The following is a 144,179-nucleotide window of genomic DNA, read 5'->3' on the forward strand; positions in this document are numbered from 1 at the left end:
AAAAAAGCAGTGGGTGCCAGCCTAATGAGAGAGATGATAAGGTGAACAATTGGGCAAAAATTTGTCCTGTCTAGCCTAATAGAAAGGTTTGTAGCAAAAAAGCAACATTGGGTGCCCAGCCTACTGAGAGAGAGACGAGCAAAACTCTGCCCAGAGAGAGTCGAAGATGAAGATTCAGAAAAATTGAGCAAAAAGGTTGTAGCAAAAAGATAGCCTGAAGGCCTCGCTGACACCAGTGTGGTCGGCGGGCAGCCGCACTGCACTGCACTGCGGGCAACCGGCCTGCGAACATGAAGCAAAAAATCGGTCGCGGGCGAGATGGCCTGCGAAATCCCCAGGACCCTTGAATAAAGCTGCTGCAGATGGTGGTCGGCACAGAAGGATGATTGGGGGAGGGGGCAATGAGAAGAGAGAGAGATGGGGTCAATGGAACGAACACGCCAAAGGAAGGGGGATAGAACACCAGGTGAAGGCGAACATGAGCAAATTGGACTACTTTATACTTGGTAGACACGTGACGGGTGTACGTGGGCTCCATCTGAAATTTACTTTTGTTACACAATCCACTCCAAAATTACACCTGAAATTTATCCTTTTTTTATGGGCCCCTGAAATTTACATGTGATGGAGAACAAAGAAAAGCTTGCATTTTCTTATGTGGCCAAGTTCAAATAGTGCAAAAAGGAACGGCATATAATTTTGTAAATCAAATACCAACATTTTCTAACAAATAATTACCATAGTAAAAACCGGTTTGCTTTTGAATATTAACAAAAAATGGAAATAAACAATCCCACTTCAATGCACCACTACTCTTTCATCCAAAAAAATGTTTGCAAAATTTTTTAAAATTCGAAGAAAAACTTTTGGATTAAGTATTAAACTCTCGAATAGTATACGACAATTCCACCATTTGTATATCCCGCTAAAAATAATTACACCATTTTTCTTTCACCCGACGATAGTGCTAATTTGAAGGAGGCGCCAAAGGACATCCTACGACTTTCTCAACTTTATACTGCATGGTATGGACACCAATAATCCTTTTTTAATTGCAAACACCGAGCTTGTGTGTGTGTTTTTTAAGGCAAGGAGAGCTTCAAATTCTTCTTGCTTTAAAAAATTCATGCTTTTAAATACGTGCATGAATTTTAAAAAATGCTCAAAATTCCCAAAAAATGCATCAACTTAAAAAAACATGTTTCAATTATAATAAAATGATTAAAAATTCAAATTTGTTTAATTATTTTAAAATAAAAAATTATGTTTTTTGAAAAATAAAATATAAGACCGATTACTAGACTATTCTATGCACCACTACTCTTCCAGCAGATGAAGGATGTTAGGGTGACTTCTTTACGTGCACACTTCATACTTCAAAAAGTGGTAATAGTATAACCTTATCAGAAATGGCGCGTACTATCGCACGGAGCAAGTTTTACGATATTTTTCGCCTGTTGCAACGCACGGGCATTTGGACTAGTTTACGAGAACGTATGTAATTTTAGGTTACATACAACTCAAACAAACAAGTATCGAGGTGGCTAGGTGACGTGTGCGGACTTCATGTGTGTGCCCAGAATATGTGTGTGTTCATGTTTGAACTAAAGGCCTCTGCATAATTTTGAAAGACAATTTTAGATCAAAGCAAACGTCCTCTTTTGACTCCGACGAATTATCTTGCTCTGTTTTTCACTTTTCTTCACAGGATGATCTTCTCAGAACGTCACTCTTTTTGTTCTTGTGAACAATTATGAGACCTACCCCTGTGAGTCAACTGCATAGAGAGAGTGAATCAGAAGAGAATGGAAAAAATGAGTGAGAATGCATGTTGCCGGGAAAAGGGGTGAGAGAGGCTAAGAGAAAACTTAGGACAGTTAGGGTTAGTAGGGGGTTTTATATGCTAGGGGGATGAAGTAGACTCTCTAGAATATACAATCGCCGATGACAGGTCTAATAATTGTTCAAATATATGGCCCGATATACCGATATCTCGGCTGATTTATCACTTATCAGTATCAGACCAATAAGATAAGTGAATATCGTCGGCATTTACCGGTATGGTCGATATTGGACGGTATTCACCGATAAATATGCGGGACCCAACCGATTTAGCTCTTAGTCTGATACATGGCTAATGCCTTCTATTTGTCTAGATGGCTACTTCTGGTACATCTTAGGTCACTTATGAGGAATACTGATGACGTGGCTTACGGGTTTGCCATGTTGATTGATCCTGATGATAGGAAAACCTGAGATTAAAAAAAAACTTGCCGATAAATAGTCAACCAATAAAATTGTTAAATCGGCCGATAAGCCGCCTAATATGACACACGTTGGTGTCGTGTATTTAGACAATAAAGACATGTCATAGAGCATGTTAGTACAAATGGATTGTCAGTGTTTACAATGTCCACAATTCCAGTTTGATAGTGGTGTCCTTTTTGGTAAAAATGGTCCTTTGGATGATGACACTGCTGATGGTACAGTTTTCGGGTTTTCCTCTACCCATTCCTAGCAATCAATTAGAAAAGCGTGTTTTTTTTTTAACAGTATGGACAAACAAAGTTGCATATATTGGACAAATAAAGCAAGTCATGCAACCCACAAGCCGTAATTGTCATACCGTTTTAATATGTATACACTCACCTAACTTGTGTTGGTCATGATACAAGCGAGGACCATCCATATCTCGCATCCTATAGTACTTACTGTTTATATAGTTATTCCACCAACAATTTGTGGTTGCAGTGATTAGTCGAACAAACAGACTAGCGACTTGATATTTTCTTATATATCAAGATTTAGATCTTTTGGAGCAAAAAAACGGAGAAATACTTAACCACCTTCATCGCTTGGTGTTGATTCATGCTCCACAAATTTTACCATTCTACTGCTAGCTTCCATTGCATTATATGTAAAAGAGCTTCCGTGATGAAATATCTGAATGAATTAATCTGAGATAAATGTTCTGGCAGCCACATGCCTGGCATACAATTTATATACCACCGACCATACATCGAGTTTATTCTTGTTAGAATAAATGCGAGGCGTACAGTCGATTTACCGAGAATCAAGCAATCACACAAACACGACACCGAGATTTGTTAACGAGGTTCACTGATATGGTTACATCTCTAGGGTCTGACTACGGGCGCTCCTCCCCATGACACCGGTACAATACCGAATCCGGCCGCTGGCACACGTCGCCGGTTCCCCCGCGTGCCTGTGCTATTGTACAATAATATTCGACACAACTCTAACAGTTCTCTCCATGACAAATTATTTTGATCAACACCTACCTTTTGTCGGCATCAATTGTTAGCAACTAGAATGCAAGAAAAGAAAGATAATGATTAGCTTGAGAATAGGAGACATCCGAAAAAGCGTCGTCCGTTGGACCTCGGCGAGGTGTTAGGCTACCTCTAGATTTCTTGTTATATCTTCCATTCTGCTTTGTAAGAGAGCTTTCTCACCACATTGTATTGCTCAGCCATGTACTGTATTGTGTTGTATTGCTTTATATATAAAACGGGGAAAAGCCTGTTTCAAGGAGACATCGGAAAAGAAAGGCTTTGAAGGAAGCAGACGCATTGCAACACACTGTATGTTGCTGCCATGCCACTTCGTTTTCTAATGGCACAGGCCACCGTTCCAGCTTCTACGGTCTAGAGAGTTGTGAGATCTTTGAAAATATAATATATGTTTAGTCTCTTTAGGTAGTGAATCTACGTACTAAGGGCATCTCCAACGCCGACCCGCAAATTCCTCTAGTATATGTCTGTTTTTTGTGTCTGGACGTGGTTCACGGACATGATACAGGAGAGAGCCATCCAACGCTAATTACAAATTATCCGGCTGGGAGAAGAAAAAGTAGGTGGGGACCATGCATGTCATGGGCTATTTATGATGCGGTGTCCGGTTGGGAGGAGAGAGAGAAGAGGGGGACCATGCATGTGAAGAAAGAGAAAAGAGAGGAGGACCGCACAGAGGCTTTTGGTTGGTCAAGTAGATGTCCGGACTCCGGTATAGCTCCCCCATGTTTTTCTTTGATTTGCCGGAAAACGAACGTTGGGACCACTTCACGGACCGATGCAGGACCGTGTTGGATTGCAAAAGTGAACAAAAGTGTCCGATTGAATATATACTGGAGTTTTGCTGGTCTCCCTTAGAGATGCCCTAAGGAAAGACAACCCCCTGCCCCGCTCTCGTTAGGGTTTCCGCGCCCCCCCCCGCCGCCGCCGCCCTTCCCCGCTCCCGCCGCCCCCGGCCGCCGGCGGGCGCGCCCCGGCTCCCCCTCCCCCTCCCCTCCTCCCCCGTACCCCCCGTGTCGCCTCCCCGAGCGAGGCGACCGGGGGCTCCCCTTCCCTCCCCCTCCCAGCGTTCCCCCTCCTCTAATCCCCTCCCGCCGCCGCCGGCGTAGGCCTCCGGGCCTGGCTCGCGTGATGCCGCCGGCGGCGGCCCCGTTCTTTTCCTCCCCGCACGGCGCTGTGGCTCGGGCGATGGCGTCGGCGGTGGTGCACCCAGGCCGGCGTCGGATTCGGTGGCGGCTCGTCTTCGCAGGCGGCGCAGCTCCGGGTGGCGAGGTGGCGGTGGCGTGGCTGCTTGGCTGCGGGGCGGCGCGATGGCTGGCGGCGGAGCCCTTCCGGCCCAGATCTAGGCCCTTTTGGGCCCCATCTGGGTCTGGGTGGGCCTGGCGTGTGCTTTTCGGCGTCATCTCCGGCGGACGGAGGTGTGGCTTGGGCTAGGGGTGGCGGAGACGGTGGCGCGTGTACTGCAGCGCAGCGACGGGAGCTTCACGAGCCCACTTCAGGCTCGGCCGGGCAGGGGTGCCTGGTTTGCTCCTGAGCTACGTCCGGTCGGTCACCGCCGAGGGTGGTGGAGGTTGTCCCCTCCCACGTGGTCGCTGACTCTGCTGCTCCTCGTTTCCGGTTGGTTCCTCTCGATCCTGCCGGTCTCGCTTCGCTTGTCATGGTGAGACGGCGTTGGTGACTGCGAGTTTATGGTGGCGCATATTGGCAGACGGCAAGTATGGTGGAGCGCGATGGATCGTCTGGGGTCGTGGTTGGTTGGCGGTTGGGAGAAATCCTTGTCGGCTTGTTCGGCACCGACGCGGTGACGCCTGTGGGCGCCGCCGTGCCTTCCTGAAGGGCGTCGGATATCCCCCTTCCCTCTCACGGCCCTTCGCGTACCGGGGGAAACCCTAGGCCATGTCCGGTAGCAGCGTCGTTGTCGTCGCGTTCCTTCTTGAAGGTGTTGCTTGGTATGCGGCGTTTCGTGGTGCTAGGAGCGTGGTGGAATTCTCCGGCGGGCGCAGCGGCTGCGAGTCATCTTCGTTTTCGTTGATCCGCCGTTGTCGGCATTTTCTTCCTTTTGTATTTTCTCTTTCTTTTCTTTTGGGCGTGCCTGTGCTGCTTCCGCCCCAGCACCTATCGTTGGTTGTATCGATGTTGTTGCTTTGTAATACAAAGCGGGGGGAAACCCTTTTTCGGTAAAGACAACCCCCATCTGTTTCATCTCTTTGCAATTTCCTTCTAGAGTTTAACTATACAAAATTCACATCTTGTTGTATTATGTGCGGTATCGACCGCCTAGTCAACGTAGTTGCACCCACCCACCAATGATTGAGCAAGAAATTTGTTCGACACTAAGTGCCCCACATAATTTTGGAAGTCAAGTTTGGACCAAAGCATGCACCCTCACATATTTTCCTTATTTTTTTTACTTTTCTTCTACTTTTTATTGGGTGTCCTTCTTGCGATGTGAATTTTCTTCCTTGCGAACAATTATGAAATCTACACTTGCGAATCGGTTGCACAGAGAGAGTGGATCAGAAGAAAATGGGAGAAGGGAGTGAGAGGGTGTGTTGTCGGGAAAAATGGTATAGGAGGGGACTAAGGGAAATCTAAAGGAAAATTAGGATAAGTAGGAGTTTTATATGCTAGGAAGGTGAGGTGGAATCTTTGATTGCAAATAATTCAACACTAGCGAGCCTAATTTGCGTCTCATCTCTATCATGTATTTAACTAGTGAAAGCCTAGTATACAGTCCAATGGTAATAATGTACACAATTCCAACTCACAGTGGTGTCTTTTTTGCTAACAACGTTCCATTTCATGATGACACCACTGATGGAGAACGAGGTGACTGTTGGTGCTAAATAGTACCGGTTTTCCTCCCCCATCTTTGATGATCAATCAGACAGTACTGTTTTTCTAGTAGTGTGCCTTGAGCTTGCATGAACGTAGTAGAGTTGTATAGGTTTGACAAATAAAGCAAGTCAAGCCCACCAACATTAATCTTCATATTATTTGTCAATATCACTCACCCAATTTGTGTTGATTAGGTTACAGGTGAGGATCATTGATGCGGCTTGAAGCTACATCGGTATTTCCCCAAAGAGGAAGGGATGATGCAACACAACGACGGTAGGTATTTCCCTCAGTGATGAGACCAAGATTATCGAACCAGTAGGAGAATCAAGCAACAACACGTAAACGGCACCTGCACACAAATAACAACTACTCGCAACCCGACGTATTAAAGGGGTTATCAATCCCTTTCGGGTAACGGCGCCTCAAGATAGGCAAAAGGACGTGAGTAAAATTATAGTAGATTGATAGATCGAACGTCAGATAAAATAAATAAGAATAAAACGCAACAAGGTATTTTTGTATTTTTGGTTTAATAGATCTGAAAATAAAAGTAAAGGAAAATAGATCGCAAAGGCAAATAATATGAGAAAGAGACCCGGGGGTTGTAGGTTTCACTAGTGGCTTCTCTCGAAAAAAATAGCAAACGGTGGGTAAACAAATTACTGTTGGACAATTGATAGAACTTCAAATACTCATGATGATATCAAGGCAATGATCATTATATAGGCATCACGTCTAAGATTAGTAGACTGACTCCTGCCTGGATCTACTACTATTACTCCACACATCGACCGCTATCCAGCATGCATCTAGTGTATTAAGTTCATGGAGAAACAGAGTAATGCAATAAGAACGATGGCATGATATAGACAAGATCTATCTATGTAGAGATAGACCCCATCGTTTTATCCATAGTAGCAATGATACATACGTGTCGGTTCCTCTTCTGTCACTGGGATCAAGCACCGTAAAATCGAACCCACTACAAAGCACCTCTTCGCATTGCAAGATAAATATATCAAGTTGACCAAACAAAACCCAAATATCAGAAAAGAAATACGAGGCTATAAGCAATCATGCATAAAAGAGATCAAAGAAACTCAAATACTTTCATGGATATAAAAAGATAGATCTGATCATAAACTCAAAGTTCATCCGATCCCAACAAACACACCGCAAAAAGAGTTACATCATATGGATCTCTAAGAGACCATTGTATTGAGAATCAAACGAGAGAGACACTACTAGAGAAAAGCCTAGCAGTAGCGCGAGTATTTTGCCTAGCAGTAGCGCGGGGTGCCGTGCTACTGATAAGGCGCTACAGCTAACATGTAGGAGTAGCGCGTGTTGTCCCACGCTACTGTTATACATGGCTAGCAGCAGCGGGCTTTGGTGCCACGCGCTGCTGCTAATAGCTGCAGCGCTTTTAACCAGGACGCGCTACTGGTAAGAGAGCGCTACTGCTAACTTTATTCCCTTCGCTACTGCTAGTTTTATTAGTTTCTTTTTTTCCAACATATTTATTTTGTATTTGAACATGCTTTATACAATAATCTTTAGCATATCAAACACATACAAATGTAATCATAGCATATACATACAGATAGTCTCATCAAATCATGTCATCATCATAATCATCTTCCAACACAAAGTGGTCTCTCATCATCATCTCAAAAATAGCGATACAAGTCTCGATTACTTGCAACTACATCGTCATCCATATATACAATGATATACGCGAGAAGAGCTATCACTATGAGTGAGAGCGGAACTATGTAGTAAATGAGTTTGTATCCCTCTCTCGCATTATCGTGAACCTAAACTAACTACTTGTAGGAGATATGCCCTAGAGGCAATAATAAATGTTATTGATTATCTCCCTGTTCATAATTATGTTTATGTTCCATGCTATAACTGCTGTGGTTCCCGAAACCGTATATCCATAAAGGCTCTGGGGAGAACCCATATGCACGTGTGGAATAATAAACGATAAAATGTATTCCTAGTCATGCCTCTAAGACTAGCTCAAGTGTTGCATGATGATTATGTTTTCCCAATCATGGGCATGTCTATGCCAAGCAACTTTGAGGGCACAATGTCAGGAAGGACATTTGTGTTGAATCGACCCGAATTGATGTTATGCTATGAGATACATTCGTCACAAGTTTATTGGTACATAACACAGAGATGGTTAACGTTTGCATGATTCCTTAGACCATGAGAGTATCGAGTTTCTTCATGCTTGCTTCATGAACTTTGGGGTTTGTTAAACGTCATCCGTAAATGGGTGGCTATTACGGCGGCTTACGGGTTCATGGAAAAGTGTGTCAAGTAACTTGATAGCTCAAGATTGGGATTTGCTCCTCCAACGATGGAGAGATATCTCTGGGCCCTCTCGGTGTTACGGTATCCATCATCGTCTGGCCAGACACTTTGTGATTTGATCACGGGGATGCCGGAACACGATAACGAGAAAAGAGAACAATACCGGTAACGAGGTAACTAGCATAGTGGACAAGTTGTTGATCCACGGGAATGCCAACATGTCTCACCTCGGGTATTTGTAACATATCGCGAAGCAACAGGAATAGCACACGGCAACTGGAGGTTCACTCGAATATTTATTCGTGTGGGTATAGGGGTCAATATGGGTGTCCACGGCTCCGATGTTGATCATTGATCGGAAGGGGTTCCGGGTCATGTCTATACTTCACCGAACCTATAGGGTCACACGCTTAAGGGTCATCTATCTGCTGAATACTAGACAGGGAGTCTGAGAGAAAATCACCGAAAAAGTTTCGGACACCGAAAAGTTTCGGACAGCGGAATCGTACCGCTGAGAGAGGTCATCGGATAAGTTTCGATGATACCGAAAAGTTGTTTCGGGATACACCATTAAGTCAAATTGGTTTCGGCACATGCCTGATAATTCTTGGAGGATGCCAGAATCATTCTGGAAACTTTTTGGAATTTTCTGAGATAAAAACCGGAAATGTTCCGGAGCTGCCGGAGCCACTTCAGATGCGTTTCGCAGATGAAAATCACTAAAACCGGAATTGTTTCGGAACGCGTTGAAAATCATTTTAGTGGGTATTGGAAATGTTCTTAGCCCACATAAATATTTTCAGTTCGATCAGACGCTGAAAAATGTCGCCGTGAATAGTGAAAATCAGCTTTATGGTTACTTTATGGAAAGCCACCTTTTGGGGCTTTGCTCCAAAAGATCTTGGGGATGACATGGATGGATAGGAGCCATTTTTTGGGCCCCTCATGGGGGTGTGGCCGGCCACATGGGGTATCCCCCCTTGGGGACCCTCTTGTTCCTTGGTTTCACTCCTAGGTCCTTGTGGAAGGACTTCATTCATGTGCATTTTGGGTTTTTTGTGAAACTACCCTACCCCCTTGGGATTTCCTATAAATAGAGGTGGAGGGGCAGCCCTCCACACTCATCCCTTGCTCTCATACACATGCCATGCATTATCTGGCTTCTTCTCTCCCTCCCACGAAAAGAGTTTCGTAGAGCCGTAAGGCTGTCTGGGTTCCGGCAGGAACTAGTTCTGGACGGCGAAGCCCTGCCGGATAGATGACACCGTATGTGTGCAACTCTGTAGAGAGATCGTAGTTTCGTTCTTAGTTCGTGAGTGCCTCCCGAAGGGCTGTCCGTGTGACCGTCCGAGTTTCGAAGGTCCTCCCGGAGGGCTGTCCGAGTGACCGTTCGAGTTTCGAAGGTCCTCCCGAAGGGCTGTCCGCGACACCGTCCGGGGGGCTGTTCGACCGCCTCCCGGAGGGCTGTCTGAGGAGCAGATGAGGGTATACATCCTCGCGGTTGGGAGGTTGTAAATCCTAGCTGCGGGGATCTGCACCGCCGAACGTCATCGACTCTACTTCCCGCTGCGCTACGAGTCGGTAACGAAAAAGATCAAACCATGTATGCAGTCTCCATAGTGGTCCTGGGCTGGTGCATAGGTCGGAAAATTTTTGTTTTCTGTCGCGTTCCCTTACAGTGGCATCAAGAGCCGTGCTATGCGTAGATGCATGTTTCGATCTAGAATACATGGAGATGTATGGGTATTGCATAATATAATTAGGTAGTAGATGAGATCTATTGCTGAAAATTATTTATGCGGGTGACAGATGAAATATGTTACCCGACGTTCTTGTTGCTTCCCTAGAATTTGCGTTTGCTCAATCTCGAGACAGCATGGTGGAATTTGACAAAGTTCTGGCAATCCGTGATCCTGATTGATCATGGAAGTGCTATCAGTTCTTTGGGTTCTGCCGTAGTCAAAAGAAAGATGAAATTCGCAGATGAAAGGGCATTGCAGATATTATCTGCACGGGGGTCATGCGTATGACGAAGTTTAGTATGGGGCTCGAGATTTAATTATCTCGTGTTTCATACACCCCGAGATGTTAATCTAGCAACTTGAATAATCATACTTGATGATAAAACGTTGGTAGCTGCGGTTTAAGTCAAAACCTTAGAAGCCACGTAAAATAAATTTTTGCATAAACCGAGTAGAGGTGTCTAACTTGGTTTTGCAGGATGTGCATGTGATGTGGTATAGCAGTGCTCATACTAATTCGATTATGTATGATATGACTATATGATGTAATTTGATTAACATGACCTGCGTGTCATGGTTCGGCATGATGGCTGGAGCCATATGATTGCACTTTAATGACCTGCGTGTCAACCTTAAGTAATGCATTAATTTTATACGCTATGGAGATAGCAATATTATCTGGTGCATCGACAAGGTGGTGGCAATCTTCGCGAAGGTGAACACCAACACGAATGCCGAAGACGAAGAAATGAAATACTTCTCCGTCAGAAAGGGCTATACCATATCATGCTATTATGAATTGCCTGAGATGTTTATCCCTTATGTTGCACCCTTCTTGATTGCGCGGTAGTCGCTTTTTATTAGGGTGATCTCTCACAAAAATACCAAGTAGTTCGTGTTCTCCCAAGTGTAGCACCGTCACGGCACCTATCTTTTCGGGGTGCGCCGTGTCACACGGGTACGAACGATTAGAGAAGTGTGAGGCGGGTGAGTTGAGACCTCGCAGCAAGATCACTTGGTTGTCTTGACGTTCAGGCATGACCGTCATGAGCTCAGAACACACGCATCGAAAGATGAACAAGAGTCACATAGAGATGTGATTGGCAAGTTGGCCTACCGGTTGAGATTTTTCATCATCAGTGGTGTTACACCAATGGCGAACAATTGAAATGTGGGTCTTGTATCACTCACAATCAATTTTGAGAGATATTGATTTGAGTGGGAGCGCACTGTTGAATTAACATGTTTAATTCTCAGTGCAATTAATTATGAACACTGTCTAAGTGTTTCTTGCAAAATAGTTGTAGAATAATGGCTCGCGTTTCCACCTTCCCTATTAAAATTGAATAGCTGTTAAATATCTGGTTAAAACTTTACGATTGGTAACGTAATATGAGGATTGTCCTCAAAAGTGCCGAGAAGGACTTTGTCCTATCGCATGCTTTCCGTATCCTCCCGCTAATGCTATAGATCATGTGACTCTCGTCCTTCGATCCAAAAGCTATAATTCCGTTTCTGTCAAATGCAATATGTTTGCTTCCATGAAACCCAAACTTCGAAAGTTGGGATAGTTATATGATATTCATGGAACTGGAAATTATTTTCAGATACAAACAAAGCAATGTTTGTTTGCAAGTATTAGTAAAAGTGTTTACTATGCATTTGACTGTTGGGAAAGGGATCCAGAAGAACGCCTGTCATATAATGAAAGGTGAATAAAACAACAACTTAAAGAGAAAGGAAGTGTCCAAAGGGTGTTAGTATGACTTACACGCCTAGGAAGTCCGGGGCTAACGCCACTCTTAAGTTGGGTGCTTCTTTTGCGAGTAGTAGAAATACTAAAAGTTAAACTGTTAGAAGTATAAAGGCAGAAAGAAAGATGACTGGAATATCCAGCTCATGTATGAATGTCATACAAGTTTTTGATGTATAGTAGGCTGGTCAAAGATATAGTTCTTGGGAATTATGGTTAAACATGTTAATCACTAATTCTTGGGTATTGTGAGTTAATCACAAAGATACCCGCTCGATTGCATTCAATTGCGAATCACTGTAAGAGCTACTATGGCCTAAAAAGACTAGCCAGAAATGAGGTTAAGGTATACACAGGGAACATAGTAAATGTTACTATACCTTCCATCTGTGTATTGCCGTCTGTATTTATTTTCATAATTCATTTAGAGTTTTACAAACTCTCGCCCATTGCATAAGGTATCTTGCAAGAAGGTTGTTCATAAGAGAACCTTTTATGTTCGATGTTATGAATAACACAAGGGCCATACTTTCATTATGAATGAGATGTATGTTATGAATATTGATAATAATACAATACCTCTGGGTTTACTTTCATAATTCATTTTAGAGTTTCATACACTCTAGCCCATTGCACAATGTTTGTTGCAAAAGAGTTGTTCATAAAAACAACAATTGTTGCTAAGTATTATGAATAACATAAGGGCCATACTTCCATCATCGATGGGACGTATGTTATGAATATTGAGGGTAATATGATACATCCATAACACTGACGCTAAATGTCGCAAGACTAAAAGAATACCACACAAGTGTGGCACTACATTTGGTCACATTGGAGAAACCCGCATGGAAAATTCCATTATGATGGATTTTGAAGTCTTTTTGATTTTGAATCATCTGACACTTGCAACTTTCGTCCGAAAAGTGAAGTGACTAAAATACCGTTCACAGGCCATAAGGAACAAACAACAAATTTATTAGTGATCATACATTTGATGTGTGTAGTCCGATAAGTGTTGTTAGTGGTGGATTTATTTATCTTCAGAAATGACTCAAGTAGATATATGGATATTTACTTGATGAGACGTAAGTCTGGATCTTTTGAAATCATTCGAAAGGTTTTCAAAAATGAAGTAGAAGATATTGTAACAAGAAAATTATCTTTCTGCAATTTGATTGCACAAAGGAATATTTGAGTTACATGTTTAGCGAATGTCTGATGAGTTGTGAAAGGGGTTTCATAACTTGCACCTCCCGGAACACCACTGCAAGTGAAAAGTCCGTGGAGATGTAATCTAACCATTTATGACATGGTAAGGTCAAAGATGACATAAATAAATTTGCCATTATCCTTTTTAAAGTGATGCTTTAGAGACTGCGGCTTTTACACTGAAAAGAGCTACATCGGGTCTGTTGAAATGAAGCCATGGTATGGTACGCCCAACCATGTTGTATCTTTTCTTAACATTTGGAATATGGGGCTTGTGTAAAAGGTTACAAACCTAGTCCAAATCAGACAAGTGCTACTTTGTAGGTTATCCCAAGTCATTGGGTATTCCTCCCTCACTATACCGAGGCAAATAGGTTTGCCACAAAGAACGGTATGCTTTTAAAGAGAATGGTTCTTTCTAAAAGGTGAGTGGGAGAATAGTGCAACTCGACGAGATAAACAGTATCTTCATCAGATCAAAGGAAAGAGACCTTGGAAGTAATTCCAGAGTTTCCTACTGCGACTGATACGGAAGTCTCTACAATAAAATGTATGAACTTCGGTCGAACTTGCAGCTGAACCACGTAGGCAAGGCTCGTGCAAACCTCTCAGGTGCGCAAACGAGATATTGTTGTTAGACAACATTATACCTACGATACACAAGGAAGCGTTGATGGGCCCTGACTCCAGAATTGGCTAAATGCCAATACAACCCGAGTTAGTTTCCATATAAGTGATTCAAGATTAAAACCTTGATACACCTTTCGGAAGACTTAGAGTCTAATGAATATTTATGGAACTTAAAACTGATACGGATAAAAATGTTTTATCCATAAAGCTCGACTTGTTGAAATAACAAGTTCAAGAGTTGACTACGATGAGGTTGTTTTCATCGTAGCGGTGCTTAAGGTCGGTTCGGGTTGAACTAGCAATTAATACATATTTCAATCATGAGATATGAAACATGGATGATAAAAGGATTTCCATCTGATGGAAATGAAAGCTAGGACTTGTATATGATACAGTCCAAAGTAATTTGTCAATCCAGAGGATGCTAGTAGGTATGCAAACTTCAGAGTTCCAGCAATGGACAGAAGAGAGCAAAATGGAGTTGGAATCTTCGTGTTTTGATGAAATGGTCAAAGGGGTTTTGACTTCATCAATGAGTAAACGAAGATGCTTGTAATTCAAGAAAGTAAGTGGGAGCGTAATAATATTTCTAAAAACCTTATGTGCTTGGCACATTGGTAATTGGAAATAAATTTCTTGACACAAATTAGGACTTTGTTTGAAAATAGTTTTTGATGAAGTGCTTAGGCTAAATAGCCTCAATATTAGGCATGATGATCTATGGAGATAGATTTACCTAATGGGGCTAAGCAATGAATACATATTGACAAGATGCTAAAACCTTTTAGCATTTAAAACGCCAAGGAGTGATTCTTGCCAAAGTCACATGGAAAGAGTTTTTGCAAGACTCGGTGTCCCAAACACTGATGAGTAAAATACATGATGCAGATTCCACACACTTTTGTGTTTGGATTAATCATGTATTCCATGGTATGTAAAACAACCAGATATGTCCGATACTCCCAAGGTGTTGCGAGTATGGATACCAAAGTGATCAAATTACTGATCATGGGACAACAGTGAAAGATGTCACACAGTACTAGAGTAAGTACTGATGACATGGTTTTATCGCAAGTAGAGATCATGAAGAGTTCGTTGTAAAATGTTACGTCGATACAATCTTCATCTTTTCTCCATGCGATTTTCGATTTAAATTAAGGGTTTTGTGTAACACACAATGTGGTGGCACAGTTAGTTGGAATTTGTTCAAACTAGTTACTGTGGCGAATTCTATAACAAGGGCTAAGTATGTTGACGCTTTAGAAGCGACAAAGAAGATGTTGAATCATATAGTTCATTCATGAACTTAGTATAGTTCCAAGATGGCTTTTGACAATGGGACACTACTGCAGGTAGTTGCTCCATAACTCAGTCTGAGGAATCCAGGTTTGACCTGTGATTCACATACATACAAAGCCAAGTCCACACAAAATATGAATTTTGTGAAAACGCGAGGACATGCAAACATACACACGGAACTGAAGTCGTCAGATCCATTAGACATCAGGCTATACCACAAGCGAAGCATATTTACACCGGTGTGCCACAGGTGTGAAGTGCATTAGCATAAGCTAGATTATTGTCTCTAGTGCAAGTGGGAGTCTGTAGGAGATATGCCCTAGAGGCAATAATAAATGTTATTGATTATCTCCCTGTTCATAATTATGTTTATGTTCCATGCTATAACTGCTGTGGTTCCCGAAACCGTATATCCATAAAGGCTCTGGGGAGAACCCATATGCACGTGTGGAATAATAAACGATAAAATGTATTCCTAGTCATGCCTCTAAGACTAGCTCAAGTGTTGCATGATGATTATGTTTTCCCAATCATGGGCATGTCTATGCCAAGCAACTTTGAGGGCACAATGTCAGGAAGGACATTTGTGTTGAATCGACCCGAATTGATGTTATGCTATGAGATACATTCGTCACAAGTTTATTGGTACATAACACAGAGATGGTTAACGTTTGCATGATTCCTTAGACCATGAGAGTATCGAGTTTCTTCATGCTTGCTTCATGAACTTTGGGGTTTGTTAAACGTCATCCGTAAATGGGTGGCTATTATGGCGGCTTACGGGTTCATGGAAAAGTGTGTCAAGTAACTTGATAGCTCAAGATTGGGATTTGCTCCTCCAACGATGGAGAGATATCTCTGGGCCCTCTCGGTGTTACGGTATCCATCATCGTCTGGCCAGACACTTTGTGATTTGATCACGGGGATGCCGGAACACGATAACGAGAAAAGAGAACAATACCGGTAACGAGGTAACTAGCATAGTGGACAAGTTGTTGATCCACGGGAATGCCAACATGTCTCACCTCGGGTATTTGTAACATATCGCGAAGCAACAGGAATAGCACACGGCAACTGGAGGTTCACTCGAATATTTATTCGTGTGGGTATAGGGGTCAATATGGGTGTCCACGGCTCCGATGTTGATCATTGATCGGAAGGGGTTCCGGGTCATGTCTATACTTCACCGAACCTATAGGGTCACACGCTTAAGGGTCATCTATCTGCTGAATACTAGACAGGGAGTCTGAGAGAAAATCACCGAAAAAGTTTCGGACACCGAAAAGTTTCGGACAGCGGAATCGTACCGCTGAGAGAGGTCATCGGATAAGTTTCGATGATACCGAAAAGTTGTTTCGGGATACACCATTAAGTCAAATTGGTTTCGGCACATGCCTGATAATTCTTGGAGGATGCCAGAATCATTCTGGAAACTTTTTGGAATTTTCTGAGATAAAAACCGGAAATGTTCCGGAGCTGCCGGAGCCACTTCAGATGCGTTTCGCAGATGAAAATCACTAAAACCGGAATTGTTTCGGAACGCGTTGAAAATCATTTTAGTGGGTATTGGAAATGTTCTTAGCCCACATAAATATTTTCAGTTCGATCAGACGCTGAAAAATGTCGCCGTGAATAGTGAAAATCAGCTTTATGGTTACTTTATGGAAAGCCACCTTTTGGGGCTTTGCTCCAAAAGATCTTGGGGATGACATGGATGGATAGGAGCCATTTTTTGGGCCCCTCATGGGGGTGTGGCCGGCCACATGGGGTATCCCCCCTTGGGGACCCTCTTGTTCCTTGGTTTCACTCCTAGGTCCTTGTGGAAGGACTTCATTCATGTGCATTTTGGGTTTTTTGTGAAACTACCCTACCCCCTTGGGATTTCCTATAAATAGAGGTGGAGGGGCAGCCCTCCACACTCATCCCTTGCTCTCATACACATGCCATGCATTATCTGGCTTCTTCTCTCCCTCCCACGAAAAGAGTTTCGTAGAGCCGTAAGGCTGTCTGGGTTCCGGCAGGAACTAGTTCTGGACGGCGAAGCCCTGCCGGATAGATGACACCGTATGTGTGCAACTCTGTAGAGAGATCGTAGTTTCGTTCTTAGTTCGTGAGTGCCTCCCGAAGGGCTGTCCGTGTGACCGTCCGAGTTTCGAAGGTCCTCCCGGAGGGCTGTCCGAGTGACCGTTCGAGTTTCGAAGGTCCTCCCGAAGGGCTGTCCGCGACACCGTCCGGGGGGCTGTTCGACCGCCTCCCGGAGGGCTGTCTGAGGAGCAGATGAGGGTATACATCCTCGCGGTTGGGAGGTTGTAAATCCTAGCTGCGGGGATCTGCACCGCCGAACGTCATCGACTCTACTTCCCGCTGCGCTACGAGTCGGTAACGAAAAAGATCAAACCATGTATGCAGTCTCCATAGTGGTCCTGGGCTGGTGCATAGGTCGGAAAATTTTTGTTTTCTGTCGCATTCCCTTACACTACTGGTTGTCGCTCGAAAACCGGAAACCGGTACACCTGGGACTGACACTCCGGCCACTTGTCGTATACTCCTGGCGTTGCACTTCTTCGTCATCGATGATCTATGCACCTGCATCGTCACATGAGTTGATGATATGCAACATACATAGTTGAGCAATAGAAAGAGACAGACTTGGCAAAAATAGAAGCAACATATCATAAGCATAAATAACAAAGTTCATTGTACCCAAAATGCCCTAACCATAGTGATCTTCGCTAGTTGAGGAGGACGGTTTAATTACATCACAAATAAATTTTTGTCGTGCATAACTCAAAGTTTTGTCATTCAGAAAGTATGGACTAAACGGACAAAGTGTCATATATCGACAATCACTCCAACATGTCGTTCCATCCATCCAAGTCAGGGAGATAGTCCTCGAGCTTAGTGAAAGGCTTCAGGTCGAGACGCTGAGCGGCTAAGCGTGTTCGGACGTCTTCCCGCGACATTTGCCCTTCATCATAGAACATACCTGTTTTGTCGAGGACCTCCTTCACGATGACTTGGGAAAGTTCATGCTGGATGTGATAGAACTCAGCTCGAAGTCGATGATCCGGGATATCTCCTACGTTCTTTGCTCATTGAAGAATATGGGCATCACCGGAATTAGGTGACATGCGAAGGTCCTGATGATCCCGTCTGTACTCCATCATGTGGTGTAGGACATAGAATCCATCACTAAGAGAATCACTCGGTTGCTGGATGCAGCAGAAGTCGGTCTTATGGTCGACGGCGGGCCTGCCGTCCTTTTTCTTCTTGTCCTTGATCTCTCCACCCCGTGCGTTGTAGTAAAGATAGCACTATCGAGAACAGTCTTGATGTGGGTGTAATCCTTTTTGTTCAAGTTCTTCGACGAGTCCAAGTAAAGAGCGTGGGAGTATCGGGGGTAAAGGATGATGAGGACGGCGCGTCCGCCGCTGCGCAAAATAAGTACACCTCAAATTAATTAGCCTCCACCATGCAAATGAATGATTGAAATCGAAGGAAGGATATCCGCGCGGATGACTTACATGGGATGATAAGGCACGAGAATCGCCTCCTTGTCCTTATTAGCGACCATGAAATCGACGATGTAGTCCCTCGCGCATTCATGGTGCTCTGTGCAGACTGCCAAGAATCCCTCGTGCATGAAGTACGGGTCAGCGACACAGATATAAGGTATCTGCTCAATCCCGATGATGTTGTTCATGTTCAAGGCAAAAAGGCGGACAAACGTAAAATCCAGCTTCTTCAAGTGAAACATGTCGAAGATGTAATCGAATCGAAGGAAGAACTTGTCCGTGGGGCATGAGTGGACGTACGACTTTTGCCGCGGCACGTTAACCACATAGAGTGGGTATCCTGGATTTTCCGAGGCGATGAGGCTTTTCTCTCTTCGCAGCACATCATCATGAAGTCTCCTTAGATTGCCGTGTGTGGCCTCTAACGCTGCCTTAGGTAGGATTCGTTCACCGGCGATATGCCATTTTGCCGCGGTCTTGAACCCGAGGCTGCAGAGGCGGCTGGATCATAGAAGCAGCTTTGTTGCCTTTCCTCTGTCTCTTCCTATGCTTCTTTCCTACTGGAAGTTCGTCTATAATACATTCAACCTCCGGAAGCGGCAATTCAGGCACCGACTCATGATGCTCAAACCCTGAGTACTCATCGTCATAGGCGCTAGTATTGAGATACTGTTCAGTGTCATCGTCATCCTCATCCTCATCTATGGCGATGTCATCAGCGACTAATGGAGCCTCTTCCTCACCCCGTCCGCTATTACCCAACATGACAGCTGATGTCTACTACACAACCTTCTTCTTGTAGATGTTGTTGGGCCTCCAAGTGCAGAGGTTTGTAGGACAGTAGCAATTTTCCCTCAAGTGGATGACCTAAGGTTTATCAATCCGTGGGAGGCGTAGGATGAAGATGGTCTCTCTCAAACAACCCTGCAACCAAATAACAAAGAGTCTCTTGTGTCCCCAACCCACCCAATACAATGGTAAATTGTATAGGTGCACTAGTTCGGCGAATAGATGGTGATACAAGTGCAATATGGATGGTAGATATGGGTATTTGTAATCTGAAAATATAAAAACAGCAAGGTAGCAAGTGGTAAAAGTGAGAGTAATCGGTATTGCAATGCTAGGAAACAAGGCCTAGGGTTCATACTTTCACTAGTGCAAGTTCTCTCAACAATAATAACATAATTGGATCATATAACAATCCCTCAACATGCAACAAAGAGTCACTCCAAAGTCACTAATAGCAGAGAACAAACGAAGGGATTATTGTAGGGTACGAAACCACCTCAAAGTTATTCTTTCCGATCAATCCATTGGGCTATTCCTATAAGTGTCACAAACAACCCTAGAGTTCGTAGTAAAATAACACCTTAAGACACACATCAACCAAAACCCTAATGTCACCTAGATACTCCAATGTCACCACAAGTATCCGTGGGTATGATTATACGATGTGCATCAACAATCTCAGATTCATCTATTCAAACCAACACAAAGTACTTCAAAGAGTGCCCCAAAGTTTCTACCGGAGAATCAAGGCGAAAACGTGTGCCAACCCTATGCATAGATTCCCAAGGTCACGGAACCCGCAAGTTGATCACCAAAACATACATCAAGTGAATCAATAGAATACCCCATTGTCACCACGGGTATCCCACGCAAGACATACATCAAGTGTTCTCAAATCCTTAAAGACTCAATCCGATAAGATAAGTTCAAAGGGAAAACTCAATCCATTACAAGAGATAGAGGGGGAGAAACATCATAAGATCCAACTATAATAGCAAAGCTCGCGATACATCAACATCGTGTCGAATCAAGAACACGAGAGAGAGAGAGAGATCAAACACATAGCTATTGGTACATACCCTCAACCCCGAGGGTGAACTACTCCCTCCTCGTCATGGAGAGCGCCGGGATGATGAAGATGGCCATCGGTGATGGATCCCCCCTCCGGCAGGGTGCCGGAATAGGGTCCCGATTGATTTTTGGTGGCTACAGAGGCTTGCGGCGGCGGAACTCCCGATCTAGGTTTCTTTCTGGGGGTTCCTTTATTTATAGGAATTTTTTGGCGTTGGACTCACGTCAGGGGGGTCTCCGAGTCATCCACGAGGCAGGGGGACGCTCCCAGGGGGTAGGGCGCGCCCTCCACCCTCGTGGATGGCTCGGGACTCTTCTGGCCCAACTCTTTTACTTCGGGGGCTTCTTTTGGTCCATAAAAATCCACAAAAATTGGCAGGTCAATTGGACTCCGTTTGGTATTCCTTTTCTGTAGAACTCAAAAACAAGGAAAAAACAGAAACTGGCACTGGGCTCTAGGTTAATAGGTTAGTCCCAAAAATCATATAAAATAGCATATAAATGCATATAAAACATCCAAGATGGATAATATAATAGCATGGAACAATCAAAAATTATAGATACGTTGGAGAAGTATCAACAGCCGACGCTAATTGGGTAGGTGGGGTGTTGATGTTCATACCTTGCTGAGGCTGCGTGCTCATGGGTGTGCTCCCAGCCGCCTCTAGATGAAGCAGACTCTTTGGCCACAACAGGACCCACCCATTGCAACCACCAAGCCGCCGCGGGGTCTCGTCGTCATCCCCCTAGTACCGGAGGAGCAAAATTCTCGTGGCCCGGTTTGACACTGACCACGGAAACCTTGAAGATGTCAGGGGGGATCGGCCGGCTGTGGAACAATGGTTCCTTCGGCTTCATTATCGTTGCCTTCCCCACGTCCAGCTTCTAGTCGCCGATGGTGTACAATATGGTGCACGGGGTTATGTCGGCCTGCAAAGACATGTCTGCGACGTGAGACATCCGAAAGGCAATGGAAATGGGAGATTATACATTTATTGAAGAGGGCCGATGTGACAGATACCGTGAGGGCGTCAAGCTCAGCCAAAGACGAAGCACCGTCGAGCACGTCCGAGACGGAGGACGGACTGCTATGAGCAGGTGCGGGAGCCGGTGCAGGAGTAGGTGCGGGAGCCGGTGCAGGAGCAGGTGCAGGTGCTGGTGCAACGTTAGTTGAGCTGCTCCCGAAGAAGTCGGCAATGGGAAAGTCTGCTGCATTTTTTTTTGGATTTTGCCAGTCCAACTGACAACGGCCGGAACCAAGCCACCAGACAAATCTGCAATCGCCTGTTTTGCGGCAGCTACCGCTGTTGCGACTGTCTCAGCTGATTTCTTCTCAACCGCAATCTCAACCTTCCTGTCGATGTTTTCTTCAGTTAACCTCCGTCTTTCCTTTTCTCTCCTGCGTGGTCTCATGGTAGTACTTCTTCCACGTGGCGCCGTCTCCGACACCGTGCACGCATCCATACGACGGCCGAGTGTCCACCGGGAGTCCTTTCAATATGTTCAACGCTCGGTTGAATCGAGTGTCCCACTTGGGCCTCGCCAACACCTCAGACGGCGAGTCACTTTCGGCCGCAACCCTGTGCTGCTCTCTCTGCAAAAGGAACAAGGATCATTTACAAATATGACTAGATGTGCAGTCGAATTGATCAGAAACTAAAATTACCAGCAGTCTCATGAACTCGTCGTGACTGGGTCCGTCTCGAAAACCTTCTTGACTGAGTCCCAATGGTGCCGTGCCCTGAGGACGTCACGCTCCTACGGGACGGTGAAGTCCGCCAAGGGGCCTGGGATGCCAAGACTTTCGCGTTCCGCGTCCTCCTTGGCCCATGTGGACCTCTTCCAGCCGTAACCACGGCTTCTGAGGTGGTGGAACCCCATGTTCCTCTGTTGAAGCCCCTTCATGTACTTCAACTTTTTTTGGCAGCTTCGGCCTCGCAAGCCGCCTTGAATATTTCAAACTGCTCTTCCGTGATTGTCGGATTATCCTTTACAATCTCAGAGTAAGGCTCCTTTTTGTTGACGATCCGATGTTTCACCCTTGCTTTCCAGGCGGCCAACGAGTCGCTAAACTTGGTCATGGAGTGTTTGTTTATCTTTTCATTGCTGGGTCCTTATCTGGATTTTTATATTCCTTTTCATCCCGGCCCAGGAACATGAATATCTGGTGCAGCTTCTTTAGGAGGGAGGGCCTCATATTATATATCTTCTTTAGTTTCTCATCGTTGATGGTGGCGGTTGTGTGTACGATGCAGCCTATTTGATTGCCGTAGCACGATCGCGCTTCCTCGGGCGCTGTTGGCTCAAAAATGCCGTCGTCCATCCCCGTGACCGCCAGTCTAGTAGTCATGAGCTGGTTTGGGCGCCGTTGCCTCTTTGCTTTCGGTTCTATACCAGCTCCGCTAGTCTCGGCGCCGGTCTCAGTCTCAGCGCCGGTCTGGATGTCGGTCTCAGTCTTTGATGCAATAGGTGGGCCCAGCAAGAACACCCGTTGATCGTCGGCAAGGTTCAAAAATTCGTCTGCCGCCCGATAGACGTTGACGCAATCACCAGAACCCTGTCCTTCATCGTTGGTAGCCATGTTTCCTACGATTAAATCTAGTCAATTAATTCTAGACCTAATAAAATGAATAATGATAGAAAAAAGGCCTATGTTTTGCAGGAACGTTGATTCCTTCCCGGTGCGGCAAATCTCGGGCACTCGATATGTCCTAGTTTGTAGCACAAGTCATGCCGAAATTCATGGAAAATTTCGGCATGACCTTTGCTAAAAAGTGGACAAATCGAGCACCTGAAATTTGCCGGAACAGAAATGAATCAACATTCCGGCAAAGCATAGGCCACTCGGCTTCATTCCCTGGAAACAACAAAAGGCCACTTGGGCACAATCGAACCACTTCTATTTTGCATATAACAAGACCACTTAAGAATATGTACATGAGAAACTACAACAGCAGATAAACATGAGCAAACACAATTGAGGAATTTGCATATATCATGACCACTTCAAATTTGCATCTCCTAGTGCTTGACACTTCAAGAAAATCTACACAAATCTCATGCTCTCTCAAACTCAATTCAAAAACCAAATATAGATTATATTTAGTTAACTACTGAACTAAATTTTACTCTAAACTAAACCCTACTGCCCTAATTAACATCTAGTTAAACAAACTCAATTCAAAAACTAAACCCTACTGAACTAATTAACATCTACATTATCTACTACTTAACATCTATTATTACCCTAACTAAAAAACATCTACTATTAACCCTACTGCCCTAGTTAACTAGTACCACCACTACTACTAATTAACATCTACTACTACTACTACTAAAAAACATTATCTATGAACCCTACTACTAATTAACATCTACTACTGCTGCTAATTAACATGGCAGGAAGAAAATGCAGAGAGAGAGGAGGGGTGGGGGGCTTACAGAGAGGGGAGAGACGGTGGCTGGGAGGTGCTCAGCGATGGAGGCAGGGGCGGGGAGGGCGGGCTCGGGCTCGGGCAGCGGCGGTCCTGGGCGGGCTCGGGCGGCGACAGTGAGGTCGAGGGCGGCCTCGGGCGGCGGCGGTGAGGGTGAGGGCAGCCTCAGGCGGGGACGGTGAGGTGAGGGCGGCCTCGGGGGCAGACGGTGAGGTTGCGGCCGTCGACGTCGGTAGGAGACGACGCAAAGTGGGGCGACGGTGAATTGGGGAGACGGTGGTGAAGTGGGGCGACGACGAATTGGGGAGACGACGGCGAAGTGGGGCAACGGCGAATTGGGAAGACGGCGGCGAAGTGGGGCGAGGGATTTGGGGGAGAAGTGCTGGCCGGGGGGAGGGAAACCGCTGGTTAAGTCAAATATAGCGGTAGCGCGTTATTGAAAACGCGCTATAGCTAAGTTAGCTATAGCGCGTTTCACTAAAAGCGCTACTGCTATGCCTTTCTCCTTTTTTTTTTCCTTTTTCCTTTATTTTTCTTTACATTTTTTTCCTTTCTCCTTTTTCTATTTCTTTCATTTTCATTTACTTTTCTATTTGCTTTTCATTTTATTTTATTTTCATTAGCAGTAGCGCCTTTCTATGTAAACGCGCTGCTACAACAGTTTTTGCGGTAGCGCTGTTTTTATAAGATCGCTACTACTATGTGTAGCCTATCGGCTTAGTAGTGGGAATTTTAGTAGTAGCGCTTTTAGCAGAGACGCGCTACTGCTACATGTGTATCTGTAGCGCAGTTGTCCTGCACGCGCTACTGCTATGTAGCACTAGCGCGTCTTTTTAACAAGTGCTACTGTTAAAGTTCTGTGTATAAGGTTTTCCCTAGTAGTGAGAGGAAGCCATCTAGCTACTAACTACGGACCCATAGGTCTACAAAGAACTACTCACGCATCATCAGAGAGGCACCAATGGAGGTGGTGAACCCCATCCGTGATGGTGTCTAGATTGGATCTGGTGGTTCTGGATTCTGCGGTGGCTGGAATTGATTTTCGTCGACTCCCCTAGGGTTTCTGGAATATTGGGGTATTTATAGAGCAAAGAGGCGGTCCCGGGGGCACCCGAGGTGGGCACAACCCACCAGGCGCAGTCTTGGCCCATTAGGTGTCTTCTGGTCCAAAAAAAATCTCCGTACAGTTTCGTTGCATTTGGACTCCGTTTAGTATTGATTTCCTGCGATGTAAAAAACATGCAGAAAACAGCAACTGGCACTTCGTACTATGTCAATAGGTTAGTACCAAAAAATGATATGAAATGACTATAAAATGATTATAAAACATCCAAGATCGATAATATAACAACATGGAACAATAAAAAATTATAGATACGTTGGAGACGTATCGATCACCCATATCTTGCACCGTTGTACTCACTATTTTTCAATATTTCCATTAGTTGCAACGATTGGTTGGACAAGCTGACTAGCGACTTGATATCTTCTTATAAATAGAGGATTTATATCTTTTGGAGCAAAGAATCGGAGAAATCCTTAAGCATATCCATGCTAGAGTTCCCAACACTCTCCATGCTAGATATATCATAGGCGGTTTCCAAACAGAATTTAAAGTTTATTCCTTTTTCAACCATACTTTCACTTTCCATGGCTAACCGTATCCATGGGTGCCCTCCATACCAACACTTTCCAAGGAATTTAATATTTGACAACATAAAGTAAATTCATTTTTCATTTCGGGATTGGGCATCCCTAATACCTTTGCCTTACTCTCGTGCAATGACAAGTGAATAAACACTCATCGTGAGAATAACACATCTAACATGGAAAATATTAGCCACCCCTCACCGCTCCGCGAGCGGTACAAACACACAAAAGAGAAGTTTATTTTGAAAGTTAGAGATGGCACATGCAAATTTGCTTAGAACAACAAAAGAATACCGCATATAGGTAGGTATAGTGGACTCATGTGGCGAAACTGGTTTAAGGGTTTTTGGATGCACAAGTAGTGATCATACTTAGTGAAAAATGAAGGATAGCAAAAGATTGGGAAGCGACCAACCAAGAAAAGAATAATCTCATAAGGGATCATTAAGCATAATTAACACCGAATAATGCACCACAAGTAGGATATAATTTCATTGCATAATTATTGACTTTCGTGCTTGCATAGGGAGTCCCAAACCTTAACACCAATATTCTTACAAAAGCATAATTTCTCATCAAGATGACTCACATATCACATCATCATATCTCAAAACTATTACTAAGAATCAAGTTTATTTTGTCCAATGATCTTCATGAAAGTTTTTATTATATCCTTCTTGGATATCTATCACTTTGGGACTAATTTTTATATGTTGCTTTTGATAAGCTCAAACAAATATAAGTGAAGATCATGAGCATAATTTTTCTTTCTCTCAAATTAATTGAAGTGAAGAAAGAGAGAATTTCTTGAAAAATACTAAAGCACACCGTGCTCAAAAAGATATAAGTGAAGCACTAGAGCAAGTCCATAGCTCATAAAAATTTAAGTGAAGCATAGAGAGCAATTCTAACAAGTCATGACATAATTTTGGCTCTCTCAAATAGGTGTGTCCAGCAAGGAATCAAGACTTAAAACACAAAATAAAACAAGCAAAGACTCATATCATACAAGACGCTCCAAGCAAAACACATAGTATGTGACGAATAAAAATATAGCTTCGAGTAAAATACCGATGGTCGTTAGAAGAAAGAGGGGATGCCACTCGGGGGCACCCCCAAGCTTAGTTGCTTGATCTCTTTTGGATAATAGCTTGGGATGCCGGGGCATCCCCAAGCTTAGGCTCTTCTTACTCCTTATTCCTTCATCCATCGTAAGATAACCCAAAAATTGGAAACTTCAATCACACAAAACTCAACCAAACCTTTGTGAGATCCGTTAGTATAAGAAAACAAATCACTACTATAAGTATTGTAGCAAACCAATTCATATTTTGTTCTTGCATTATATCTACTGTATTCCAACTTTTCTATGGCAAAACCTCATCAAAGAAAACCATAGAGCCATCAAAACAAGCACACAACGCAAAGAAAACAGAATCTGTCAAAAACGGAACAATTTGTAGCAATCTGAATATTTCGAATACTTCTGAAACTCCAAAAATTCTAAAAAATTAGGACGACCTGAGAAATTTGTATATTAATGTACCGCAAAAAGAATTGGCATTTTTCCACGCTCTGGTAAAAAATAAGAATTATTTTCGTGAGCGCAAAAGTTTCTGTTTTTCAGCAAGATCAAACAACCATCACCCAAGAAGATCCTAAAGGCTTTACTTGGCAAAAGCACTAACTAAAACATAAAAAACACAATCATAACAGTAGGATAATTGTGCAAACACTCAAGAACAGAAAGCAAAAAGCAAAAATAAATTTTATTCATTGGGTTGCCTCCCAACAAGCGCTATCGTTTTATGCCCCTAGCTAGGCATAATAATTTTAATGATGCTCGCATGAAAGACAAAAATTGAAACACAAAGAGAGCATCATAAAACATGTGACAAACACATTTAAGTATAATATACTTCCGATGCATAGGGATTTTATAAGCAAACAAATTATCAAGACAAGAAACATCTAACATATGCAAAGAAGAGGAATAAAACAATGACGATCTCAACATAACGAGAGCTAATTTAGTAACATGAAAATTTCTGCAACCATATTTTCCTCTCTCATAATAATTACATGTAGCATCATAATCAAATTTAACAATATAACTATCAAATAAAATATTCTCTTCATGATCCACATGCATGCAAAGTTGACACTCTTCCAAAATAGTGGGATTAACATCAACTAAAGTCATGACCTCTCCAAACCCACTTTCATCATGAAATTCACAAGATTGATAATTCTCCAAACATGTGGGACTATTTTTACCTAAAGTTGACGCTCTTCCAAACCCACTTTAAAAATTATTGCAAATAACATATTCATCATGAGGCTTAAATAAATTTTCAAGATAAGAAGAATCACCCCAATCATGATCATTACAATAAGTAGTGGACATAGCAAAACTAGCATCCCCAAGCTTGGGGTTTTGCATATTATTAGAACAATTGACATTAATAGATTTTATAGTAAAATCATTACAATCATGCTTTTCATTCAAGGAGCTATAATGAATCACTTTAGAAATTTCGTCATCACAATTTTCAGATTCACGAATCTCAAGCAAAACTTCATAAAGATAATCTAGTGCACTCAAATCACTAGCAATTGGTTCATGATAATTGGATCTCTTAAAAAGATTAGCAAGTGGATGAGGATCCATATCAATAAACGTTTATTAAGCGAAGATGCAAGCAAATAAAAGGCACATGGTAACACAAGTAAACATGAGACCTGACGAGAAAAAGGCGAACGAAAAAGAGGGCGAATAAAACGGCAAATTTTTGTGAAGTGGGGGAGAGGCAAATGGAAAATAATGTAAATTGCGAGGAGATGAGATTTGTGATTAGGAACCTGGTATATGTTGAAGATCCTCCCCGGCAACGGCGCCAGAAATTCCTTTTGATGCAGCTTGAAGCTACGTCGGTATTTCCCCAAAGAGGAAGGGATGATGCAGCACAGCGACGGTAGGTATTTCCCTCAGTGATATGACCAAGGTTATTGAACCAGTAGGAGAACCAAGCAACAACACGTAAACGACACCTGCACACAAATAACAACTACTCGCAACCCGACGTATTAAAGGGGTTGTCAATCCCTTTCGAGTAACGACGCCTCAAGATAGGCAAACAGACGTGGGTAAAATTGTAGTATATTGATAGATCGAACGCCAAATAAAATAAATAAGAATAAAATGCAGCAAGGTATTTTTGTATTTTTGTTTTAATAGATCTGAAAAAATAAAAGCAAAGGAAAATAGATCGCAAAGGCAAATAATATGAGAAAGAGACCCGGGGGCCATAGGTTTCACTAGTGGCTTCTCTCGAGAAAAATAGCAAGCGGTGGGTAAAAAAATTACTGTTGGGTGATGTCTACTACACAACCTTCTTCTTGTAGACGTAGTTGGGCCTCCAAGTGCAGAGGTTTGTAGGACAGTAGCAATTTTCCCTCAAGTGGATGACCTAAGGTTTATCAATCCGTGGGAGGCGTAGGATGAAGATGGTCTCTCTCAAACAACCCTGCAACCAAATAACAAAGAGTCTCTTGTGTCCCCAACCCACCCAATACAATGGTAAATTGTATAGGTGCACTAGTTCGGCGAAGAGATGGTGATACAAGTGCAATATGGATGGTAGATATGGGTATTTGTAATCTGAAAATATAAAAACAGCAAGGTAGCAAGTGGTAAAAGTGAGAGTAATCGGTATTGCAATGCTAGGAAACAAGGCCTAGGGTTCATACTTTCACTAGTGCAAGTTCTCTCAACAATAATAACATAATTGGATCATATAACTATCCCTCAACATGCAACAAAGAGTCACTCCAAAGTCACTAATAGCGGAGAACAAACGAAGGGATTATTGTAGGGTACGAAACCACCTCAAAGTTATTCTTTCCGATCAATCCATTGGGCTATTCCTATGTGTCACAAACAGCCCTAGAGTTCGTAGTAAAATAACACCTTAAGACACACATCAACCAAAACCCTAATGTCACCTAGATACTCCAATGTCACCACAAGTATCCGTGGGTATGATTATACGATATGCATCACACAATCTCAGATTCATCTATTCAAACCAACACAAAGTACTTCAAAGAGTGCCCCAAAGTTTCTACCGGAGAGTCAAGACGAAAACATGTGCCAACTGCTACCTCTTGAGCACTGCGTTGGTTTTTCCCTTGAAGAGGAAAGGGTGATGCAGTAAAGTAGCTTAAGTATTTCCCTCAGTTTTTGAGAACCAAGGTATCAATCCAGTAGGAGGCTACGCTCGAGTCCCTCGCACCTACACAAACAAATAAGAACCTCGCAACCAACGTGATAAAGGGGTTGTCAATCCCTTCACGGTCACTTACGAGAGTGAGATCTGATAGATATGATAAGATAATATTTTTGGTATTTTTATGATAAAGATGCAAAGTAAAATAAAAGGCAATGGAAATAGCTAAGTGTTGGAAGATTAATATGATGGGAAATAGACCCGGGGGCCATAGGTTTCACTAGTGGCTTCTCTCAAGAGCATAAGTATTACGATGGGTGAACAAATTACTGTCGAGCAATTGATAGAATTGAGCATAGTTATGAGAATATCTAGGTATGATCATGTATATAGGCATCACGTCCGTGACAAGTAGACCGACTCCTGCCTGCATCTACCACTATTACTCCACACATCGACCGCTATCCAGCATGCATCTAGAGTATTAAGTTCATAAGAACAGAGTAACGCTTTAAGCAAGATGACATGATGTAGAGGGATAAACTCATGCAATATGATATAAACCCCATCTTTTTATCCTCGATGACAACAATACAATACGTGCCTTGCTGCCTCTGCTGTCACTGGGAAAGGACACCACAAGATTGAACCCGAAGGTAAGCACTTCTCCCAATGCAAGAAAGATCAATCTAGTAGGCCAAACCAAACTGATAACTCGAAGAGACTTGCAAAGATAACCAATCATACATAAAAGAATTCAGAGAAGATTCAAATATTGTTCATAGATAAACTTGCATAAACCCACAATTCATCAGTCCCGACAAACACACCGCAAAAGAAGATTACATCGAATAGATCTCCACGAGAATCGTGGAGAACTTTGTATTGAGATCCAAAGAGAGAGAAGAAGCCATCTAGCTAATAACTATGGACCCGAAGGTCTGAGGTAAACTACTCACACATCATCGGAGAGGCTATGGTGTTGATGTAGAAGCCTTCCATGATCAATGCCCCCTCCGACAGGACGCCGGAAAAGGCCCCAAGATGGGATCTCATGGGTACAGAAGGTTGCGGCAGTGGAATTAGGTTTTCGTGGATGCCTCTGATGGTTTGGGGGTACGTAGGTATATATGTCGGTGGAGCAACATGGGCCCCACGAGGGTGGAGGGCGCGCCTGGGGGGGGGGGGGGTAGGCGCGCCCCCCTGCCTCGTGCTCTCCTCGTTGATTTCTTGACGTGGACTCCAAGTCCTCTGGATAATGTTTGTTTCAAAAATCACGTTCCCCAAGGTTTCATTCCGTTTGGACTCCGTTTGATATTCTTTTTCTGCGAAACACTGAAATAGGCAAAAAAACAGCAATTTGGGCTGGGCCTCCGGTTAATAGGTTAGTCCCAAAAATAATATAAAAGTGTATAAATAAGCCCATTAAACATCCAAAACAGAATATATAATAGCATGGAACAATCAAAAATTATAGATACGTTGGAGACGTATCACCAACTGTTGGAAATATGCCCTAGAGGCAATAATAAAATGGTTATTATTGTATTTCCTTGTTCATGATAATTGTCTGTTGTTCATGCTATAATTGTATTAACTGGAAACCGTAATACATGTGTGAATACATAGACCACAACATGTCCCTAGTAAGCCTCTAGTTGACTAGCTCGTTGATCAATAGATGGTTATGGTTTCCTGACCATGGACATTGGATGTCATTGATAACGGGATCACATCATTAGGAGAATGATGTGATGGACAAGACCCAATCCTAAGCATAGCACAAGATCGTGTAGTTCGTTTGCTAGAGCTTTTCTAATGTCAAGTATCATTTCCTTAGACCATGAGATTGTGCAACTCCCGGATACCGTAGGAATGCTTTGGGTGTACCAAACGTCACAACGTAACTGGGTGGCTATAAAGGTGCACTACAGGTATCTCCGAAAGTGTCTGTTGGGTTGGCACGAATCGAGACTGGGATTTGTCACTCCGTATGATGGAGAGGTATCTCTGGGCCCACTCGGTAATGCATCATCATAATGAGCTCAATGTGACTAAGGAGTTAGCCACGGGATCATGCGTTACGGTACGAGTAAAGTGACTTGCCGGTAACGAGATTGAACAAGGTATTGGGATACCGACGATCGAATCTCGGGCAAGTAACGTACCGATTGACAAAGGGAATTGTATACGGGATTGATTGAATCCTCGACATCGTGGTTCATCCGATGAGATCATCGTGGAACATGTGGGAGCCAACATGGGTATCCAGATCCCGCTGTTGGTTATTGACCGGAGAGTCGTCTCGGTCATGTCTGCATGTCTCCCGAACCCGTAGGGTCTACACACTTAAGGTTCGGTGAGGCTAGAGTTGTAGAGATATTAGTATGCGGTTAACCGAAAGTTGTTCGGAGTCCCGGATGAGATCCCGGACGTCATGAGGAGTTCCGGAATGGTCCGGAGGTAAAGATTTATATATGGGAAGTCCTATTTTGGCCACCGGAAAATGTTCGGGATTTTTCGGTATTGTACCGGGAAGGTTCTAGAAGGTTCCGAAGTGGGGCCCACCTGCATGGGGGGACCCACATGAACGTGGGTAGTGGGGGCAAGGCCCCACACCCCTGGTCAAGGCGCACCAAGATCCCACCTTAGAAGGAATAAGATCATATCCCGAAGGGATAAGATCAAGATCCCTAAAAAAGGGGGATAACAATCGGTGGGGAAGGGAAATGATGGGATTTCTTTCCCCCACCTTTGCCAACGCCCCAATGGACTTGGAGGGCAAGAAACCAGCCCCCTCCACCCCTATATATAGTGGGGAGGCGCATGGGAGCAGCACCCCAAGCCCTGGCGCCTCCCTCCCTCCCGTGACACCTCTTCCTCCCCGCTTGCGCTTGGCGAAGCCCTGCCGGGATCCCGCTACTTCCACCACCACGCCGTCGTGCTGCTGGATCTCCATCAACTTCTCCTCCCCCTTGATGGATCAAGAAGGAGGAGACGTCCCCGCTCCGTACGTGTGTTGAACGCGGAGGTGCCGTCCGTTCGGCGCTAGGATCATCGGTGATTTGGATCACGACGAGTACGACTCCATCAACCCCGTTCTCTTGAACGCTTCCGCTCGCGATCTACAAGGGTATGTAGATGCACTCCTCCCCTCTCGTTGCTAGCATCTCCTAGATTGATCTTGGTGACACGTAGGAAAATTTTGAATTTCTGCTACGTTCCCCAACACCAACCCCTATGCATAAGTTCACAAGGTCACTGAACCCGCAAGTTGATCACCGAAGCATACATCAAGTAGATCACGTGAATATCCCATTGTCACCACAGATAAGCACATGCAAGACATACATCAAGTGTTCTCAAATCCTTAAAGACTCAATCCGATAAGATAACTTCAAAGGGAAAACTCAATCCATTACAAGAGAGTAGAGGGGGAGAAACATCATAAGATCCAACTATAATAGCAAAGCTCGCGATACATCAAGATCGTGCCGAATCAAGAACACGAGAGAGAGAGAGAGAGATCAAACACATAGCTACTGGTACATACCCTCAGCCCCGAGGGTGAACTACTCCCTCCTCATCATGGAGAGCGCCGGGATGATGAAGATGGCCACCGGTGATGGATCCCCCCTCCGGCAGGGTGCCGGAACAGGGCCCCGATTCGTTTTTGGTGGCTACAGAGGCTTGCGGCGGCAGAACTCCCGATCCAGGTTTCTTTCTGGGGGTTTCTGTATTTATAGGAATTTTTGGCGTTGGTTTCACGTCAGGGGGGTCTCCGAGCCGTCCACGAGGCAGGGGGCGCGCCCAGGTGGGTAGGGCGCGCCCTCCACCCTCGTGGACAGCTCGGGACTCTTCTGGCCCAACTCTTTTACTCCGGGGGCTTCTTTTGGTCCATAAAAAATCGTCAAAAATTGGCACGTCAATTGGACTCTGCTTGGTATTCCTTTTCTGTAAAACTCAAATACAAGGAAAAAACAGAAACTGGCACTGGGCTCTAGGTTAATAGGTTAGTCCCAAAAATCATATAAAATAGCATATAAATGCATATAAAACACCTACGATGGATAATATAATAGCATGAATACTTCATAAATTATAGATACGTTGGAGACGTATCAATATCCCCAACCTTAATTCCTGCTCGTCCTCGAGTAGGTAAATGATAAAAGAAATAATTTATGAAGTGTGAATGCTAGCAGGTGCACAAGTTTGATCAATGATAATTTCAATCACCTTTTCTAGCATCATTATATGTCATAATAGTAGCTCATCTCATAAAACTTTTCATGATCAAGTAACAAGCTATTCACATGTTAATGTATAGATCATAAAATTTCTTGAAACTAGCAAACCATGCTCTTAGTCATCAAACAATTGCAATTTATCTTATTTCGGGAAGGGTCTATGTAAGAGCTTTGATTCAGCAAACTCCACATACTCAACTATCATTTAATCTTTCACAATTGCTAACATTCACGTGATATTTATGGGTTCAAAGTTTTAATCGGACACAGAGAAAGATAGGGGCTTATAGTTTCGCCTCCCAACCTTTTACCTCAAGGGTATTGTCAACAATAATACTTTATGAAAACCCACATTCAAGGGGATATATATATCCGGATCGCCCCAACACAAAGTGCTTGCCAAAGGAAAAAGTGTAAAAAGGAAAGGTGAAAATCACCATGACTCTTGTATAAGGGTAGAAGGTAAAAGTAAAAGATAGACCCTTCGCAGAGGGAAGCAGAGGTTGTCATGCGCTTTTATGGTTGGATGCACAAAATCTTAATGCAAAAGAACGTCACTTTATATTGCCGCTTGTGATAAAGACCTTTATTATGCAGTCCGTCGATTTTATTTCTTCCCTATCACAAGTTCGTATAAAACTTATTTTCTTTGCATTAATAGATCATACATATTTAAGGAGCATTTTTTTATTGCATGCACCGATGACAACTTACTTGAAGGATCTTACTCAATCCATAGGTAGGTATGGTGGACTCTCATGGCAAAACTGGGTTAAGGAATGTTTGGAAGCACAAGTAGTATCTCTACTTGGTGCAAAGAATTTGGCTAGCATGAGAGGGAAAGGCAAGCTCAACATGTTGGATGATCCAAGACAATATAACATTTCGGCTATAGGAAAGCATAACCCATTAAGTTGTCTTCCTTGTCCAACATCAACTTTTTAGCATGTCATATTTTAATGAGTGCTCGCAATTACAAAAGATGTCCAAGATAGTATATTTATATGTGAAATCTCTCTTCCTTCAATATTCTTTCATGAATTGTCCAAGTGACCAATTCTGCGTTTGCTAACTTTCAATAAGTTTACTACCTATACTTATTATGTGTGAAGTCATTACTCCCCATGTTATAAGCATATGAAACGTATATAAACTCAGATTTATGATATTCAATTCATTCAACCATTTACTCATATGATATATGTGAAGCACGTGAGTAAATGACAAACTACTCCAAAAAGATATAAGTGAAGATCAATGAGTAGTCGAATAATTATGTAACTATGTGAAGACTCTCTAACATTTAAGAATTTCAGATCTTGGTATTTTATTCAAACAGCAAGCAAAACAAAATAAAATAAAATGACTCCCCAAGCAAAACACATATCATGTGGTGAATAAAAATATAGCTCCAAGTAAAGTTACCGATGAACGAAGACGAAAGAGGGGATGCCATCCGGGGCATCCCCGAGCTTAGGCTCTTGGTTGTCCTTGAATATTACCTTAGGGTGCCTTGGGCATCCCCAAGCTTAGGCTCTTGCCACTCCTTATTCCATAGTCCATCGAATCTTTACCCAAAACTTGAAAACTTCACAACACAAAACTTAACAGAAAACTCGTAAGCTCCGTTAGTATAAGAAAATAAATCACCACTTAGGTACTGTTGTGAACTCATTCTAAATTCATATTGGTGTAATATCTACTGTATTCCAACTTCTCTATGGTTCATACCCTCCGATACTACTCATAGATTCATCAAAATAAGCAAACAACACACGAAAAACAGAATCTGTAAAAAACAGAACAGTCTGTAGCAATCTGTATCATTTGAATACTTATGTAACTCCAAAAATTCTGATAAAATAGGAAATCCTAGATAATTTGTTTATTAATCTTTTTCAAAAAGAATCAGTATTTTATCATGTTTCTGTGATTTTAAACTATTCTGGGACTGAGCGCAAAGTTTCTGTTTTTTACAGCAAGATCAAATTAACTATCACCGTAGGTTATCCCATAGGTCTTACTTGGCACAAACACTAATTAAAACATAAGACTACATCTAACCAGAGGCTAGATGAATTATTTATTACTAAACAGGAACAAAAAGCAAAGAACAAAAATAAAATTGGGTTGCCTGCCAACAAGCGCTAACGTTTAACGCCCCTAACTAGGCATGATGATTTCAATGATGCTCACATAAAAGATAAGAATTGAAACATAAAGAGAGCATCATGAAGAATATGACTAGCACATTTAAGTCTAACCCACTTCCTATGCATTGGGATTTTGTGAGAAAACAACTTATGGGAACAATAATCAACTAGCATAGGAAAGCAAAACAAGCATAACTTCAGGATTTTAAGGACATAGAGAGGAAACTTGATATTATTGTAATTCCTACAAGCATATATTCCTCCCTCATAATAATTTTCAGTGGCATCATGAATAAATTCAACAATATAACCATCACATAAAGCATTCTTTTCATGATCTACAAGCATAGAAAATTTACTACTCTCAACATAAGCAAAATTCTTCTCAATCGGAATAGTGGGAGTATCATAAGAAACTCGAATACTATAAATTGTCTCCACATTAAAAGAGTAATGTTCAGAAAAAGGGTAATCATAATCATGACAAGTTTTATAAATATAATCATCACTACTTTTTATAGCATAAGTATCATCACAATAATCATCATAAGTAGCAACTTTGTTCTCATCATAATCAATTGAAACCTCTTCCAAGATAGTGGAATCATTACTGAATAAAGTCATGACCTCTCCAAATCCACTTTTATAATTATCACAATAAGATTCAACATCCTCCAAAATAGTGGGATCATTACTTCCTAAAGTTGACACTCTTCCAAACCCACTTTCATCAATATAATCATCATAAGTATGAGGCATGCTATCATCATAACAAATTTGCATATCAAAACTTGGGAGACTAAAAATATCATCTTCATTCAACATAGCATCCCCAAGCTTGGGGCAAACATTAATTGCAGCAAACAAACTCTCAAACATGTCATTCTCATCAAACATAGCATCCCCAAGCTTGGGCCTTTTCATATCATCAGCACAATCACTCTCATCATTAATAGTATGTATAGCACCAACAGTATAGCAATTATTATGATCACAATGAGTAATAGGAGCAACATCATTTGGGAGGGATACCTTTTTACCTTTGCTTCTCCGTCTTTTCTTTTTCTTCTTCGCATCATGTGTGGGTTTAATCCTATTTTTGGAGCTCCTTATTAATGAGATTGGTTGAATAGGAGGCTCCTCCTCGTTACCTGATTCATCATAAGAAAGAATATGAGGATATTGGGAAATCTCTTCCCTTTCATTAGTATTCTCTTCATCTTCTATTTGTTTTCTTGTCTTTATGTAATTGAAAATATAAGGATTTTCAATGCAATTCACTGCACAATACATATAAATTTCCTCTAGATCAAAATCAAGAACTTTATCAAGGACAAATTCTGGAATATCCTTAGTTATATGTTTCATTTCTTCGTAACCCGAAAGCAAACTAAGTTCATTATGATGTGCAAGGAAAATCAAGTCATCACAATTTTTGGACATGATTCGATCATGAAACAATTTGCATTGGAGATTTAAATGACCACGTTCATTGCAAAGTTCACAAGTACGACTAAGAAAATTTAAATTTTCAGAACAAATGTCTACCCTTTCTTGCAACCATTTAGTTTCTAAATACTTATGCCTTTTGCAAAATCTATCTTCCCTATTTGGTGTGTACTTGCAAACTCTATGCACTCCACAAAAATTGACATGCTTATAAGAGACATTTTCATCATGACTAGTGCAATCATCATTAGTACTATGGATATTCAAAGAGTTCATACTAACAACATTGCAATCATGCTCATCATTCAAAGATTTAGTGCCAAACATTCTAATGCATTCTTCTTCTAACATTTTGGCACAATTACCGGAATCCTTATTTTCATAAAAGATATTAAAAAGATGGAGCATATGAGGCACTCTCAATTCCATTTTTTGTAGTATTCTTTTATAAATTAAACTAGTGATAAAACAACAAACAAAAAGATTCGATTGCAAGATCTAAAGATATACCTTCAAGCACTCACCTCGCGGGCAACGGCGCCAGAAAAGAGCTTGATGTCTACTACACAACCTTCTTCTTGTAGACGTTGTTGGGCCTCCAAGTGCAGAGGTTTGTAGGACAGTAGAAAATTTCCCTCAAGTGGATGACCTAAGGTTTATCAATCTGTGGGAGGCGTAGGATGAAGATGATCTCTCTCAAGCAACCCTGCAACCAAATAACAAAGAGTCTCTTGTGTCCCCAACACACCCAATACAATGGTAAATTGTATAGGTGCACTAGTTCGACGAAGAGATGGTGATACAAGTGCAATATGGATGGTAGTTATAGGTTTTTGTAATCTGAAAATATAAAAACAACAAGGTAGCAAGTGGTAAAAGTGAGCGTAAACGGTATTGCAATGCTAGGAAACAAGGCCTAGGGTTCATACTTTCACTAGTGCAAGTTCTCTCAACAATAATAACATAACTGGATCATATAACTATCCCTCAACATGCAACAAAGAGTCACTCCAAAGTCACTAATAGAGGAGAACAAACAAGAGATTATTGTAGGGTACGAAACCACCTCAAAGTTATTCTTTCCGATCAATCCATTGGGCTATTCCTATGTGTCACAAACAGCCCTAGAGTTCGTAGTAAAATAACACCTTAAGACACACATCAACCAAAACCCTAATGTCACCTAGATACTCCAATGTCACCACAAGTATCCATGGGTATGATTATACGATATGCATCACACAATCTTAGATTCATCTATTCAAACCAACACAAAGTACTTCAAAGAGTGCCCCAAAGTTTCTACCGGAGAGTCAAGAAGAAAACGTGTGCCAACCCCTATGCATAAGTTCACAAGGTCACTGAACCCGCAAGTTGATCACCGAAACATACATCAAGTAGATCACGTGAATATCCCATTGTCACCATAGATAAGCACATGCAAGACATACAGCAAGTGTTCTCAAATCCTTAAAGACTCAATCCAATAAGATAACTTCAAAGGGAAAACTCAATCCATTACAAGAGAGTAGAGGGAGAGAAACATCATAAGATCCAACTATAACAGCAAAGCTCGCGATACATCAAGATCGTGCCGAATCAAGAACCCGAGAGAGAGAGAGAGAGATCAAACACATAGCTACTGGTACATACCCTCAGCCCCGAGGGTGAACTACTCCCTCCTCATCATGGAGAGTGCCGGGATGATGAAGATGGCCATCGGTGATGGATCCCCCCTCCGGCAGGGAGCCGGAACAGGGTCCCGATTGGTTTTTGGTGGCTACAGAGGCTTGCGGCGGCGGAACTCCCGATCTAGGTTTCTTTCTGGGGGTTTCTGTATTTATAGGAATTTTTGGCATTGGTTTCACGTCAGAGGGGTCTCCGAGTCGTCCACGAGGCAGGGGGGCGCGCCCAGGGGGTAGGGCACGCCCTCCACCCTCATGGATGGCTCGAGACTCTTCTGGCCCAACTCTTTTACTCCGGGGGCTTCTTTTGGTCCATAAAAAATCGTCAAAAATTGGCACATCAATTGGACTTCGTTTGGTATTCCTTTTCTGTAAATCTCAAAAACAAGGAAAAACAGAAACTGGCATGGGCTCTAGGTTAATAGGTTAGTCCCAAAAATCATATAAAATAGCATATAAATGCATATAAAACACCTAAGATGGATAATATAATAGCATGAATACTTCATAAATTATAGATACGCTGGAGACGTATCATTGGGCAATTGATAGAACTTCAAATACTCATGACGATATCCAGGCAATGATCATTATATAGGCATCACGTCCAAGAATAGTAGACTGACTCCTGCCTGCATTTACTACTATTACTCCACACATCGACCGCTATCCAACATGCATCTACTGTATTAAGTTCATGGAGAAACAGAGTAATACAATAAGAACGATGACATTATGTAGACAAGATCTATCTATGTAGAGATAGACCCCATCGTTTTATCCTTAGTAGCAATGATACATACGTGTCGGTTCCCCTTCTGTCACTGGGATCAAGCACCGTAAGATCGAACCCACTACAAAGCACCTCTTCCCATTGCAAGACAAATAGATCAAGTTGGCCAAATAAAACCCAAATATCGAAGAAGAAATACGAGGCTATAAGCAATCATGCATAAAAGAGATAAAAAAAACTCAAATACTTTCATGGATATAAAAAGATAGATCTGATCATAAACTCAAAGTTCATCCGATCCCAACAAACACACCGCAAAAAGAGTTACATCATATGGATCTCCCAGAGACCATTGTATTGAGAATTCTAGCGAGAGAGAGGAAGCCATCTAGCTACTAACTACGGACCCATAGGTCTACAAAGAACTACTCACACATCATCGGAGAGGCACCAATGGAGGTGGTGAACCCCATCCGTGATGGTGTCTAGATTGTATCTGGTGGTTCTGGACTCTGCGGTGGCTGGAATTGATTTTCGTCGACTCCCCTAGGGTTTCTGGAATATTGGGGTATTTATAGAGCAAAGAGGCAATCCGGGGGCACCCGAGGTGGGCACAACCTACCAGGCGCAGCCTTGACCCATTAGTGTCTTCTGGTCCTAAAAAATCTCCGTAAAGTTTCGTTGCATTTGGACTCCGTTTAGTATTGATTTCCTGCGATGTAAAAAACATGCAGAAGACAGCAACTGACACTTCACACTATGTCAATAGGTTAGTACCAAAAATGATATAAAATGATTATAAAACATCCAAGATTGATAATATAACAACATGGAACAATAAAAAAATTATAGATACGTTGGAGACGTATCAATCACCCATATCTTGCATCGTTGTACTCACTATTTTTCAATATTTCCACTAGTTGCAACGATTGGTTGGACAAGCTGACTAGCGACTTGATATCTTCTTATAAATAGAGGATTTATATCTTTTGGAGCAAAGAATCAGAGAAATCCTTAAGCATATCCATGGTTTGATGACGACTCATGCTCCACAAATTTTACCATTCTACTGCTAGATAACACTGCATTGTATGTTAAAGAGATTCCATAAAGAAAGCACACATGATGAATCCGATATAAATGTTCTAGCAACCACACGCTTGGCTCACAAATTTATACACCACTGACCATATATCGAGTGTGTTCTTTGCATGATGAATCATTTGGATTAGCACCTACCTTTTGTCCTGCATCAACTCTTAGAAACTATCTCTCCGTACTGAACCATAAGATATTCTAATTTTTTTGAATCGGATGATATAGACGTGTTTTGGTGTGTTCATTCATGCATTTCAGTCTGTATATAGTCCATATTGAAATATCCAAAACATCTCATAATTAGGACTGATGGTAGTAGAACGTAAGAAAGAAGAGATAGACCAGCTTGAGAATAGGAGGCATCAGGAAAGGAAGACTTCAGACAAAGCAAACCCTCTGTACACGCTTCGTAATACACAACATGTGCCTTTGGTGCCACTCATTTTTCTAATGCAGGGGCCTAGCAATCCATCTTCTGAGATCTAGAACATCACAAGATCTTTGAAACATACAATGTTTAGTATCTTTAGATAATGAATCTAACTACTAAGGACACACAACCCCCATCTGTTTCATCTATTTGAAAATTTTCTTCTGGAGTTTAACTGCACAAAAATTCACCTTGTTGCTGTATTTTGTGCGATATCGACTGCTTAGTCAATGTAGTTGCAATCACCCACCGATAGATCGAGTGAGAGAAGTGCTCGACACTAAGTTCCCAGCTCCTATCTCCTCTAAGCGTAAACTCACTAGTTTTAATTAGTGCCCGGTTAACTAGCACATGCTCCCTAAAAATGAGTTACTTAACTAGGACATCAACACATTTTATGTGTGCAAACTGAATGAACTATTTCACTAGTGCAGAACCGGGCTATAGCACCGGTTCGTAAGGGCCTTTAGTGTCGGTTCTGTAACCGGCACTAAAGGGTGGGGACTAAAGGTCCCCCCCTTAGTACCGGTTCTGCACAAACCGCCGCTAAAGGGCGACCACGTGGCACGAGCCAGTGCCGGGGGCGAGGAGCCCTTTAGTACTGGTTGGTAACACCAACCGGTACTAAAATGTTTGGGGGGGTTTTGGATTCATGATTTCTTTTTCCTTTAATTTTGTGTTTTCCATTTAATTCTTTTTCGTTTGCTGGTATTTTACGATACTACATATTGTACACATTATGCATATATATAAACAGAATTTCTCGTAGAACCGATCATATACACACACACACACACACACAATTTCTCCTACATGTTGCCTTCGGAGCCAGTGGCATTTGCCTTGGTGCCTTCGGAGCCAGTGGCATTTGCCTTGGTGCCTTCGGAGCACGATGACAATTCGGAGTGGTTCATGGGGGCGGTAGCGGGTAATGGTATTCTCCTTTGGGATCTATGACCTGGTCGAGCAAAAATCCCACTATTTCCTCTTGAAGTGCTAGTATGCGCTCTGTTGGTAGGAGCTGCTCCCGCACTTCTTTGAACTGTTAAGAAGGAAATCAATATGCATGTGTATTAGTTGTGTGACTAGATATTGATAATCATGTAAAATTTGTGAATAGTGTTCTGGCAAACGTACCCATTGCTGTCTATCAGATTTGCTCCTTTCGGATGCCATCATGCGAATGTTCTCGCAAACTAGTATGCACACAGTTCAGTCCCCGGCGCCTGCTTCAGGGCCTTTAAGAGAATATAATTTAATCAGATAATAATTAATCAAGCGTGATAATTAATGGTATTGAAACAAGAATTAAAGAGATGGTAGCTAGCTAGTACTACTTAATTACTTACCTTGGGTCGAATAGTTGGTATCAGGAAATGACGAACTAAATAGGCCGAGATATAGTAATAATGATTGAAATTACCTATCGACTATCCCCTTCAAGATGGTGAAGTCACTTTCTTTCTTAAGTAGTGAGTCCAGTAATTCAACTGTTCCTTCTTCAACTTTAATGACTAACAAGATCCAGTGGTAACTGCATGCGCACACGTTTGCATGTCTTAATTAAGCGTGCATGTGCATAACACTAATAAACTACCCTAAACCCTATACACTTAATTATTAACATCTAGCTAGCTAGTAAGCAAAAACAGAATTTGTAGTACAAGACAGTGTGACTCACAGGAAGTTGTAAGGAAGTTGTATATCTTCATTGGTATTGAGGCGCTTCAAGAACTCTAGCATGTTTTTCTCTACATCTTTTTTGTACCATTCCAATTTCCATGTGTGTTCATTAATGGTATTTGGGTCAATGAACCCAACGCCATAGCATCCAGATTTTTTCATTTCATACAGCTTCATCCTGCATAATACCACAAAAAGAATATAGTGAGGATAATTACAGGTAATGATCGATCAATGAGCACTACAGCTAGCTTGAGACTTCAATTACAGAAAGAAATCACTTACAGACAATAACAACTGATGAGAGATTTGTCGAGTGCGTCTTGATTGAATAACTGAAATAGTTATGAATACTCAACGGTCAGAGCTAGCTTATGGAAGTAATGCTTTTCCTTGACGTTCACCATGAGGGACACTCGATTGGAACTCTTGGTAATTTTCATGTACCAATCATGCAATTCATACATTCTCGTTGGGAGGTTCTTGACCTCCTCAGGCTCGACCAAAGGTTCGCCGCGGACATATTTCCATTTTATGTCCTCCTCTCTAAGCGGAGACATGGGCTCGATCTCGAGGAGTTGTCCAACAGTGATATCGAGCATTTTAGCCTGCCTTATATGCTCGTCGGTTATTACCAGCTGACCGACGCTGGTACTCTCATGTGTTGGTACAACAAGCGGGGGGATCGATTGCGCCGCCTGTTCTCCCAGCTGGGGAATGGTTTTCCCGAATTTTTTGCCAGCTGCTTGGCTCGAGCTCGACTCCTTCTGTAGTCGTGCTCGATGTGCCTTCCTGATTTGGCGCTCATAGTCTGAGTCATCAGGCTTGGGAGCTGGTTTTCTTGCCATATGAATACAGTGGTCAACGACTTTCTCAGGCACTTTCTCCTTTGGCGGCGGCGGCGGTTTCAGTCCAAAATGGGCGTCCACTTGGGCCTTCACTATGGCTGTGTTTTGCTTCTCGGTCATGTCGTAAGGCCTCTGAGGAAGAGGAGTGAGGCTTGGACCATATTGTTATTGCTTGCCTCCGCCTGTACCTCCTGTACTACCTCGACTCGTACCGCTACGCACCATAGCTGCAGCGGCTCTCTTCCGCGATTGCTGAGGCGGCGGAGACAGCTGACGTGGCTGAGTTGGAGCAGGAGGAGTGGCCTGACGCTGTGCCGGACTTGAAGCAGGAGGAGTGGCCTGACGCGGTGTCGGACTTGAAGCAGGAGGAGTGGGCTGACGCTGTGCCAGACTTGAAGCAGGAGGAGTGGCCTGACGCTGTGCTGGACTTGGAGGAGGAGGAGTGGCCTGACGCGTTGGTGGACTTGGAGGAGCGGGAGTCTGCTGACGTGGTGGCGGACTTCGAGGAGGAGTCGGCTGACGCGGTGTTTGTGGCCTTCGAAAGATGATGCAATCCTTTCTCCATGGGATGATACGATGTATGGCCTCTCCTAGTGTGTGCTCCTCGTCACCTCCAGGAATGTCAAGCTCTAGCCCCGAATATTGGTCCACCACCTCATCAACCAAGACACGAGCATAGCCGGCTAGAATCGGTTTGCAATGGAAGGTTGCTTCGCGGGGATTTGTATAAGCAATGGCGTCCGCCACCTTCATGGATATGTTCTTCATTTTGAAGTGTAGCTCACAGTTAGTGTTCTCCATGATGTCATCCACAGGGTATCTATCTAGCAGTGCGTCGCCCGGGGCGGAACCCACGCAACTTCTCGGCATGGATGGTGCGGTGCTATCCAATGCTGGATCATCCGCTAGCCGCTGCCGCTGCTGAGACCCCCTTTCCTGGCTAAGTGAGTCGATCTGCTGCTGCTGCCACTGGAATTTGAGTGCCAAGTCCGCGTGCGCTGATTCTAGGCCTTGAAGGCGTTCTTCTTCCTGCTTCCTCTGCTCCTCCTCCAGCTTCTTCCTTCTCGCACGGCTTCTGTAGTCGGCGTTCCAGTCCAAAAAGCCCTCATACCACGGAACAACGCCCATGCCTCGTGTTCTTCCCGGGTGTTCAGGATTTTCCAGGGCGCGCGTATATCACCATTATGTGGATCATTAATTTAATTACTGGCAATATATAAAATATTATTCACATTTTATATGTAAAACACCTGAAGCGTTGCAAATCCTTTGTGGCCAAGCAATGGGATTTGACCACCAACGTATATGAGTGTTGTAAAATTGGTTTTATGTGTTGTACTCTTGCAACGGTTCCTTTTACCAACGGAAGTATAACCGTTGCATTATGCGGGAGCAACACTGGATAAGGCTACGCATCACAAACCGTTGGTAAAGACGATAGCAACGCATATATGGACTTTTAGATATGGAAAAATGCGTTGCTATATGAGGGGTCCTGTTGTAGTGAGCTCGTCGTTCTCTTTGTTGGGCGTGAACACCCCCTTTCGAGCATCTTCTATTGCATCAAGTAACTTATCTTCGGCTCCTTTAAGACATGCCTTCTTCGAAACCTGGCCTGTCTTCGGGTCCAACGCCCCCCATGCGCATAGAACCAAGTTCTGCACTTGGGGGCCAGCTCTTAGTAACTGGAGTGACCTCTGCATCCAGCATCTCTTGCTCAGACTTATCCCACTTAGGCATTGCCACCACGTAGCCACCTGGCCCCATCCTATGTAACTGCTCCTTTTTTGTGGCATTGGCCTTGTTTTTTCTCGACCGTTCCTTAGATAATTTTGCTTCCTTGAATTTCACGAAAGTGGGCCAGTGATCTATTTGCTTCTCCAGTGTTCCCTTGAATTCTGGAGTCTTCTTTCCTCCTTCGACGTACTTGGTCCATATAGTTTTCTTGTGGGTGTTGAATGCAATTGCCATCTTCCTAAGAGCAGCGTCCTTGACTTTCTGCACATCTGCATCAGTGAAATGATCTGGTAGGGTGAAATGTTCCATGAGAGATTCCCAAAGCGTTGATTTTGCTCTGTCGTCGACCCAAGTAAGATCTGGACGTTTCTTTGCTGGCTCTTTCCATTCTTGAATGGAGATCGGGAGTTGGTCCCTCACAAGAACTCCGCACTGATGAACGAACTTGTTCGCAATGTTCTTAGGCGCGCTTGGTTCGCCATTAGTTTTGATGGCATCGATGTTGTACTTTACGCCCTCCTTCAACTTTTTTCCCGGGCCTCGCACTATCCTGCTGCCTGTAGAAGATTTGCTCGATCCGGAGGGCTGAAAGAAGAAAGATCGATTCGTTAATATATATCTTCAAATCATTAAAAACATGTGATGATCACCAGATGCCTGCTTATATAAATATACCATGCCGGTCTCTGTTATTTCAAGATCAACATTTTTGGCGTCATCATAATCATAGTTCATGACTTCATCAATTCGGTCATCGCGATCGAATATCATATCATCACCCTCCCCGGTATTGTTCAGATATTGGGAGCCGTCATCTTCTTCATTCTGATCATCTAGCCTGCGAGGAGTGCGTATGATCTCGAACAGGGCCTCTTCTCCCTCTCCGTCGGTATTGTCCGCCATAGCTTTTATTTAACTAATCCAGAAGAAATATAAAACAATTTAGTATTCAAATTACAATGCATGCATGCAATCAATAAGGAAAAACTGAATCATAGTACATAATATGCATCGTCTCGAATAATATATAATCTCAAATACATCATCTCGAATACATCATCTCGAATAATATATATAATCTCGAATACATCGTCTCGAATATTATATATCGAATACATCACTAGCTAGCTAATAAAGATCGAATACTGCAGAAGAATCTAGGCCACTCGCGGTTCCTGAGGCGCGGGTGGTGGACACCCAAAGAGAAGGAACCATCACAGGATCATAGCTCCGGTCATCTCCCCAAAGAACCTGCCAGGTATTGGAGAACCTGACGTCCATAGCAGCCATGTAGCGACGGACGTGCTCGTCCTCCTCCCTGACATGGCGACGGACCACCTCCGGCGGGGCCGGCTCCCTCTGCACCGAACGTGGCCCACGCGAACGCCACCAAAGGAGCTCAGGGTCGACGACGGGACCCGGGGCCGGGTTCCTCACCAAGCGGCGAGCCCCTGAAGGTAGCACCTCCCAGTGCCAGCCGGCGGAGCCCAGTCTCGGACATGGGTCCTCTGAAGCACGACGTCGTTGCGAACGGGTCGACGGCAAGGATGCAAACGTAACATTTTTTAAATGATTGGATTGTGATTTCTTATATATATCTAGCTAGCTAATTCATCTAACATTTTGACAAAATTATAAAAAACTAATTCATCTAACACTAATTAACATATCTAATTCATCGAACTAAAAGTATAAAAAAATAATTCATCTAACATTAATATATCTAGCTAATTTCATCTAACATTTGACATTAATCTAATTAATTAATTCATCTAAAACCTTTGACATTTGACATTAATCTAATCTAATTAATTAATTCATCTAAAACCTTTATATATAAAAAATAGAAAAACTGAAAAAAACTAAAAACTGAAAACAGAAAAACACATCTAAGTGTGTGTGTGTGTGTGCGTGCGGCCGGGCTTGGGGGCGGCTGGCCATGCACATGGCGACTGGGGTTCTTACAGCGGGGTGACTGGGCGGGGCGCGGCGACGGCGACGGGGCGGCGGCGTACGGGGCGGCGGCGAGACGGCGACGACGGGGACGACGACGACGGGGACGGGGGCGACGGCGATGACGCGCTGCGGGGACGACGACGGGCGATGGCGCGGGACGTGGCGGCGGCGATGTCAAAGCAGAGAGGAGAAGTGGGAGATGAGAAACTAAATTTTTTCGAAGTGTTGTATATATAGGATGTACCTTTAGTACCGGTTGCAGCCACCAACCGGTACTAAAGGCCTGTTTTGGCCAGGCGGAGCGGCGAGAAGGGCACCCCTTTAGTACCGGGTGGTGGCTCCAACCGGTACTAAAGACCCCCCTTTTGTACCGGTTGGAGCCACGACCCGGTACTAAAGGTGGTGCGCTGCCAGGCGAGGGGTGCAGAAGTTTAGTCCTACCTCGCTAGCCGAGGGGCGCTCGCACCTGCTAATAAGCCCCGCCACCGCTGCTGTCTCGAGCTCCTCTCTAAAGCAGGCCTTCTGGGCCTACCTCTGCTGCGATGCCCTGTTGGGCCTACTGGGCTAGCGAGCCTGCATCCTGGCCCAACTAGAGGTTGGGTTTCTAGTCGTATGCAGGCCGCTGTGGCCCAGTAGGCGGGCTTTTTTTCATTTATTTTTTTCTTTTCTGCTTTATTTATTTTCTTTTATTTATTTTGAGTTGTTTTTTTGCTGTATTTAGAGTTTCTTTGTGAATATTTTTGCTTTAGGTACAAAAAATTACAAACTTTCTGTTAGTGCCGGTAGTTTTCAAAGTTGAATAGTTTAAATTTTGAATTATTTGAAATTTGTGTGAATCACTAGTTTGTGAATAACTTAACTTTAAAAATAGATTTTTCAGTGATTATTTTTTCTTATGTTTAATATTAGTGTGTTTTATCATTATATTCAATTTGGTAATACTTAGGTTATTTAAAAAATGAAATGCCTTTGTAACAGATGAGTTTTCATCCGAAACCCTGATACTTCGAAAGAGATTGTCCATTTTGTACACGAAGTGCATCCAGTTTTTGCCGTAACCCTCTCTACCTTTTTGCACATGCCATGTGGGTGAAATTATGATACCATGCCAACTTTCAACCTTTTTGGAGTTCATTTGAAGTGTTTTTCAATTTCAGGGTCATTTAGCTGAAAAATCAGTAAATGCATGAAAGAATTTGTTTGCACATAAAATTTCTTCGCGTGTCAAATGCCAAAACACATAAGTACCCTAACTATTATAAAGATTCCCTCCTGGGTGTGAAACACAGAACAAAGTGCTGACAGTGAAGCCAATCACATCCCAGATCTTTGGGTGTGAAACTTTTTCTTCACGTGTGTCCCTTTGCGCCGTAACCATGGACAATCTTCATCATTTAACTGGATGCTCGGGTCAATATTCACTGTGAATGGAGCAATTTCATCAAACTTTTCATAATCTTCTGACATGTCTGTCTTGTCATCCACTCCCACGATGTTTCTTTTCCCAGAAAGAACTATGTGGCGCTTTGGCTCATCGTATGATGCATTTGCTTCCTCATATTTTCTTTTTCTCGGCTTGGTAGACATGTCCTTCACATAGAAAACCTGTGCCACATCATTGGCTAGGACGAATGGTTCGTCTGCATACGCAAGATTGTTGAGATCCACTGTTGTCATTCCGTACTGTGGGTCTTCCGTTACCCGCCCTCGTGTCATATTGACCCATTTGCATCGAAAGAAAGGGACCTTCAAACCACGTCCATAGTCAAGTTCCCATATGTCCTCTATGTAACCATAATATGTTTCCTTTCCCGTCTTGGTTGCTGCATCAAAGCGGACACCACTGTTTTGGTTGGTGCTCTTCTTATCTTGGGCGATCGTGTAAAATGTATTCCCATTTATCTCGTACCCTTTGAAAGTCATTATATTCGAAGATGGTAACTGGGACAGCAAGTACAAGTCATCTTCAATAGCGGCGTCATGCATGGCACATGTCTGCAACCAGCCGGCGAAAGTCCCCGTTTGTTCACGTGTAATCCAGTCGTCAGACTGCTCCGGGTGTTTGGAGCGCAGAAAATTCTTGTGTTCGTCCATATACGGAGCCACCAAGGTGGAATTCTGTAGAACTGTGTAGTGTGCTTGAGTGAGAGAATGCCCGTCCATACATATTATTTGATCCCCTCCTAGCGTGCCTTTTCCATCCAGTCTGCCCTTATGCCGCGATTCAGGAACACCAATCGGCTTAAGGTCAGGAATAAAGTCAATACAAAACTCAATGACCTCCTCATTTTCATGGCCCTTGGAGATGCTTCCTTCTGGCCTAGCACGGTTATGAACATATTTCTTTAAGACTCCCATGAACCTCCCAAAGGGGAACATATTGTGTAGAAATACAGGACCCAAAACGTTAGTCTCTTCGCATAGGTGTGAACTAGGACGTGCGTAATGATGTTGAAGAAGGATGGTGGGAACACCAACTCGAAACTGACAAGACATTGCACCAAATCATTCTCTAACCTTGGTATGATTTTTGGATCGATTACCTTCTGAGAGATTTCATTGAGGAATGCACATCACTACAACAAAAACTGCATGTAGAGACGTCATATTCCAAAGCTAGAGACGAGTTATTTCATCTCTAGGCAACCATAGAGTCGACTTAGTAAAGCGTCTTTGGAGCGTCTACCCACGGACCGTCTCAAAATATATAGACACGCTGGCTAAGCGTCTGTACATGGCATGGGACGCTATATTGGGACGTTGTAAGGCGTCTCTAGATATGACACGCTATATTTGGACGTTCAAAAGCGTCTCTAGACATGTAGAGTCATTGTGCTACGTCCGCTCGTACGTCTCTACTAACAGGGCCATTTCAATGGTCATGGGCCCTAGGCCCATTCCTATACACGCTATGTACAGACGTTATATTCGTCTCTAAATATACAAATGAAATTTTTTAACCATGTAATATTTTATTTTAAATAATATTTGATTCATTCCAAATTTGTAGTTTGCCATTTCAAATCCAGTAACTTTATCATGCCATATGCTTGTGCAGAATGGTCAACAAGTATTGATATATAAAAGCATCCACCATATCACCAATCACATTCATGAACAACAAATATCATTATATGAAGGGATCCACCCATATCACCAATTGTATCCACAACAATCCCATTCGCACAATTTCAATTAGTAGGAACAAACACTTTTGGTTCACAACTGAATCAAATCAAATCTTCATAAAAAATATGCAAATAATTAAGAAGAGATCATAGAAACTAGAACTAAGTTTTCCTACAAATCTAAAATCTTTATATAATACATAATACTTGTCCATCTAAAGACTAATTCTTCTATAGTTGCTCCTGGCTCCTGCAATGCACTCCTTTTCTAAATCTTGAGCTACCCTGAAAAAGAAAGATAACAGAGAAAAATTTAGAACATAGCTTGAAGACTAGTGTGAGAAGAAATGTACTTTGATGATGTACCATACCAGTGTTTGGTGGCTTGTTTTGAGGTTGTGCAGGAGTGGTTAATTTTGGTTTTTTAACCTAAAAATCGCAAAAATCCTTCATAAATAAAAAGCCTTAAGCACGCACATTGGAACATAGGATGATTGCATGAAAGTGTACTTACATGTGATAGAGGCCATGCAATAACATGACCAATAGCATCCCTTACTGTTTGTAATTGTCCATATGGTCTAACCAGTATCTGATCTCGAAGTTTTGAAGCAGCACAAATAGAAACTACTACATATTGCTCTCCAAGCATGTTTCCTCCAACCACATATGTTTTATCTCTACTCACTAAAGTTCCTTCGGCCACAAATTTATCTTTGCTTCTCGGGTTCAACGAAACCAAGAAAACTTTCATTTTATCCTATTTTTTCAAGAAATGAAACATTCATTATCACAAACCATGGAAGATTTCACTTTACACATAAAGGGACAATTGCACATGAAATTACACCAACTAACAATTCTAACCATTGTCTATATATATAGCACATATGCCCGTGCATTGCAACGGGAGAAAAAATTAACGTGTAACTAAATTTGGTGAGAAATAGCTTCTGAACGCTTCTAAATCTAAATACATATAATGTGTTGGAAGTGCCCTTAGCCAAATTTGTATTTAATATCTCTATGCACTATTTTTCCTTTCATTAAAATCTAGGAGATTTCATCTTGGCATGTCACGAACTCATGAATCCAGATAATTTTGCCCAAAACCGTGCACACAGATTTGATGGCTTTCTGCCTCCATGCCTCCTCATCTGGTTAATGGTTCTCAAATCAGCTTGCTGATTACATAGCAAGTTAAGACGTATATCAACTGACACGACTCGATGTAAGAAAGCAAGGTGGGATTATTGATGTTTTCTCAGACAGCGAATTTAGCTAAAACCGAGCTGCCTTCAATCCATCAGCAGGGCTGCTACCGCTAAAAAAGGCCTGGTTGCCTCCAATCACAATCGGCTGGGCTGCTACCGCTAAAAAAAGGCCTGGTTGCCTCCAATCACAATCGGCTCAGGAAAAAAATAATCCGGGCTGCTGCCGCTAGATGGGCTGCCCGATCGTTGCCTCGTTGCTTGCCTGGTTGGCTTGAGTCGGTTTAAACTGGGCGAGTAAAGAGGCAGGATAACAAACGACAAACGGAATTTGACGTAAATAACCAGGGACGAAAATCAAAGCGACAGACTAAACCAAACCAAGAATATCACCTCCCTTTAATAGTAGGTATAGATATACCTGCTTAGTGATACGATGAAGTTGTACACTTGGTTCAGGACCACCTTGCTTGGTCTCATTGTTATTTTCAGCATGACCATTCTTTGCTTCAGGACCATCATGTGCTTTCTACAATTGAGGTTCAGTTTAGTTGTAAGTAAACTTATAGAAAACATAGACCTTGTTTGATATAACAGCAGAAATTTATGTGCGCATGCACACACCTTAGCAACCGTGTGCTCATGTGGTGAAGATAAACTGGTGCAACCCTCTTTGGTTCTTGCGCAATTGCTAGGATGCAATTCCTGGTTAGTCTTGTTCGGTAAAGTTGATTCTGCACACCCTTGATTTATCCTATCATTTTTTTAGTGTGCGCTTTCTACAGTTGAGGTTTAGTTCAGTTGTAAGTAAACATACACAAAACATAGACATTGTTTGACAAAGAATCAGAAGTTTATGCATACAGACACACCTTAGAAACCATGTGTGGTAAAGATGAACCAGTGCAATCCTCTTTGGTTCTGGAAGAAAAGCTAGGATGCAATTCCTGGGCAGTAATCTGCTTATCCAGTAAAGTTAATTCTGCACTTCCTTCATTGGTGTAACTGTCTTTGGTTGATTCTGCGCAGCCTTGATTGTCCTTATCAAACATTTCAACGCGTGCCTTCTACATTTGAGGTTCAGTTCAGTACGACATAAACATACAAAATCATAAGCATTGGTTGATAATGAAGTAAAAAAAATATGCGCACACACCTTAGCAACCATGTGTGGTAAAGATAAACCAGTGTAACCCTCTTTGGTTCTCACAGAAAAACTAGGATGCAATTCCTGGGTAGTGATCTGCTTGTCTGGCTAAGTTGATTCTCCACTTCCTTGATTAGCCCTATGAAACTTTTCAATGTGTGCTTTCTACTATTGAGGTTCAGTTCAGTTGTAAGTAAACTTACACAAAACATAGGTATTTTTTAATAACAAAGCAGAAATTTATGCACACACCTTAGCAACCATTTTTTCTTGTGGTAACGATAAACCGGTGTAACACTCTTTGGTTCGTGCACAATCGCTAGGATATAGTTCCTGCAACTTATGATGAACAATTGTTTAAGTATGAGAATGAAGTAGAATATTTATTAGCGAAGAAACTATTACATCACCTGCATAGCACTCAATGGAGCATATTCTTCAGCTTCGTTATGTGATTCACTGCCAACAACTCTTTCGTTGAGATCAACCTGAAACAAGAACATGATAATAGTATATTAATACTCATATTTTTATCTTTGTAGAAAGAGGTGTGGTTTAGATACTAACTTCATCACTTCTCGCGGTTACAAATTCATTTCTCAAATCCTCTGTGGGGAATTTTTGCTTCAGGAACGAACGGATCATAGCCAACTCATCTGTCACATTTTCTACATTATCACCTAGTGCCCGCAGTCTAAATTGAACATTTCCTTCTTTCTCGGGATGCTGAACAAAAGTCAGTCCCTGAGAAACTTTTATTTCGCTCCAATACTTGTCACCATAATACCCTCGAAGTTTTTTTGCCTCTTCCCCATGCACGCTTTTAAATACTTCTCTATAATCACTAAATGAAAGGTTCCCATTGTTATCTTTCTTTCTTTCTTCCAGTTTCTCCTATTGAAATAAATAAAAAACATCTCATTATACTAAGTAGTTTTAAATTAAAGCCTTTACTTTAATCACAAGTAGAAGTATACCATCACTATCTTTGTATTCGCATTTTTGTATTCACCGTCCTTCTTCTGCTTATGAGCTTCATCCCATTGTTCAATCTTGCTAACCTTTCGATTGCTCTTAATTTCCTGTTCAACAAAGTAAATTAGAATGTTTGTTAGTGTTTCTGTTAGAACATGTTCAGTTTTCTTCACTAACAAAACTTTTCTGAGCCATCTTTAGAAAGAAAAAGTTTGACCATCTCTTTTCTGAGCCTAGCATGGCTTTTTCTCCCGGTTGTATGTGGATTCTTCTGCTTCTTTGCACACTCGATGTTCTTTTCGCATAATTTCTGGGAAAACAACACATCTAGTCAGTACTAATGTCACCAAACTAGTTATGTACGCCAGATTAAGTATGAGAATATAACACATTACCATGTGTGAATCCTGGCACCAAAACCCAACAAGAGTATCCCATTGATGTGCATTAACACCTTTGGGAACACCTGCTACAATTTCAGCCAAAGACTTCTTCTCACGCTTGAAATATTTACTTTTCAAACGAGACTTATACACTCTCCATCTTTTGTTAATATTCAATAGGATCCAGTCTCTTGTAAGTTGTCTAGTCTCATTGGGGTAGATAAATTTCTCCTTCAAATATTAAAATTGACAATCAGCAATGTGAAATGAACAGCCTTGAACAGTGCTATAAATTTTTTACCTCCACATCTGTGATCATCTGCCCATGTTTTTGTAGAAACAATTCATTGTCCCATCTTGGAATATGCAATGGTGCAAATGTTGAGTTTTCTGCAAGCCAGGTAAGATGTTGACCTAGAATGGCAGCCGACCTTCCATTTGGAATTCCACTTCCGTCAGTCTCCACAATTATCTTGCCCCCACGTAATTCTGACAAATTTTTACCTCGGAATTCCCCTATAATCTGTCGCACATCTCCATTTGGCCCTGCATGCAAGAGTATCAGAATGGCATATAACTGGACCATATACAGCACACTAGATATGTGTTTGAAAAAGAAAATTGAGCTTACAAATTATTTTAATTTGCCGAGTAGATTCAGGAAGCTTTTTTGGTACTAGATCATCAATCTCTGGAGGGCCTTGTAAATTTTCTTCATCTGATTGTACACTTTCAGAAGCTTGCTCTGGGATGTTTAGGCTTCGAAGCCGTTGAGGTATCCTCGACATGATATCTTTACCAAACAATGTTAAAATCATATGTTAAGGTCAAGCATCGAAGCATATGTCAAGGTCATGCATATGATTTCACAAATTTCTTGGAACCAAACAGCCTTACGCACAAACCAAAGACTCAAAATTACTGCATTATGTGTGTGTGTTTCATAAATCAGTTACCAAGTAACTCAATTCTTATGTTTGCCTCACAAAAGATATGTAAGACAAGTTATCTTCCAAATGCTAATAACATAACACTGTCAACAAACTCACATAGTTGGTGTAGTCCTAAATAGCAACAGCAATGTCACAGACGGCACAATCCAGTTTATCTTACGTTTGCTAGATAACTAGCCTCTTTCTGCTATACAACTTTTTTAAATAGAAACTAGTTGTAGAAAATGGTATATGTTGGACAAGAGGGGAAGGCAGAGGGTGGACAGGGTGGGCCGCTGCCCACCCCGAGATTTTGGTTTGATCTATATACCATAGGAGAACAGAGATGGATCTGAGAATAAAAATAAAACAGAGCCCAACTAGCAGCTAGCAGACCTAACCAGCGTCGAACTGGACACTGTGGAGACGTGCAGAAGCCGACCGCCCGTCCCATTATCTTTAGTATGCACATCCCAATCCCCATTCCCAATATCTAATTGAAATCATTATTAATTAGGAGCTGCTGTGTTTATAAGTATATTTCCCTAAAAAAAGTATATTCAACTGAAAAAATTGGCACTGTATGGCCTATTTGTTGTAAAAATATCCAGCCAAATCTCTGTTTGCATGACATATTTGTTGTCGATTTTTTTTATAGGCAGACCACCCTGTTTCGAAACCTTAGATCCGCCACTGTGTTGGACTCCAGTGGAATAAGGTGATCTTGCCGTAAATATGACCCATACACGCATGTAACTGAAAAGGCACCCAAAAATCACTTCAGAACTTACTGTAACGCACATAGCAACATACAAACCTGTAACAACAATCCTTTAGTGCAAAATCTGAGAGCTGCTGATTGAAACCTCCCTTCAGCTAAGATGCAAGAATCAAAACTAAAAAAAAGTGGGACTGCACTAAGATGGGTAGGAAATAGGACAGACTAAAAATACTACAAAATAGCAGAATACATTGCAGCCTGTGCAACCAAGCACTCATGTTTTATGCTCCAGCGTAAATGGAATGTGAGGTTATTTGGCCAATCTATCTAACACCACTTGTACTACTTTTGATCTTTAACATACACATTTTGATTAGGCCAAACAATTGCTCACATATTTTAAAGAAAATCTGTCAGAATTGATTTCTAGGCAAGCAAGCAATTCAACAAACACTTAGAGTGCATTGCCTACATGAAGGAAGTAAGGAGACGAAGGAGAAGAGGATCAAGATTTGAGATGCATAAATGAAGGAGCCACTTCGGTTGATTAATGGTAAAACTGTTGGGGCAATGGGATTCAAGGGATCACCTGCTTGACATGGTGGAGGCGAGAGCTGCTTGCTGGGCGGCGTACCGATGGACAAACGGCGCAGCTTCGTGTGAAGGCTGAGATCGTCTCGGATGCGGCTTTGTGGCGGTGAGGACGAAGTCGGGAGGAGCACGGCTTCGTGATGGTGAGGACGACACACGCCGACGAGGCTCCGACTAGCGACCTTGTTGATGGAGGAAGAAAGGAGTCGTCGGCGGGCGTAGCTAGCGGCGGCGAGCGGAGCTAGCGGCGGAGGGCAGCGCTTGAGGATGAGGCTGCCACCGCGCGGTGTGCGGGAATGGCGGCGCGCGGGTTCATGATGCCGGGCAGATTGGAATCGGGAAGTTGGATCATGGGGAGGTGGGGAAGATGGTGGGGAGGAAAAATAGCAGAGACGCGCGAAGTCTTTCCCGCGGTAAAGAAAATATGTGTAGCGCCAAATTTTATTAAGAAAAAATATTCCGGGAAGCCCAAATTTAATTAAGGGTGAATAGTTTGGGAGCTCTAAGTAATCACATATATGGATGTGTTAAAAAACACATATATTGATAAATAATTTTTTTAGGTGTATCCTTTATTGGATTATCCTTATGCTTTGTTCTTTTTTCAAAAAATATCAAATTTCATTGGGTAATATACGTATCCAAGTAATATCGATATAGCTTAATAAAAAACAATAAAGGCAGTGGTAGATCAAAGTTGAGCTTGGCCCTCCTCCGTGCGCTGCCGTGTCGACCACTGACGCCGCACCGGCGTGCCATCCCTTCAACTAGCCCATGTCAGCGACGGAACCGGCGGCACGCAACGACTCCTCCAAGCTAATCTAGACCAGCTGGTCACTGATGCAGTGTCGGCATCTTCGCGGTGTCGGCGTTCGATGTGGCAAACGTGGCCCAAATTGCGCCACTCCTACCGCTCCTCCTCCTGTGCCACCCTCTTGGCCGACGTCAGGGTGCTGCATGACGATGTGTCGTCGCCATGTCAAGGTAATGGAGGAGGCGCCCGGGAGGGCTCCTCCTCCTTCACGACCTTGTCACGCCAGTTGCGACGCAGCAGTGATGCCAGTCGGTTGAAACGGTCAAACGTGTTGCGTGAGGGGGTGGCTCCTCTTTGACGCGACATCCGGTTTGGTCTCAGCAGTTTCATCAGAGGGGAGGGGCTCCTCCTCAACATGTATGTTGATCGGGGTTGGCGTTGTGCTTAAATAGCCAGGGCACGCAGACCGACACTGCTTTAATGTGGCGCATCGACCGGAGTAGGCTTCTCAGTCCCCGTGTTCATTTACGCTTGTAGCAATGATCAACATAGTACCTCACTTGAAGCACTGCGCTGCCACTCATTTCTAGCATCTCATGCCGCCGGTCGTAGTCCACACCCAACTCCGGTTGGAGCAAATATGCAGTTGGTCTGAAATAAACCTGCCACACCGATTCCTGCAAATAGTGTGGTTGGCTCGATCGTCCAGCAGGGCCACCGTCACCATTTCCAGCTCTCGGCGTGGCCGGTTGCAGCATCTCACGCCATGGTGTTTTTGTTATAAATGATCGGCCCAACTAAGGCACAAGCGCGAACCTCCTTCTTGCTCCCGGGTTTCGAGGCCCCCAAAATCTTCCTTGGTTGGGTTGTAGGAAGCATACAGAAGCTTGTCAGATTTTTTAAGTCGGTTATCTTTATCTTGTTTAGGTTTATTTCGGTCAGGTTTTACTAAGTTTTCCTGGGTTTTCCTTTTTTCCTTTTATCTTTTATTTTTTACCTTTTGTTTTAGTTTTATTTATTTTTCCTTTCTATTTTTTCTATTTCCCTTTCTTTCTTTCTTTTTCAAATTCTTGGAGTTCTTCCAAATTTGTGAACTTTTATTTACAATTAAAGTTTTTTTAAGTTTGTGAATATATTTTTCAAACCGTGAACATTTTTCAAATTCACAATAATTTCAAGTTCAAAAACATTTCTTGAATTTGTGAACTGTTCTCTAATTAGTGAAAAATTCCATTTTTTCGCAAAAAAGCTTTGAAACCATAAATCATTTTCAAATTCGCGAAACTTTTTCAAATACTCAAACTTTTTCAAGATCATGAATATTTTTTAGATTCATTCTTTTAGTTTGTGATTATATTTCATTGAATTGGTGAACTTTTTTAGAATTCATGAACATTTTCAGAAGGCGTGAACCTTTTTCAAATTGATGTTTTTTTTGAAGATCGCAAACATTTTTCAAATTTGATTTTCCCCCAATTTTTTTTAACTTTTTATGAAAGTCAACGGCCATATGTGGCCGTTCCCAGGATTTTAAAAATAACAAAAGAAATGTACTAGTTACTGTAACACTTCACTGATTTCACGAAATATCCCTTACTGCGTTTGATTTTTATGATTTTCTAGTTTCTCCATCTTTATTTACTATAATTTTTTCTGGTTAACTGGGATGTCAATCGTGCAAAGTCGATGTCATGCACTTGCAAAATATTATTGAAATATTGACTAGACTACTTTCATTTTCTATAAACTATCACAAAGAAGCATCCAATCAGGACAAATTAACCTGAAGCACACTTCATCAGAAGGTTCCAAAATTTAGCAGTAGTACTGTCAGTGAAAGTTAAAAAACTGTTCAAAGAACTAAACGGACAGCCATACAACTCATTCATAACAAAAGGGAACATACACATTAAAAAAACACCATAGGCTCGTTCATCACAGAGTAACATACATTCCGAAGAAGATCCACCCAGCTAGAATAATTATGTTGGAGTAATTCTACCTAGGAGCATGGATGACAATTGCTAAACCTATATCTTAGCTGCAGATAACAAGCTAAAAACACAAAGACTACTCTGTTTCATCTGAAGATGGTTCTCCACCCATGTCAAAAATATCACGAGGTTTGAATTTCACCATGGTATTCCAATTCTCACTTCTCGGATTTTGGATATAGAAGACCTGGTCCACTTGGGAAGAAAATACAAAAGGTTCATCCTCTAACTTCTCCCCTGTATGTATTTTTCGGGAGAAGTTCACATGAGTGAATCCAAACTCATCTCTTATAATACCAGCTTTGTGATGAACATCATACCAATCACATTTAAAGAAGACCACCTTGTAATCTTTGTATGACAATTCAAAGATGTCAGATAACCGACCATAATAGGACACACCATTTTCAGCAAGGTTCACGACACCACTATTTTGTGTCACGTGTCCTGTCTCGCGACTGATAGTATGAAACCTGAAACCATTAATTATATAGCCACTATAGCGCACCCCGCATTTGCTTGGTTTTGCGGCTAATGCTCTTATCTTTTCTGTGATATCCAGTCCATCATTTAGTATAACCTGTATGTAAGAGTGGTTACATTGAGTTCACATGGAACTACAGTGAAGGAACATGCTAAAGGTGAATTATACCTTTTGTTCCAACCAGTCAGCAAAGTGTCTACTAATCAAATCCTCATTGTCATCATCCGTCAAATTTAAGTTACCCGATTTCCTCTTCTCTTGGTCCAGAAATTCTCTGTAATAATAAGACAAATAACATCATGATTTTTTCCAACTTGTGAAAAATAAAAGAAATAGGAGACAACATTGAAGCACACCTACGAAGATCATCAAGCTCATCAGAGTGTCGCAAGACATATCTATGTGCTTGAACTAGAAGCTGATCGTCCAACTGGCCTATAGTGACAGCCTTTCCAATTGGCTCACCAACACTATCAAACATGTACATGCCCTTTGTATTATCTGAAGGATCAGGGTTCCTAGATGTTCTTGTGAAACGTGTGGTTCCTTCTAGAAATCTTGAACAAAAGGTCAAGCATTCTTCAACAGTATATCCTTCAGCAATAGAACCTTCAGGATAAGCTCTATTGCGCACAAGTGACTTTAGCCAAACAAATGATCTGAACATCATAAAACAACAATGTTATATGCATAATGGGAAACAATAAATCAAATCATATACTTAGATGCACTGTGGAAAATAACAAATCAATCAAAGTAGCATACCTCTCTAGAGGGTACATCCACCTGTAATGCACCGGGCCACCAAGTTTAGCTTCTTCAACTAAATGCACCATTAAATGTACCATGACAGTAAAAAACGATGGAAGAAAAACCTTTTCCATATTACGAAGTGTCTTCACAATACTCTCTTGCAGTTTGTCAAGCTCAGAGACATCTAACACTTTGGAGCATAGCTTCTTGAAGAAATTAGCCAGCTCAACAACTATTATCATGACATCTTTACTGGGATAACAGTGTAAAAGTGCCACAGGAAGGATGTCTTCTAGAATAACATGGCAGTCGTGGCTTTTGAGGCCAGTCAATGTCAATTCTTTCATGTTCACACACCTCGAAAAGTTTGATGCACAACCATCAGGTGTCCTACAATTCTTAACCACTGTACAAAGAATCTCCTTCTTTTCTTTATACATATTAAAAGGTGCATGCGGCAATTCAGTTTTACCCTTATCACCTTCATGAGGTTGAAGGCTAGATCGAATTCCAATTTCTCCTAAGTCAAGTCGTGCATTAAGGCCATCCTTTGTTTTAGAATCAATATCCAGTAAGGTTCCAATTAAATTTTCGAAGACATTTTTCTCAATATGCATTACATCTAGATTGTGCCTTAACTTGTTGTGCTCCCAGTATTCCAAATCAAAGAATATCGACTTCTTTTTGAAACAATCCTCAGGCTTCTTTTCAGGTTTACGTGCGACGTTACCTGATTTCTTGTTAGGCGCTCTTTTCACTGTCTTTGCCCTTCTTTTTCCCTTTCCCTTTCTTTGCCACAACAACCTTTTTTCCTAAGACAAACACTCTGCCCTGCAACATTCTCAAAGCTGAGCTACCACTCATTGTTATAGGTGCAAGTTCCATCTCTTCGGTGTTATCAAACTCCTTCTTTCGTCTCCGAAATACATGATTCTGTGTTAGCCATCGGCGATGACCCATATAACCAAAATTTCTTACTCTTCTTTAGCCAATATGATCTTGTAAAAGGACCACAAGACAGGCAAGCATATTTACCGCTCGTGCTCCACCCATAGAGGTAAGCTAATGCTGGAAAATCGTTCAAAGTCCATAATAGTGCAGCTCGAAGAGAAAATTTCTCCTGGGTACATGAATCAAAAGTGTCCACACCCTTCCAAAGATGTTGCAGCTCATCCACCAACGGCTGCAAATATACATCAATATCATTGCCAGGGGAACTTGGTCCAGGAATAATCATTGATAAAATTAGAGATGTTTGCTTCATGCAGATCCAAGGTGGTAGGTTGTATGGAATAAGCATCACTGGCCAAGTACTATGTTTTGCACTCATGAGTCGGAAAGGATTAAACCCATCAGACCCAACGCCTAGCCGCGCATTACGGGGATCCTCAGCGAATTTAGGATATCTGGCATCAAGATCTTTCCAAGCCTCTCCATCAGCTGGACATCGCAGCAATCCATCTTTTGTACGACCCTCATCATGCCAACGCATGTCAGTTGATGTCTTCTTGGTTGCAAATAACCTTTGGAGCCTTGGAATCAATGGGAAATATCGCAACACCTTGGCTGGTTTCTTCTTCTTCTTCTTCTTCTAAGATTCAGTTGCCGAATCTTTCTTCTCATTTTCATTGGTAAGCCAACGAGAGGCACCACACACATGGCAAGGCTCCTGGTTAGCTCTTTCACCTCTAAAAAGCATGCAGTCTCTTGGGCATGCATGAATTTTCTCATAGTCCAGCCCTAATCCGCGTATGATTTTTTTCACCTCATAATATTTCTTGGGTAGGTTTATCTGAGGAAATGCAACCGATAATACACCAAGTAGCTGTGTGAATGATTCCTGTGACCATCCATGCAAGACTTTCATGTGATATAAAGTGACAAGAAATGACAACCTCGAATATGTTGCACATCCAGGGTATAAATCTGTGTTTGCTTCCTCGAGGAAACTAGCGTATATGTCTTGTTCTCTCATTGCATCATCATCTGCAGATGTTGTATTGACATTCTCAGCCATACCAGGTTCCAAGTTCTCAAATTCAGACTGAACACCATCTAGTTCCCCATCAGATGCGCTTGATAGTGATTGGAAGCTGTCAGCCATGGGGAAAATGGCACTTAAGAGCCCAGAAATGTCATGCAATCTTCTATTACTGCCTTCTACATCAGAATTCACTGGAAAACCCGGAATATGAAAATCGTTGTTGTTATTTGACATGGGAGCAAATGCAAATGACGGTGAATCATACTCTTCTCCATGGCAAACCCATTTTGTATAACCCTGAAGAATACCATCACATCTTAGGTGGGTTTTCACTTCGTCGTAATTCTGCGTTGCCTTATTTCCACAATTTACATAGGGACAGAGAATTTTATCACCGAGTGGAACATCATGGAAGGCAAAAGATAGAAATTGCTCGACACCTTCTTTATAATCAGTAGTTGATCTTGGTTTACTCATCCAACCTCGATCCATTAGCCTTTGCTAGCTGTAGTAATGAAAAAAAATAGATCAGTTTATAATTTTCCATATGCTCTTTTACATTAAGCATAGGTTCATATGAATATTTTAAACTATGCGGGCAATCTTCTGGCAGCAGAGGCTTGTGGGTGAGCTCGTTGCCGAGGTCAGCAGCTGAGGGAGAGGGGCGTTGGCGGGGAGCGGCGTTGTGCCGGGGCCAACCGGTGTCAGGGTCTGATGTACATTGCACAAACATTTCAATTTCCATAGTGAGCACCAAATGAATCACACAGTAATTAGTAAGCAGCAATCATTTATGAGCATACGCATCAAATGAATCAAGTTCAATTTAAATTTACAAGCAATCACAGAATAATCTTCAGATTTGTTTAGAAAATAGAAACGGAGGGAAAGAATAGATGCAGTACATTGTGGCTGTTGAGGAACGGAGGCCGGACTGCCGGATGGTGCTGCCGCCGCGCCGGGGAGGCGCGAGGACGGTGGCTGGAGCCTGGAGGGCGCTGCCGGCTGCCGCCGCGCTTGGGAGGCCGAAGGCGGACTGGTGGCCTGGCGCCTGGCGGAGCCGCGGAGGAGAGGGCTGGGCGCCGGAGGCCGAGGCAGGGGAGTGAGATGGCCGGATGGAGGGGAGGGAAGGGACCGAGGGAGAGGCAGGAGAGGGCCAGCCGCCGCCGCCGGAGCCTTCAGCTAGCGCTAGGTTGGGGAAAAGGTTGGAATCGAGGAAGGGAAACGATGTGCTCAGGCGGTCGGCTACTCGCGCGCCTGACCAGACACCACGTCGCTCGTGTGTTTGGGCTCATGGGCCAACGGCCTAGTCACTCTTTATATTACCTTATAATACATGTAGTAGTATTTTTTTTGCACAAAAGTCTTTGGTAGTCCACGCCTAAAAAGAGAAATGGCCGGCAACGAGCTCACCCACACGCTGAAGGATTATAGTCGCATATAAAACGTCTCACAAATCGTCTCTAAGTTAATTAAAATGATATACTTATTTTCTAAATGGCCAATTATAAGCAGAAGCTTGTGACACCCTATAAACGTCTTAAGAAGCGTCTTTAGCTTGCTAGTGTTTATGGGCGTAGAGACGAAGACAAATAGCGTCTCAGAAAAAGCGACCATACAAGCCGTTTTTGTTGTAGTGATAGCTTCACAATGGCTAATCGAACGTTTTCCGGTAGAAGCCCCATCAATGCAACCGGAAGCAGTTGCGTCATAATCACGTGGCAGTCATGAGACTTTAGGTTCTGAAATTTTTTCTCTGCCATATTTATATTCCCTTTACATTCGACGAGAAGCCAGACGGTACCTTAATACTGAGCAGGCATTCAAAAAAGATTTCCTTCTCTTCTTTGGTAAGAGCATAGCTGGCATGACCCTAATGTATGCCGTCTTTTCCGTGCATACGTTGCTGGTCCTCCCGTGCCTCCGGTGTATCTTTTGTCTTCCCATACACGACCAAGAAGCCAAGCAGGGTCACACAAAAATTCTTCGTCACGTGCATCACGTCGATTGCGGAGCGGACCTCTAGGTCTTTCCAATAGGGCAAGTCCCAAAATATAGATTTCTTCTTCCACATGGGTGCGCGTCCGTCAGCGTCATTCGGAACAGGTTGTCCGCCATGACCCTTTCCAAATACTACCTTCAAATCCTTGACCATATCATGTACATCAGCACCGGTACGGTGGAGAGGCTTCGTCCGGTGATCCGCCTCACCTTTGAAATGCTTGCCTTTCTTTCTTACGGGATGCCTGCTCGGAAGAAATCGACGATGTCCCAGGTACACATTCTTCCTACAATTATCCAAATATATACTGTCGGTATCATCCAAACAGTGCGTGCATGCGCCGGTATCCCTTGTTTGTCTGTCCTGAAAGGTTACTGAGAGTAGGCCAATCATTGATGGTCACGGACAGCAACGCCTTTAGGTCAAATTCTTCCTGTGCGTGCTCATCCCACGCACGCACACCTATTCCATTTTACAGCTGTAAGAGTTCTTCAACTAATGGCCTTAGGTACACATCAATGTCGTTGCCGGGTTGCTTAGGGCCTTCGATGAGGACTGGCATCATAATGAACTTCCGCTTCATGCACAACCAAGGAGGAAGGTTATACATACATAGAGTCACAGGCCATGTGCTATGATTGCTGCTCTGCTCCCCAAAAGGATTAATGCCATCTGTGCTTAGACCAAACCATACGTTCCTTGCGTCACCTGCAAACTCCTCCCTGTACTTTCTCTCGATTTTTCTCCACCGCGACCCGTCAGTGGGTACTCTCAACTTTACGTCTTTCTTACGGTCTTCTTTGTGCCATCGCATCGCCTTGGCATGCTCTTTGTTTTGGAAGAAACGTTTCAACCGTTGTATTATAGGAGCATACCACATCACCTTGGCAGGAATCTTTTTCCTGGGGCGCTCGCCCTCGACATCACCAGGCTCATCGCGACTGATCTTATAGCGCAATGCACCGCATACCGGGCACACGTTCAAATCCTCGTACTCACCGCGGTAGAGGATGCAGTCATTACGGCATGCATGTATCTTATGCACCTCTAACCCTAGAGGGCAGACAACCTTCTTTCCTTCGTACGCACTCTCGGGTAATTCGTTGTCCTTTGGAAGCATATTCTTTATCATTACCAGCAACTTTCCAAATCCCTTGTCAGATACACCATTCTCTGCCTTCCATTGCAGCAATTCCAGTGTGGTGCCCAACTTTTTCTTGTCAGCTTCGCAATTTGGGTACAACAATTTCTTGTGATCCTCTAACATGCGCTACAACTTCTTCTTCTCCTTTTCACTTGCGCAGTTTCTCTTTGCATCGGCAATGGCCCGACCTAGATCATCAGCGGGCTCATCTGATGCCTCTTCTTCAGCTTCTTCCCGCATTACCGGCTCAACTTCTTCCCCCATTGCCGGCGCAACTAAGGTAACAATTGATCCAACAGCATAATGATACCAAGCCTCACTATCGATGGAATATTTTCTAATCTTTCTAATCTTCAAGCGCATTTTCTCCATCTAGATCTTGTGATCATCGACGACATCGGCAACATGCAACTCCAATTCCACCTTCTCCCCCTCAATTCTTTTCAATTTTTCTTTCAAATACTCGTTTTCTCTTTCAACTAAATTTAACCTCTCGACAATAGGGTCGGTTGGAATTTCCGGTTCACATACCTCCTAGATAAAAATATCTATGTCAACTTGATGGGCATAATTTGTCATAAACACGAAATGCAACAAATAATTTTAAAAGAGAATATACCACATCTGAATCATAACACGGACGAGGGCCGACGGGGACGGATATCAAAACCATGGCACTATGTATAACAAACAACGTACGGGTAAGATAATTATACGAGTAACTATATATCCAAATCACACAAACATGAATTTTTTATATAAAAAGAATAAGAACAAGAGGCTCACCACAAGGTGGTGCCGGCGATGGGACGGTGCGGGCGATCGACGGTGGTTACGACGGAGATTTAGAAGGCACTAAGTAAACCACACCTACATATGCAAAATAAGTGTTATTTTGACCTCAAATTGCATATAAATCAAATACTACCACATATAATTCCTCCAGAATTACTAAAACCCACAAATTATTCACTATATAAACCATTGCAAGAGCTAATCTAGAAATGAGAGATGAAAGGGCAAAGTTGCTAACCTTTGTGATCATTTGAATGGATGGGGGCCTTCAAATCTTGACAAAATTTGGGCAAAATGTGTGATGAGCTCGAGGAAGAAGGGAAGAACAGAGAGGAGAGGAGAAAGGGGGAAGAACAGAGGGCGGGTGGACGAAGGGTTTATATAGCACGACCTTTAGTACCGGTTCGAGGCACAAACCGGTACTAAAGGTGCTGGAGGGGCCCCAGATTGACAACATCCTGCCACCACTCTCTTTAGTACCGGCTCGTGGCACGAACCGGTGCTAAAAGTTCGGCACGAACCGGTACTAATGAGAGCGGCCCACCTAGCCGTTGGAATACAAACCGGGACTAATGAGCTGAACATTTGACCCTTTTTCTACTAGTGTTTCCATCTATAGTAATTAAGCTGGATAAATTTAATCAGAAACTGGCTAATTGATTGAAACATGTAACAAATGATCAGTTCAAAACATGCATATCATGCATCTTGCAGCGGTAGTCTTGGACGGCTAAATGAATTACTTGTGTGCTATGGTCTCCACATCTATTGGTAATTATACATTTGGTCGCAGCAAAGAATGATGGAAAAAAGCACCGCAAAGTGCAAACATCTGTACATCTCGTCCCACCAACCTTCAACCCTCTGTATAGACAATGATGTGGGTCTAAAAAGTTCTTCATCTTCAACCAAATATATATCAGAAAACATGCTGCAAACGGAAATCCCAAAACCACATATTTAGTGGCCTGCCTAGAGGCAATTACAAACAATCAAAATATGAAGAGCTTCAAGGAATAGAAGGCACCAGGAAAGAGGCAAAATTTTCTCCTGGCCTGGCAACATCAAATCTTATGGAGTTGAACCTGTGCACTCAAGAATACAAGTCATAGAATAGCAATATGCCGATCAATCCAAGAAAGACGAGCTAGTGCTCCATTAACTCATTGCTTTTCCTAGCCATGTATGGCTAAAACAAAATAAATGGTATAAGAAACATAATCAGCGAAATATCAAGTCTAGATGTAGCACACCTTGTGTGATTATATGAATATCTTCATGTTAAAATTACCATAAGATATTGCCAGTATCCCACACATATAGTATTATAACTGGTACAATATGTTTAATATTTAGATGTGTGTAGTCAGGGTAAGAATAAGATCCAGATATGTTGTTTGTACGTGATAATACATAGTTCATCGAATTAGGGTTCAGAATGTACATCGGTCATCTACAGGTTAGTTGGCTAGTCTTTTGTCTATGATAATACATTGGTGCACAAAATTTAGCTTTCATGGCTAACAAGTCATCACTGTGATACTATTTTAGTTTAGTCTAGCATTTGGATCCCGTGTGAAGTTGACTGCCATTAGATGATGCACTAACTGAAGACAAGTCGACTGTCGAAAGGCGATATTACATGGAACACTAGATAGAACAGCCACATGTTTTCTGTCGAAAGGCAATACTCCGGGGAACACTAGATAGAACATCCACCACTAATACATTCTTTCCGTTGAAAGGCAATTCTTGGTGGAATACTAGACACTTGTTTCACACGTGTTATTTGCCCTTAGATGTGCGGGGTCTCCCTAGACATGATTTGGACTAGTGTACCGCATAGGTGGATTTTTCGAACAAGAGTCCGTTATGTAGTTAAGAAAATGCTTCATTTATGATCATTTCATGCATTAATTGTCTGCAACATTATCATAAATAACCACCACATTTGTGGCAATTGTATATGTTTTGAACATCGGAACCAACGGACCATGGGGTTGGGTCTTGGCAAATAACACTAATGATTGTCAGAGTACACGTTAAAAAAAATGTGGGTTAACTATGATGCCAAGTACCAATCTCCAAAATTAACCGCTATTTTATTTGTGAGAGATACAATAATTCTCTATCAAAATGCATGCATGATTTGCCTCCAATCACTACTAGAAAAAGGGTCAAATGTGAAGCACATTAGTGCCGGTTTGATTTTGAGCCGGCACTAATGTGTCCATTAGTGCCGGTTCCAACGGCTAGGCGGGCGGAGATCATTAGTACCGGTTCGTGAGCAACCTTTAGTACCGGTTCGTGTCACGAACCGGTACTAATGAGGCTGCGTCAGGCTGGGGCCCCACGGGCACCTTTAGTACCGGTTCGTGCCATGAACCGGTACTATAGTTTTTTAGTAAGCTAATTTTTAGTCCCACCTCGCGAAGAGAGAGGCACTAGGAGCGGTTTATAAGCCCTGAGTGCAGAGACGATGAAGGAGAGGCGCAATGCTCATCTGCACGTTGCTTAGCTTTAAGCCTTGAGGAATAGTGTAGACTGCACGGAGCTATGTGCAGTGAAATTTGCACTATTCCGAAAGGCTTGAAGCTAATTAACGAGCATTGTGCCTCTTTTTTATCTTTAATAACTTATTACAACTCCGGACTTCTTGTGTTACGGCAAAAACTGGACGCATTTCGTGTACAAACTGGATAATCTCTTTCGAAGTATCAGGGTTTCTGACGAGAACTCATCTGTTACATGGGCACTTCATTTTTTTAAACTTATTACAACTCCAGACTTTTTTGCGTTCCGTACACACCATTCAAAGCGATGTCATCAATTTTCAAAACTTTCTGACATCATTGCTATTTTTCAGTCATTTACCGATTTGTTTAGAGAGCTTAATGATCGTGAAATTGAAAATCACTACAAAATGAACTCCGAAAATGTCAAAACTTGGCATGGTATCATCATTTCACCCACATAGCACGTGCAAAAGAGTAGATAGGGTTACGGCAAAAACGGTACGCACTTCGTGTACAAACTGGACAATCTCTTTCGGAGTATAAGGGTTTCGGACGAGAACTCATCTGTTACACTGGCACTTCATTTTTTTAAACTTATTACAACTCCAGACTTTTTTTGCGTTCCGTACGCACCATTCAAAGCGACGTCATCAATTTTCAAAACTTTCTGACATCATTTGCTATTTTTTAGTCATTTACCGATTTGTATAGAGAGCTAAATGACCGTGAAATTGAAAATCACTACAAAATGAACTCTGAAAATGTCGAAACTTGGCATGGTATCATCATTTCACCCAGATAGCATGTTCAAAAGAGTAGAGAGGGTTACGCCAAAAACTGGACGCACTTCGTGTACAAACTGAACAATCTCTTTCAGAGTATCAGGGTTTCTGACGAGAACTCATCTGTTACATGGGCACTTCATTTTTTTAAACTTATTACAACTCCAGACTATTTTGCGTTCCGTACACACCATTCAAAGCGACGTCATCAATTTTCAAAACTTTCTGACATCATTTGCTATTTTTTAGTCATTTACCGATTTGTTTAGAGAGCTAAATGACCGTGAAATTGAAAATGACTACAAAATGAACTCTGAAAATGTCGAAACTTGGCATGGTATCATCATTTCACCCACATAGCACGTGCAAAAGAGTAGAGAGGGTTACGGCAAAAACTGGACGCACTTCGTGTACAAACTGGACAATCTCTTTCGGAGTATAAGGGTTTCGGACGAGAACTCATCTGTTACACTGGCACTTCATTTTTTTAAACTTATTACAACTCCAGACTTTTTTTGCGTTCCGTACACACCATTCAAAGCGACGTCATCAATTTTCAACACTTTCTGACATCATTTGCTATTTTTCAGTCATTTACCAATTTGTTTAGAGAGCTAAATGACCGTGAAATTGAAAATCACTACAAAATGAACTCAGAAAATGTCGAAACTTGGCATGGTATCTTCATTTCACCCACATAGCATGTGAAAAACAGTAGAGAGGGTTACGGCAAAAACTGGATGCACTTCGTGTACAAACTGGACAATCTCTTTCGGAGTATCAGGGTTTCAGACCAGAACTCAAATGTTACACTAGCACTTCATTTTTTTAAACTTATTACAACTCCAGACTTTTTTTGCGTTCCGTACGCACCATTCAAAGCGATGTCATCAATTTTCAACACTTTCTGACATCATTTGCTATTTTTCAGTCATTTACCGATTTGTTTAGAGAGCTAAATGACCGTGAAATTGAAAATCACTACAAAATGAACTCTGAAAATGTTGAAACTTGGCATGGTATCATCATTTCACCCACATAGCATGTGCAAAAGAGTAGAGAGGGTTACGGAAAAAACTGGACGCACTTCGTGTATAAACTGGACAATCTCTTTCGAAGTATCAGGGTTTCTAACGAGAACTCATCTGTTACATGGGCACTTCATTTTTTTAAACTTATTACAATTCCAGACTTTTTATGCGTTCTGTACATACCATTCAAAGCGACGTCATCAATTTTCAAAACTTTCTGACATCATTTGCTATTTTTTAGTCATTTACCGATTTATTTAGAGAGCTAAATGACTGTGAAATTGAAAATCACTACAAAATGAACTCGGAAAATGTCGAAACTTGGCATGGTATCATCATTTCACCCACATAGCATGTGCAAAAGAGTAGAGAGGGTTACGGCAAAAACTGGACGCAGTTCGTGTACAAACTGGACAATCTCTTTCGGAGTATAAGGGTTTCGGACGAGAACTCATCTGTTACACTGGCACTTCATTTTTTTAAACTTATTACAACTCCAGACTTTTTTTGCATTCCGTATGCACCATTCAAAGCGACGTCATCAATTTTCAACACTTTCTGACATCATTTGATATTTTTCAGTCATTTACCGATTTGGGGAAAAGAAAAAACTATATAAAAAACTAATCAGAAATAAATAGAAGAAAATAAAAAAGCAGAAAGGAAAAAAATTATATAAAAAACTACTCAGAAATAAATAGAAGAAAATAAATAAAGAAGAAAAGAAAAGACTATATAAAAAATTATTGGGGCGATGCCCAGTGGGCCTGCTAGACCACGGGCGTGGAAATTCAGGCCCACAAGGGCCAGCAGGCTCACAGGGCAGCGTGCCATAGTTAGGCCCAGAAGCCTGCTTTACAAGGGAGTTCAAAGTAGCAGCCGCGGCTGGGTTTATAAACCAGTGCGGCTGCCCTTCGCCCGGCGAGGTGGGACTAAACTTTCTACACCGCGGGTGGCAGCGCACCCCCTTTAGTACCGGTTGGTAGCCCAACCCGGTACTAAAGGTGGGTCTTTAGTACCGGTTGGAGCCACCAACCGGTACTAAAGGCCTGCTCTTCCCACCTCTTGGCCTGGCCAAAATAGGCCTTTCGTACCGGTTGGTGGATCAAACCGGTACTAATGGCCACCGCTATATAAGCACCACTTACGAATATTTTCAGTTTGTTCTTCGCCCCCGTCGCCGCCCCTGTCGCGCCCCAGCCCGTCCCTGTCGCCGTCGTCGTCGCCGCCCCGTCGCCGTCATCGCCGCCCCCGTCGCCGTCGTCGCCGCCCCCGTCGCCGCCCCAGCCGGCCCCCGTCGTCGCGCGACCCGTCGCGCCGTCGTCGCCGTCTCGCGCCGTCGCCCCCGGCCCGCCGCCCGTCTTCGCCGTCCCCGTCGCCCCCGGCCCGCCGCCCCGTACGTGTCGCCGTCTCGCGCTGTCGCCCCCGGCCCGCCGCCCGTACGCCGCCGCCCCGCTCGTACACACACACACACACACACACACACACACGCATTTTTTTACTTATTTTCTGTTTTCTGTTGTTTAGATTAATGCATGTCAAATTTTCTGTTGAATTAATATAACTAGTTTATTTTTAGTAAATGCTTAGTTGAACTAGTTGAATTAATAGAACTAGTTTATTTTTAGTAAGAAAATTTAGGTATATGAGATTGATGATCTAATTAAAATATTACTATATATAGCTATTTTATATATTTTAGTAAGAAAATTAATATAACTAGTTCATTTTTAGTAAATTCTTAGTTGAATTTGTTGAATTAATAGAACTAGTTTATTTTTAGTAAGAAAATTTAGGTATATGAGATTTGATGATCTAATTAAAATATTACTAAATATAGCTACTTTATATATATATTTTAGTAAGAAAATTAATAGAACTAGTTTATTTTTAGTAAATTCTTAGTTGAATTAATAGAACTAGTTTATTTTTAGTAAGAAAATTTAGATATCTGAGATTTGATGATCTAATTAAAATATTACTATATAGAACTAGCTACTTTATTTTAGTAAGAAACTTAATAGAACAAGTTTATTTTTATTAAATGCTTAGTTGAATTAGTTGAATTAATAAAACTAGTTGAACTAATAGAAGTAGTTGAATTAGTTGAATTAATAGAACTAGTAAGTGTTTAATGTTTCACCTATATGAACATAGGAAATGTCGTCTGACGACGAAAAAGATTTCATTAAGTGCGAATTCTGTGAAGACCAGCGCGGCCTGTGCGACAGAAATTTCCTTGTTGATGATAGGCGCTTCAGCATCAAGCTGGATAGACCTTCGAAGTGGATACAGTAAGTCACAACGACAAGTCTTTTTTCGTAATTAAGCATGACTTATATATGCTTCATTTGTTTCAACTTATAATTTTAAATTTTCACTATTCTACTAGCGCATCCCCTGCCATGCAAATTTTTTTGTCTTGGATAAGATAGGTTTCAGTGCTATGGGAACTATGAAGGTAAAGAGAGTTTACCTGAAGACCGAGCATGGTTATACTTTCAACGTCAAATTATACAATGCAGACACGTACACCTATTTTGAATGCAAAACTTGGCAAACACTATGCAAGGCTTATGCATTTGAGCCTGATATGGTTATCACCTTTGATATTCGTCCGGAAGATGATATTGAAGGTAATAGAGACATCTGGGTCGATGTGCAGACGCCTTCAGTTCTACCATTATGTGAGTTTCTCAACCATATTTATGTCTTTGATATTGTTTATTCAAAAATAGTTGACAACTAATTTCTATTGATAGCTTATTTCCATTCAAGCAAACATGTCCGACGCTTGGTAGACAGGACCTACTACTGTCCCGGAGCTGAACTAAACTGCGAGGAGATAAGTCATTATGTTTCATGGCTTGAGGATCTTGATGCTGTTAAGAGAAATCATTTTCCTGAATTTGAAAATCTTAGTACTTAAAACGTGCGACCAATAGTGATCGTATTGAACTACGGTCACATGTATTTAGGAAAGATGGTAAGATTTTTACTATTAGTCCTCAGTGCATCTTTTGCATACATTATTTTTCAAGCTAAACTTTCATTGCTAAGTATATTAATTACTATACGATGTTCTTCAACAGGGACTCCCGATGACAGTTGTGCCTCAGTGGATCGAGACTAAAGGTCGCATGTCAATTGTTAGCTTACGGCCAAGATATCCTACAGCGCACATGAGTGCATTCAGGATTTCTGAAAGCGATGAATGCTTAATAGTGAAAGATTGGAGCAAAATTGTTAACGATCGCAGAGAAGTACTAGGGGCAGCAATCAGAAGCGCAACCCATGATTAGGAGATAGGTTCATCTGCATGCTCCAATATGATGAATCAGGAGAGCTATACAAGTTCTATGCTATTTTACATGAGAGAGAGCAGCAGGAGTGATTTAGCTAGTTATCATGCTCTTAGTACTTGTTGTCCTCTCATGCGTGTCCGTGTTCTTCGTCCTGAACTTAATCTCGAAGAGTGATTTGCTTTTGTGGTGTTATAAACGCTTATAATATCATGACCATGTTGAACTCGATGATTACTTTGCTAGCTAGTATATACTCACTAGTAGAAAAAGGGTCGAATGTGAAGCACATTAGTGCCGGTTTGATTTTGAGCCGGCACTACTGTGTCCATTAGTGCCGGTTCCAACGGCTAGGCGGGCGGAGATCATTAGTACTGGTTCGTGAGCAACCTTTAGTACCGGTTCGTGTCATGAACCGGTACTAATGAGGCTGCGTCAGGCTGTGGTCAGGCTGGGGCCCCACGGGCACCTTTAGTACCGGTTCGTGCCATGAACCGGTACTATAGTTTCTTAGTAAGCTGTTTTTTAGTCTCACCTCGGGAAGAGAGAGGCACTAGGAGCGATTTATAAGCCGTGAGTGCAGAGACGATGAAGAAGAGGCGCAATGCTCATCTGCACGTTGCTTAGCTTTAAGCCTTGAGGAATAGTGTAGACTGCACGGAGCTATGTGCAGTGCAGTTTGCACTATTCCGAAAGGTTTGAAGCTAATTAACGAGCATTGTGTCTCTTTTTTATCTTTAATAACTTATTACAACTCCGGACTTGTTGTGTTACGACAAAAACTGGACGCACTTCGTGTACAAACTGGACAATCTCTTTCGAAGTATCAGGGTTTCTGACGAGAACTCATATGTTACATGGGCACTTCATTTTTTTAAACTTATTACAACTCCAGACTTTTTTGCGTTCCGTACACACCATTCAAAGCGACGTCATCAATTTTCAAAACTTTCTGACATCATTGCTATCTTTCAGTCATTTACCGATTTGTTTAGAGACATAAATGACCGTGAAATTGAAAATCACTAAAAAATGAACTCTGAAAATGTCGAAACTTGGCATGGTATCATCATTTCACCCACATAGCATGTGCAAAAGAGTAGAGGGGGTTACGGCAAAAACTGGACGCACTTCGTGTACAAACTAGACAATCTCTTTCAGAGTATCAGGGTTTCGGACGAGAACTCATCTGTTACACTGGCACTTCATTTTTTTAAACTTATTACAACTCCAGACTTTTTTGCGTTCCATACGCACCATTCAAAGCGACGTCATCAATTTTCAAAACTTTCTGACATCATTTGCTATTTTTTAGTCATTTACCGATTTGTTTAGAGAGCTAAATGGCCGTGAAATTGAAAATCACTACAAAATGAACTCTGAAAATGTCGAAACTTGGCATGGTATCATCATTTCACCCACATAGCATGTGCAAAAGAGTAGAGATGGTTACGGCAAAAACTGGACGCACTTCGTGTACAAACTGGACAATCTCTTTCGGAGTATCAGAGTTTCGGACGAGAACTCATCTGTTACACTGGCACTTCATTTTTTTAAACTTATTACAACTCCAGACTTTTTTTGTGTTCCGTACGCACCATTCAAAGCGACGTCATCAATTTTCAACACTTTCTGACATCATTTACTATTTTTCAGTCATTTACCGATTTGTTTAGAGAGCTAAATGACCGTGAAATTGAAAATCACTACAAAATGAACTCTGAAAATGTCGAAACTTGGCATGGTATCATCATTTCACCCATATAGCATGTGCAAAAGAGTAGAGATGGTTACGGCAAAAACTGGACGCACTTCGTGTACAAACTGGACAATCTCTTTCGGAGTATCAGGGTTTCGGACGAGAACTCATCTGTTACACTGGCACTTCATTTTTTTAAACTTATTACAACACCAGACTTTTTTGCGTTCCGTACACACCATTCAAAGCGACGTCATCAATTTTCAAAACTTCCTGATATCATTTGCTATTTTTTAGTCATTTACCGATTTGCTTAGAGAGCTAAATGACCGTGAAATTGAAAATCACTACAAAATGAACTCTGAAAATGTCGAAACTTGGCATGGTATCATCATTTCACCCACATAGCATGTGCAAAAGAGTAGAGAGGGTTACGGCAAAAACGGGACGCACTTCGTGTACAAACTGGACAATCTCTTTCGAAGTATCAGGGTTTGTGACGAGAACTCATCTGTTACATGGGCACTTCATTTTTTTAAACTTATTACAACTCCACACTTTTTTGCGTTCCGTACACACCATTCAAAGCGACGTCATCAATTTTCAAAAATTTCTGACATCATTTGCTATTTTTTAGCCATTTACCGATTTGTTTAGAGAGCTAAATGACCGTGAAATTGAAAATCACTACAAAATGAACTCTGAAAATGTCGAAACTTGGCATGGTATCATCATTTCACCCATATAGCATGTGCAAAAGAGTAGAGAGGGTTACGGAAAAAACTGGACGCACTTCGTGTACAAACTGGACAATCTCTTTCGGAGTATCAGGGTTTCGGACGAGAACTCATCTGTTACACTGGCACTTCTTTTTTTAAACTTATTACAACACCAGACTTTTTTTGCGTTCCGTACGCATCATTCAAAGCGACGTCAATAATTTTCAATACTTTCTGACATCATTTGCTATTTTTCAGTCATTCACCGATGGTGTGTACGGAACGCAAAAAAGTCTGGAGTTGTAATAAGTTTAAAAAAATAAAGTGCCCATGTAACAGATGAGTTCTCGTCAGAAACCCTGATACTTCGAAAGAGATTGTCCAGTTTGTACACGAAGTGCGTCCCTTTTTGCCGTAACCCTCTCTACTCTTTTGCACATGCTATGTGGGTGAAATGATGATACCATGCCAAGTTTCGACATTTTCAGAGTTCATTTTGTAGTGATTTTCAATTTCACGGTCATTTAGCTCTCTAAACAAATCGGTAAATGACTGAAAAATAGCAAATGATGTCAGAAAGTGTTGAAAATTGATGACGTCGCTTTGAATGGCGTGTACGGAACGCAAAAAAAGTCTGGAGTTGTAATAAGTTTAAAAAAATGAAGTGCCAGTGTAACAGATGAGTTCTCGTCCGAAACCCTGATACTCTGAAAGAGATTGTCTAGTTTGTACACGAAGTGCGTCCAGTTTTTGCCGTAACCCCCTCTACTCTTTTGCACATGCTATGTGGGTGAAATGATGATACCATGCCAAGTTTTGACATTTTCAGAGTTCATTTTTTAGTGATTTTCAATTTCACGGTCATTTATGTCTCTAAACAAATCGGTAAATGACTGAAAAATAGCAATGATGTCAGAAAGTTTTGAAAATTGATGACGTCGCTTTGAATGGTGTGTACGGAACGCAAAAAAGTCTGGAGTTGTAATAAGTTTAAAAAAATGAAGTGCCCATGTAACAGATGAGTTCTCGTCAGAAACCCTGATACTTCGAAAGAGATTGTCCAGTTTGTACACGAAGTGCGTCCAGTTTTTGCCGTAACACAAGAAGTCCAGAGTTGTAATAAGTTATTAAAGATAAAAAAGAGGCACAATGCTCGTTAATTAGCTTCAAGATTTTCGGAATAGTGCAAACTGCACTGCACATAGCTCCGTGCAGTCTACACTATTCCTCAAGGCTTAAAGCTAAGCAACGTGCAGATGAGCATTGCGCCTCTCCTTCATCGTCTCTGCACTCAGGGCTTATAAACCGCTCCTAGTGCCTCTCTCTTCGCGAGGTGGGACTAAAAAACAGCTTACTAAGAAACTATAGTACCGGTTCATGACACGAACCGGTACTAAAGGTGCCCGTGGGGCCCCAGCCTGACCACAGCCTGACGCAGCCTCATTAGTACCGGTTCGTGACACGAACCGGTACTAAAGATTGCTCATGAACCGGTAGTAATGATCTCCGCCCGCCTAGCCGTTGGAACCGGCACTAATGGACACATTAGTGCCGGCTCAAAATCAAACCGGCACTAATGTGCTTCATATTTGAACTTTTTTCTACTAGTGGTACTAGCTCTCGACTCTTTTTCTTCTTCTTTTTTGGCGAAATTGAACTACCAACATGGACGCGATGTCCTATAGCTAGCTCTGTAAAACACATACGTGAAGTTACGAAAGACATCTGGAAAAGATGCGCTATTCAACAGCAAGCACCAAACATGGGTAATCGTAGATTAATCAGTAGCTTCAGTAGAGGAGATCAATTCAAATGCTTTAGCAGTACCTACTGATCACGAGCTCTAAAGGACTACTAGTCAAAGCTGACGGGCAACAGCAGAGCTATGTGTGTCTTTGGGGTGGGGGGGGGGAGGGGGGGGGGGTGCGGCTCCCTAGCCTTGATATATTTATTGTAAAAAAACATTTTAGGATCTTAAATAGAAAAGAGTGTAATAATTAGCCCCCCCTAGCACGAGCCAGCGCCGGGGGAGGGGAGCCCTTTAGTACCGGTACTAAAGGATTTTTTTTTGAAATAAAGAAAAAACAGCCCACCTACTGGGCCGGCACGGCCTGCATACGACTAGAAATCCAACCTCTAGTTCGGCCAGGATGCAGGCCCGTACGGCCCAGTAGGCCCCATAGGGCAGAAGACTTGCAATAGGCCCACAAAGGTCTGCTTAGAAAGGAGCTCGACACGGTAGCCGCGACGGGGCTTATAAACCGGTGCGAGATCCTCTCAACTAGCGAGGTGGGACTAAACATTGTGCACGGCGGGTGGCAGTGCATCCCTTTAGTACCGGTTGGTGGCACGAACCTGTACTAAAGGGGGTCTTTAGTACCGGTTGGAGCCACCAACCCGTACTAAAGGCCACCACTTCTTTAGTACCGGTTCGTGGCACGAACCGATACTAAAGGTTCTCCACGAACCGGTACTAATGAACGCCGCCCGCCTAGCCGTTGGACCCGGCACTAATGGTCACATTAGTGCCGGCTCAAATACAAACCGGGACTAATGAGCTGAACATTAGGTACCTATGATCTCAAATGTTCCTTAGTGAACCAATGGCCCACTTTCAAAGTTTCTAAGTTTTCATTCGTTGTTGGTTTTCATGAGATACTTCACATAGAATTAATGCATGCACTGAATCAATGTACTAGCTTGTAGCATGGGCTAGCTCCACAACATTCAACCATGCAAAATCAACTACTTATTGATGGTGCATGCGCGCGCGCGCACACACACATATATAGCTATTGATGGCGACATACACTTTTCTATAGCTATCATATCAAATGGTCATGGGTGGGAAAGGCTAGTATTAGAGTAAAAATCTAGATGAGACAACCGGAAAGTGGATGCAATAGATAAGTTGCAGGGAATAGGAGACGTCAAGAGTCAGAGCATCTCTAGCAGATCCCGCAAAGGGGGCCATCCGGCAAAATAACGGCCGGTCCGACATAAAAACTGCCACATTTTAATTTTCCTAGGGATCTCCAGGTTTACTTTGTCATTGTATACGTTCATGTCAATTCGTGTGCTTTGTCTTGTGGGCCCAACCATGGACCGTTCTTATCTTCGGTTTTTTATTCCCCCACTTTCAAAGCACCAACTCCCAGCAAAACTGCCCCATTGAGCTCAAGTTTGTCGAAGGTGGCCATTATGTTTTGTGGTAAATGCACCAATTTGTGTGCTTTAATTCTTATCTAACTTATCAAAGTCGGACCTGCACGAAGCGAGCTCGAGCGTTCAAATTAAACCAATCGCAAAGTTATTTTAAAACCGGTCATCTACCTTTCTCACAAAATTTTCAATGAAAACAACAACAAAAAAAAAAAATAACAAGATAGCAAAAGGACATGTTGAAAGGGAAAAACACAACGCACCCAGAACTGGGAGTTTAAATTTCTTTTTGAATACAGTACAGACGCAAGCGCTCATATACACACGCATACACTCACCCATATGAATGCACACACGCACACCCTATCCCTATGAGCACCTCCGAAAGACTGAGCCGTCATATCATCTTAAAATTTACGAAGTCACCGTATGCACCTCGTCGTCGACGGGAACGTCTTCTCCCACTGAATGCGCGTCGCCGGAAATCCTGAAATAAATCCAGGAATAAATGCGAGCATAGGACTTGAACCCTGATGGACTGGGGTTACCACAGTCTCTCTAACTATCCAACCACAGGTTGGTTCGCAACTGGAAGTTTAATTAAAGTTTGTGACAAGCTAGGGAGAGAATTTGGGACACGCAGGTGCGGGGGCACCAAAGACCATCACACATGTTTTTCCTTTTGGCTTCCGATTTTCAACATTGCACATGTTTTGAATGGAAAATCCTAATTAAATTCTATTTTCATATTCGTGTTTTTCGTAACGAGGGCTTTCAAAGAAGATCCAATTTGAATACGTTTTGACGAGTTTTTAAAAATTCTATGAACTTCCAACTTTTAATACTTTGTACGAGCGGCCGATAAAATCACAACTTTAGTACCCGCGACCGAATAAAAAAACTTTTAAAGTTTCAACTCTGAAACTTGATACGAGCAATTGATAAAATTGTAAGTTTCAGATGCAAAATTGCACGTCTCAAAAATTAAAACTTAAAATTTACTGTGCCTCTGTGCAGGATCCAACTACTTTATGGATCACGATGCAATCGGGCAGTCAGGCGGGACTGGGCAGGTTCTTCATGCTCCTGCACCTGCGTGTCCTGCGAATTACTGGGGCAAGCTAGCCTGCCCTGCCCATTTTGTCAGTTAGGCGATCCATCATGGGCCGTCTGCATAGTGGATTCCGTTAGAGTCTTGGCGAAGACGTGGACGCACATTCGTGCCCCGGCCGCCCTGCCCGTGGGCATCCAGCAGACCAGCACGTACCCCCGATCGTAGCACGTTACAACGACTGATCACCGCATAGCCAGAGTCAGCTAGCGCCTCCCCCGGTTGAACGAACTCCATCGACGCCGTCGTGCATGCCGTCATCCCCGCCTCGTGGCCTCGTATCGTTCGTACGTGCCTCTTCGCTCCCTCCACCTATCACGACCCAGCACCCATTCAGTCGTCGTCTTCCACCCTGCGACCGCCACCAATACCATATCGAATTTGCTCACTATCACTACCCACCACGTAGCCACGTACACAAAGCCTGTACATGCATATATATAAGTGGTCAGTGTCAGTGCAAACAACAGTTAGTCAGACAACGGGCCACTCTCTCGCGCCTTTAGAAACCACGAGTACGTAGATCAATCTTGATTGATTTCTCTCTCCGTCCCGGCCGGCCATGAGGAGCTCCGTGCACGTGCCAGCCGCGGTAGAGGCGCTGCTGGGCCACCCGGTGGCGGCACTGTCGGAGAGGTCGGCGCCACGGCTAACGCGGCTGCTGGTGAACGTGACAGTGGAGCGGAGCCTGTGGCCGGTGCATGTGCTGCTGGGCTCCGATGCCACGGTGGCAGACCTGGCGCGCGCCGCCGTCGACGCCTATGCCGCCGAGGGGCGCAGGCCGCCGCTCCCCATCGATGACGGCGCCACCGACGCGGCGGCGCGGTTCGAGCTGCACCTCTCCAAGTACGCCCTCGACGGTAAGCAGGAAACCGCCTATCACAAGAAGATAAAATCTCCCCCACCTTGATTAATCAAGCTTAATTCTGTTGATGCAGCTCTTGACCCGGAAGAGAAGGTGCTTGACCTGGGCTCTCGCAACTTCTTCCTCTGCGCCGCCAGGTCGACGCTGGGATCAGATCATCATCTGCGACTTCGCTCATCACTGACATGTCTTGATGTCTGAAGGAAAAAAGTGTGTGCCATGTAAAACGAGTTGGCATGTCGGCCTATATATGTGGAGTATATATAACTCATGTTCGATCCTTCTTTGGTTGATCGGTCTGCCAGATCCTCTGCATCAGTGTGTACGTAGTGTTAGCTTAGGTATACATACAGTTCGGCCAAGCAACGATACATACAGATACATGTCCGGCGTATTTACGAGCTCAAGATATGTACGTGGCGACGCTGTATGTATACAGCTGCAAGATGCAACGTTTATGTATGTACCTAGTGCCATGATGTTACGTTTCTGGACTAACCGAATGCATTCTCTGCACGCACGCACGCACGCACATACGCACGCATGCACATGGATTATTGCATAATAAGGGCAGCGTCACACGCTGCTTGGGTCGACCAAGAACCAAGATTCAGAAGGAAAGGGCACCCATCTCACCACGTCTTTCTCTCTTCAAACCTGGCGGTGAGCCATGTCTAACTGGTGTCGAAAGGCGGCTTACGGCCAACAGAGGGCCGTAAAGGCGACCACGAATGGCCTGCCACATAATGTTTCAGAATAGCCTTGCTTCATTTGTCCAGCCAACTTGAAGCAAACATATTTGTGAATGGATATACAATGTCTGCATGGCTCAATGTTTCATGGATGTCTAATTTTTCCAGGAACAACACAAATAACTTCAGCACAAACTGGCTACGGATATTTAACAATCCAATTATCCTTGGTCTCATCGGCAACATTGATAAATATGGGTAAAACTTGAAGACTAATAACTAGCTTCAGTAGACCAAATCAATTCAGATGTTTCGGTATTATAGTTTGACGGAGAAAAACAATCTTGAACAGGAACCCCAGTACTTGCATGTGCAAGGCTACAAGGAGGATGGGGCATGGCGAGGGAGAGAGGAGCCGCAAGACCGTTGATCATGACCTCTCAAGGACTAGTCAAAGCCAATGGAGGGCTATGGCTCATGTGCCGTCGGAAAAAAATTCCAATACGACTCTTTTCTCTTATCAAGTGGGACCCAGCCACAAAGATGCCATGTGGAAACACCAATCTAAAAGCACTGTAGTCTTCTTCTTTCCTGATTTTCTTCTTTCTTCTATTATCACGCATCCACAGTCAGTCGAGGAGCACCATCGTTCTCGAATGCCAATAGGATCAAGGTGATGCTGAGTGCAAAAGTGCATGAGTAGGAACATGTGCTCGGATGAGCTGCAAATACATGCAGATGAAGAGAAGCCTAGAACACATGAACCATCGCTAGGCGTACCATATCCCTGTTGCGACAATGTCCTCAGCTAGCAGAGACTGATAGAATCCTCATTCTCATAGTTCGCAGCAGGTCTCAATGCAAAATAAAAAATGTGTGACAGGCGTGGAGCGTCTGCAAGAGAGCACGAGTATTACCGGCCATGGCGGCGGACACATCGTATCTGTTTGACGAATAATTGGTTGATGATTGGGCCAACACCTATCTCGTGGGCAAGTGTCATATCACATGTGAATGATTTCTACAAACGTGATTGATTCTGATTTCTGTGGATCTGGCACTGGTGTTGACAATAGAACTGCAGTAAGAAAATTGGAAAAAAAGAGATTGCTATGCTTTGAGATATGTGTGGTCAAGTGGCATCTTTTGGACCGAGTCTCTCTTGATGAGAGGAACGACCTGATCGTATAAGATTTTTCTCCCATGCCATTGGAGCACGAGGGCTCACGGTCGATAGAGAGCAAGTCTCCATCTCGCCACAATGTCGAAGAAAGAGAGGTCATGATGACATATATATTACTCGAGAAGACTACATGCCCTCTATATTACTCGTCTGTCTTCTCGGGTGAAGACAGACGAGTAATATATATGCACCCACATGCACAATTAATATATTTACTGCCTTTGTGTGCAACACTCTCCATTCTTCTTCCGTGACACCTGTGGGTATCTTGTCTTTCACAATTGGCTCATACAAATCCTTGCAATAAAGGATGTCTTCCATCATGGGCTTCCATAATGAGTAATTAGAAGAATCAAGTTTTATCATGCCACTTGTAGTAGCGCTTTCTTTCAAAGCCATTGTGAGCAGCTCTTCCAGCAACAATCAAGCAACTGGGATTTGCAACCTTCTAAGCAACCAAGGCTCTGATGCCACTCTGTTGGAAATTAGCACACAAATGCACTTGTGGTTAACTGAAAACTACAGCGGAAACAAGTAATCTCAGCACCACATCATGTACTAATTCAATGATCGTTGCTTAGCACGGAAGGAAACATATGCAGCAGCATATATGAAGGCAGAAAATGTTAAGCAGTAGGTAAGACACTCCTCATCCTAGTGTCTTGTGGTAGGAGTAAGTTTCTGGACAGCACCGAGCATCAACAAAGAGACACCAGATTTTTACGTGGAAAACCCCTCAACTTGAGGGGAAAAACCACGGGCCGAAGCCACCCAAATCCTCTTTCACTATTATCAAATATGGGATACAACAAGTTCTTCTCTAGACAGCACTAGAGGATCTCATACATCAAGATTTCTGAATCTTGGATGAACACAATAAGATTTGGGGCTAAGAACTAGGGATTGGAACAATCTCATCAAAGATGGTGGAACCGAAGCTTGAAGGAGACAAGGTGGTGGATCTGGACCATCACAACCTTGGGGAGGAGCTCCCTTTTCTTCTTCCTTCAATCTTCCTCTTCTTCCCTTGCTCTTTTGGTTTTCTCTCTTCTTCTCTCTTGGAGGATGAACTAATTTTCGTCACACTTGGTGGTGGCTGCTGGATGGAGGGTAAAGCATCCCCATCCACTCATGTGCAAAGTCCAAAATGACCCTAGGTCATAACCCTAATGGGTAGTGGGCTTCCGCACCTCTTTGGCTGCCTAAAAGGCCTCAAATGGTCATCTCCTCACAGCCCACATGAGGAGGATATCCCAACAAATCTCCCTCTCCGACTCATGAGGGGGGCACCGCCATGCCCGCTACCTTGCAACATGCTTGTAACTTCTCATTTGGCAATATCTTGGTCATCATATCCGAACCATTGTCGTCGGTATGGATCTTCTCAAGTTTCAGCAACTTGGAACTCACAACATCTCGAATCCAATGGTACCTCACATCAATGTGCTTGGTTCGAGAGTGATAGCTTGAATTCTTGGCAAGATGAATAGCACTCTGACTGTCACAAAACAGAACATACTTCTCTTGCTTCATGTCGAGCTCTTGCAAGAAGTTCTTCATCCACAAAACTTCCTTGCCAGCATCAACTGGTGCAATGTACTCAGCTTCTGTAGTTGATGTAGAAACACATTTCTGCAATCTTGATTGCCATGACACTGCCCCCCTGCATAAGTCATCAGGTATCCGGATGTGGACTTCCTACGATCCTTGTCACCTGCGTAATCTGCATCTGTATAGCCCTGCAATACAGGATCACCGTTTTCAAAGCATAGACAAGATATAGAAGTACCCTTGAGATACCTGAGAATCCACTTCACTGCTTCCCAGTGAGTTTTAGCTGGATTTGTCATGAACCGGCTAACAACTCCAACTGCATAGGCAATGTCAGGCCTAGTGCATACCATGGCATACATCAAACTGCCCACAGCAGATTGGTAAGGTACTTTCCTCATTTCTTTTTTCTCCTTCTTGCTTGTAGGACATTGTTTTGAATTCAGTTTGTGATGGCCTGCAAGTGGAGAGATAACAGATTTTGCATATTTCATATTGAACCTTTCAAGTACCTTCTCAATGTATCTTTCCTGTGAGAGCCAAAGCAGCTTCTTTGATCTATCACGGGAGATCTTCATGCCAAGTATTTGCTTAGCTGGTCCTAAATCCTTCATGGCAAATGATTTACTCAATGCCTTCTTGAGGAGAGCAATCCTCTTTGTGCCATTTCCAACAATCAACATATCATCAACATACAACAAGAGAATAATGAAGTCACCCTCGGCATACCTCTTCATAAAGACACAATGATCGGGTTGTGCTTTATGGTAACCAAGCCCAGTCATAAAAGACTCAAACTTCTTGTACCACTGCCGAGGAGCTTGCTTCAAGCCATCCAAACTCTTCTTCAATTTGCAAACTAAGTGCTCCTTGCTTGCAACCATGAATCCCTCTGGCTGCTCCATGTATATCTCCTCCTCTAGGTCACCATGTAAGAATGCTGTCTTCACATCAAGTTGTTCAATTTCCAAGTCCATGGTGGCAGCCATGCCAAGCACAACTCGGATCGAAGACATCTTGACCACTGGAGAGAATATCTCACCATAATCAATGCCCTTTTTCTGACTGAATCCTTTCACAACCAATCTGGCCTTGTAGCTTGGATGTGAGGTGTTTTCTTCAGTCTTCACTCTGTACACCCACTTGTTCTTGAGTGCTTTCTTGCCTTTTGGCAGATTCACCAACTCAAAAGTATCATTCTCATACAGGGAATTCATCTCATCCTGCATGGCTTCTGACCATTCTTCTTTGTTCTCATCAGACATTGCCTCCTCATAGCATGAGGGCTCACCTGCATCTGTCATCAACACATATTGATGTGGTGGATATTTGGAAGAAGGAATGTGACCTCTTTCACTTCTTCTTTGCTGTTGCACTGGTGGTGAATCAGGTGGATTTTCGTTGGCATCATCATTACCAACTTCATCATCATCATCACTTGATGGCTGCTCGTCACTTTGACTTGTACTGCCTTGATCAGTTGCATCTCTACTGTCTTCAGTGTCATCATCGCCCCCATGATTGTCATGCACGAGAGGATGACAGATTGGATCCATATCAACCTGAGGTGTGATGGTCATTGGCTTCTCTGGTTTCCCAATATCTTTTATTGTTTCGTCTTCAATGAACACCACATCTCGGCTTCTCACAATCTTCCTATTTAATGGATCCCACAATCTGTAGCCAAACTCTTCACTTGGTTGGCTGAGGTAGATGCACTGCTTTGTCTTGCTATCAAGCTTGGATCTCTCATCCCTTGGAACATGTACAAATGCCCTGCAACCAAAGAACTTCAAGTGCTTGTATGATACCTCCTTCCCTGACCAAACTCTCTGAGGAATATCACCTGCAAGAGGAACTGAGGGAGATAGTTTAACAACATACATATCATTCATCAATGCTTCAGCCCAAAAAGAATTAGGTAAATGAGCATGAGAGAGCATAGCTGTGACCCTCTCTGTGAGTGTCCTGTTCATTCTCTCTGCAAGACCATTGAGCTGAGGTGTCTTTGGTGGACTCTTCTCAAGCCTGATGCCAACATTTCTGCAATACTTTTCAAAAGGACCTTTGTATTCACCACCATTGTCTGATCTCACGCACTTCAATTTCCTACCAGTTTCTCTTTCAACTTTGGCATGGAACTCCTTGAAGGCTTCAAGCGTCTGGTATTTGTGTTTCAGCACATACACAAAAACCTTTCTGGAATGGTCATCAATAAAAGTCACAAAGTATAATGCTCCACCATGAGATTTTTTAGTCATGGAGCAAACATCAGTGTGCACAATATCAAGAACATTTTCTGCACGATGTGGAGGGAGTGTACGAAATGCAACCCTATGTTGTTTGCCAGCAAAACAATGTGCACAGGGTTTCAAGGATATACCTTTCAACTCAGGGAGGTACTCCATGCGAGCAAGAGCATGCATGCCCTTCTCACTCATATGCCCAAGCCTCTTGTGCCACAATTCAACCGAAGTGCCTTTGTCAGCAATGTTCAACACCTCATTGCACAACTTGGTTTTAGTCACATAGAGATTACCTTGCTTACTTCCTCGAGCCACAATCAAAGAGCCTTTGGTGAGCTTACACTTTCCTTCACCAAAGTAACTAGGATGTTTGATATCATCAAGCTTGCCCACTGACAACAAATTCAGCCTTATGTCGGGAACATGCCTCACATCATTGAGCACTAGTCTGCAACCTGTGTTTGTTTCAATGCATATAGAGCCCTTGCCAACAATTGCTGACGAACCACTATTTCCCATCCTCACTTGGCCAGTAACATCACTAGTGTAAGATGTGAAATACTCCTTGTGTGATGTGATGTGGAAGGACGCACCTGAATACACAACCCAACTCATGGCATCATCACGAACAGCACTATAGCAATCTTCATCTTCAATGACTAGATAGTCCTCATCTGTTGCGGTCATGGCTGAACTGCTCTCAGCCTTTTGCTCGGTTTTCTTTTCGAGTTTCCCCTCTGCAAGCTCTCTCTTGTACTTCCTGCACTCGCTCTTTATGTGTCCCGGATTGCCACAATGAAAGCAAGTAATATCTTTTCTCTGTTTTGACTTTGATCTCCCCCTGGATTTGCTTTTGCCTTGCTGAAATCTTGTATTGCTGCGTCCACGGTTTTCATTCTTCCCATGGGTTTCAGCCACATACGCATCAGAAGAAGAGGCATTACCCTTTTCCTTCTTTCTGGCTTCTTCATTCAGCATACTGTTCTTCACCATCTCCAAAGTCAGCTTTCCATCCGGAGCTGAATTGCTAAGTGACACAACAAGCGTGTTCCAACTATCAGGCATGGAACTCAGCAGCAACAATGCTTGCACCTCATCCTCAAAGTTGATCTTCATGGCTGAAAGTTGATTTATATGGCATTGGAAGACATTCAAGTGCTCAATCACACTTGTTCCATCTCGGTACTCAAGATTTGCAAGTCTTTTTATCACCGAGGCTTTGTTCATCGATGTCTTCCTCTCATACATAGACTCCAACTTCTGCCACATCTCATAAGCATTGGTGTCATTTGCAACATGGTGGAAAATATTGTGGTTGATATACAACCGAATCATACCTACTGCCTTTCTGTGCAACACTCTCCATTCTTCTTCCGTGACACCTGTGGGTATCTTGTCTTTCATAATTGGCTCATACAAATCCTTGCAATAAAGGATGTCTTCCATCATGGGCTTCCATAATGAGTAATTAGAAGAATCAAGTTTTATCATGCCACTTGTAGTAGTGCTTTCTTCCAAAGCCATTGTGAGCAGCTCTTCCAGCAACAATCAAGCAACTGGGATTTGCAACCTTCTAAGCAACCAAGGCTCTGATGCCACTCTGTTGGGAATTAGCACACAAATGCACTTGTGGTTAACTGAAAACTGCAGCGGAAACAAGTAATCTCAGCACCACATCATGTACTAATTCAAGGATCGTTGCTTAGCATGGAAGGAAACATATGCAGCAGCATATATAGAGGCAGAAAATGTTAAGCAGTAGGCAAGACACTCCTCATCCTAGTGTCTTGTGGTAGGAGTAAGTTTCTGGACAACACCGAGCATCAACAAAGAGACACCAAATTTTTACGTGGAAAACCCCTCAACTTGAGGGGAAAAACCACGGGCCGAAGCCACCCAAATCCTCTTCCACTATTATCAAATATGGGATACAACAAGTTCTTCTCTAGACAGCACTAGAGGATCTCATACATCAAGATTTCTGAATCTTGGATGAACACAACAAGATTTGGGGCTCAAGAACTAGGGATTGGAACAATCTCACCAAAGATGGTGGAACCGAAACTTGAAGGAGACAAGGTAGTGGATCTGGACCATCACAACCTTGGGGAGGAGCTCCCTTTTCTTCTTCCTTCAATCTTCCTCTTCTTCCCTTGCTCTCTTGGTTTTCTCTCTTCTTCTCTCTTGAAGGATGAACTAATTTTCGTCACACTTGGTGGTGGCTGCTGGATGGAGGGTAAAGCATCCCCATCCACTCATGTGCAAAGTCCAAAATGACCCTAGGTCATAACCCTAATGGGTAGTGGGCTTCTGCACCTCTTTGGGCTGCCTAAAAGGCCTCAAATGGTCATCTCCTCACAGCCCACGTGAGGAGGATATCTGAACAACAGGTCTGTTAGGCGACACACACTTTTGTAGCTATCATATCAAACAGGCATGGATGGGAAAGGCCAATGGTAGTAGTATGAATCTAGATGAGACGTGATGGAAAGATTATGCAACAGATTAGTAGTAGGGAATAGGAGACATCGGGAATCAGAGCACGGGTCTTGCTTCACCTCACAGGTCTCTAATGTATCCCTAGGACTAGGGACACTTTCATATTTGATCCCAAACACACAATGCACATGAGGCTTCATTACCCGTAGGTGCTGCAAGCGAGATTGCAGGGAACAAACGCCTCCCCTTGCTATGCTCGAGACTGTAGTTCAGTAATTAATTCACGCGCATGCAACTTTGCATATACTGGCAATTGCATTGATCACTTCCAAAAAGACATGATCAGATTAATCTGTCACCGAAGCAAATAGCAAGAGGTGGGCTTGTAAGATCAGGCCCCACGGCCGCATTGTATCGTGGTGGCAACTCCGCAACAGTAGAAGCTAGTTAGCAAGATCTCTTGCTTGCATAATTGAGGAGGCGGCTCAGTAGTGGACCTTGGCTGTCATCGACAATAGAAGGCCCTGGCCTATTTAGAAACATCTCATGTAATTCATAAATAAAAGGTTGCTTCCTTTCTTTATAAGCAAAGCTATATACAGTTGTAATCGCAATGCCAAGTTATTCTGTTTGTTTTTAACAATTCTAGTAATATTGCTCCCCGAAAAAACTATTCTAGTAACAAAGAAGGGCTAATTGTTTCTAACACATTTATATTCACTCCAACCAAACTGCCACATTATATTCCTAGGGATCTCCAGGTTATGCTCGATGGGGAGGTGTTTTGCTTTGTCCACTCTATACTCGTGTCAATTCTTGTGCTTTTTTTTTCGAACGAAGGCTCAAGGAGAACCCGACTTTAATTAACAAATCTATCAACCGGCCAGCACTGCATTGAAAGAACATAGGAACCAAAGGAAAACGAAACAACAAGAAGATACATGGTGCTGTGTAAAAGCTGTCAGGCTACAACAAAACTACTAGCAAAGCGGAAACGCTCCTTCGCATGCGCCCGTTGGAGCGGTCGAATCGATCAAAGCGGAGCCTTCTCCGACAACTTCCCTTGTATCGTGCCCGGGGGCACCAAATGATCGCGAAGATGTGCCAAGACATGCAAAGCCCACTCATTAATCTATATATATAATCTCCTCCCTGATTTTTAGGGGTCCGGGGGCCCCACACTACCCCATCATCCTTTCCCTAATCCTATACATAACCTGCTGCACACTTTCCAAATCAGGACATCCCATCATGTCGGAAAGCGAGCGTTCGCACGTGCGCGCATCAGCAACGCCCCTAGCAAAGATATGGAATGTAAAGTGCGAATGCAGCTAGAAGCCAGAGAAGCCCTCCTAAGCGAGCAGAGCACCACACAGGACACCAACACAGGCTTGGGGAAGAATCATCCAGTAGTTGGAGGAGCGCCGTTGTCAGCTCCATGAACTCTGGTTGTCGATGTCGATTCCCTCCACCTCAGACATTATGGGACACCCCACGAACACTCCATAGCTTCGCTTTTTGATTGTCCTTCTTTCGAAGCACCATCTTCCAGCAAAACTGCTCATTGAGTTCAAGTTTGTCAAGGTAGCCATGTGAGCATTGAGTTTTGTGGTAGTCGCACCAATTTGTTAGGCTCAATCTAACTTATCAAAGCTGGCCCTCTACGAAGGGAAAGAAAACAACCCGCTCAGAATTGGGAGTTCAATTGAAGTCCGAGACATGGTAGCCTGCCCTGCCATGCCCATTTTGTCAGTTATAGGCGACCGTTTCCATGGTGGAATCGGTTCGAGAGTTCGGCAAGACGTGGACGTATATTCGTTGCCCCAGCCGCCGTGCCCCCGGCCATCCAGCACGTAACGACCACCAATCACCGCACAGCCAGAGTCAGCTAGCGCCTCCCCCGGTTGAACTTCATCGGCGCCGTCCTGCATGCATGCCGTCATCCGGCGACCTCCTCCTCGCCCCGTGGCCACATATCGTTCGTACGTGCCTCTTCGCTCCCTCCACCTATCACCACCCAGCACCGATTCAGTCGTCGTCTTCCACCCTGCGACCGCCACCAATACCATTATACCATATCGAATTTGCTCACTGCCACTACCCAGCACCGATTCAGCTCAGTACGTGCCTCCACATATATATAGGTTGTCAGTGTCAGTGCGAGCATCAGTCAGTCAGACAAAACAGTTCGTCGCTCGCTTCTTTAGAAGCCACGTACATACGCACCGTCGATCGATCTTGATTGATTTGTCTCTCCGTCCCGGCCGGCCATGAGGAGCTCTGTGCACATGCCAGCCACGGTAGAGGCGCTGCTGGGCCACCCGGTGGCGGCCCTGTCGGAGAAGCCAGCGCCGCGGCTGACGCAGCTGCTGGTGAACGTCACGGTGGAGCAGAGCCTGTGGCCAGTGCACGTGCTGCTGGCCGCCGATGCCACCGTGGCCGACCTTGCGGGCGCCGCCGTCGCGCCTATGCAGGCCAAAAATATTTATTGTCTCACAAACTACAGAAGTGTTTTATATCCAGATATCACTTGCAATGGGGGCAGGTCTAGCTATAAGTTGTAGCGTTGAACAACTGCAGTTTGTAATCGGACTAGTCAAAAATACGGCATAAAGCACATCGTTACGAAACATTATCATACGTATGTTTAAGATGAACATGACCAATCATTGTATAACTAAATAGCAGGATTTAGCTTGCATTTATATAGTTTTGAATGGAAAATCAATCACTGCTTGGGACAAAACTTACATTTGCTTGATATCTACCAACGCAAACATAAATATAGAGTCAATATGTGTTGTATTATTAGAAAAAAGTGACCAGCATCGCAAGAATACATACCTAGCTGGAGTATCAAATCCAGCCCCGGCCCGGCTCCTCCCATCTGTTCGTCATAACTACCGCAGGCATGCGGGATGCGGCAACCATCGTTGGTCAAGGTCGCTTGACTAAGCGTCGAAGGGTTAGCGCTTCCAAAAGATTGTGCGTGTCCATGCCCTAGTGTGGCGACGATGGCCGATGGCAAAGCTTGATTAAGTTGGGCGGAGGCGGCCAGAGATCAGTTGGAGCTTCATTAGGTCAAAGGGCACGGAAAGGTAGATGCATCCAATTCACTCACGTGAAAACAAATGCCTTTACCTTTGCTAATGGCCGGGTACTAAGTAACAATTACAGAGTAGATTAGTATTAGCCATGGTTTTAAATAGCCCGCTATAGCTCCGCTATAGCACGCTATAGCGTTTATAAGAGGTCCCACGCTAAGAGTCTTTTGTTCAAACACTTGAGAAAACATTTTAAATAGCTCGCTATAGCATTTAGAAGAGGTCCGCCGCTAAGAAGCTTAGCGCGTTATTTAAAACTTTGGTATTAGCCGCCCTTAAAAATCCATGGGGGTGGCCGATCCATAGGGGGGGTCTGGCCCCCGCTCGCCCCCCTACTGGCTCCGCCCCTGCAGGCCGCCGCTCCCAGCCGATGACGGCGCCACCGTCGTGGCCGCGCGGTTCCAGCTGCACCTCTCCAAGTACGCACTCGATGGTACGTGTACTTAACAAGCCGTATGTGATGTATTCCATTGTTCGATTAGTTCTTCAGTCCAACTCCGAGCTGCATCGGTCACTGACGACGAGATTCTGTGTTGGGCATGCGTGTAGCTCTGGACCCGGAGACCAAGGTGCTCGACCCAGAGACCAACAGGGGATCGCAGAGATCAGACCATCATCTACTTCTTCACTCAGCACTGCCATGTCTTGATGTCTGAAAGAGAGAGGGTAGTGCTGTAAAAATGGTGGTGAGAAGTTAGAACCCGACGTCTCGACCCATGTATGGTTGTGTACAGTGTAACTAACGTCCGATCCTCTGGATCAACACGTAGTGTTAGGTTAGGTACGGTTTGGCAAAGGCACGATACATATACGTACAGCTGATGCTGTACTAACTAAGACAACTCGAGTCATGCATAACCTGTAGACATGTATCCTCACAGAAACAAAACCAGACTAGTCCTACTTAGCAGAGCTCATGCATAACCTATAGTCATGTACCCTCACAAAAACAAAACCTATTCCTGTAGATCTTAATAGGATGGTTCATTAACTTAGTATCATGTTAGTAAGTGGAAATCCACCATTGTCGTCTTGCCCATGTCGTTGAAGAGTACATGTCTTGGTAAGCCGGCTTTTCCCTATTTCAATTCTGTTTTCCTGAATCAAGGGAGTCAAAGAGGCACCCAAGGTCTAGTCTCTTCCATTGAAAAATATATGTTTGTTCAGTTGTTCATTTGCCGACTAGCCGAGTGCGACCAGAATTCAGTTCATAAAGTATGTATGATACTAAGGGATCGACAATTTTCTTTATGCTATCCGTGCACATTTGACAACCTAGCGCATGTTGCGATGTTTATTAGACGTGAAACTCCATTCCGCGTTGGTTCACATGACCCTATCCTTTTCTCCAATAGAGATTAATTCTACTTTCAAATAGTGATGGCTGCACATCAACTATAAACAAAGAGAAAATATTGTCGTATAACATTCTAGAGAGCTAGTAGATAGCTAGTGAGCAATGGCATCTGGCGAGGCCAATGTGATGCGAGCCCAGCTGCAGTGAGTAATGGTGGTGCTGTTTATAAGTAATGGTGGTCATTTAGTCCTAGGACACACGACATAATTGTGGGTACCAACTCTAGGAGTGGCCTGGTTCCATAAAAGGATGCATTCCAGCATGTAGGATACAAGACACTACCGATCACTTGGGCTAGAATACTATATTGTGTTGTGTGTGGGTATGCATACCACTCCATCGATCCTCCCCCAAACACGTAGTAGCATAACTCTACAAGGTGGCACCCTTGTGTGCTCTTTACAAATAGGGTACCTCTGAAGAATAGAGAAAAGCTAGTGGCCTCGATAGAAGACATTTAGGAATAGGAGGCAGCAGGAACGAGAGGACATTTGCTAATTGTAGCTAACGGCCACACGTGATTTGAGTATGCGCTCGTTCTGCTGATGATACTATAGTGCATGTCTGACATACTGGTAGCGTGTCGTCACACTTGTTCAGTTATTAACTAAAATCCTACTGGAATGTAATGACAAGCTGAACTAGGGGTCATGGTGTTTCCCAAGAGACTATTAGCACCTCAAAAAAGAACCAATATAGGACAAGTTCCCAGAGTTCTTCTCCTCAACCAACCAGCCACCTAGGGATTTTGTCGACCAGATATGCCAATGTGATCATTAACCTAAGATCACTCCCAATATGCTATATGAGATGGTACATATTTAGATACAAGAATGCATTGTATTTTTGTGGTGTATCCATGGTTTTTACTTTCACTGAGATTTCAATGAAATTGACTGAATTTCATTAATTTTAGCAGATACTGAAATATTTATGTTTCAGCCAAAATAATTCAGTAATTTTAGTAGTACCATGGAATTCAAATATTTTTTAAAATATTTTTTCAAAAATTTCAATCTTTATTGAATTCAAGTGAATATTTCAGCCATTTCTCTGAAATGCAAACCAAAATCACTGGAATTCACTGGATTTCGGTGATTTTAGTTGGTGCTGAATTTTTTTTCTGAAACTGAAATTGAAAAGAATGGTTATATCTAAAGGAGCATTCCTTTGCAAAAACTTGGTCTCTTTAAATGGAAATCGGGGGCATGCCCTTGCATTCGGAAAAAAGAGCATTCATTTAACTGGTTTTAGGAGTAACTGCAGGGTATCTTAGGGCCAGCATCGTGGCATTATGGCTGAAATAGGGAGGATTGATCATGGAGAGGAGAAAAAGAAATGGGGTGGTTGGAGTCTATCTCAATGGCGCCATGGGTTTGCTTCCTTTGCAAACCAAATTAGAACGAAAATGGATCTTCAGTAGACTCACACTGGTCCTTGTGGCATGCACGTACTCTTGCGAAGCGCTCTAGGGCCAACACGTGATCCAAGATCGCATGCCCCCTGGTGAGCCTCCAGGGCCTCCCTTGGGGTTCAATGACTCTTCTCTTGTTCTAAAACACTTTTTGACATTTTTTTGGCAATTTTCTGATGAAGTTTAATATGCGCAGAAATAAGTAACACCATAAGCAACTCTGTTAAAAATGGTGCTAGTCCGACAAATATATTAAAAGCACACATTATAAGCCTGAACTAATGATTCAGGCCAAAATCCGACCCTCAACTTCAAAACTGGCCATCCTACGCCCCGAACCAACCTTCTGTTTCAAGAATATCCATCAAGAAAGCAAAAATGTGTGTGCTTAGATAATCTTTCAAGCATTTGATCAATAAAAGGCAGAGGGTAATGATCTTTTCTAGTTGCTTTGTTTAATTTTCTAAAATCAATTACCATTCTATAGCCTGTAAAAATTCTTTGTGGAATAAGTTCATTCTTATCATTAGGAACAACTGTTATACCTCCTTTCTTAGGGACACAATGAACAGGACTTACCCATCTACTATCAGCTATAGGATAGATTATACCTGCTTCCAGAAGTTTTAATATTTCCGTTCTTACCACTTTTTTCATCTTCGGATTTAACCGACGTTGGTGATCAACAACGGGTTTAGCATCAGGTTCCATGTTAATCTTGTGCTGACATAGAGTGGAACTAATGCCCTTTAAATCATCAAGATTATATCCAATAGCAGCTCAGTGCTTCCTTAGAACTTTCAATAACCTTTCTTCTTCATGTTCTGAAAGGTTAGCACTAATAATAACATGATATATCTTCTTCTCATCAAGATAAGCATACTTCAAAGTGTCTGGCAATTGTTTTAATTCAAACACAGGATCACCTTTAGGTGGAGGAGGACCTCCTAGAGTTTCAATAGGCAATTTGTGCTTAAGCAGAGGACGTTGTTCAAAGAAAATCTTATCTACTTCATTTCTTTCATGCTTAAGTAAATCATTTTCATGGTCTAGCAAATATTGTTCTGGTGGATCAGTAGGAGTCACAACAATAGAAGCAAGACCAATTAATTCATCTTTACTAGGCAACTCTTTTTCATGAAGCTTCCTACTAAACTTGGAAAAATTAAACTCATGAGACTCATCACCAAAACTAACACCGACAATTTGTTTCTTACAGTCTATCTTAGCATTGACGGTGTTCAAGAAAGGTCTACCAAAGATAATGGGACAAAAGTCATCTTGTGGGGAACCAAGAACAAGAAAATCAGTAGGGTGTTTTATTTTCCCACACAAGACTTCAACATCTCTAACAATCCCAATTGGTGATATAGTATCCCTGCTAGCAATTTTAATAGTAACATCTATGTCTTCTATCTCTGTGGGTGCTATGCCATTCATAATTTCTTGATATAAAGTGTAAGGAATAGCACTCACGCTAGCACCCATGTCACATAAACCATGATAACAGTGATCTCCTATTATAACCGAGACAACAGGCATGCCAACCACAGGTATGTGGTTATCCTTTTTACCAGGTTTGATAATTCTAGCAGCTTCTTCACAAAACTAAATAACATGCCCATCTACGTCTTCTTCCAAGAGATCTTTAATCATAGCAACACTAGGTTCTACTTTAATTTGTTCATCAGGTTTGGGTGTTCTAATATAACTTTTGTTAACCACAGTTGAAACTTTAGCATGTTCCTTTATCGTAATAGGGAAAGGTGGTTTCTCAATATAAGCGGAAGGAACAACTGGATTAACATTATAAATTATAGTTTCTTCTTTAGCTGGAACCGGTTCTTTGATTTCCTCTTTAATAGGTGGGTGATATATAAACCACTTCTCTTTAGGGAGATTAACATGAGTAGCAAATGATTCACGGAAGGAGGCTATTATCTCAGAGTCAAGTCCAAATTAAGTGCTAAACTTTTGAAAAACATCGGTATTCATAGAAGATTTAACACAATCATACTTAACCTCAATACCTGACTCCTTACCTTCGTCGAGTTCCCAATCTTCAGAGTTGCGTTTAATTCTTTCCAAAAGATCTCACTGGAATTCAATAGTCTTTTTCATAAAAGAACCAGCACAAGAAGTATCAAGCATGGTTTGATCATCACGAGAAAGTCGAGCATAAATTTTTTGAATAATAATTTCTCTTGAGAGCTCATGATTGGGGCATGAATATAACATTGAATTAAGCCTCCCCCAAGCTAGAGCGATACTTTCTCCTTCACGAGGCCAAAAATTATATATATAATTCCGATCACGATGAACTAGATGCATAGGATAATTTTTTTGGTGGAACTCCAATTTCAAACGATTCCAATTCCAAGATCCAATATCATCGCATAGCCTATACCATGCCAATGCTTTTTCCCTTCAAAGATAAAGGGAAAACCTTCTTCATAACTTCATCTTCGGGTAAACCTGCAAGCTTGACGAATCCACAAATTTGTTCTACATATATCAAGTGCATATCAGGATGTTCGGTTCCATCTCCTGCATAAGGATTAGCTAGCAGTTGTTCTATCATACCCGAAGGAATATCGTATTCAATATTTTTACTAGGTGCAGTAGGTTGAGGGTAGCTAATTTTGGTTTCGGTCGAGGTGAAGATACCCCCGAACAAACCCCTCAAAGGATTGTTTTCCATAGTAACAAGTGACAATAAATTTCAGCACACTATATAAATGTTTCCTTACCAAATTCGACTTACCAAAGGCGCTTCACTCCCCGGCAACGGCGCCAGAAAATAGCCTTCATGACCCCACAAGTATAGGGGATCAATTGTAGCTCTTTTCGATAAGTAAGAGTGTCGAACCCAACGAGGAGCAGAAGGAAATGACAAGTAGTTTTCAGTTAAGTAATGTTTGCAAGTGCTGAAATTGTAAGTAACTGGGTAGTTTGATAGCAAGATAATTTGTAACGAGCGAGTAACGATAGTAGTAACAAAAGTGCAGCAAGGTAGCCCAATCCTTTTGAGGCAAAGGACAGGCCAAAATGGTCTCTTATAGTGATCAAAGTGATCTTGAGAGTACACAAGAATTTTATCTAGTCACTTTCATCATGTTGGTTCAATTTGTGTTCGCTACTTTGATAATTTGTTATGTGGGTGGATCGGTGCTTAGGTGCTGTTCTTACTCGAACAAACCTCTTACTCGAATAAACCTCCTACTTATGATTAACCCTCCCGCAAGGATTTTCAACTACGAGAAAAGTATTAAGAATAAATTCTAACTATAGCATTAAGCTTTTGGATCCAATCGGTCCCTTACGGAATAGCGCATAAACTAGGGTTTAAGCTTCTGTCACTCTAGCAACCCATCATCTAATTACTACTCCACAATGCATTCCCTTAGGCCCAAATATGGTGAAGTGTCATGTAGTCGAGGTTCACATGACACCACTAAGGGAATCACAACATACATACTATCAAAATATCGAACACATATCAAATTCACATGATTACTTGCAACATGATTTCTCCCGTGACCTCAAGAACAAAAGTAACTTCTCACAAGTGATGAACATGCTCAAGATCAGAGGGGTATTAAATAGCATACTGGATCTGGACATATAATCTTCCACCAAATAAACCATATAGTGATCAACTACAAGATGTAATCAACACTACTAGTCACCCACAAGCACCAATCTATTGTTCCGGAAACAAGATTGAACACAAGAGATGAACTAGGGTTTGAGAGGAGTTGGTGCTGTTGAAGATGTTGGTGGAGATTGCCCTCCCCAAGATGGGAGAGTTGTTGGTGATGATGATGACGATGATTTCACCCTCCGGGAGGGAAGTTCCCCCGGCGGAATCGCTCCGCCGAAGGGCAAAAGTGCTCCTGCCCAAGTTCCGCCTCGAGGCGGCGGCGCTTCGTCCCGAAAGTTCTCCTCTTATTTTTTCTAGGTCAAAATGACTTATATACCAGAAGATGTGCACCAGAGGTGGGCCAGGGTGAGCACAACCCACCAGGGCGCGCCTGGGCTCCTAGGCGGACCCAGGTGGGTTGTGCCCACCTGGTGGGCCCCCTCTGGTGCTTATTTGCTCCAATATTCTTCAAATATTTCATAAAAAAAATTCGTGAAGTTTCAGCTTGTTTGGAGTTGTGCAGAATAGGTGGCCTGACGTAGCTTTTCCAGGTCCAGATTTCCCGCTACCGGAATTCTTCCTCTTTGAGTGTTCCTTGCAAATTATGAGAGAAAAGGCATTAGAATTACTCCAAAAAGCATTATTATGCATAAAAACATTATAAATAACAGTAAGAACATGATGCAAAATGGATGTATCAACTCCCCCAAGCTTGACACGCACCCAGGCTGACGAGGCATGCAATGCCAAGTTGGATCACTAGCTGCTGCGCTGGAGTGGTGGCAGGATCTTCACAAAGATCTACATGCCACCACGCAGGTGCTTGCCAGGCTGGCAAGTCAGTCGCTGCGCTGGAGCGGTGGCGGGGCGGCGGAGCCTTGCCGTGCATGAGCCCTGTCGTGGCCTCGCAGTCGTCCCCGGCAGGAGTCTTGCCGGGGCCTCGCAAACGTCCCCGGCAAGAACCTGGCTGGGAACTTTGCCTTCTAGTCTTCACAAAGATCTCCATGCCACCATGCAGGCGCCCCTGGTTTTGGTGTTGACATTGTCGATGGTGTCAGAGCTCTCAACCTCAAGGGTGATGGTCTTGTCAGTGCTTCGCAAGCTGTCCCGGCAAGGATCTTGCCGGGGCTTCGCGAGCCGTCCCGACAAGGATCTTGCCGGGGATCCAGCTTTTCTTCTGCTCCTTGGTTACCGGCTTGGACGCCGTCTTGGTCGTCTTGTATTTTTCCCCCAGCTGCCCCCGTCAAGCCTTACCGTGGGTGCGGCTGCAACTGCCCGTGCACAAGTAAGGGGTACAAAAGGGCCCAAACTTTAGTACAGCGACAAAATCTTGACAAATTTTGGCAAAAATGGAGGATGAGCTCAAGAGGAGAGGAAGAAAACAGAGAGGAGAGAAAATGGGAAGAACAGAGAGCTCGGGCTCGACGAAGGGGTTTATATAGGATGATCTTTAGTCCCGGTTGGTGATACAAACCGGGACTAAAGGTGAGCCTCTAGTACCGGTTCGTGCAACAAACCGGGACTAAAGGTGTTGGTGGGCCCCCAGAATGACACCAGCCTGCCACCACCTCTTTAGTCCCGGTTCGTGGCATGAACCGGTACTAAAGGTTCGACACGAACCGGGACTAATGAGCGCCGCCCGCCTAGCCGTTGGAACCGGCACAAATGGTTACATTAGTGTCGGTTCATTTACAAACCGGGACTAATGAGCTGAACATAAGGTCGTTTTTCTACTAGTGGGTGTTGGTCACCCGGTGATGTGAACTATGGGTGTTAATCACATGGCGATGTGAACTAGTTTATTGACTCTAGTGCAAGTGGGAGACTGGAGGAAATATGCCCTAGAGGCAATAACAAAGTTGTTTTTTTAATTTTCTTATTCATGATAAATGTTTATTATTCATGCTAGAATTGTATTGATCGGAAACTTAAATACATGTGTGAATACATAAACAAATATTGTGTCCCTAGTAAGCCTCTACTAGACTAGCTCGTTGATCAAAGATGGTTAAGGTTTCCTAACCATGGACATATGTTGTCATTTGATAACGGGATCACATCATTAGGAGAATGATGTGATGGACAAGACCCAACCATTAGCTTAGCATAATGATCATTTAGTTTATTGCTATTGCTTTCTTCATGTCAAATACATATTCCTTCAACTTTGAGATTATGCAACTCCTAGATACTGGAGGAAAACCTTGTGTGCTATCAAATGTCACAACATAACTGGGTGATGATAAAGATGCTCTAGAGGTATCTTCGAAGGTGTTTCTTGCGTTGGCATAGATCAAGATTAGGATTTGTCACTTCGAGTTTCGGGGAGGTATCTCTGGGCCCTCTCGGTAATACACACCATGAGCTTGCAAGCAAAAGACTAAGGAGTTAGTCACGAGGTGATGTATTATGGAACGAGTAAAGAGACTTGCCGGTAACGATATTGAACTAGGTATGAAGACACGGATGATCGAATTTCGGGCAAGTAACATACTGATAGACAAAGGGAATTACATATGTTGTCATAATGGTTCGACCGATAAAGATCTTCGTAAAATATGTAGGAGCCAATATGGGCATCCAGGTTCCGCTATTGGTTATTGACCGGAGAGGTGTCTCAGTCATGTCTACATAGTTCTCGAACCCGTAGGGTCCACACTCTTAACGTTCGTTGACAATATAATGTTATATGAGTTATATGATTTGGTGACCAATTGTTGTTCGGAGTCCCGGATGAGATCACGGATATGGCGAGGAGTCTTGAAATGGTCGAGAGGTAAAGATTGATATATAGGACGATGGTATTCGGACACCGGAAGTCTTTCGGATGGTACCGGCTGGGTACTTATCGGGTCACCGGAAAGGAGTTTCGGGCACCCCCGGCAAAGATATGGGCCTTATGGGCCAAGTGAGGGAACACACCAGCCCACAAGGGGCTGGTGCGCCCCTATAGAGGCCAGCCCTCACACCACTAACTCCTTCATTACCAGTTTTATTGCGAAACTTGAAGCAATTAATGAAGCAAACACGCAACAGCCTTGTTAACAGACCGTAGCGCCAAGGAGTGCAGAAGCGAGATATGAATGGAGGGCACCAGGCCCGGGCATAGCAAAAATCCACGTGGATGGGGGTCTGGCGAGGGTAGGAAATGGAGGTTCATCTGCAGCATTGTGTCGGGATCAGGAAGGCACCTACCTGGGCTCTTCTGCGATGGTTTTCAGTGATATTCATGACTCAGCAACTCTAGAAGCACTTCCATGCAGAGAAGCTATGGCACTTGCGTAAGATCTCTCGCTAATTAAGAAGAATCGTTATCGCATGCACTACAAAAAAAAGACACATCCGTGACATTTTGGGCCGAACGAAATTTTTTTCTATCATACATATGCCACTTCTATGACGATAATTGTGACAAAACCCGGTATCATCATAGATGTGATGGGCTCCTACTTCTATGACAAAAAATCATGACAGAAAATGGGCTTTTCGTCCTGGGCGGGCCGGAGACGCAGCTGCATGACATTCTTTGGGCCGTCCATGACGGAAAAAACCATGGTAGAAGCGAGGGGGAGGAAAATTTCGGGGAGTTCCCGGTTATGGTGGGAGGTCGGGGGCCGAGCGATGCGCGTTTCTCTCGTACACGTACGCGCGTGTGTGCGAGGCGTTGGCTCTAACTGAACCCGAGCAAAGGCGTTGGGCTCTAACTGAACCCGAGCGATTGCACTGCAGGCTACGCGTTACTGAACCCGAGCGATCGATCGATGGCTGTTAACTGAACCCGATCGAGCGATTGCTTTGCTACTCCTGCTAACTGAAGCCGATCGATTGAATGAACAGTGAGCGGTGGCGTTGCCTCTGGATGAATAGGACCCCGTGGTGTGGTGGAGGGCTGGATGAATAGTAGACGGTGGAGGGGTGCCCATGGAGGGGTGGTTGAACAGGACCCCGTGGTGTGGAGGGCTGGATGAACAGTAGACGGTGGAGGGGTGCCCGTGGAGGGGTGGTTGAACAGTAGCCGGTGGAGTAGCGCGCGGTGGAGGCTGGATGAACAGGAGCCCGTGGAGGCTGGAGGAGGTCGACGGTAGCCCGTGGAGGCTGGAGGAGGTCGACGGTGGAGATGAACAGTATCCCGTGGAGTCCCGTTTTGCGGTACGCCACACACCTCCCGATGAACAGGACCCCCTTTTCGACCGTAGGAGGTCCGTTTCGTCCGTTTTGCGGTACGCCACACCCCTCCCGATCAACAGGACCCCCGTTTCGACCGTAGGAGGTCCGTTTCGTCCATTTTGCGGTACGCCACACCCCTCCCGATCAACAGGACCCCCGTTTCGACCGCAGGAGGTCCGTTTCGTCCGTTTTGCGGTACGCCACACCCCTCCCGATCAACAGGACCCCCGTTTCGACCGTAGGAGGTCCGTTTCCTCCGTTTTGTGGTACGCCACACCCCTCCCAATCAACAGGACCCTGTTCCGAACGTAGGAGGTCCGTTTCCTCCGTTCTGCGGTACGCCATGCCTCGTTTCCATCGCCTGTTCCGTCCAAGCCCTCCCGATGAACACGACCACGCATTCCATTCCGACCCAGCTGGTTGGCTCCCACGCGTTCCGTTGCCTCCCGATGAACACGAGCATTCCGTTGCCTCCCGATGAACACGACGCATTCCATTGCCTCCCCATGAACACGACGCATTCCGTTGCCTCCCCATGAACACGACGCATTCCGTTGCCTCCCGATGAACACGACAATGACGTTGTTTCTCTGTTCTGACCCAGCCATGTACACGAGCCCTGGCCGTACGTATGCGCGAGTAGGCATTCGGGACCCTGCCCGTATGTACACATATGTGGCCGTATTTTCTTTCTTGCACCCTGGCCGCTGTACGTACGTGTACATGCTACGTGCGCGCCTCTACATCGACCAGTATGTACGTACACGTTCGCGACCAGAATGACAACGCTACGTACGCTTCGACCAGGTGGGTCCCGACTGTCAGGCACTTCCTTGCCTGCGAAGATGTAGCTGGTGGGTCCCAGCAGTCAGGGGGCGAATCGTTTTGTTTTTTTTTGCCCGGACGCACTTCCTTGCGTGCGAAGGTGTAGCTGTTGGGTCCCAGCAGTCAGGGGCGAATCGTTTTTTTTTTGCCCGGACGCACTTCCTTGCGTGCGAAGGTGTAGCTGGTGGGTCCCAGCAGTCGGGGGGCGAATCATTTTTTTCGAATGCACTTCCTTGCGTGCGAAGATGTAGCTGGTGGGTCCCAGCAGTCAGGGGGCGAATCATTTTTTCTTGGACGCACTTCCTTGTGTGTGAAGATGTAGCTCGTGGGTCCCAGCAGTCAGGGGGCGAATCATTTTTTTCGCGAAATACGGTGGCCCGTCCGGTGGGTCCCCGCTGTCAGGTGGAGGAATAATTATTTTGCGCGTAATAAGGAGGCACTTCCTTGTGGCTGCCGTGGACCCAGCTGTCAGCCTCTCCACGTACAGTCCACGTCCGATGAAAGTCGTTCCTTGACCACGTTGACAACGCCGCGCCGAGAGCACCAGGGCGGTGGACGACGGCGAGGCCTAGGAAGGGGATGACGCGGAGCCGGGGAAGACACGGCAGTGGATGCACACGCGGAGAGGAGTACGAGGGTTCACTGGTTCGGCTGCGCTGCCGTCGCCGCAGAATAACAGGGGGTGTGGGTGAGTGGAGGGATGGCCTGGCCAGCGGTGGGAGTAGTAGGGGGCGGTGAGGCCTCTGCGGCAGCACAGCCGGCCACGGGAGGCAGGAGCAGGCGACACGACCGGTGCTGCTTTGGGCGGCTGGAGCAAGAAGACCAGAGGTTGAAGAAGCACGACGGCCGTTGGATGGACATCGTACGGTCACTGCAGCTAGAATCGTTTATATTGACTAAGTTGACAAAGCCCTTGGTACGTCAACTTAGTAGGCCCATAGGTCAGCTTCCGAAACGGCGCGCCCCAGATGTCAGGGGGAGGAATCATTTTCTGGGCGGGTGAAGCTAGAATATCCGAGATTGAAGAAGAACCACGGCATCCGTTGGATGGACATCCAACGGCCACTGCTGCTATAACCATGTGTTGACTATAAGTTGACAAAGCCTTGCATACGCGTCAACTCTGTTTTTTTAGGGGACGCGTCAGCTTAGTAAGGCCAGAAGTGTGTGGCAGAGAACTTATAGCCCATTTGAGATTTGTAAGAATGTGTAGCCCATTTTTGAATTCTAATGCAATTTACTACAGCCCATTTACAGTTTGTTAAAAGTACAGCCCATTTCAACCAACCGTTCAAAACAGAATTCAATAAAATTTCCCACATTTTGATGGGATCCGAAATATTTTTATTCCGAAATTTCTAGTCAGATTAAATACAATTTCAATATAAATTTATTTTACGTAAAAATCCAATGAAACATTGGGCTCGCAACAATTAATGAAATTATAATTTTCAATATCCAAAAATAATATTTTATAAAGTAATCACGTGTTTGGTGCATTTTTTTATAGTTACTGCCCAGTTTTTATAATTACATCCCATTTATTATTTCTTAAAGCCCATTTTCTTGTTAAGCTAGGAGGAAAGATTTGCAGCCCAGCGGGGCGGAGAATAACAACTTGACCTTGCCTGGGTATTCCTAAAAAAAAGTATAGCTGGGCTAGCCATTTTCAGCTTGAAAAACATTAATATCTGGGCTGGATATCTGGCCTGGGCTAGAAGGGCCACAGTCCGCCCAGTTAATACCTGCAGCGATGTTTTCGTTGTTGTTCAGAGGAGAAAAATTAATATCTGGGCTAAACATCAAAAAACTCTGCAGTGCTCACACCTCAAAAACACAAATACTGCTCGAGCTGCTTGGTCCCAGCTGTCAGCCGCTTCTTGTGCAATTCTCGTTTATTGACTACTACATAGGTTGACAATGGTGTGGGACCGTGATGTCAGGAAACCAGGAGGAAGCAAAATAAATTATAGTTATATATATATATAATAAGGAGGCACTTGTGTACGTGAGGCTATGGACCTGGTGGGTCCCCATTGTCATCCTCTCCAAGTAAAGTCATCTCCTCACCCACGCGCGCTTTCTGCCCGAAACAGTCAGCGCCGCCCGCCCCGCTTCCTGGTGCAGGCGATTGCCCCGCCTTCAAACGACACAAGTGCCGTCCGTCCGTCCATCTGCCGCCCACATCAATGATACGCGGTTGCCGAGGCGGCTACTCCGGCGCCACATGTCCGTCCCTCCGCCCGCCCACCATTGCTATATAAACTGCTACGCCGGCCATAGTCGCAGTCATCCGCATCCGTTGCCTTTCTCCTGTCCACACCACTACTGCCACCATGGCTTCCTCGCACTCCAGCGCTCTTGGGGACGGGCGGACGACGGACCACAAGGAGATGGCAGCCATTGCTGCCGACCGGCTGGCCGGCAGGCAGCCGGAGGACGACGATGTCCCAATGGAGAACATGGTAGTCGACGATCCGGCGCCAACCCCCTCCTCCGCGCCATCCTCGCCGGTGCATTGCACCATGACCATCGGCGAGGCCCGTGCCCAATATATGGACAGGGTGAGGCAGATGCGTGAGGTGCAGTTCTGGGAGGCGCAGGCCGACGCCGCTTACAACCACCATCTCCTCCAGGAGCACCTGCAGGCGGAGGAGCAGATCGCCGCGGAGCGGGCGGAGCAGGAGGCGCTGCTCGGCTCGTACCGCTCCGCCCGCAAGGGCCGCCCCGAGCGCTGGCGGTACCGCATGCGGGTGGCGGAGGCTGCGGCCGCCTACAAAGAGGCTAGCAAAGAGGGCGATGAAGCGGGCGAGGCGCTGTTTGGCGAGACAGAGGACGAGGCAGAGGACAATGCCGGCTCCGACAAGTCCCCGCTCCGCTGGCGTCGACGAGGCCCTGCTCCATCGAGGCCCCGCGACGCCAACAACGAGGCAGAGGACACCGCCGGCTCCGCCGAGGCCCCGCTGAAAGATCGTGGTTGTCGCCTAGAGGGGGGGTGAATAGGCGCTTTAAAATAATTACGGTTTAGGCTTGAACAAATGCGGAATAAACCTAGCGGTTAATTTGACAAGCACAAAACCTACAACAACTAGGCTCACCTATGTGCACCAACAACTTATGCTAAGCAAGATAAACAACTAAGTGATAGCAAGATATATGACAAGAAACAATATGGCTATCACAAAGTAAAGTGCATAAGTAAAAGGTTCGGGTAAGAGATAACCGAGGCACGCGGAGACGACGATGTATCCCGAAGTTCACACCCTTGCGGATGCTAATCTCCGTTTGGAGCGGTGTGGAGGCACAATGCTCCCCAAGAAGCCACTAGGGCCACCGTAATCTCCTCACGCCCTCGCACAATGCAAGATGCCGTGATTCCACTAAGGGACCCTTGAGGGCGGTCACCGAACCCGTACAAATGGCAACCCTTGGGGGCGGTCACCGAACCCGTACACTTTGGCAACCCTTGGGGACGGTCACCGGTACCCGTCAAATTGCTCGGGGCGATCTCCACAACCTAATTGGAGACCCCGACGCTTGCCCGGAGCTTTACACCACAATGATTGAGCTCCGAACACCACCAACCGTCTAGGGCGCCCAAGCACCCAAGAGGAACAAGCTCAAGGGCACCAAGCACCCAAGAGTAATAAGCTTCTCAACTTGTAACTTCCACGTATCACCGTGGAGAACTCAAACCGATGCACCAAATGCAATGGCAAGGGCACACGGAGTGCCCAAGTCCTTTTCTCTCAAATCCCACCGAAGCAACTAATGCTAGGGAGGAAAATGAGAGAAAGAACGAGAAGGAGAACACCAAGAACTCCAAGATCTAGATCCAAGGGGTTCCCCTCACAAAGAGGAGAAAGTGATTGGTGGAAATGTGGATCTAGATCTCCTCTCTCTTTTCCCTCAAAAACTAGCAAGAATCCATGGAGGGATTGAGAGTTAGCAAGCTCGAAGAAGGTCAACAATGGGGAAAGAACACGAGCTCTAAGGATAAGGTTCATTGGGGAAGAAGACCCCCTTTTATAGATAGCAAGATATATGACACACGAGCGGTACTACCGCTCCACGAGCGGTACTACCGCTCTAGCGGAAGAAGCAGGGAAAAGGAGCAACTAAACATGAACCTTGGGGCGGTAGTACCGCTTATAAGCGGTACTACCGCGCACCCCAGCGGTACTACCGCTGGAGGAGCAGAACACGGGACCAAAAAATGCAGTAGCGGTACTACCGCCCGACCGGAGCGGTACTACCGCTTATAGGCGGTACTACCGCCCAATCGGGGCGGTACTACCGCTTATGGGCGGAACTGCCGTGCCTTACTGCCGTGCAACTACTCCAAAACTCGACACGAAAAATGCAAGAACCAAATTCGAGGCGGTACCAGCGCGGAACCGTAGCCGTACTACCGCTTATGGCCATAGGCGGTACTACCGCTTTGGACAGCGGTACTACCGCTTGGGGCGCTAAGCGGTACTGCCGCTCTGGCCGCGGTACTACCGCTAGGAAACCAAAACTGCCATAACTTCTGCATATGAGCTCCGAATTGAGCAAACTCAAGCTTGTTGGATTGAGAAAGACGAGTAGCATCAAAACAGCATAACCTCCAACCGAGAAGAACCGGCATAACCTCCAACATCGAAAACATCATAGAAGATGCGAGTGAACTCCGTTTTCGATGAACTCGAGCTTGTCATCAAGATGACCATAAGCTCCAAAACTCACAAAGAGAAGAACCAAACAAGAACCAACAAAGATGATGCAAGGATGCAATGGTTTGAGCTCTCTATGAACGATACGATCAAGCTACTCATCGAGAGCCCCCCTTGATAGTACGGCAATCGATCCTATAACCCGGTCTCCCAACTACCATCATGAGACCGGTAAAATAGAAAACCTATCAAGAGCAAACCTTTGCCTTGCACATGGTCCACTTGAGCTAGATGATGACGATCTTGACTCCCTCAAGTTGGACCACCTTTCTTGGTTGTGTTGGCTCGATGAAGACTAGTTGATTGCTCCCCCATACTCCACTATGGGTGAGCCACTCTTCCGCATATCTTCACAAGTCCATTGTCACCACAATGGACGGCAAGCATCAAGCATTTGATCTCTTCATGATGCTTCACTTGAACTTGCACACCGCAACCTAAGCCCACAAAGAACTCTCATGAAGATCATGGGTTAGTACACAAAGCGTAATTGACAATGCTTACCACACCATGGGATCGCTTGATCCCTCTCGGTACATCTTGTGTGCTTTGTGTGTTGATCAACTTGATTCACTCTTGACTTAGTCTTGATCAACCTTGACTCTTTCCAACTCTCTTCATTTGGATGATGTCTTGAAGGTAAACATGAATGATCACACAATCTTCTTCTTCAAGACATGCTTGCAATAAGCTCTACTCTCACATGACCAATCTTTGGATAATTCCTTAATAACACCTTGGTCACCACATAAACTCCTTGAAACCAACACATGGACTTCAAGAAATGCCTATGGACAAATCCTTCAAATATAACTCAAGGCAACCATTAGTCCATAGAGATTGTCATCAATTACCAAAACCAAACATGGGGGCACCGCATGTTCTTTCACCCGCCCCGCCAACAACGAGGCAGAGGACATCGCCGGCTCAGCCGAGGCCCCACCCTGCCGGCAACGTGGGGGAGGATTTCCACCGCTCCGCTGAGGCGCCGCCCGCCGGCAACGACACAGAGGACATCGCCGGCTCCGCCGAGGCCCCGCCCCGCTGCCAACGAGGCCGCGCCACACAGAAAACGAGGAAGAGTAGAACACGGTAGGTCGCCGCCGCTCGGGTCAAAGTAAGGCCACCGCTGCTACCCTCCGGTTGAAGCCAAGCTAGGCGGGTTGACCATTGACGGCCGGTTAGCTTCTTGGCGGCGACGTGGAGTCGGAGAGCTGCGCTGGAGAAGAACGCTGCTTCTACTTAACTGCTGGTGCAGTTGGCTAACTGACACGTGGGCCCAATAGGCCACATGTCAGTTACGCAACTGCACCCGCAGTTAAGTCACTGAAGCTTCTGTTCAGCTCAGCGGGACACAGGTGGGTAGCTTAGGTTAATTAATTATACCTCCAGCGCACCCCTTTTTAGTTGAAGAATGTATGAAATGTAATGAAATCCGGCATGTTTATATGAAATCCGATGGTGTATGAATGAATTTATTTCGATTAGTTCGAATTCCTGTATCACTAGCATTGGATGAACATGCAAAACAATACGTACTAGCATTATTCCCAGGGAGATCACCTCGTTTGCAGCAGTTTCACATGTACTCCCTCCGGTCCTTTCTAGTCGTGCATACAAGTTTTGTCTGCAGTCAAAGTATCTCTACTTTGACCAATCTTATACAAAAAAGTATGCACTTTCACAATGTGCAAAGTAAAAAGGAACAGAAGGAGTACAAAGAGTTTGAGCAGCTTTTTAGCGTTTCTGTACATTGCAATCAAACACACAGGCCTGGCAATTCATAGAGAACATTCAAAACAATCGATGATTATGCATCTCAGTGACTCACATGTCAGAGGCAATATTTACTTCACAACTAAAGAATAAAGAAAAAATTGATCGACGCTGCTGACAGCAAAGGGCGTCCCATTCGAAAATATGAAACGCATGTCTTGCTAAAATCAATGAGCAAAATTTGACAAGGATGTCCCATTCCAAAATATCAAATGCCTACGATTGTGGAATGGGCAGGGTTTGCCATCAGTTTGGACATTGACATGGCACCTCGTGCTAAATAAACCAGCTGTTCTTTTTGTGCAGTTCCACTAAAATCAACCAAATTCGCACGTAGCTTGTATGATTTCGCCCTTATATGTTGCAACGCCATGAACTTATCGGCACCTCCTTTCTTGTGGTGGAGATGAATGATTCGATGTATTCATGAACATTTTGTGCAGTTCCCATTGAAATCAAGCTGAGCACCCCTGTTTGCACAAATACAAAAAAGTGATTAGTATAAAGCAAACTGTACTATGAATTGACAGTTTCAACAGGCACATACATGGTCCATGTAGAGCACACTTTTAGAAAATGGAACTCACCAGAAAGAATCCTAGAACAACATTGTACTCGCGCATCACAGCAAAAAAATGGAGATTTGTCAGTCCTTCCGAGCTGAAGTTAGTTTGGTCTTGTGGGGAGTAATGTAACCATCCTTCAACTGCTCCTTCTGATGAGAAGATAGACAGGGCTTCTTCATCCTGGCATAATCGGAACTAGTCACTTCACGTACTTCATATTCTTCTTCAGAGGAAGATGATCCTGTTGTGCAAAGACAAGAGGACTACTAAATGCTAGCATCCCTGTTTGCTCGAAAAAAAGGAAAGGAAATATTTAAAACAACACAGATGAAGCACTTCTCAAGGACAATACCACTTTTTCATGACAGTATCTAAACAGTAGCACAACACCAATAGAGATGACAAAGCTCAATCATATGGATGAAATCAGTGGGCGAGTACCAACCTTTGTCAGGAGGCTTATTGTGTAGAGCATACAGATGAAGCACTTCTCCGGAACCATCTGTTGCTATCTACGGTGGTGGCCATGCTTACTATATACTCCTCGATTAGTTTAATGTTTCCAACATCTTCTTGTGCAGTTCCACTAAAATATATGGTATCTTCAAAGAAGATCCCTGTTTGCACAAGTAGAGATAATTACATATTACATTAAGAGTGGCATCAAATCAGTGGCAAAACAATTGCTCGTTCCAGCCATAGCAATAAATTAAGATGCAAAACTATATCATTACTTGTGTCATCACAGTTCCAGTGCTTCATTACATCACCGGCAGTTGATTTTTGTTTTTCTTCCGCTTGTTCTTCCCCTTCATCACTTGGTTCAATAACAGACAAGCTTCGCCTTCAATGTAAGATTTGGCATGTCAATTAGGGAGCATAAGTATAGTACTAAACTTAATTTTCTGATGAAAGTGGCAAAATACAGGCCAACAGTTGTGAAATATCCTTATCTTACCTCAATGGGATATTACGGTGCACATACAGATTGGAAGTCTTGTCTCCATTTGTGCAGTTCACTAAAATCAAGCAACATTATCGTACAAGTAGCACAACATATGAAAGCACACTGCAGAATCATGTGAAAGAAGGCTAGTACTGACCTCTCATGATGCGGAATTCAAACAACTCACAAGAAGAAGATCTGAACCAAATTCGCCTTAACGGATAGGAAGTAAGATCTCCTCTTGTGCAGTTCCACTAAGATCAAGCAATCAAGCAACGTTGTCGGTGTGACATTTTGGTTGAACTACAGAAAACACTCTTAAAACAAAAGTGTTTTGTGCAGTGCAACAAAAGGTCACAATGGCAACGAGGTGAAGTAGATAACCCTGTTTACACAGAGGTGCAAAGGGAACAATTAGTGGTCAATAACGGTGGATGACACAGAAGCCAACAAAAAGAAGCATCTACCTTATCTAAATGGGAAAGAAAGCAAGACAGTAGCATTTCTCAAACGGTGGCATTGATTAATATTAACATAGAGATTATATTAACAATAAAATTCGTTAAACATGTAATCTGCTTTTAACTGTGGTATTGCATCAATTTTCCAGCAGCATTATTAGAGGGTGTTTGTTTACAGGGACATTTTGGTGTAGGGGCTAAAAAAACTCCGTGTCAGTCCCATCTAAACCAAATAGGAGGGACTTTTAGGGACTAAAAGTGGGCATTTGGGACTAAATAAAGAAGACCCCGAGGGAGTCTTTTTGGGACTTTTCCCAACAGTTGCCCCTGCCACGCATCGCACCTTGTCTCTATTAGTTCATTACTAGCGGTAACATGGTCTTTTAGCATGTCATTTAATAACCTCTACTCCATGTTTAGTCCCTGGAACCAAGCAGGTAGGGACTAGGGAGTTTTTAACCAAACATGGCCTTAGATTAACAACAGCTAATGAGTTGCACGGGACAGTGGACGCACCAGCACCATGTGCATCTACTGATGTACTGTGGTCATGCACAGTCTGTTGCAACAAAGAACAAACAACCAAGGAACATATTTGTGTTGGTCTTTAGACACCTTTCCCTATGTGATCGCAGCAAATCTATTCCTGCTCAAACTCTACAGCCTTGTCCCTTCCTTTCCTTTTTGAACTAGTACTTTCGCCCCTTCCTTTCCTCTTTGAACCACGTCCTAGATTTATGCGATACAACTTTCCCCACTACTTTCCCCCATTCATTTCCTCTTTGAACCACGTCCTAGATTCATGCTATACAACTTTCCCCCTTCATTTCCTCTTTGAACCACGTCCTAGATTCATGCTATATACAACTTTTCGCACTACTTTCCCCCACTCCTTTCCTCTTTGAACCACGTCCTAGATTCATGGTATACATGCAGCTAGAGCAATGCATGTGGAGTAAGTAAATTATACCTTAAGGTTCTAGGGGCGTGGTTCAGTGGGCGACGGGACTGCGGCGAAGAAGAAGGGGTCGGAGGCCCTCCCGCGCCGCCGCTGGGTGGAAAGTGAACAGCTGCGCCGGTAGTCCCTCGCCGACGGCGACAGCGTTAAGCCTCCTTCCCTTCCCGGCGGACGGATCCTGTCGGCTCTTTGAGCAACAGTGAGGGGAGAGAGAGGCCAACGAAGTCTTGTTTAGATCTGGAGAGGGCGAGAGAGTGTGAAGAGAGCAACTACAAGCGCTGAGGCTCCAGCGGGAGAGGGCGAGAGAGTGTGAAGAGAGCAACTACAAGCGCTGAGGCTCCAGCGTGTATATATATATACTGGAGAGAGAGTGTGAAGCGTGCAAACCCTAGAAAACATTTTGACCAGTCAAAGAATCCTCCTGGCACAAATTATGCTCAAGTGTAGTTATCGAACCCGAGACCTCAAGTTTGATGAGCGAACAGGCTAACCAGCTACACAACCCTCCCTTTATGTTCAACGAGAGGGAAGTAACCTTTTATACATTCCTACATTCGTGTGACAAGCATGCCGTGTTTCTTTTGTGTGTGTGGGAGTCATTGGGATTTCAATCATAATCGTGTCATGTGGTTTTGGTGGTAAGACTATCCACAGTGGTGCAGAAATAATGCAGCCTTAGTCACCTTACCTCTCTCCACGTAGTACGTTGGGTCCCACCAGTCAGAGGGTGAAACAAACAAATTAATAAGAAAAATTAAAATCGCCAGCGGTGTATCTTACCTCACACATCTCGCTACTGCTCGGGAACACTGTCCAATTGATCCCTCTGTTCGCTCACGTACTATTTTAAGTGAATCCTTATTATAACATGCACACAAATTTTGGGCACTTCTATTCGACTTAAGTCAGTGTGCCACCGTATCTCGTATACTTACTACTCCCTCCGTCTAGGTGTAATAAGTCACGTTAGAAGGTGCAACGGGACCAAGGTGCGTGCGTGTGTGTGTGTGTGTGTGTGTTTAACAACATGTGTGTGTTAGAGAGAGCGACAGATCGACCTACTCCTACAGAGAGATGTTGTGTAGTGTACGATTTTAGCCGCGAGAGTCGGTGCATCATCTCGTTTCCGGGCGTGTCCGGTAGGGACATGCGGACAGCTGCCACGCCCGCTCCTGACCAGCCTGGCCCACCCAAAGCCCCTCCATCTCCCGCGCGCGCTTCCCGCCCGAAACGGTCAGCGCCGCTCCAAAGAATCGGTGCTGCATTCATGCCCGGGCAGAGCGGACGCGACCTCTCACTGGCGCAAGAGTGATGGTTGCTTTGTCCGTTCAACTTACTGCTGGGTCTATGTGATTTGACGGCTCATTGGTCTTTATTACTGAGGTGGTAGGACTGCTGGATGTCCCACGCTTTCGGCGAAAGGAGGTACTACTACTAGATTATAATTTTCTCCATTCTTACAGCGGAGGCGTGCAAGAGCAGTGAAAACACGCAGGCTCAGTGATTACATGGCCCACCTCACATTATCACCGTGCGACACCTAACTCTTTACATAGTACTGCCTCCATTCCTAAATATTACTAGATGAGTCCATGCGCGTTGCCGCGGAACAGCGGTATATCTCTCTGCGCAAAATTATCGATTTCATAGAACTAAAAAAAACTCTATGACCGCATGACAAATGTGGTAGCCAAACTAAATAAACTCCCATCATCATTTAGATCATCCCACGTAAGGAAAAAAGATCAGCCAACTCCTACTGCATAATGGGATTATATTTTTCTTTTTGACATGTTAATGGGACTTAAAAGCTCACTTACATGCATGCTACCGGTGCATGCTTGCATGCAGACATGTTGATGTGATTTAAAACCCACTCACATGCATGTGCCACGGTATTTCTGCATGCTTGCATGTGGCTTAGTGCGGAGCCTCTCAACGTCTAGATCAGAAGGCTATTATGGACTGATTTACTTCATCTAACGGCTACATCAATTTTGATGATGTGGCTCAAGGAGAGGACAGAGAATTCCTAGTAGTGGGGGCTAGCTATTACTAGTAGATAAATCTTTGTAGAGATACCACTACATACGGAACAAAATGAATGAATCTACACTTAAGATGCATCTATATACATCCGCATGTGGTTCATGGTGAAATCTCTACAAAGACTTATATTTAGGAACGGAGGAAGTACTAGTATAGTACGTACTGTAATTTATCAGCGAGATAAATTTGTACAATGCTATGAAGCTTCCAGCTTCTGTTACATGTATCTTGCGTCCAAGGTTGCCCGTTGCAACATTTCATCAAATACAAAGGAGACTGACATGCATGCTATTGCATCTCAATGATTGACAGATCAAAGCAAATATGTACTCCCTCCGTTCCAAAATAAGTGTCTCAACTTTGTGCAAACTTTAGTACAAAGTTGTACTACTACTAAAGTTGACACTTATTTTGGAACAGAGGCAGCTAAAGAAAAAAACGATCCAAGCAGTCCCTAGCCCTTGAACCGTGAACCCTGACCAGGCTTCAATTTGCTGGCAACGTTCGAGCTTCTAATAAATGAAGTTTGCAACCTTTTGACCATCGGATCATTTTGTGCAGTTTCACCAAAATCGAGATGAGCATCCCTGTGGCAAAGAAATTGAAGAAGCGTGATTAGAATAAGATTACTGGGACTAGTTGATGAGACATAAACTCATCACAAATACAGTACGTAGAAGCCAGTAGAGGTATGTGCGGGGCAAAGAAGTAGAGAAATATCCACAGGGAGTGATGTGGGCAGCTGGAGCAGTGGTGCAAGCCGGCTGTAAAGGGAGTTGTACCTGAGGGACGTAGCTCAACCTTGAGGAGGGCGGCGGGAGGCGGCAACTGCCCACGTTGCGGCAGTGAGCAAGGGACGAAGGCAACCTCACCGGCTTTGTGAGAGGGAACGGCGGGGACCCCTGATCGGGACGTGCCGACAGTGGGTTTTCACCGTCGGCGACGGCCACCGCATCTACACTAAGCATCCACCCCTTCCCCAAGCGGACGTGATCCGCCGGGATGTTAGAGATGTGGCCCCAGTCGTTTTGTGCGAGAGAGTGTGAAGAGAGCAACCCCAGCAAGCAACCGTGTAGGCTGGCCCGTCCTGACTATGTATATAGTGGAGCGGTTTCCTTTTCTCTCCATATGAACCTATCATATTGCGTACGTGCCACTGAAGAAAAAAAAACTTTATTTATAAATGACGCGACACCTACTACTCGTTCTCCTATAACCTTGCGCTTGGCATCTCCAAAATATTAACCTTGCGATTGGCTCTTCGCCTCTTCGGGAAGTCGAGCAATAATGGTAGTGCAGTATATATCGTTCTGGCTATATGAGACCGAATGAATTGCTGCACGTCCACCACGTGGGCGAGGGTCGAGGGGCGAGGGAGAGTGCTACATACGGAGCAAAATGAGTGAATCTACACTCTAAAATACGTCTATATACATCAGTGTTTGGATTATGTACTAGTAGTTCATATTGAAATCTACTAAAGGACATATATATTCCAAACAATATGATATAATCTCTATAACCAAGGTAGTAGGGACGAGGAGTAAACGGAGGGAGTAGTAAATTTTTCTCCTCGTCCTGCGAGCCACCGCGCGCATGGGCGAGGGAGCGGGCGTAAGGCGGAGTAAGCTTCACCTCATCCTGCGAGCCACCGCGCCCGTGGGCGGGGGAGACGGCATACTAAGCAAGCTTCTCCTCGTTCTACGAGTTGACGGGACACATCAAAAGTACTCCAGTGTATAGAGCCTTGCCTCTAAGGTAGGCCCCACATGGTTTGCCTCTTTTTTTAACATAACACGTCAAGTCGCAATTTGTTTGTTCACCCGTGGTAGACGATCCTCCCTCCACCAAGTGGACAACCAGTACACGTGCCAAATTACCATGTGGGCTGCCTTTTTCGTACAGAAATGAGCTCCACCGTGTACCCGCGCGGGTGTGGTTGGGAAAGAGACGGGAGTACGTGCGCCGTGCATGCACCTCTTCTCTTCGTGCATGTCCCCCACCTACGTGGGTGTGTGAGAGAGATACAAACCGCGTTCGTGAGTGTTTTTTGTTTTGGGGTGGGGGTGGGGTGGGGGGTTGATTTCGTGAATTATTTGTGGGAATATGTGTCGATGACATCTCAAACAAAATTTTGCATGCAATGTGTGTGAAATGAAGGCCTATCCATATCATACATAGAGGGTCAGGCAATCCACGAGAAGAGAGGGAGTGGCCATAGCTATCGATAGAGTCGAAGAGAGGATCAAGTGGGTGGGTGCGAGATCGATGAAGAGAGCCATCGAAATTGTGTGTGTGTGTGCAAGTCAAAGATATAGGGCGACTGGCCTACCGAACGTTAGAGGGCACATGTCAAGTTTGTGTGTGGCAGGGAGACATGACTAGAGCGCTCGATGTATCGGTGTGTGTGGGGGGGAGGGGGTGGGGGGAGGGATAGGCAGAGGCCTAACTATAGAGGTAGAACGACTCGTATATGTGTTGAGAAGGAGAGACCCAGCTATGTCTTGAGGGAGATCGGTCGACATCCATACATAACTGAAGGACGGGAAATATGATGGGACACAGAGAGAGAGAGAGAGAGAGGAGAGAGAGAGGGAGGGAGAGGGAGGGAGAGGGGGGGAGAGGGGTAGAGTGATGGATGGGTGATGGAGTTGCTTCTCGAAGATGGCGGGAGAGGCCTACTAGACAAACTGAGGGTGGAACTGCAATGTTATCAATAAGAGTGGGGATGTGTTCCTGTGTGTGCCTGTGCATGATAGATCTGTCGGGACGCATCCATGGATGATGAAGGGGAACCATGCGTTTGGTAAGCAAACCTAACTAGATCGGTAGATCAATTGTTGTTTGTTGGAGGAAGGGAGAGACATAACTAATGAGGTAGATCGATTGACGTGTGGGTAAAAACGAGTTATAAGGACCTAGCTAGCTATATGTATAGCGAGAGATCGGTCGGTGTACGTCCATTTGTTAGAGGCAAATAAGGCCCAGCGAGATGGATAGACAGAGAGAATGGAGCTAGGAGGTGGTGCGAGACGCCCAACTACTAGCTAGATAGGGGGAGGAGTGTGCGGTTGTGAGATCGATGAAAAGAGGGGCGAGAGTTTACACGTGTGTCTGACCGTATGAGAGACACGAGGCAAGGACACATAAAGGAGGAGATTGAAGGTGTGTGTGTATGTTGTAGGCAGGCATCGCTGGAGAGGTTTATCGATCGGTGTGTGTCGGAAAGGAGTTGTGGAGACTCTGGGAGAACGACCTAAAGAAAAAAATGAATGTGCCCGGTGGATAGAATGCCGAGGGAGGGGGAGGGTGAGGAGGGCGTGTGCATGCACGAGAGAAAGTTAGTGGTAGCTACAAAGGTTAGAGGATTGTGTGGTTGTAAGAGACTAACAAAGATCATAATTTGATATGAAAGCGGATTCATATATTTGAATAGGAGATCATAGTGTTTTAAACATTGCATGCATGAATATAGCGGTGATACACGTGCTGTGCACATGTTATACCATAATGTGATAATGTCTGGCGTTTGCAACTCACAGCTAAATGCCGAACAATCTAAACCATACTATACATCAAACAATCTCACATTTTATTTGAATTTGTGATAATGTGTGGCGTTTGCAGCTTACAACTAAATATCGAACCATCTAAACAATACTATATATCGAACATTCTCACATTTTATTCGAATTTCTGGTAATGTGTGGTGTTTGCAACTCACATCTAAATACTTGTAGGCGTAGGGGGCGGGGCACCATACATAATGTGATAAATACATTATACATATGAGACTTGTTTTAGATTATGAAGATCTAGCTAGAGCTAGAAATGTAATGTGATTTGAAATCAAAATAAAGTGGATTCAAAAAATCTAGTTCGAGTTCATATAGTACACATAGTTCACATGTAACTCGAGACTAATCATGTGGTGTGCTGTGAAGATAATACACAAACGATGGTTTAACTTGACAATAATGATGATTGTAGATCTTATTAAAACAGAGAAATGAATTCAAATGCTTTGACTTCACAACAATCATTACTGTAGATCTTATTAAAATAGAGAAACGAATTCAAATTTAGTTCATATTGAAGCGGTAGTATATACGTTTGGAATGCACTAAAACGTTCATTTGAGTAGTAGGTTGCATGCATTATACACGTAGCGAAATATTTTAATTGAACATAACATGAATTCAAAGTTTTGAATGACATTTGTAGTGGGCATTGATTTGGTTCAGTACACGTTAGGCTTGTCCGGAAATTTCTATCCGTGCTTTGTTAGCCCGAAATATTTAAGATATATCTTTGTCTCGTTGTGCTCCGACAACTCCCTCCATCTCAACCCGCGCCTTGCTATTCCGAAATTACAACGCGCGCGAAAACTCCTACCTCCTGTGAAATCCCGACACGTGAAATGCCCGTGCTACCCCTGAACTGAAAGAACCGCCTCAAATCGGTGGGGGTACTTTCGTAACTTACCCCACATTTTGGACAAGCGCGTCTCTAAGCCATGGTTCCCCACTGCCATCCCATCCGCCCACCCATTCATAGACCGAGGCCGCGATAACCTGCGACGAAACCCCACACCCTGCTCCGTCCGCCACCCAGCCGGAGCCTCTTCCCCGACGAAGTCGTCCACAGCAACACCTTGACGTCCCTCATCCACCGTACCGGATGAGGATCCGTCGTCGATCTCATCTTCCCGCCGGTTCAGCCACCCCGTCCTCCACCTCCAAGGAGCTGCCCCGACGTTCCCCTCGTCTTTCGCGCCAACTCCATTACCACACTGCCGTCTTCACCTGCACCACCGGAAGAGCATCATCATCACCATTTCCTCGGATGAAGCTGCGGCCTAATCGGCGCCACCAAAGAGGTTGTACACTAATCGCCGCATTTTCTTCCTGATTCGATCTCACGGTGCTGCCGGCGCTCGGTCCCGAGCCGACACGGCGTGGCTCCATCCATGACGGCGTCGCCGGCCACTTCCTCCACGGCGTCCCTCCCTCGGCGGTGACTTCCACATCAGTAGGAGCTGCTGCTGCTTTAGCTCTCGCTCGCGCTTCTGCTCTGCTCTTGCTCTCGGTCCCCTGCCTGGTCTGCTCTTGCTATTGCTCTTGCTCGCGCTGCTGCTCTCGCTCTTGCTCTTGCTTGCGATGCTGCTCCGATTTAGCTACACTTCAGTCGACTGAATCGACTTTTGAGTCAGTCGATTTTCAGGGGGTGGGGGGGCTCGCCGGGGTGAAGGAAGAACCAGCCATAGCAGGGAGGGGGGCTCGCCGGAGAGGTACCCCACTATCTATCTTAGGGTTCAGGATGGGGGCGGTGGTCGCCGGTGGTGGCGGGGCGTTGGTGGGGCAGTGGCGTGGGGATCGCCGGAGAAAAAGCTCGGCACGGGAGGGCCTAGAGGGATGTCCGGGGCGGCGGCGGACCGGTGGTGGGGAGTGTTTCTGGGGCGGGCGGGGCGGCGCACTGCCGGCCGCGGGCGGCGGGGGGGCTACTGTTTGGCCGGTGGTGGCTGGCGGCTCAGGGGGGTGGAGGTTGAAGATGAACTGCATGCCCTTGATTTCGTATCCAACGGCTGCAAAATCGACTGACCAGAGATGAAAAAGTCAATCGACCGACGTGTAGCCTCACCTTGCTAGTGTGTTCAGTTTCGACAGCAAAATTCAGTTTCGACAACAAAATTCAGTTTCGACAGTTAAGTTCAGTTTCGACAGTTAAGTTCAGTTTCGACAGTTAAGTTCAGTTTCGACAGTTAAGTTCAGAGATGAGCGGCTGATGTATTTTATATCTAGCACTTTGTGGTTATGTATTTTACGTCATGTATTGGAGATGCTATTAGAATTCCACTCAGGTTAACGTTGTTCGTTGTCTCTCTTGTCCTGCTTCAGCCTCGGCGTCGTACAACTCACCGAAGCTGCTCCAACGACGAAACCCTCCATCACAGCGGAGCAGTACCTCGGGCTCCATCTCCAGACGCCTAAGATCTTCTTCCCCTCCTCCGGCAGCAAAGTCAGCCGGAGCATCCTCACCGGCCAACCCGATCATGCTGAGATCGACATGGCTTCGCCAAAGAGGTTCTACACTTGTTGCATCTCTTTTTTACTCTACATGTTATATATATTGTCCACTGAGCACACGGATTTGTTCCTTTAGTGTCTCCTTGAAAGAAAAAACGTAGGAATTTTAATTTTCACTTGTCCTCCTTTTCAAATTCCTATTCATGAAGCACAAGACTAAGAGATAGTAGCATAATAGCATTATAACCGTACATTTTCTTGTGGTTTGACTTAATCTCACCATGCTTCTTTGCATCATGTGATCTTCCAATTGTTGTGAATCAAACACCCAAATTGGCAGAAATCCTGTGTTTTTAAATTCTCTGTTTTGCACGTGCATTCCTATCCTATTCCTGTCTATTTCCTATCCCTGCATTGTTGAAATCCTCCAATTCAAACGAGCCCTTACAGAATTACTTCTCTTACAGATAGTTGTCAAAGAAAAACCTTGCGTGGTTTGTCCCGCTCCTGCTGCGCCGTCGTCCACCCCAGCTCAGCTGCTCCAACGACAGAAGGGTCCAGCACAGCAGGGATCCGGCCTCCAGACTGTCTTTCTCTGCCTCAGATCTTCTTCCCCACCGCTGGCAGCCATGAAAACTGCATTACCATCATCAACCGAGCAGATGACCTCGAGGACTACACGGGTCCTCAAGAGAGGTCGCACTCTTTCGTGTCTGCTTACGTTATGCATCGCTTAATATTACATGCTACTTTATCGTCCTGTTCACCGATTAGACTCTGAGTCAGCTCCAAACTAATGGTCAAACTTGAGTTTTTAAATGGTTGTGGGGTACATATCGGGGCCGCTATCAATAGTATCTATCTACTATCTGGTTAGTCTCCGGTGTCTACTATGAGTTTCATGTTGGGTGGGAAACAAATAGTAAAGAAGCCATTATCTGTATTTTTTAACTGAAGCTATTATCTGCCTGCTATTATTGGTTTTGGGTCTATCCACAGGTTGCTACCATCACTCTGGATTTCTGCATGCACTCCTTACATAATCTCACTATGTTTTATTCCTATGCATGACAGTTATTGTAAACAATGGAACGGAACATGTAGAGCAAAAGAGACGAGCCTTGCGTGGCAATAAAATTTCATGCAGACGTCGCTCCATGGTAGGCGCAAAGGCAGCCCCCCCTCCACGCATTTCGGATTGTAATCGAGAGGAAGATATCTGTTCTGAGGGGGATTCAGAAGGAGAAGACAACTCCTATTTACCCCCTGAGGTCTTCGCTCTAACTTGGCATGCTGATGTTGGTTATATCATGCATATGGTGTCTTGCATTGCTTACTTTATACATCAAATATGTCATCTGCTTAGTTTAGACATCCTTTGTGCGAATGCCATCTGTTTAGTTTATTCATCATTTATGTGAATTATGCAACGCCATCTTGTTTAGCCAGGCATCATATATGTGAATTTTGCAATGCCATCCTGCTTAGCCAGTCATCTTATATGTAAATTATATCAGGCCATCCTTTTTTTGTTACATATTACATTTGTCAACAATGTTAGTACATTCAACTGCTCTTCGTGTGCATCAGCCATTTGACACGGTGATGGCAAATTCTGGAGTGAAAACAAGGTCTTCAGAGCAGACTATGCTATGTGACGAAGCGCATATCTCGATAGTTACGGATAGCTCCTCAGATGAGGATTCAGAGACAGATGACCAGTCCTATTCCCCCCCCCCCCGAGGTGTATGCTCTAACTTGGCAGGGTTATGTTGCTCATATCGTGCGTATGGTGTCTCGCATTGCTATGTCATTTGATTAGTTTAGACATGCTTTGTGTGAATGCCACCCGTTCAGTGTCTAATTACCATATGTGAATTATGCATTGCCATCTTGTTGCAAGACATTATATATGTGAATTATACAATGCTATCTTGTTGCAAAGGCATTATATATGTGAATTATGCAATGACATGCTGTTTAGCCAATCATCATGTATGTGAATTATATCATGCTATCATTTTTTGTATTACGTGTTCCATTTGTCGACAACGTTTGTATATTCAACTACTATTCCTGTGCATCAGCCATTTGAAGCGGTGATGGAAGTATTTGGAGTGAAAACAAGGTATTCAGAGCAAACAATGCTACCTGCTGAAGCAGACATCTTGCTGGTTACAGAGAGCTCCTCGGAGGAGGATTCAGAGACTGATGACCAGTCCTATTTCCCCCCTGAGGTCTATGCTCAAACTTGGCAGGGTTATATTACCCATGTCATGCATGTTGTCTTGCATTGCTTAGTTTTTACATCATATATGGATTGCCATCTGCTTACTTGCTTACTATATAAATCATATATTTGAATTATATCATGCCATCATGTTTACATAGTACATACACATCATCTATCTGAATTATGGCATGGCAACCCATTTAATAAAGACATCATATAGGTATATCATCTCATCCTGTTTAGTGTTTACAGTCATCATATTTTGGATTATGGCATTCTATCCGTGAATGTATGTGAGTTATGGCATGCCAACCTATTTAATAAACACATTATATAGTTATGTCATGTCATCTTGTTTGCATAGTCTCATATTTTGAACTATGTCTTTCCATGTTTTTTAGTTAGCCATCATAATGTGAAATTGTGTCATATGTTATCCTGTTTAGTTAGCCATCATATATGTGAAATTGTGTCATGCTATCCTGTTTGGTTAGACAACATAAATATGAATTATTTCATGCCCTCTTTTATTCCCCACTATCCATTGCACCTGTCTATCATACAATGTCTATACTTTCAAGTACTTTTCTTGTTTATCAGCCATTTGAATTGGAGAGCGTGATGGCAGTATCTAAGGGAGTAACAACACGGTCTTCAGAAAAGATAGTGCTACCAGTTGATGCAGATAGAACCACGGTTCTACTTGCCCAAGGACCAGATCCACCACACATAACCCAGACTCTCGCAGATTGTACCCCTACCTAGTTGGACAGAGAACCAGCTACACCCCTTCTAACCCCAACCCCGGCAGATAGTAACCCAGTTCCAGTTGACACAACACCGTCTCCACCACAGAGCACCCAAACACGAGCAGTTAGTAAGGGAACTGCAGTGCCCAAAGCACGAGGACCACCACTCTGAATCCCAACTCAACGCTTACAGGAGAAGAAGATTTGTTCTCAGGTCAGGTTCTGTAGCTATGGTTCATACTCCTTTGCTCTTGCATTACTGTATTTACTCATACCAACTATTTTCAAATTTGAAGGATGGAATTGAAACTCCAATGGTGCAACAGGTATGTTTTAAACCTGTTTCTTTAACTGGTTTGCTGTTGTAACCTGCTCTATGTTGATTTCAGTTTCAATTGAATAAACAGTTATGTTCTCATGTCATGCACATTACAAGTGTTGTTATTGCTCTATAGTTACCCACACTTATATTCTATCTATTTTGCTTTGTCTTGAACAAATATTATTTGAACTGTGTCTCTATCTTGATTTGGCAACAAAAACTAGAATGATATAGACCATAAAGTGACCATGGTACATAGATATATGTTTGTTTCGTGTTGTTATCCTGTCCACTTTACTACTGAACTCATTTACCAAAATGAGTTTCATATACAACATGGTAAACATGTGATGTGTCTGCTTGTTTCTCTTTTAGAATGCAGACAAAATATTGGAGAACAGTACCGCGTTATCCAATGGTAAAGGAAGTAATGCAGATAAGGTTCAAGATAGTGAGACATCCCTGTTGGTCTCCAAGAAAGCTGATAAAAACTATCTTGACGGCAGTGAGGGAACACAAAAGTCCTGTCTTGATGTAGTGTTCGAGTTACTGGCCACTACTGCTGGCACAAGCTCTTCGAACTCGCTGCCTGAATCAGTTCGTCTTCTTGAGTCTCAGCTTCAAGTTGAAAGACATCGATCAGATGTGCTGCGATAGGAAGTTGAAGGACTGAGGAAGTCCCTGCAGAATTCAGATGCATATTTTCTAGTGCAACAGCAAGCGCTGGAGGATTTAAGCGCCAAACAAGAGAAAGTTAATAAGCTTGCTAAGCATCTTGCCAGCATTATGGGTACCCAGGATATTGTTTCTTGAGATCTTTTGAAGTGGTTTCAGTTCTGGATTTGTTTTGCTGCGGCGTTTATTTGCGCTGGTCGCCAACTTTGACAACCAGTGTATATGATATGCTGCTTTGTTCCCTATATTTGCACTGGTGGCGAACTTTGATGCCCAGTGGATGTAATATGTGTAATAGCCGTGATAGCCTAGCGTTAGTTGCTTGCTTATTTATTTCCTTGTTGTCTTGTTTATTTGTTTGCTTGTAGTCATTGCAGTTCTTTTTCCGCGGTTAGCTAGTGGCTGCAGTAACCTATTTTTTAAAACTAGGCCACAATAACCATGGGCTAATATTTACTGTAGTGACACTGGGCCTCCTACTGGCCGTAGAAACAGTGGGCCTTCTACGGGCCGTAGAAACAATGGGCCTTCTACGGGCCGTAGAAACAATTGGCCTTCTGCGGGCCGTATCATCAATGGGCCTTATACGGGCCGTATGATCGATTGGCCAAACATGGGCCAAACAGACCGCATTATGGCCATAAACGGGCTAGAGTTGGAATCGTCCGTTCATGGGCCGACCATAACGGGCCATCGTTAATAGGCCATATTTGGTGATGCTATGAAAATGGCCCAACAGACTAACGGTGCACAAACGGGCCGACTGTAACGACGGGCTGAATTTGGCCCACAAGCAGAAAATGACAGTAACGGGCCGTAAGTAACCGAATGCTGCAAATGAGCCCAAGAATAAATGGGCCCTCAGAAGGCCGAAAGTTAACTTGGGCTGGAAACGGCCCAACGGAATAATGGGCCGTTAATGGGTATAAAGTGATACACTGTTCATTACGGGCCAGTTTCACCACGGGCCGTTAATGGGTGTAAAGTAATACACTGTTCATTACGGGCTAGTTTCAGCATGGGCCGCTAATGGGCCAAGAGTTACAAAGGGCCTCATATGGGCCGAAATACGTCATGGGCTATACATGGGCCAGAAGTGAAAACGGGCTGGAATCATATTGGATGGCCCAGATGACGCTACTGGGCCTAATTCGGATAGGGCGTAACGGGCCTTGGGTTAGCGGGCTGTAAATGGGCTATATGCGAACAGGCCGTTAACAGGCTTTCCATGGGCCGGCCCGCCAGCTTTTGACCAAGTCAAACGGGCTGGCCTTTTCACAGGAATGGGCCACTGTTGGGCCGTGCCACATGTCGACGTATCATAGGCGCCTTCTGTCCAGTGAGTGGATGACATCTGTCCCAACGATGAGCCGACACGTGTTTCCTCTAGCCAATGATGATTTTACACGTGGAAAATCCCCATTGATCGGGGCTGTTAACGGGTTATCGGATCCAAAACCCGACCCGATAGCTTAACGGCGTTCCGTTACGGTGAATGCCACATGTCGGTCACCCTTGACGAAAGCACTTCTGTGACGCGCGATTTATCGTCATGGAAGTGGACACTTCTGTGATGATAATTTTGGTAATGTCATGGAACACTTTTATGACAGCACAGGTATGACTATCTTGATTCTGTCATAAATTTTTCATGGATGTACATGCATGACAAAAAATGCGACCTACTGTGACAAACACGTATCATCACGGAAGTGTTTTTTTTTGTAGTGATGTGATTGCAAAACAGTGGTGGAAGAGATTCATAAGGGATCGGCTGGCCCTTACAGTGTGATCATCAAGGAGATTGAAGCTTCAGCTAGGGATTTTGATAGCTGTATTTTTACTTTTGAAAGTCGTGTTTTGAACTTTGAGGCCCATAGTTCGGCCAAGTTTTCTTCGTCTTTAGCAGTGGTTCACCATGTGTGGCTGGGCTTACCCCATGACCCGTTTGTTATTCCTGTAAACCGAACCCCGTCTTAAATAAAGTGATGGTTTACCGCTCAAAAAAATATATAGAGGCCAGCCCTATGAGGAGGAGAAGGAAAGAGGGGAGGGAAAGGAAAGTGTGGAGTAGGACTCCCCCTTCCTTCGCTCTCCCCCCTCCTTCCTTCCCCCTTGTTTATATATGGAAGGGGGCGCGGCTTGGGAGGGACCCCAAGTAGGATTCCTCCTACGTGGGTGCCTCCTTTTGCTACTCCTCCCTCCCTCCCACCTATATATATGTGTGAGGGGGTTGCCTAGCACACAACAGATAATTGCCTAGCCGTGTGCAGCGCCCCCCTCCACTGTTTACACCCCCAGTCATATTTTCGTGGTGCTTAGGCGAAGCCTTGCGGATATCACTTCACCATCACCGCCACCATGCCGTCGTGTGATACATCTCCAACGTATCTATAATTTTTGATTGTTCCATGCTATTATATATTCTGTTTTGGATGTTTAATGGGCTTTATTATACACTTTTATATTATTTTTGGGACTAACCTACTAACCCAAGGCCCAGTGCAAATTGCTATATTTTTTTTCCTATTTCAGTGTTTCGCAGAAAAGGAATATCAAACGGAATCCAAACGGACTGAAACCTTCGGGAGATTTACTTTTGCAAAAAACGTGATCCAGAGGACTTGGAGTGGACGTCAAGAAACGAACGAGGAGGACATGAGGCAGGGAGGCGCGCCTGCCCCCTGGGCGCGCCCGCACCCTCGTAGCTCCACCGACCTACTTCTTCCTCCTATATATATATATCCATATACCCCGAAAACATCCAGGAGCACCACGAAACCCTATTTCCACCGCTGCAACTCTCTGTACCCGTGAGATTCCATCTTGGGGCCTTTTCAGGCGCTCCGCCGGAGGGGGCATCGATCATGAAGGGCTTCTACATCAACACCATAGCCTCTCCGATGATGTGTGAGTAGTTTACCTCAGACCTTCGGGTCCATAGTTATTAGCTAGATGGCATCTTCTCTCTCTTTGGATCTCAATACAAAGTTCTCCTCGATCTTCACTCTTTTTGCGGTGTGTTTGTCGAGATCCGATGAATTGTGGGTTTATGATCAAGATTATCTATGAACAATATTTGAATCTCCTCTGAATTCTTTTATGTATGATTGGTTATCTTTGCAAGTCTCTTCGAATTATCAGTTTGGTTTGGCCTACTAGATTGATCTTTCTTGCAATGGGAGAAGTGCTTAGCTTTGGGTTCAATCATGCGGTGCTCGATCCCAGTGACAGAAGGGAAAACGACACGTATTGTATTGTTGCCATCGAGGATAAAAAAATGGGGTTTATATCATATTGCTTGAGTTTATCCCTCTACATCATGTCATCTTGCCTAATGCGTTATTCTGTTCTTATGAACTTAATACTCTAGATGCATGCTGGATAGCGGTCGATGTGTGGAGTAATAGTAGTAGATACAGAATCATTTCGGTCTACTTGTCGTGGACGTGATGCCTATATACATGATCATGCCTAGATATTCTCATAACTATGCTCAATTCTATCAATTGCTCGACAGTAATTTGTTCACCCACCGTAATACTTATGCTATCTTGAGAGAAGCCACTAGTGAAACCTATGGCCCCCGGGTCTATTCTTCATTATATTAATCTCCTATCAACTAGCTATTTCTGTCGCTGTTTATTTTGCACTCTTTACTTTCAATCTTTATCATAAAAATACCAAAAATATTATCTTATCATCTCTATCAGATCTCACTTTTGCAAGTGGTCGTGAAGGGATTGACAACCCCTTTATCGCGTTGGTTGCAAGGTTCTTATTTGTTTGTGTAGGTACGAGGGACTTGCGTGTGGCCTCCTACTGGATTGATACCTTGGTTCTCAAAAACGGAGGGAAATACTTACGCTACTTTGCTGCATCACCCTTTCCTCTTCAAGGGAAAACCAACGCAGTGCTCAAGAGGTAGCAAGAAGGATTTCTGGCACCGTTGCCGGGAAGTCTATGCACAAGTCAAGATATACCAAGTACCCATCACAAACTCTTATCCCTCGCATTACATTATTTGCCATTTGCCTCTCGTTTTTCTCTCCCCCACTTCACCCTTGCCGTTTTATTCGCCCTCTCTTTCCGTTCGCCTCTTTTTCTTGTTTCTCGTGTCCCGTGTGTCGTCATGGCTAGTCCTGTATCTACCCCTTTGTCTCCCGAGAATGAAGTTCTTAATTTTAAACAAAGGGAGGGAGAAAATCTAAAAGATGCTTGGTACAGAATTTGCAATGCTCAAAATAGATCTACTAGGAAGCAATCTACTTCCATTCTGCGTCGCAATTTTTATGTAGGCATCACTCCTTGGTATAGATATATTCTTGATACCATTACCGGAGGGAATTTCTTGGGTAGCCATACTTTTGTGTCTTACAATGCTATGATAGATTTGTTTGGCTCACCACCTCTTTTGGTTAATGGAACTATGCTAACTTTGGAACATGTGATGCAAAGGCTTGAAATTATTGAAAATAAAGTTGCCACTACGGAATTGATTGAGAATTTGGATAAAAAGATCCGCAACCAAATTACCCAATATGGATCTAAGTTAGGAGTTACTATGAAATTTTTTAAAGAAAAAGAACCCATAGTTAATGAAAGAATAGATCAAGATTCCACTAGAATTGATAAACTTGAGGGTATTATTACCAACTTAGGGTCCACTTTTTCTTCCATAAGAAATACTCCAAATTCTCCTACTACCAAAATTGCCAAATTTATGTATGTTCCTAAAAATAAGGGTGAATCTTCTAGTAAGAATACTGCGGATCTCAAATCAATAAGTGTTCACCCCAACTTTTTCGCTATCATTAAGGAACCGTTTGCTACAAATGAATTTCTTGATTTCTTGCCTAGGAGTTTGATCATTAATAAGAGGAAGGAAACTCCTAAGGGTTATACTCTATTGAAGAATTACCTACCAAAGATGATAATACCTAGATCTATCCTTACTTTTATGCCTAGCTAGGGGTGTTAAACGATAGCGCTTGTTGGGAGGCAACCCAATTTTATTTTTGTTCCTTGTTTTTTGTTCCTGTTTAGCAATAAATATTTGATCTAGCCTCTGGTTAGATGTGGTTTTATGTTTTATTTAGTGTTTGTGCCAAGTAAAACCTATAGGGTCTTCTTGGATGATAGTTATTTGATCTTGCTGAAAAAGTCAGAAACTTTCTGCTCACGAAAACAATTGTTAAAAATCACCAGAACATGATAAAATACTGATTCCAATTACAGTAGATCAATAAACAAATTATTCAGGACGTCCTATTTTGGTAGAATTTTCTGAGTTACAGAAGTTTGCGTTAGATACAGATTACTACAGACTGTTCTGTTTTTGACAGATTCTGTTTTTCGTGTGTTGTTTGCTTATTTTGATGAATCTATCGCTAGTAATGGAGGTTATGAACCATAGAGAAGTTGGAATAAAGTAGGTTTAACACAAATATAAATAAAGAATGAGTTCATTACAGTACCTTGAAGTGGTGGTTTGTTTTCTATTGCTAACGGAGCTCATGAGATTTTCTGTTGAGTTTTGTGTTGTGAAGTTTTCAAGTTTTGGGTAACGATTTGATGGATTATGGAACAAGGAGTGGCAAGAGCCTAATCTTGGGGATTCCCAAGGCCCCCCAAGGTAAAATTCAAGGACAACCAAAAGCCTAAGCTTGGGGATGCCCCGGAAGGCATCCCCTCTTTCGTCTTCGTCCATCGGTAACTTTACTTGATGCTATATTTTTATTCACCACATGATATGTCTTTTGCTTGGAGCGTCTTGTATGATTTGAGTCTTTGCTTTTTAGTTTACCACCATCATCCTTGCTGTACACACCTTTTGGGAGAGACACACATGATTCGGAATTTATTAGAATACTCTATGTGCTTCACTTATATCTTTTGAGCTAAATAATTTTGCTCTAGTGCTTCACTTATATCTTTTAGAGCACGATGGTAGTTTATTTTATAGAAATTATTGGTCTCTCATGATTCACTTATATTATTTTGAGAGTCCTACAAAACATCATGGTAATTTGCTTGGGTTAAAAATATTGGTCCTAATATAATAGGCATCCAAGATAGGTATAATAAAAACTATCATATAAAGTGCATTGAATACTAAGAGAAGTTTGATTCTTTATGATTGTTTTGAGATATGAAGATGGTGAGTCATGCTAGTTGAGTTGTTGTGGATTTGAGAAATACTTGTTCTAAAGTTTGTGATTCCGGTAGCATGCACGTATGGTGAACCGTTATGTGATGAAGTCGGAGCATGATTTATTTATTGATTGTCTTCCTTATGAGTGGCGGTCGGGGACGAGCGATGGTCTTTTCCTACCAATCCATCCCCCTAGGAGCATGCGCGTAGTACTTTGTTTCGATAACTAATATATTTTTGCAATAAGTATGTGAGTTCTTTATGACTAATGTTGAGTCCATGGATTATACGCAATCTCACCCTCCCATCAGTGCTAGCCTCTGTAATACCGCGCACCTTTCGCCTATATCATACACCCACCATATACCTTCCTCAAAATAGCCACCATACCTACCTATTATGGCATTTCCATAGCCATTCCGAGATATATTATCATGCAACTTACCACCGTTCCGTTTGTTATGACACGCTCCATCATTGTCATATTGCTTTGCATGATCATGTAGTTGACATCGTATTTGTGGCAAAGCCACCTTCATAATTCTTTCATACATGTCACTCTTGATTCATTGCATATCCCGGTATACTGCCGGAGGCATTCACATAGAGTCATATTTTGTTCTAAGTATTGAGTTGTAATTCTTGAGTTGTAAGTAAATAAAAGTGTGATGATCATCATTACTATAGCATTGTCTCGGTGAGGAAAGGATGATGGAGACTATGATTCCCCCACAAGTCGGGATGAGACTTCGGACTAAATAAAAAAAGGAGAAAGAAAAGAGGCCATAAAAAAGAGAAGAAGGCCCAAACAAAAAAAGAGAAAAAAATGAGAGAAAAAGAGAGAAGGGACAATGTTACTATCCTTTTACCACACTTGTGCTTCAAAGTAGCACCATGATCTTCATGATAGAGAGGCTCCTATGTTGTCACTTTCATATACTAGTGGGAATTTTACATTATAGAACTTGGCTTGTATATTCCAATGATGGGCTTCCTCAAAAATGCCCTAGGTCTTCGTGAGCAAGCGAGTTGGATGCACACCCACTTAGTTTCTTTTGTTGAGCTTTCATACACTTATAGCTCTAGTGCATCTGTTGCAAGGCAATCCCTACTCACTCACATTGATATCTATTAATGGGAATCTCCATAGCCCGTTGATACGCCTAGATGATGTGAGACTATCTTCTCCTTTTTGTCTTCTCCACAACCACCATCGGGGTTGTGCATGATTTAAATATTTTGTGTGATGAAGATAGAGCATAGCCAGACTATATGATTTTGTAGGGATAACTTTCTTTGGCCATGTTATTTTGAGAAGACGTGATTGCTTTATTAGTATGCTTGAAGTATTATTATTTTTATGTCAATATTAAACTTTTATCTTGAATCTTTCGGATCTGAACATTCATGCCACAATAAAGAAAATTACATTGGGAATTATGCTAGGTAGCATTCCACGTCAAAAATTCTGTTTTTATCATTTACCTACTCGAGGACGAGCGGGAATTAAGCTTGGGGATGCTTGATACGTCTCCAACGTATCTATAATTTTTGATTGTTCCATGCTATTATATATTGTGTTTTGGATGTTTAATGGGCTTTATTATACACTTTTATATTATTTTTGGGACTAACGTATTAACCCAAGGCCTAGTGCAAATTGTTGTTTTTTGCCTATTTCAGTGTTTCGCAGAAAAGGAATATCAAACGGAATGAAACCTTCGGGAGATTTATTTTTGGAACAAACGTCATCCAGAGGACTTGGAGTGGACGTCAAGAAACGAACGAGGAGGCCAAGAGGCAGGGAGGCGTGCCTGCCCCCCTGGGCGCGCCCCCACCCTCGTGGGCCGCTCGTAGCTCCACCGACCTACTTCTTCCTCCTATATATATCCATATACCCCGAAAACATCCAGGAGCACCATGAAACCCTATTTCCACCGCCGCAACTCTCTGTACCTGTGAGATCCCATCTTGGGGCCTTTTCCGGCGCTCCGCCGGAGGGGGCATCGATCACGGAGGGCTTCAACATCAACACCATAGCCTCTCCGATGATGTGTGAGTAGTTTACCTCAGACCTTTGGGTCCATAGTTATTAGCTAGATGGCTTCTTCTCTCTCTTTGGATCTCAATACAAAGTTCTCCTCGATCTTCCTGGAGATCTGTTTGATGTAACTCTTTTTGCGGTGTGTTTGTCGAGATCCGATGAATTGTGGGTTTATGATCAAGATTATCTATGAACAATATTTGAATCTCCTCTGAATTCTTTTATGTATGATTGGTTATCTTTGCAAGTCTCTTCGAATTATCAGTTTGGTTGGGCCTACTAGATTGATCTTTCTTGCAATGGGAGAAGTGCTTAGCTTTGGGTTCAATCATGCGGTGCTCGATCCCAGTGACAGAAGGGAAAATGACACGTATTGTATTGTTGCCATAGAGGATAAAAAGATGGGGTTTATATCATATTGCTTGAGTTTATACCTCTACATCATGTCATCTTGCCTAATGCGTTACTCTGTTCTTATGAACTTAATACTCTAGATGCATGCTGGATAGCGGTCGATGTGTGGAGTAATAGTAGTAGATGCGGAATCGTTTCGGTCTACTTGTCGCGGACGTGATGCCTATATACATGATCATGCCTAGATATTCTCATAACTATGCTCAATTCTATCAATTGCTCGACAGTAATTTGTTCACCCACCGTAATACTTATGCTATCTTGAGAGATGCCACTAGTGAAACCTATGGCCCCGGGGTCTATTCTTCATTATATTAATCTCCCGTCAACTAGATATTTCTGTCGCCGTTTATTTTGCACTCTTTACTTTCAATCTTTATCATAAAAATACCAAAAATATTATCTTATCATCTCTATCAGATCTCACTTTTGCAAGTGGCCGTGAAGGGATTAACAACCCCTTTATCGCGTTGGTTGCAAGATTCTTATTTGTTTGTGTAGGTACGAGGGACTTGCGTGTGGCCTCCTACTGGATTGATACCTTGGTTCTCAAAAACGGAGGGAAATACTTACGCTACTTTGCTGCATCACCCTTTCCTCTTCAAGGAAAAACCAACGCAGTGCTCAAGAGGTAGCATCGTGCTGTCGGAACTCATCCACTACCTCGCCATCATGCTGGATTAAGAAGGCGCGGACATCCCTGAGCTGAACATGTGCTGAACGTGGAGTTGTCGTACTTTTGGTACTCGATCGGTTGGATCGCGAAGAAAGTTCGACTACATCAACCGCCTTGTGAAACGCTTCCGCTTACGGTCTACGAGGGTACGTAGACACTCTCTCCCCTCTCGTTGCTATTCATCTCCTTCATAGATCTTGCGTGGGCGTAGGAATTTTGTTTTTTCTTTTCATGCAATGTTCCCCAACACATGGTTACGACACAAAGGGACACACGCGAAGAAAAAGTTTTATACCCTAAGATCCCACACTGGGATGTGACCGGCTTCACCGTCATCACTTTCTTCTCTAGTGATTTTCCAGACTTATAGCTGGAAAGTCCCACTTCGGACAAACCAAAGGGAATCTTTGTAAGAGTTAGGGTATATATGTGTTTTGGCATTTTGGAATTTGAAACATGATTTTGAATAATTGTGTATTAAGTTATGAATTTTCAATTGCTCCTGTCCTTTTAGTATTTCAATTATTCCTGTCCTTGGAATTTATGATACCGATGCATATGTAGTGTAGATCTGATGTAAGTCTTGCGAGTACTTTGGATGAGTACTCACAGTTGCTCTGCTACCTTGTTTCCCCTCTATACCCAATTGCTGCGATCAGACGGCGGACCCCTGGAGCCAGATGCAACCGCCACGACTATTATTACTCCGAAGGTGCCTACTACTACATGGAGACCGCCGACGACCAGGAGTAGTTAGGAGGCTCCCAGGCAGGAGGCCTTGCCTTTTCGATCTATGCTGATGTTTGTGCTAGCCTTCTTAAGGCAGTCTTTATTACTTTATGTCTGTACTCAGATATTGTTGCTTCTGTTGACTCATTTGTATTTGAGCTTATGTATTCGAGCACTCGGGGCCCCTGGCTTGTAATATAAAGCTTGCATGAATTTAATTTGTATCTAGAGTTGTGTTGTGATATCTTCCCGTGAGTCTCTGATCTTGATCGTCCGCATTTGCGTGTATGATTAGTGCACGATTGAATCGGGAACGTCACATACTTGTACCCACCCACCAATGATTGAGCAAGAGATGTGTTTGACACTAAGTGCCCCGCATAATTTTGGAAGTCAAGTTTGGACCAAAGCATGAACCCTCGCATATTTTCCTTACTTGTTTTTACTTTTCTTCTACTTTTTCATTGGGTGGCCTTCTTAAGATGTGAATTTTCTTCCTTACGAACATTTATGAAATCTACACTTGCAAATCAATTGCACAAAGAGAGTTGACTGGAAGAAAATGGGAGGAGGGAGTGAGAGGGTGTGTTGTCTGAAAAAATGGTATAGGAGGGGACTAAGGGGAAACTAAAGGAAAATTAGGATAAGTAAGGGTTTTATATGCTAGGGAGGTGAGGTGGAATCTTTCATTTCAAATAATTTAACACTAGCAAGCCTAATATGCGTCTCATCTCTATCGTTTATTTAACTAGTGAAGGCCTAGTATAGAGTCCGATGGTAATAATGTACACAATTCCAGCTCACAGTGGTGTCTTTTTTTATAACAATTTTACATTTGATGATGACACCATTGACGGGGAGCGAGGTGACTATTGGTGCTAAATAGTACCGGTTTTCCTCTCCCGTCTGTGATGATCAATCAGCCAGTACTGTTTGTCTATTAGTGTGCCTTGAGCTTGCATGAACGTAGTAGTGTTGTACACGTTTGACAAATAAAGCAAGTCATGCAGCCCACAAACATTAATCTTTATATTATTTGTCAATGTCACTCACCCAATTTGTGTTGATTGGGTTACGGGTGAGGATCACCCATATCTTGCACCCTAGTACTCGCTATTTCTCAATTTTTCGACTAGCAGTTTGTTAGTTGCAACGATTGGTTGGACAAGACTAGCGACTTGATATCTGCTTATAAATAGAGGATTTATATCTTTTGGAGCAAAGAATCGGAGAAATCCTTAACCATATCCATGGTTTGATGACGATTCATGCTACACGAATTTTACCATTCTACTGCTAGATAAAACGGAATTATAAAAAAAGCAAACATAATTAATCCGATATAAATGTTCTAGCAACCACACACTTGGCTCACAAATTTATACACCACTGACCATACATCGAGTGTGTTCTTTGCACGATGAATCATTTGGATTAACCCCTACCTTTTGTCCTGCATCAACTCTTAGAAACTATCTCTCCGTTCCAAACTATAAGATATTCTAACTTTTTTTAATCAGATGATATATACTTGTTTTGGTGTGTTTGTTCACTCATTTCAGTCTGTATATAGTGCATATTGAAATATCCAGAAGATCTTATAATTAGGACAGGAGGCAGTAGAATGTAAGAAGAAAAAAGAGATAGACCAGCTTGAGAATAGGAGACATCAGGAAAGGAAGACATCAGACCAAGCAAACCCTCTGTAAACGCTTCGTAACACACAATATGTGCCTTTGGTGCCACTCAGTTTTCTAATGGAGGGGGCTAGAAATCCATCTTCTGAGATCTAGAACGTCATAAGATCTTTGAAATAGACGGGGTTTAGTATCTTTAGGTAATGAATCAAACTATTAAGGACACACAATCTCCATTTGTTTTATCTATTTGAAATTTTCTTCTAGAGTTTAACTGTAAATAGCACCTTGTTGTTGTACTTTGTGCGATATCAACTGCCTAGTCAACGTAGTTGCAATCACTCACCGATAGATCGAGTGAGAGATGTGCTCGACGCTAATTTCCCCGCCCATATCTCTTCTAAGCGTAACTCACTAGTTTTAATTAGTTCCCAATTAACTAGCACATGCTCCGTAAATATGAGTTACTTTACTAGGACATCAGCACATTTCATGTGTGCAAACTGAATGAACCATTTCCATCTATACTAATTAAGCTGGATAAATTTAATCAAAAACTGGCTAATTGATTGAAACATGTAACAAATGACCAGTTCAAAACATTCATTTCATGTATCTTGGAGTGGTAGTCTTGGACGGCTAAATCTAAACACATCATTGGTTGATATAAATTACTTGTGTGCTATGGTCTTTACATCTACTGGTAATTATAAATTTGGTCACAGCAAAGAAGGATGGAAAAAAAAGCACGGCAAAGTGCAAACATCTGTACATCTCGCTCCACCAACCTTCAACCCTCGATACAGACAATGATGTGGGTCTAAAAAGTTCTTCATCTTCACCCAAATATATATCAGCAAATATGCTGCAAACGAAAATCCAAAAACCACATATTTAGTGGCCTATCTAGAGATAATTACAAATAATAGAAATATGAAGAGTTTCAAGGAATAGAAGGAAACAGGAAAGAGGCAAAAATTTCTCCTGGCCTGATCAACATCAAATCTTATGGAGTTGAACCTGTGCGCTCAAGAATACAAGTCATATAATAGCAATATGTCGATCAACCCAAGAAAGACGGGCTAGTGCTCCTTTGACTCATTGTTTTTCCTAGCCATGTAAAGGTAAAATAAAATAAATGATATAAGAATCAGTTAAACATCAAAGTCTAGATGTAGCACCCCTTCATGTTAAAACTTCCATAAGATACTAACAGTATCCCACCCATACATTGTTATAACTGGTACAATATGTTTAATATTTAGATGTGTGTTGTTAGGGTAAGAATAAGATCCAGATATGTTGTTTGTACGTGATAATACTTAGTTCATTGAATTCGGGTTCAAAATGCGCACTGGTCATCTACAGGTTAGTTGGCTAATCTTTTGTCTATGATAATACATCGGTGCGCAAAATTTAGCTTTCATGGCTAACAAGTCGTCACTGTGATACTAGATTAGTTTAGTCTAGCATTTGGATCCTGTGTGAGGTTGACTGCCATTAGACGATGCACTAACTGAAGACAAGTCGACTGTCCCAAGGAAATATTACATGCAACACTAGATAGAATATCCGCATGTAATACATGCTTTCTGTTGAAAGGCAATATGTCGAAAGGCAATATTCCGGGGAAAACTAGATAGAACATCCACCACTAATACATTCTTTCCTTCCAAAGGCAATTCTCGGTGGAATACTAGACACTTTTTTCACACGTGTTGTTTGCCTTTAGATGTGGAGGGTCTTCGTAGACATGATTTGGACTAGTGTGCCGCACCGGTGGGTTTTTCTGAAGAACAGTCCGTTATGTAGTTAATAAAATGCTTCATTTATGATCGTTTTATGCATTAATTGTCTGCAGCATGATCATTAAAAAACAACCACATTTGTGGCAACTGTATATGTTTCGAACATCGGAACCACCGGACCACGGGGTTGGGTCTTGGCAAATAACACTAATGATTGTCTGAGTAAATTTTTAAAAAATGTGGGTTAACTATGAGGCCAAGTACAATCTCTTAAAGGAACTGCTATTTTATTTGTGAGAGATACAACAATTCTTTGTCGATATGCATGCATGATTTGCCCCCAATCAATCCAAACCAATGAATGTAATTCATAACACGTAAAAGGTCACTCACAATAAATGTACTACCTATCGCCATAAAATCGATGTAAAAAAGTACATACTCAACCATCTTAGAACATACAAATAATTTCTAACACATATATATGTTGCTCAATCTCAACCGAAGGAGGGTCAAGCTCCACAAGCTACCAGTTGGCAAAAACTCCTTTTGCTGCAACATAAAAGAGTAGATCACATGCAAGGAAAAACATAGAAGCTAGCCTAGGGGATACATGGCAGAGGAAGTAAAATAAATAATATGAACTCCAAATACAGTCTCGGAATAGGAGACCCCGGGAACGAGATTGACATTCCTCTATACAGCTCCCACCGTATCATGCTATGAGGACGCTGGTTTCTTCACTGTGAGCGCCCTCGGTCCCTCACATGTTGTTCTAAGATCTTCTTAGCACGTGCTCTACATCATTGTTGAGAAACAACCAGCTGAGTTGAAGGATAGTTGGACAGTTCTTTAGCCCAGAGGTTCTCTTCTGTTAGCAAGCTTTGCTACACCAGCTCTCGGATGCTGTATCAGATTAGCCAGGTACGCAAGCCAGCTTTGCACGTCGCACGGCCGGAAAAAAATCGGCTAGGAGAAATGAGTTGTCTCAACAGGAGTAAGCAGTGGCCGAGGCCAACATGGGTTCTTCCAAAACTCACTGGACTGATCATTATTAACTAATTCTTGGAGTGATAAACCCTTGGTCTATAACTATATAGCTTATAGGTTTTGTGGTAGAATGTGGAGAAGCTGGCCCAACTCATATGGTATATTCTTACCACTACTTGTATATTCTTGTGTTCTCACAAGGTAAAAATAACCCGGAACAATTGGAGGCCTTGACCTATTCAGGGCCGGCCCTGTGTTTTGGGAGGCCCTAGGTGAACTCGACGACATGGGCCCCCTATGTCCTATATATGTATGTGTGTCCGTGATACATAAACATTTATACATATTAGGAGTAACTTTCAACCACACATCTTTAGTTTATGATTTGACTATAACAATTTTTGGACAATGCCATATTACGATAGAAATACTAAAAAATATAGCAAAATGAAACTAACATGGCATGATTACCTCAAATAAGAACCAAATTCGACTGCCTTCATCGACAAGAATAATACTTCGGTCCTTCCGAAAAAGTTTCTTCGGGCGTTTCTTGTTGCACAGTCATTAAGGGCACAATCAAGATCAACATTGTCCAAGATATCCTTCTCAATGCAGCACATAGCCAAGCCATTCAATCTATCTTGCAACATGGTTGACCTCAAATAATTTTTCACTGGTTTCATTTTAGAGTAACTTCTTTGAGCTGAGGTAACAGTCATAGGCACTGTTAAGAGGGTCCCATAGGCAACAGAGACATTTGGAAAAGCAGCAGGCGTGGCTCGCATCTGGCGTGAATCACACCGCGTGACGCTTTGCTAATCGCTAGCTATCTGATGGGCCTAGCCCATCTCGTTTCATTTCTTTCGTAATTTTTTCCCACCTATTTTTCAGTGGGCTGTAGTATATATGTATACTACATCATGAACCCCCCTCTAGCCCGGGCCTTGGGCCGTCGCCCCTCAGGCCATACACCAGGGCCGGCCCTGGACCTATTTAGAAACATGACATGTTATTCAGAAATAAAAGACTGTTTTTCTTCTTCATAAGTGGAGCCATATACAGATGTAATCGCAATGACAAAGTCATTCTGTTTGTTTATAACTATTCCAGTAACAAAGAAGGTTATGATCTCCCAGATAATTGTTTCTAACACATCAATATCCACTCAAAAAGAAAACTATTCACTCCAGTCGAAATGCCACATTTTAATCTTCCTAGGGATCTCCAGGTTTCGCTGCATGGGGAGGGTTTTTGCTTTGTCCATTGTATACGTTCATGTCAATTCTTATACTTTGTCTTGTGGGCCCAACCACTCACCCATCATATCTTTGGTTTTTATTCCTCCACTTGCAAAGCACCAACTCCAAAATTGTCCCACTGAGCTCAAGTTTGTGTGCTTCAATCTAACTTATCAAAGCCAGACCTGCACGAAGAGAGCTCGAGCGTTCAAATTAAACCAATCGCAAAGTTATTTTAAAACCGGCCGACTGCCTTCCTCGTGAATTTTTCAATGGAAACAATAACAAAAAATTTACAAGATAGCAAAAGGACATGTTGAAAGGGAAAAACACAACGCACCCAGAAGTAGGAGTTTAATTAAAGTCTGGGACAAGCTAGGGAGAGAATTTGTGACACGCAGGTGCAGGGGCACCAAGCCCCTCGCACGTGTTTTTTTTTCTTTAAGCTTCTGATTTTCAACGTTGCATATCTTTTGAATGAAAAATCCAAATTCAATTTTGTTTTCATACTCGTGTTTCTCGTAAAGAGGGCTTTCACATAAGATCCAATTTGAATATGTTTTGATGAGTTTTGAAAAATTCTATTAACTTCCAACTTTTAAAACTTAGTACGAGCGACCAACAAAATCACAACTTTATTACCTGCGACCGAAAAAAACCGTTTAAAGTCTCCACTCTGAAACTTGATATGAGCGACCGGTAAAATTGTAAGTTTCAAATGCAAAATCGCATATCTCAAAAATTAAAAATTAAAAATTATTGTGCCCTCATGCAGGATTCAACGGCTTTATGGATCATGAGGCAATCGGGCGGCCAGACACGACTGGGTAGGTTTATGCACCTGCATCTGAGGCCTTGTACAATGGGAGATGCTTAGAAAAATAAACCGAGTTTTTCTGAAGCACCCACTAGTAGAAAAAGGGGCTTTCGTTCGGGCCTGGCCAGCCCATTAGTCTCGGTTCTTATACGAACCGGGACCAACGGGGGCATTCGTCCCGGTTCGTGAGCCCAGGTTGCCGGCCGGGGCCTCGCTGGCTTTGGTCCCGGTTCGTCTGGAACCATTTGTCCCGGTTCTAGGAACGAACCGGGACCAATGTGCCTCGCTCCTGGCTCATAACCATTGGTCCCGGTTCCAGCCACGAACCGGGAAAAATGATTTGCCTATATATAGCCCATCGCCAGCGAGCAGAGCACTCCACACTGCTCTGTTTTTTGCTGGCCGGCGAGGGGAGGGCATTTGGGTGCTCTAGCTCACCTCCTATGCACATGAGGTGTTCGATGAAATGTCCGAGCCACACTAGTTAATATTTTTTCTCTCGAAACTCGACCTCCGAGCTCCATTTTACCCGAGATTTTTCTAGGTTTACGGTCCGTCACGTCCCGTCCCCGTCTTCACCACCGTCGATCGCCCGCGCCGATCTTGTCGCCGGCACCACCGTGGTGAGCCTCTTGTTCTTATCTTCTTTCTGAAAGAAAAAATTCTTACTTGAGATAGATATTTGTCTAATTTTCTTACTTTTATTATTCCTTTTTATTATATAGTGCGATGGTTCTGGTATCCGCCCCCGTCGGCCCTCGTCCTGTCTATGATTCGGATGTGGTATATATTATCTTTTTATAACTATTTGGTTCATTTATTGTTTATGACAATTATGCCGACCAACGTGACATAGATTTTATTTATGTAGGAGGTGGTTGAACCGGAAATTCTAACCGACCCTATTGTTGAGAGGTTAAATTTAGTTGAAGAAGAAAACAATTACTTGAAGAAAAATAAAAAAATTTGAGGAGGATAAGATGATATTGGAGTTGCATGTTGCGGATGTCGTCGATGATCACAAGATCAAGATGGATGCAATGCGGTTGAAGATTAGAAAGATTAGAAAATATGTCATTCATACCGAGGCTTGGTATCATTATGCCGTTGGATCAATTGTTACCTTAGTTGTGATTATGATCGCATTTGTTGTTGCATTGAAAGGTTTTACATAGTTTCAATGTATGGTTTAACTAGATGCTCTGGAGAGCTATATGTTGTTCAATTTGAACTATGTATGTACTTTGGTTTTAATGTGATGATGAACTACTATTAATTTGGTCACTTATCTATCCATGTTCATTTGTAGTGCTTTTCAATTTCAGGGCCTTATAACTGAAAAAAATCATTAAATGCATGAAAAATAACAAATGAAGTCAGAAAGGGTTGAAAATTGATGATGTGGCTTTGAATGGTGCATTTTGAACACAGAAAAAGTATGGAGTTCAAATCAGTTCAAAAAAATGAAATCCCTTTGTAACAGACGAGTTTCCGTATGAAACCCTGATACTTCGAAAGAGATTATTCGTTTTGTACACGAAGTTCATCCAGTTTTTGCCGTAAGCCTCTCTACTTTCTTGCACATGCTATGTGGGTGAAATGATGATACCATGCCAAC

The 144,179-nt window shown here is 43.4% G+C and overlaps 3 protein-coding genes and 2 long non-coding RNA genes across 9 annotated transcripts; 2 read left to right on the top strand and 3 right to left on the bottom strand.

The window, feature by feature from the left end:
* Positions 1 to 50,939: 50,939 nt before the first annotated feature.
* LOC120971936 (uncharacterized) lies at positions 50,940 to 51,548 on the bottom strand. The gene is made up of 2 exons (XR_005766330.3): positions 51,329 to 51,548; positions 50,940 to 51,242 (listed from the first exon to the last, which is right to left on the bottom strand). It is a non-coding gene; the product is annotated as an uncharacterized lncRNA (long non-coding RNA).
* A 1,782-nt stretch (positions 51,549 to 53,330) lies between these two features.
* Positions 53,331 to 54,294, bottom strand: LOC109739941 (uncharacterized). Its single transcript, XR_002227143.4, has 3 exons — positions 53,726 to 54,294; positions 53,568 to 53,648; positions 53,331 to 53,480 (listed from the first exon to the last, which is right to left on the bottom strand). It is a non-coding gene; the product is annotated as an uncharacterized lncRNA (long non-coding RNA).
* A 5,265-nt stretch (positions 54,295 to 59,559) lies between these two features.
* Positions 59,560 to 64,168, bottom strand: LOC109739939 (uncharacterized). Of its 5 annotated transcripts, none has more exons than XM_040397937.3 (6): positions 63,792 to 64,107; positions 63,327 to 63,597; positions 60,915 to 63,183; positions 60,506 to 60,808; positions 60,318 to 60,423; positions 59,560 to 60,245 (listed from the first exon to the last, which is right to left on the bottom strand). In XM_040397937.3, exons 3-6 carry the CDS (start codon positions 61,517 to 61,519, stop codon positions 59,742 to 59,744), a joined length of 1,518 nt encoding a protein of 505 aa, XP_040253871.2. In that variant the 5' UTR covers positions 61,520 to 63,183; positions 63,327 to 63,597; positions 63,792 to 64,107; the 3' UTR covers positions 59,560 to 59,741. The 5 variants fall into 5 exon arrangements, with proteins under 5 accessions (XP_040253871.2, XP_045088106.2, XP_073358957.1 ...); XM_045232171.2 differs by having other exon boundaries at positions 60,915 to 63,240; XM_073502856.1 differs by having other exon boundaries at positions 60,318 to 60,350; positions 60,733 to 60,808; positions 60,915 to 63,391; positions 63,792 to 64,168.
* A 17,458-nt stretch (positions 64,169 to 81,626) lies between these two features.
* On the top strand, positions 81,627 to 82,493 carry LOC109777482 (uncharacterized protein At4g22758). Its single transcript, XM_020336113.4, has 2 exons — positions 81,627 to 82,009; positions 82,088 to 82,493. The coding sequence occupies exons 1-2, from the start codon at positions 81,712 to 81,714 to the stop codon at positions 82,213 to 82,215; spliced, it is 426 nt and encodes a 141-aa protein (XP_020191702.1). The 5' UTR covers positions 81,627 to 81,711; the 3' UTR covers positions 82,216 to 82,493.
* A 9,902-nt stretch (positions 82,494 to 92,395) lies between these two features.
* LOC109777464 (uncharacterized) lies at positions 92,396 to 93,885 on the top strand. Its single transcript, XM_020336100.1, has 3 exons — positions 92,396 to 92,609; positions 93,579 to 93,662; positions 93,779 to 93,885. Exons 1-3 carry the CDS (start codon positions 92,396 to 92,398, stop codon positions 93,883 to 93,885), a joined length of 405 nt encoding a protein of 134 aa, XP_020191689.1.
* Positions 93,886 to 144,179: the final 50,294 nt, after the last annotated feature.

Source organism: Aegilops tauschii, chromosome 7, assembly GCF_002575655.3.
Source record: "Aegilops tauschii subsp. strangulata cultivar AL8/78 chromosome 7, Aet v6.0, whole genome shotgun sequence".
Lineage (NCBI taxonomy): Eukaryota > Viridiplantae > Streptophyta > Magnoliopsida > Poales > Poaceae > Aegilops > Aegilops tauschii.

Coding starts and splice junctions, on each gene's coding strand:
- LOC109739939 (XM_020299003.4), bottom strand. CDS start 61,519: ATGCATATTGAGAAAAATGTCTTCGAAAATTTAATTGGAACCTTACTG. Junction 60,809..60,914: donor TGGATGTACCCTCTAGAGAG/GTATGCTACTTT, acceptor TATGATGTTCAG/ATCATTTGTTTGGCTAAAGT. Junction 60,246..60,317: donor CTGACTGGTTGGAACAAAAG/GTATAATTCACC, acceptor TCTTACATACAG/GTTATACTAAATGATGGACT.
- LOC109777464 (XM_020336100.1), top strand. CDS start 92,396: ATGAGGAGCTCTGTGCACATGCCAGCCACGGTAGAGGCGCTGCTGGGC. Junction 92,610..93,578: donor GCCTATGCAGGCCAAAAATA/TTTATTGTCTCA, acceptor GGCTCCGCCCCT/GCAGGCCGCCGCTCCCAGCC. Junction 93,663..93,778: donor CTCCAAGTACGCACTCGATG/GTACGTGTACTT, acceptor GCATGCGTGTAG/CTCTGGACCCGGAGACCAAG.
- LOC109777482 (XM_020336113.4), top strand. CDS start 81,712: ATGAGGAGCTCCGTGCACGTGCCAGCCGCGGTAGAGGCGCTGCTGGGC. Junction 82,010..82,087: donor CTCCAAGTACGCCCTCGACG/GTAAGCAGGAAA, acceptor CTGTTGATGCAG/CTCTTGACCCGGAAGAGAAG.